Source organism: Sphaerodactylus townsendi, linkage group LG05, assembly GCF_021028975.2.
Source record: "Sphaerodactylus townsendi isolate TG3544 linkage group LG05, MPM_Stown_v2.3, whole genome shotgun sequence".
NCBI lineage: Eukaryota > Metazoa > Chordata > Lepidosauria > Squamata > Sphaerodactylidae > Sphaerodactylus > Sphaerodactylus townsendi.
The window spans coordinates 1,280-143,481 of NC_059429.1; the positions used below are offsets into that span (position 1 = coordinate 1,280).

At 49.5% G+C, this 142,202-nt stretch overlaps 2 protein-coding genes across 13 annotated transcripts; both read left to right on the top strand.

Moving 5' to 3' along the window:
* Positions 1 to 16,568: 16,568 nt before the first annotated feature.
* Positions 16,569 to 70,588, top strand: PALM (paralemmin). Of its 4 annotated transcripts, none has more exons than XM_048495858.1 (9): positions 16,569 to 16,812; positions 34,256 to 34,304; positions 44,433 to 44,513; positions 47,487 to 47,617; positions 56,525 to 56,630; positions 58,534 to 58,555; positions 59,748 to 59,798; positions 63,750 to 63,881; positions 66,869 to 70,588. In XM_048495858.1, exons 1-9 carry the CDS (start codon positions 16,808 to 16,810, stop codon positions 67,399 to 67,401), a joined length of 1,110 nt encoding a protein of 369 aa, XP_048351815.1. In that variant the 5' UTR covers positions 16,569 to 16,807; the 3' UTR covers positions 67,402 to 70,588. The 4 variants fall into 4 exon arrangements, with proteins under 4 accessions (XP_048351815.1, XP_048351814.1, XP_048351816.1 ...); XM_048495857.1 differs by lacking the exon at positions 16,569 to 16,812 and adding an exon at positions 30,929 to 31,049; XM_048495859.1 differs by lacking the exons at positions 16,569 to 16,812; positions 63,750 to 63,881 and adding an exon at positions 30,929 to 31,049.
* Positions 70,589 to 88,847: 18,259 nt separating this feature from the next.
* LOC125432884 (mitotic spindle positioning) lies at positions 88,848 to 135,352 on the top strand. 9 transcript variants are annotated; one of them, XR_007244564.1, is made up of 7 exons: positions 93,497 to 93,667; positions 104,359 to 106,403; positions 109,952 to 110,139; positions 112,396 to 112,434; positions 113,066 to 113,220; positions 126,588 to 132,645; positions 134,046 to 135,352. XR_007244564.1 is itself a non-coding variant. In XM_048496974.1 (6 exons), exons 3-6 carry the CDS (start codon positions 104,444 to 104,446, stop codon positions 113,186 to 113,188), a joined length of 2,310 nt encoding a protein of 769 aa, XP_048352931.1. In that variant the 5' UTR covers positions 88,848 to 88,951; positions 93,561 to 93,798; positions 104,359 to 104,443; the 3' UTR covers positions 113,189 to 114,354. The 9 variants fall into 9 exon arrangements, 8 of the variants coding, with proteins under 8 accessions (XP_048352931.1, XP_048352930.1, XP_048352927.1 ...); XM_048496974.1 differs by lacking the exons at positions 126,588 to 132,645; positions 134,046 to 135,352 and adding an exon at positions 88,848 to 88,951 and having other exon boundaries at positions 93,561 to 93,798; positions 113,066 to 114,354; XM_048496973.1 differs by lacking the exons at positions 126,588 to 132,645; positions 134,046 to 135,352 and adding an exon at positions 88,848 to 88,951 and having other exon boundaries at positions 93,561 to 93,667; positions 113,066 to 114,354.
* Positions 135,353 to 142,202: the final 6,850 nt, after the last annotated feature.

A 142,202-nucleotide genomic window follows, 5' to 3' on the forward strand; every position in this document is an offset into this window, starting at 1 on the left:
TTTGCAATCGTGAGCAAATGCTGTTAACTTATCATAGGTTAATGGGATCTGCTCAAGACGCTACCTAGTGTTTGTCCATGATGAGTTGGAGCAGTCTGACCCGTGAGGAAACTTGCATTCAACTCCTTTGGGGTTTTACACATACTTACTGTTTCAGCCAAATTTGTGTTTTGCAATCCTGAGCAAATGCTTTTAACTTATCATAGGTTAAGTGGATCTTCTCAAGACACAACCTAGTGTTTTTCCATGAACTGTATTAGTTTGACCCGTGAGGAAACTTGCATTCAACACATTTGGGGTTTCACACGTACTTAATATTTCAGCCAAATTTGTTTTGCAATCCTGAGCAATTACTGTTAACATACCATATGTTAACAGTATTTGCTCAACACGCCACCTAGTTTTTTTCCATGAAGAGTAGAAGACGTTTGACCCATGAGGAAACTTGCATTATAAACATTTTGGTTTTTACACGTACTTACTATTTCAGCTCATTACGTGTTTTGCAATCCTGAGAAAATGCTGTTAACCTACCATATTTCATTAAGATCTACTCCAGACTCTACCTAGTGTTTGTCCATGGTGAGTAGGAGAAGTTTGACCCATGAGGAAACTTGCATTGAACACAGATGGGGTTTTATACGTACTTACTATTTCAGCCAATTTCGTGTTTTACAATCCTGAGCAAATACTGTTAACATACCATATGTCAATGGGACCTGCCCAACACGCCACCTAGTGTTTGTCCATGATGAGATGGAGCAGTGTGACCCATGAGGAAACTTGCATTCAACTCCTTTGGGGTTTTACACATACTTACTGTTTCAGCCAAATTTTTGTTTTGCAATCCTTAGCAAATGCTGTTATCATAGGTTAATGGGATCTGCTCAAGACTCCACCTAGTTTTTGTCCATGATGAGTAGTAGCAGTTTGACCAGTGTGGAAACTTGTATTGAAAACATTTGGGTTTACACGTACTTACTATTTCAGACAAATTTCGTGTTTTGCAATCGTGAGCAAATGCTGTTACCTTATCATAGGTTAATAGGATCTGCTGAAGACGCTACCTAGTGTTTGTCCATGATAAGTAGATTGAATTGATAAGTTAACAGCATTTGCTCAGGAATTGCAAAACACAAATTTGGCTGAAATAGTAAGTACATGTAAAATTTCAAATGTGTGGAATGCAAGTTTCCTCACGGGTCAGACTGCTCCTAATCATGGACAAACACTAGGTGGCATCTTGAGCAGAACTCATTAACCTATGATAAGTTAAGAGCATTTGCTCAGTATTGCAAAATAGAAATTTGGCTGAAATGTTAAGTACATGTCAAACCCCAAATGTGTTGAATGCGAGTTTCCTCACGGGTCAAACTGCTCCTACTCATCATGGACAAACACTAGGTGGCGTCTTGAGCAGATCCCATTGACATATGGTATGTTAACAGTATTTGCTCTGGATTGCAAAACATGAAATTTGGCTGAAATAGTAAGTACGTGTAAAACCCCAAATGTGTTGAATGCAAGTTTCCTCTGAATCAAACTGCTTTAGAGCATCATCGGACAATACTCGAGCAGAGTCTTGAGCAGATCCCGATAACCTATGATAAAGTTATCGTCATTTGCTCCGGGATTGCAAAGCCTGGTACTGCTGAAATAGTGCGTTACTTGTAATTTCAATGGGGCTAAGGTGTTTTGCAATCCTGAGCAAATGCTGTTAACCTATCATAGGTTAATGAGATCTGCTCAAGACTCTACCTAGTGTTTGTCCATGATGAGTAGGACAAGTTTGAGGAAACTTGCATTTAACACATTTGGGGTTTTACACATACTTCCTATTTCAGCCACATTTGTGTTTTGCAATCCTGAGCAAATGCTGTTAACTTATCATAGGTTAAGGGGATCTTCTCAAGACGCAACCTAGTGTTTTTCCATGTATTAATTTGACCCGTGAGGAAACTTTATCTTTATCTTTATTAACCTTTAATAGGCATAAATAGATCAAGATTTACACAGACACATTCTTCAGTCTCAAGTATAGTTCAGCAGCAAGGAAACAGACCACATAACCTGACAGTTGGCCCCAAGGGGCTCAAATCACTTCAGATTCCTTTTTTTAAAAAGAAACAGCCAGAGCAAACGACAACAAATACCCCTACACATCAATGCAAAAATACAATCCAATATAAAATTGCAATAAAAATAGATCTGTTTAGCAAGTTAAAAGCAAAATGATACAGCAATAGGTATCCTACCATGCAGATTAGACAGATTGGAGACGATACCTATCTTTTATAAGAAGTTCTACGTTTGTTTTATGTATCATATTTTATATTTAAAAATTTGATTCTGTGCCAAATAATAAAAAACCAATTTGGTTTAGTGTACTGTTATAATATATGTATATATTTAAAAAATACAGTTAAAAATAATAAAATGGGAATAAATTAGCACTTTAAAATGGTTGTCAGGTATAGAGCTACCATACGTGTTGTATGAGCATTGTAATCTCCAAGAAGAAAACGTATGGCAACAGTAGGGTTAGAAATTTTCCTGCGCCACTTCAGTAAAGATGGTAGGAGGAGAATTAATCTGAGACGCCGGCATCTGCATTTATTTGACACTTCTAGGAGGACATGAGTGAAGAGAGTCAATGGAGCCACAGCTGACAGTGTCTTTGTTGTTTTGGAATTTGGTGATACCTTCTGTTGGTAGAGGCTGAGAAGGAAGACTGTTGAATCTGGCTAACATAGAAATGTCCCGGCGGTGGGCAACCCGGTAAAAAAGTCGTTGCTTTAGGGTAATTGGCTAAAACTCCATACTTGGGAAAGGTGATGCCCAAAAGCTTCGAGGAGAACAGACTGGAATTTTGGATGAATAGAAAGCCTGGCGTTCATGGTCTTTCAGTCTGTCTTTGATTTGGCAGAAGATAAAGTTCTCATTGCTGTTTTGAAGGACAGTTAGATCTATTCCAATGCTCCTAATTTTGTTGGTAATTGCCTTGGACCATTTGGAGATGTAATTATCTTTAAGTAGGTGTACGGTAATGTCGTCATCCTTGGATGTAAAGTGGATCTTGAGTGCGAATTTTATTGTGAAAATCCAAGCTAGGGTTTCGACTGTGGATAGTCCACATTCAAGACACAGAGTAGTGAAGGTGATACTATTGGGGACTCCCATTACTCTCCTCAGAAATGATGCTTGGATTAGATCAATTTCTGAGTTGAACAAGTTTGAGCCGTGAGGAAACTTGCATTCAAGACATTTGGGGTTTTTCAGGTACTTACTATTTCAGCCAAATTGGTGTTTTGCAATCCTGACCAAATGCTGTTAACTATCATAGGTTAATAAGATCTGCTCAAGACTCTACCTAGTGTTTGTCCATGATGAGTAGAACAAGTTTGAGCCGTGAGGAAACTTGCATTCAAGACATTTGGGGTTTTTCACGTACTTACTATTTCAGCCAAATTGGTGTTTTGCAATCCTGACCAAATGCTGTTAACTTATCATAGGTTAAGGGGATCTTCTCAAGACGCAACCTAGTGTTTTTCCATGTATTAATTTGACCCGTGAGGAAACTTGCATTCAACACATTTGGGGTTTTACACATACTTAATATGTCATGTTAACTTATGTTACCCGAACTTAATATTTCATGTTAATGGGATCATCTCAAGATGCCACCTAGTTTTTGTCCATGATATGTAGGAGGAGTGTGACCCGTGAGGAAACTTGCATTCCACACATTTGGGGTTTCACACGTACTTAATATTTCAGCCAAATTTGTTTTGCAATCCTGAGAAAATGCTGTTAACCTACAATATTTCAATAAGATCTACTCCAGATTCTACCTAGTGTTTGTCCATGGTGAGTAGGAGAAGTTTGACCCGTGAGGAAACTTGCATTTAACACATATGGGGTTTTACACGTACTTACTATTTCAGCCAATTTCGTGTTTTGCAATCCTGAGCAAATACTGTTAACATACCATATGTCAATGGGAATGGCTCAAGACTCTACCTAGTGTTTGTCCATGATGAGTAGGAACAGTTTCACCCCTGAGAAAACTTGTATTCAATACATTTGGGGTTTTACACGTACTTACAATTTCAGCCAAATTTCGTGTTTTGCAATCCTGAGCAAATGCTGTTATCATAGGTTAATGGGAACTGCTCAAGACTCCACCTAGTTTTTGTCCATGATGAGTAGGAGCAGTTTGACCAGTGTGGAAACTTGCATTGAAAACATTTGGGTTTACACGTACCTACTATTTCAGACAAATTTGTGTTTTGCAATCGTGACCAAATGCTGTTACCTTATCATAGGTTAATGGGATCTGCTGAAGATGCTACCTAGTGTTTGTCCATGATAAGGAGATTGAATTGATAAGTTAACAGCATTTGCTCAGGAATTGCAAAACACAAATTTGTGTTTTGCAATCGTGACCAAATGCTGTTACCTTATCATAGGTTAATGGGATCTGCTGAAGACGCTACCTAGTGTTTGTCCATGATAAGGAGATTGAATTGATAAGTTAACAGCATTTGCTCAGGAATTGCAAAACACAAATTTGTGTTTTGCAATCGTGACCAAATGCTGTTACCTTATCATAGGTTAATGGGATCTGCTGAAGACGCTACCCTAGTGCTCTGTCCATGATATGAGATTATTCGAGAAGTTAACAGACATTTGTTAGGAATTGCAAAACACAAATTAGGCTTTTGAAATAGTAAGTGCGTGTAAAACCCCAAAATTGTGTTGAATGCAAAGTTTTCATGGGTCAAACTTGTTCCCTACTCATCATGGACAAACACCAGGTGGAAAAGAGCAGATCTCTATTCAATTCAAATGATAAGTTAACAGCATTTGCTCAGGATTGCAAAACACCAATTTTTGCTGAAATAGTACGTACTTGTAATTTCAGCCAAATTTCGTGTTTTGCAATCCTGAGCAAATGCTGTTAACCTATCATAGGTTAATGAGATCTGCTCAAGACTCTACCTAGTGTTTGTCCATGATGAGTAGGACAAGTTTGACCCATGAGGAAACTTGCATTCAACACTTTTGGGGTTTTACACAGTATTTCAGCAAATTTCGTGTTTTGCAATCCAGAGCAAATGCTGTTAACTTATCATAGGTTAATGGGATCTGCTCAAGATTCTACCAAGTGTTTGTCCATGATGCCTAGGAGCAGTTTGACCTGTGAGGAAACTTGCATTCAACACAATTGGGGTTGTACATGTACTTAATATTTCAGCCAAATTTCATGTTTTGCAATCCTGAGCAAATGTGTTAACTTATAATAGGTTAATGGAATCTGCTCAAGAAGCCAACTAGTGTTTGTCCATGATGCCTAGGAGCACTTTGACCTGTGAGGAAACTTGCATTCAACACATTTGGGGTTTTACACGTACTTACTATTTCAGCCAAATTTCGTGTTTTGCAATCCTGAGCAAATACTGTTAACATACCATATGTCAATGGGATCTGCTCAAGACGCCACCTAGTGTTTGTCAATGAGGAGTAGGAGCTGTTTGACCCGTGAGGAAACTTGCATTCAACACATTTGGGGTTTTACACGTACTTACTATTTCAGCCAAATTCGTGTTTTGCAATCCTGAGCAAATGCTGTTAACTTATCATAGGTTAATGGGATCTGCTCAAGTCTCTACCAAGTGTTTGTCCATTATGCCTAGGAGCAGTTTGACCCGTGAGGAAACTTGCATTCAACACATTTGGGGTTTTACACGTTCTTACTATTTCAGCCAAATTTGTGTTTTGCAATCCTGTGCAAATGCTGTTAACTTAATGGAATCTGCTCAAGACGCCCCCTAGTGTTTGTCCATGATGAGTAGGAGCAGTCTGACAAGTGAAGAAACTTGCAATCAAAACATTTGGGGTTTTACACATACTTAATATTTCAGACAAATTTGTGTTTTGCAATCCTGAGCAAATGCTGTTAACTTATCATAAATTAATAGGATCTGCTCAAGAGACCCCTAGTGTTTGTCCATGATGAGTAGAACAAGTTTGAACCATGAGGAAACTTGCATTCAACACATTTGGGGTTTTACACGTACTTACTATTTCAGCCAAATTTCTGTTTTGCAATCCTCAGCAAATGCTGTTAACTTATCATAGGTTAATGAGATCTGCTCAAGATGCCACCTAGTGTTTGTCCATGATGAGTTGGAGCAGTGTGACCCGTGAGGAAATCTGCTCAAGATGCCACCTAGTGTTTGTCCATGATAAGTTGGAGCAGTGTGACCCGTGAGGAAACTTGCATTCAACACATTTGGGGTTTTACACATACTTCCTATTTCAGCCAAATTCGTGTTTTGCAATCCTGAGTAAGTGTTTTGCAATCCTGAGTAAATCCATGTAATCCTGTGTAAGTGTTTTGCCATCCTGTGTAAGTCCATGTAAAACCCAAATGTGTTGAATGCAAGTTTCCTTACGGGTCACACTGCTCCTACTCACCATGGAAAAACACTAGGTAGAGTCTTGAGCAGATCTCATTAACCTATGATAAGTTACCAGCATTTGCTCAGGATTGCAAAACACAAATTTGGCTGAAATAGTAAGAACGTGTAAAACCCCAAATGTGTTGAAAGCAAGTTTCCTCACGGGTCAAACTGCTCCTACTCATCATGGACAAAGACTAGGGGGCATCTTGAACTGATTCCATTAACCTATTGTAAGTTAACAGCATTTGCTCAGGATTGCAAAACACAAATTTGGCTGAAATATTAAGTACGTGTACAACCCCAATTGTGTTGAATGCAAGTTTCCTCACGGGTCAAACTGCTCCTAGGCATCATGGACAAACACTTGGTAGAATCTTGAGCAGATCCCATTAACCTATGATAAGTTTGCTTTGCATTTGCTCATGATTTTTACTGCTCCCTTCAAAACCGGCTGCTCTTTCAGCATGTTTGGTGGGACTGTGGAAACCAAGTGAATAGTCAAGTTATAACAATTGCTGATCATCAGTTTCCTTTTTTACATATTATATATTTTTTGAGTCCAGCCTTGTCCAACAATGAGATCCCAAGTGGTTATGAACATTTATTTTATCATATGGTGGCAGCAGCAAGAATTGTACTGGCACGCATGTGTACAACAGATAAAGTACCCACACTTGAAGATTGGAGAGACAAGGTTTACTTTATTTATATTTGAACTCATATAAGTAAACCTAGATGAATACCTTTTGAATCATATAAATATAAATGGGAGCCATGGACTAATTGTGTGAATGACATCAAGGGGACAAAGATCTCCCCAGCTGAGTAATAAAAAAAGCCAGTAGAGGTATAGATGGTAACAAAAATACTAGCGGAATGGTCGGTTCAAATTCTGGGCTACTTTGTATCTAGATGGGAAGAGATGTGATTAAGTAAAGTTTTCCTTGATTAAGTAAGTAGATTAGAATTGAATTAGAGGGAGGTTGTATATTTATTAGGACATTAAATGATAGGTAAGGATGGAAGAGTGAGTCCAGTTAGTAAAGAGTCTTAATTTTTAAACTATTCTGAATAAAGAGGTGGGGGATTATTTTTTCATTCATTCATTTATTTCTAAGGGAAAGTAGGGACGATGATTGGTACAGGAGAACATATATCTGCTGTAAATGTGGGTAAGGGTAGTTGTAAGGGTAAGAATGTTGGGTTGTTTTGGGGTGTTAAATATTTATATTGTACTTAAAGTTTTGTGTGGCTTTGTTTTAAAAACAGAAAAGTGTTAATAAAAATATTTTTTAAAAAAACTGGCTGCTCTTTCCAGACTGGAGTGGGGCCCCTTAAATGCCTCTTGAGACTTATTACTGTTAACTCAGCACTCTTAATTTGCTGGAAGACAGTGGGGGAGCCCCCACGGGGACATCCAGCGACAAATGATCTAGGCACCTGCCATGGGAGTCTTGTGGAGGGGGGAGACACAAAACCACTTTGCCCCGACCTCTCTTCTGCTCGATTGTCACCCTCCCTTCTCCTCTCCCTTGTGTCCCTCCTTGTCCTGCTCTCATGCTCTGGCTAGAACTCTCTCTAGAGCTCTCTATTTAAAAGGTATTTATGTCTCCACAGTCAGCAAACATTTCAAGTTATGGTGAGTCTCAGTTTCATTGTACACAGTTTCCCAGCATCCTCAGGGTATCTGCAAATCACTCTTTTGTGATTTGGCCTCATCCCTTTCTGCCTCTCTAAAAAGATATTTTCTCCAAACTGTCCCCCAGCATCCTCAGAGCCTGCATGCAAATGAGCCTTCTTCTCATTCACTCTCATTCACTACCAGTTTTGATTTTGAGTGGGAGGGGGAGGAGAAAAGGTTGGGATAGAGCCAGGAGAATGGAGATCAAACATGCCCTTCTGAAAATTGCATTACTAAGTTTTAAAATATTATCTTTTAGAGAGGCGTCTGCAAAAGAGGGGCTAATTACAGCAAAAGACATTTTACCTGTTATGTTCCAGCATAAGCACAGTATGATATCTGTGAATTGTATTTGCATGAGATCTTTAATGGACTATATATGAAAATAATCCCTTTATAGGTAATGATTTCCAAATTTCAGTTCTGAATTGTAAATTTTAGAAATATTGCATCCAACCATGAAACTTGAACAATGGAACCTGCAAAGTTTTAATTAGTAATATGTTTATATTATGCTATTAAATGGAGTTGCATATTTGGAAAACATCTATCTTTAAGCCTTCTAGTTTTCCCCCTTGCTATTTTAGTTGCCTGTGGCTATTTAGTTTTTGGTATAGCTTTTGGCATATAATTTTACAATACTGTGTCTCTCAAAATGCATAATGCGGTTTTTCACTATAGGTAGTGGAATGAATTTCAGATACAAAATAGTTAGCTAAGGAGTGTATAATGGACCAGATGCCGCTGCCACCAAATATATATAACGGTCACTCTCCCCAAACACCCCACTCACTCAGCCACTGAAGGAGAAAACAGCAGAGCCTCTTTAAAAATGAAGGGAAACTGTTTGTGGGGCTTGGAGTTAAAACAGACAGACACTCCCCCGTTCAGACTAGCCAAAGACACGCTGGCACTTGTGGTAACATGAAAAATAGGTTTTAAACTTTATTTTGACAGAAATGAACTGGCTTCTCAGATGGCACAGAGAGGTTTCAGAAAGTTAGAGCTTTTCCTTCACAGATTTTTCAAACAGTTTTCAAACACAGACTTGGTCACACTCAGGTGCCCACTCAGGGTACTTTTCCCCCCTCTCTAAAGTTTTCAGCTTTTTAGCTACTAGTACACCCACTGTTCCCTCACTACCAGTTGGAGCTTAGAGGACTCTTGGCTCCCTAGCCTTTCCCCTCTCTCTCTGGTCCCTACTTGAGCTTCATTATCCCTCTGGACTTCACTCCCAGACTGGATGGAACTGTGTACTGACAGACACATTCTGTCTGGATGCTAAGCTTCCACAGACTTAGATCCAACTAAGCTTAACAAAACTTTACACTGCTCAAAGAGCTCTTTTTTTTGACAAAGTCAAAATTTTGACAAAGTCAAAATTAATCTCATCACCCTCTCACAGGCTCTTCCTGTTTAATATAACCAGCACTTCTAGCTCCCACTACCTGAGGCTCTCTAGGTAAACTGCTTCTCTGCCAGCCAATCAGGTGGTATCTCCATATAAGGAGCATGTTTTACATTTCCTTGTTGTTGCTAAGGCCAGCTTTCCAGTACCTTGAAAACACACTAACCCTTCAGTGTGCTCCTGGAATTATACATGATTTCCAGGTACAGAGATCAGTTCACCAGGAGAAAATGGCAATGTTGTATGGCAGATTCTGCATTGCACTCCACTAAAGTCTGACTCTCTCTGAACCCCCTGCCCTTCCTTGGGTTTCACCTTGAAAATCTCCAGGTATTTCTTAGTCTGGAGCAGGCAACCCTAGTTCTGCACAATGAAGGATGTTTTAATAATAGCTATATTTTCAGTGTTTTAATGTCAGCACTGCTTGTTTGTGATTAATAAATTGTAAACAAAGGAGTATAGAAGAAAGAGCAGGGGACGTGAATACATAGCTGTTCATAATTTATCTCCATCAGGGATTGTAGAGAGTGATGTGTTGGAATGCTTAAACCCCCCTGAGGTTCAGTTTGTAAATCGATCATCAGTTATGATGAACAGCCTCTGAGAACATTTTAAAATAATTACATTTTATCATGAATTCTAAACTGAGAGAGTGGACTTGACATTACCAGACTGTAATTAGAAGGATTTGGAATGAAACTTGAACAGGACCATGGAGTGTTAAGTTAAATATTAATGTTTGATAATTGTCGTATGTTAAAGAAAGTAAACCTTTTTGTTTAAAATTTACTTGTTGCAAACCCCTTCCAAGTTCTGCCCCACAGAACCCACAAGCTGTGGTTACACTATCATGGTGTCATACAGATCTATGCTTTTAACCCCCTTGACGCAGTATCCGGTACAGGGTCCACGTTTCTGAACATGTGTGCAAAACCGCATCTGTAACAACACTCGGGGTTTACTTTTTCTTGAACACGCATGGCCAAAAGAGCGTAGTCCACAGACCCATCCAATACCTGCATTTAAACACACAAACACAAACAGTGTTTTCTACACAACAGTGAACTTTTTCCTTTATTCAGCAATATTCATACAGAAGAGGGCACTCCGAATCCGCCGCACACAAACATACTAGTCAGTCCTGTTTTTTTCATCCTTAGTGTCCTTATGCATGTCGGGTTTCAGAACGACATGCTCATTCATTTCCTTCTTCGCTATAACCGTAATTTTTGACATAGCACGAGTCCCCTCGGGCCCTGAAGCGGCGGCGCTTCGGAATAATTTGATCAGTTCGCACCGACTACAGCACTCAGGATTCAGTTCTCCCTGATCAGCTTAGCCAATAATGTCAGATCCATGGCGCCCTGCCACACCTACGGTTTTGAAAACATTTTAAAAATACATTGGCTTTGGGTTGTAGACTTAACACACATCATGGCCTTTTTTCTTTTTGCATACTCACGTCGGGAAGTAGCTCCGTCACATAGAGAATCTTCTTTGCATCTACCTCCAAAGGGCCTGCCTGTTCCTCGGAGCGCATTGGCGTCGTTGGGGGTGTTGTTGGGGTGTCACCCTCATCTTCCTCAGAAGAAACCTCATGCTCCAAACTGTGACCAAAATCAGATTCATCATCCATACCCCGATTTTGATAAGAGGTTACCGTTTTCAATAATGGCAACAATTAGAGCAGAATTTGACACCCACCGCTTCCATAATATCGGCAAACTCATACGTTGCATAATACCTATTCATCTTTTCCTGCAGCTGCAAAAGAGAAAAACAGAACAGAGTGGTTTTTTCCCCACTACACACTTAAAAAACACCCACCACCACCCACCCTCCGGAATGCTTACCCGCTTTAACAAGTACTGAGCGCACACACTATTCTCCTTATTGTCAGATTCATTGCGTTGTGCTTGGAAAGGTGCCATTTTCTCGTAAATGGGCTCTTCTTCATGCTCTAGTTCTGCAGAAGTAGTAGCAATGCAGCACTCACATTCTCCTTCTCCAATGTATTTTCCATAAAGGACCCTAGCCAGCAACTATAGAAAAAATGCCTCAACCTGTTCCTCTTTCCCATATTTATACCGTATAACCTCTAGGTGTACATGTGGGGCCATGACACCCACACAGAGCTCTGATTGGTTGTTTTTCAAACGTGGAGAAGCGGGAAAAGCCGTTTTAATACATGACCTATAAGTACAGTTCACACCCATTTTATATAATGTAATGAAGTGTGTGAGTTATTTTTAGCTTCTGGCAGGATGTCAGATGTTGTTTTCCCATCCCTACGGTGGAAGGATGCTATGTGTATGTTGTGTGAATCTCTGCTGCTGGGATCATTGTATCCTTCTGTGCATTTTGGAAATGCATTCATTTCAGCTAGCAATTTTTGGGAAAGGGGGTGCATGAGCAAAACTCTCACAGTCTGGGGAATGAAAGAATATTTATTTATTTATTTATTGGATTTTATAGGCCGCCTCACCCCCGAAGGGCTCGCGGCGGCTCACAGTCATAACTATACTCAATAAAAGTTACATAGAAACATAACTATAAGTTAACCCGATAAAATGACACAATTACAGCACCAACAAATCTTTCAGCAGCAACAGATATATCAGAATTAAAGAAAACAAGGAAATAAAATCAGGTGCCCGATCTAAAAGCTGGGAGGGGAAGGACCAAACCCAAGATGGAAGTCATGGCCCTGCCAAGATGGAATATGGCAGCCTCATGGGGGGGGGGGTGGATCCGTGGCCAGCCCTGCCAAAAGCCCAGTGGAATAATTCCATCTTACAGTCCCTGTGGAATTCACCAAGGTCCCGCAAGAATAGCTGGAGGAAGGATGTTCCACCAGGCAGGGGCCAGAGCCATAAAGGCCCTGGCCTGGGTCGAGGCCAACCGCATCATTGAGGGACTGGAGCGGCCTATTGGGGACATAAGGGGTGATGCGGTCTCGCAGGTATGAGGGCTCCATGCTGCACAAGGCCTTAAAGCTCAATACCAACACCTTGAACACGATCCGGAACTCCACTGGAAGCCAGTGTAGGTGGGGCAGTACAGGAGTGATATGATCGGAGAAATCACCACCCGTCAAAAGCTGAGCCACCGCGTTCTGGACCAGTTTCAGCTTCCGGATCAAGCACAAGGGAAGGCCCGCATAGAGCAAATTACAGTAGTCTAACCTCGAGGTGAGCGTCGCATGGATCACAGTGGCCAGGTCGGACTGGGAGAGATAGGGAGCCAGCCGCCAAGCCCAGCAAAGATGGAAAAACGCAACTTGGGTAACATGGGCCACCTGACCCTCCATAGATAGCAAAGACTCCAGGCGGACCCTCAGGCTGCGGGCCAGGGACGTTGAGGCCAATGCGACCCCTTCCAAAACAGGCGGCTGAAAATCCCTCGGTCTCTCCCCCCGGCCTAGCCAAAGGACCTCCGTCTTCACTGGATTAAGTTTTAACCTGCTCTGCCTCAACCAACCAGCGACTGACTCCAAACAATGCTGTAGAGCCACAGGGACAGAGGCTGCTCCCCCCTCCATCAACAGAATGAGCTGGGTGTCATCTGCATATTGGTGACAGACCAGCCCAAAACTCTACACCAGCTGAGCAAGGGGTCACATGTAGATGTTAAATAAGAGCAGGGAGAGCAAAGCCCCCTGCAGGACCCCGCAGTTAAGCAGGGCCCTATGAGAGGCCTGATCCCTGCACCACACCTGCTGACCCCGACCCTGGAGAAATGAGGCAATCCACTGAAGGACAATACCCTGCACTCCAGAGGCAGCCAGGAGGTGGATCAAAAGGTCTGACCATATCAAACGCTGCAGTGAGATCAAGTAACACTAGCATTGCCGATCCGCCTCGGTCAAGCTACATGTGGAGTGTGTCTGTGATGGTGACGAGGACAGTCTCCGTCCCATGCCCAGCACAGAAGCCAGACTGAAAGGGATCGAGCACCGATGTGTCCTCCAGGAAGCCCTGAAGCTGCTCCAACACCACTCTCTCAATTCCCCAGAAACAAAAGATTCGAGACGGGGCAGTAATTGGCCAGATCACCAAAATCTAAGGGTGGTCTTTTCAAGAGTGGGCGAACCACTGCAACCCACCCGGAAACACCCTTGCTCAAGGGAGCTGTTAATTATATTTAACAGGTGGGGTCGTAACTCCTCCCTGCAAGCTTTTATCAGCCAGAAGGGGCACAGATCCAGAGGACAGGTAGTAGGTCTAACAGCAGCCAGGACCCTGTCAATATCAGACTCACAGAGCAGGGAAAACCGGTCCAAAGTTGGACCTGAAGACGGCGAAGGAGCCTCGAGTTCCCTTACTGTATCAAGTGTGGCTGGAAGGTCTCGGCGGAGTAGCATGACTTTATTAGCAAAAAAAGCTCTGGAATGCCTCACAGCCAATAGCCAATTGAGAATTTGTGGAACTCGCAACCTACAAAGTGAGGGACCGAACAATTCGAAATAGTTGTGCCGGGCGAGAGCTGGTAAATGTGAGAGAGGACAAGAAATAAGCTCTCTTCACCCTCTTAATCGCTCATAGGCCTTTCTATAACTTGTTCGTGCTACTTCGTTGCGAGACTTCCTCCATGCTCGCTTTAGCCGTCTGAGTTCCCACTTGATTTGACGCAGCTCCACGGTGTACCAGGGAGCTTGCCGTGAGCAGGGGCGCAGAGGACGCTTGGGAGCAATCACCTCGATGGCGTTGGAAAGCCTGGAGTTCCAGTCTGTCACCTGCTCATCAAGGGTGCCAGGGGGCTCAGGGTCCCACAGAGCATTCAGGAAACCATTCGGTTCCATAAGTCTCTGCGGGCGGACATAAATTGGTCCGTCGCCAAACAGGGTTGGCGCAGCAGATCCACCTGGATCTTCAAGGCAAAATGGTCAGACCATGGCACTCTGGTAACAGAGGATACGACCATATCCATACCTGCTCCAAAGATCACATCCACAGCATGTGACCGGCCGCATGAGTGGCACCAGAATTTAACAAGGAGAGTCCTAGTGTCGCCATGGATGACACTAGGTCCACCGCTGCTGAACATGAGGTGGTGTCGACATGCACGTTGAAGTCTCCCAAGACAATAAGCTGAGGGAAATGCAATGCCCACTCGGCCACCGCCTCCAGCAGCTGTGGCAGTCCATCCCCGGATGTGCTAGGCGACCGGTACACCAGGAAGACAGCCAACCTCTCCTGGGCCAGTCACTCCAGAGCGGCACACTCCAAGTCAGAGATCTGGGGACAGGGATTGCCCTGAGGGTGATCGAATCCTGGATGAACATCGCCACACTTCCCCCCAGGCCCTGTGTTCGAGGCTGGTGGACACAGGCGAAACCCAGGGGCGAGACCTTGCCTCATCGCCTCAACTTCTCACACCCAGGTCTCGGTGATACAAGCCAGGTCCATCTGCTGAGCCCCGAGAAAGTCCCGGAGCATCATAGTCTTGTTATTAATGGACCTGGCATTGATCAACACCAGGCTCGAAGCAGAGTATACCTGAGCCCCACAGCCCGCATTCCTCGGAATAGGACGGAGGCCAGAAGGGGGGTGAGCATAATCACATCTCCTCCCCCTTCTCTCATATGCAGAACAGGCTGTAAAACCATGAACTGCAAAAATCATTGGACTGTCTGGATTTAAAACACTGCGGTGGGAGGGAGAGAGACAGCTTTTTGTTTGTGCAGCAGGAGAAACAGGCTTTCCAGAGAAAGAGTGAGAAGGGTTTTTTTTTGGCTTATGCACTATGTGTTCTCCACAGAGCGTGTAAAAACGGGAGAAGTCCCCTTCTCAAACGTCGCATTCACTGTACCATCTTCGGGAAATGGGAAACTAGCATTTTGCTTTCTGATCTGTGCCCCAGACTACAGCCTCTTGCTAAAACACACACAAAACAGAAACCAATAAACAATTTCCACGCACAGCCCAAACAAACTCAAACTCATGTTTCAAAAAGCATTTTATAATCTTTTATTCATCTTTTATTCACCCTTTAATTCACCTTTAATTCACCCCTTTAATTCAGGAGGTGGGGCCGGAAATAGCTGTCAAGTTGTGAAAATGTGAACCTAGATACCCACTATCCCTACTAAGGCCAGCTGTGCAGAGGTAGGCGATAGCAAACCATTGGGAAGGTCTGGGGCCTGCAAAACCCTAAGTCTGCCTTGACCAGATGGCAAAAAGTTCAGGGCAAACTAAATAAACGAATGAAGCTGACTCTCTCCCCCAGTCTGGTTCCAAGGAGGTCGGGCAGGGCAGAAGGCAAGAAAGAGCCCCCCCTCTCTTTCTGTCAGGCTCTCGAATGTGGAAATAACAGAGACTGTAGGAAAGTCCTAAAGCAGTTTATTTCTACAACACGTAGAGTAACAGAGAAAGCTGAATCTAAGCTCTCCCGCTTAGATCCAGAGATTATATCCTTCAATCCCCCCATTTGATTCCTGCCAGTGTGTTTCACAAAGTGTATTACATTTGCACTACAGAGCTTCAAGAAACCTGGGAACGTTCGCACCTTCCCGCAGGAGGCCTGGCGCCAGGGAATTGCCAGGGAGGGGAGAGGGAAACAGGAAAGCATTTACAGGAAACATCTGCAATTCCCACACAGCAAGACATCTGGGCATTGACAGGCTGGGACCTAACACTTTCGCCCTTGGAACAAACAACCCTGAGTGGTTGTTAAGGGCCAGCTCTTTCCTCAGCGGAGACAAAATTTGAACCCAGGTCCTCTGCTGAGTTCGAAGACCCTCCGCGTGGCTCCTGCAGCAACCCGGCTGCCAGGTGGGTTCCACGCAAGAGCTGATGCGTCTCAGCGCCCCGGGCACTCCTCCCCCACCCGCAAGGAAGGGCGGGCGGGGCGGCCGCTGCTGCTGCGGCAGCTGTGCCGGTCGGCGCGAGCGATGGCGGCCGGCGGCCGGCAGGAGGCGCTGCGGCGCCGCTAGGAAAAGCGGAGGAGGGACCCCCCCCCCCGTCGGAACCCGCGCAGCAGCAGCAGCAGCAGCAGCAGCGCCCCTCCGCCCGCCCGCCCCCAACCAGCCAGCCAGCCGGGACCGCCCGAGCCGTGGCGGGGATGTCGAGGCGGGCCCCTTGCCCCGCGGCCGCCGGCGAGCACAGCAGCTGCTGAAGGAGCTCCAGGCCGCCCCGCCGGCTCCCCCCAGCTCCGCCGTGCCGCGCCCTTGGTCAGCCAGCCAGCCAGCCAGCCAGCCAGCCGGCCCCACCACCGCCCAGCCGCCCGACGGAGCCTCGCCCGCCCTGCGAGATGGAGTGAGTCGCGCTGCCTCTGCTGGTGGCACCCGGGCCCGGGGGTGGGGGTCTTCATTGCGAGGCTCCAGGGCGTCCCTGCTGCTGCCCCCTCGGACCTGTTGTTGCCCGCTCCAGGGCTGCTGCCTGCTGTCACCACCCATCCCCCACCCCGCGCCGGGTCCCTTTGCAGTGACTCAGGCGAATCTCGGGCTCCCCGGGCAGGGACAGGGGGGGGGGGGTGTCGCGCTGGGCTGCCCCCACCCTTCCATTCAAGACGGATGACTCCACTTGGATGACTCCACTGACCAGGGGTCGCGCCAAGGGCTGCCAGGCGGGGCCTTCTGGAAAGGGGGGGTCGTTCTTTTGACACCTTTCATGAGAGAGGGCTCCCCTCCCCTCCCCCCGCTCCCGACTGATGGCGCTGGTTGGAGCTATTGTTAAACTGCAAAAATTGAAAGAAGAAAAAGAACAGGGCCGGGGGTTGAAAACAAGGTGTCTGGTGTTGTTGAAGATTCAGACCCCTTAGAGGAGCCGCGGGCGCCGGGCGGCAGGAGGGGCGCGTGTGTGTGGCCCCCCCCCCCCCCCCATCTCTGGGCTGTGCTTTTTTATGGCCTGGGTATTTTAAGTGCTGCTGTGCAAAACAAGGCCCCCTCCCCCAGATTTCTTACAGGTTGGTCTTACAGTGGGAGGCATTTTAATGCTGGATCAGAATCTTTCCCCTGTGCCAACAGGCCTGCAAAGTTGGGAGACCACCAGACCTCCTTCCTCTAGGGTGAAATCTTGCCTGGAGTGTTTACAAAAGCGGGGGTGGGAGTGGAATGTGAATTGGGCTTGCTGTTCGGTTGCCAACCCCCCACCCCCCCTCCAATAATGCACAAGGATTGTGTTTTCTCCAGAAACCTCTGGTAGGAATTGCTGGTGCCAAGAGGACCTGTGGTGGGGGGGGACGCAGGGGGCTACTCAACCAGGCTGTCGGAGCATGCCAGCTAGCTGGAGTGAATTTCAGCCAGGATTTTCTTTCCAGTGGTTTCTGTGATCACATGTGTTGCCATTCCATTCCATGCTGACCCTTCCCCTTCTGCCAGGAAAACATTTGTGAGCATCTATTCCCCCCCCCCCCACTGTCTTGGTTCAGCTGTGTTTGGCTGGTGGTTTTAATTGCCTCTGCTTTAGCAAATACAATTGCCTCTGCTTTAGCAAATACAAAATGCATTCGTATCGATGTTGTCCGCCCAGTTGCCGCAGGGCAGAGTCAAGTTGGGATCTAGGTTCAAGTCCTGCTTCCTCTGTGTGCTGGCTCAGTGGCCTCAGTGGCCTTCAGCTGGTGGCTGGCCACTCCAGACATTCAGGAGGAATTACAAGAGAGAAGAGACTTGTGTGAATTAATGAGTGTGCAGTTGGGTAGTGTCCAGTTCACTCTCTCACACTCCATTTGCATGCAACGCTCACACTTTGCACTTTTGAGATGACTCAAAATCTGGCTTCCACAGGCTTGAAGTCTCCAGTCCACCGAAATGGCACATTTTTTACAATATGTAGCTAAGGAGATATCACAAACTGTGGCTGGACTTTAGTTTGGGGTTTGAATCTTGGATGACTCCATCTGATTTGCTGTTTCCCTAGTGAAGCTGTGAGTCCTCTGCTTGCATTCATTTGTCTCCAAGCAGTCCCTGTTGTAAATGCCTTGAAAAGATTAGCCTGCCCTAGCTTTGCCAGTTGGTGAACAGATACTCTGCCCAGGGGTCTGGAGGTGCTCTCTTGCTGAGAACGATTTCAGGTGGCTGGCAATGTTGGTTTGCACTAGAAGAGCAAGATTCAAGTACAGAAACCCTTCAAAGAGCAAGAAAAATTTCCAGGATGTAAGCTTCCAAACTTCAAAGCTCTGATGACGGAGGGAGCTTTGATTCTCAGAAGCTCATACCCTGGAAATTGTATTGACTTTTAAACTGCTACTGGACCCGAATCTGGGTCAGAACTGCCTCTGAAGCATTGCAGGTCAGAACTGCCTCTGGAAGCTGACAGGCCCCTGGCCCCAAGGAGCATGCATTTGAGATGAAACGCCAGAGAATCCACTCGCATCAGAGAATCGCCTTTCTGGGGAAGCTGCCTGACAAAAGGAGATCAGTATCTCAGTCAACAAAATCCTGTGTTTGGATCAGCAACTGCCAGAAGTCTGCAATGGGGGTCCCTCCTGTCGTCTGAGCCCTCCCTGCTGGGTCCCATTCTCAGCAGTGGGCATAAAACAAGGCGGTTCTTAATTGTGGCTAGATCTCAGCGGGATTCTGCGTTGGCCCCTGGGACCCCACCCTTTCCCAGGCAAGCAGCTGCCCTGGCACTTGCAGGAAGTACCCAAGCAGCCAATTCTCTAGCAGCAAATTTGCAAAACACATCCTCCCTGGATTGTTTGCCTGAGCCATATTTCGAAAATGCAGTGAGATGGGTTTCCAGCTTGTTGACCCCTGACCTCCAGGCTGAATTTCTGTGTGGGTGTCAATGCCAGCCACCACCTAAGAAAGATATCAGTCCAAGTCCTGCTTTTAGTTGCCAGGATTCAGCACTGAAGGGGGGCAAGCAGAGGTGTGTGTGTGGGGGAATGGCACCTGGGACAACTCCTGCTCTGCCCCCCCATGCCCCACTTACCTTAGCCGGCGGGAGCTTGCTGCAGGCTGCCCCACAGCCCAACCCTGCCAGGTTGCCCTTTCAGCTGGCGGATCCTCCAGGCTGCTCCTTTGGCCAGTGGAGGCTCCTCCAGGTGAAGGAACAGCCTGGCGGGGTGGGCCCATGGGGAGGGGTGTGGGGGCAATTCTCTGCCCCCCACATGACCAGCTGGCATGTGCCCAGGGACATGTGACCCCACATGTCCCCGTGAACACTCAACTTCTGGTGGCAAGTGGGCATGAGGTGAACTACATGTATTTATTTAAATGTTTAGATCCTGTCTTTCTATAATCTATATCCAAGGCAACTCACAAATAATGACAATAATGTGACCATAAACATATATAATAAAGCAAACATTTAAAAGAGTTTATTGACAGGACAATGCAATGCTAAGATTGAAACATTATAACAATAAAACTAATTGGCAATGAATATTAATCATCCACGTACACAATACTAAACCTATAATAACTCACTTATTAAACACTCTGTTGTTAAAATTATCAGAGGTTAGAAGCTGCATGGAATAAGAAAAAGGGTCTTGGCCGGGCTACAGGTGATCAGGCAGGGAGCCAGCCAAGTTTTATTTGGGGGGGGGGAGCCCACTCAGGGGCATAGTGGTTAAGTGCAGGCAGACTCTAATCTGGTGAACTGAGTTTGTTTTCCCTGCTCCTCCACATGAAGCCTGCTGGGTAACCTTGGGACAGTCACAGTTCTCTCAGGACTCTCTCAGCCCCACCTGCCTCACAAGGAGTCTGTTATAGGGAGAGGAAGGGAAGATGAGAGCCGCTTTGAGACCCTTTTCAGTTAAGGAAAGCTGGGTATATATTTTATTTATTTATTTTATTTATTTATTGGGTTTATAGACCGCCCTCCCCCGAAGGGCTCATATATCCAAACTCTTCTGCTTTGTCTTCTTCAGAGTCTAGGCACAACCACCAAAAAGACTCTCTCTCAAGTCCCTGCCAAATGAACAGGTGGGATAGAGAGGAAACCTTCCCTAGATGACCTTACTAAACAGGCAAGTTTGTATAGAAGTAGATGGCCCTTCAGTCCAAATACTGTATTTTTTAGAACCAGCGTGATGTACTGGTTAGGAATGGTGGACACTGATCTGGAGAACCGGGTGTGATTCCCCACTCCCCCATGAGTGGCAGACGAATCTGGTGAGCCAGGTTTGTTTTCCCTGCTCCTCCACATGAAGCCTGCTGGGTGACCTTGGGCTAGTCACAGTTCTCTCTCTGAACTCTCTCATGGTTGGTTGAATCAAGATGGTTTAGAAATATAAGATAAATCCATGCACATCTATGCCCACCATCTATGCCATGCATGCTGCATGGAGCCCCCATGTGTCAGAGGCAGTCTACCTCTGAATACCAGCTAATGGGGGGGGGGGGATTATCAGCAAGGAAGTGCCATCCCCTTCATACCTTGGTTTTGAATGATCAGTAAGTATTTCCCAGTGGAAGCCCAGCGGCTTTTACTCTGATTTAGCAAGGCAGGACTTTAGAGAAGGGGTGTCCAACTCTGGCGCTTCAGATGTTCATGGACTACAATTCCCATCAGCCAACTGGCCATGCCAGCAGGGGTTGATGGGAATTGTCGTCCATGAGCATTGGAAGCGCCAAAGTTGGACACCCCTGCTTTAGAGGCATCTTCTCTGGCTATTAGCCATGATAAATGCTCAAAGGCAGTTTGCCTCGGGCTGCTGTAATCTCTGGGTCAAGCCAAAGTGAGTGTCTGTTGCCTCTGTGACTTGTGTGTGGATTCTGGCTGTCTCCTATTGGAAGAGAGTCTGAGAGAGATTAACTTTTGGTCTGATTTGGTAGTGTGCTTCATATGCTCTTACATAAAGCCCTGTCCAATTTCTTATACGATTAATAGCAGTAATCAGAGGTGATTAGGTATTAATTAATAACAATGCTAACAAACAAACACCCTGTCGGGTGGGCTAAATTGAGAGAGAAAGAGAGAGAGAGAGAAAGGCTGACCAGCTAGTTCCATGAGGGTGGGAGGGTTTGAATCTGTCTCCCAGCTCCAGCTTGTTGACCATTACTCTATACTTGTTCTCTAATAATAATGTAGCACTTAGATCTTCCGAAGTACTAAATGTTTCCAAACATGTATTTATTCCACCAGACTATTCAGAATTGCAGTCCTTGTTTCATCCCATTTTTCTCTAAAACTGTCCTGCAAAGTAGGGCAGGGTGGCAGATGATGTTGGGCTTGGATTCTAGCCAATGGGGATTATGTTTATAGACAGCCCCTGGGCCATGTGCCACATCCCACAGAGGAGAACACCACCCTCTTCTCACCTGTAGTTGCAAACATTTAAAGTAATAAATTAATAAAGTAGAGGTCCTCTGAGCATAATACTTGTTTATCAACATCCATACCCTAATACAATCTCTGGTTGAAGGAGCAGAACTTAACTAATCTTGATTTGATAAACTGCACAGTAACCACATCACTCTCACCAAGTCTTGCGCTGGTATTAGGCATCAGCTCACTTTCATACCTGTCTGGGCATCTTTTGAACTCAGGTCTCTTCATTAAAGAACAACTTCCCATTTGTGACATCACTCTGATGCTACAAAAGGCACATGTAGACAAAGAACAGGGTCCCCAACTTTTTTGTGGGCACCTTTGGAATTCTGACACGGGGTGGTGGGCGGAGCCCCAAAATGGCTTCTGTCAGGGGAGGAGCCAGCCCCAAAATGCTAGGGAGTAACATCAAGCAGCTTGATTCTTTGGGTAACTTGTCAGCATCTCAGGCAACAGCTCTGTCCAACAGGATGCCTTTTAAAATGTTTTCTTGCAGGCAAATAGCTTATCTTCAGTCATGCAGTGAAGATCCTTGTGCTGTGGTGGCAGCTGCTACCAAAGCAACATTAAGAAACTCCCCTGCACAGCCAGACAAATCTCTGTTGGCCAGTCAGAAGCCTTGCTGAGCAAATGCCTTATCTGGCCACCCCACCCCCCACCCCCGCTTCTAAAGACGTCTGGTGGGCTGTGAGTTTCCCCACACTTATAGGCACAAGAAGTCTGAACTGCCATCCCTGATTCTCGTCCATTTGGTGGAGTAGGCAGGGAGTCAACCAAATTGTGCTGGGGCTGCCAAGGTCCCTCCTGGCCACTGGGAGAGGATGGGGGAGGTATCCAGATCCAGGCTGGGAAGCTCCTGGGGATTTGGAAGGCAGGGGGAACCTGGACCTGGGGAGGGGAGGGACTTCTGTGGGTCACCCTCCAAAGAATCTAGTTTTGGCACTAGTCTGGAGATGCGCTGCAATTCTGGGGGATCTGTTGGTCCCATCTGGGGACTGGCGCCCCTATACAGTGCAGAGGAAGTGGAAAGAAGAAAGGGGGGGGGGTTTCCTGCCACTTGCTGCAGGCCTTCCTCCAAGGGGGTCTCCCATAGAATTCAGGAAGCTGGGTGACCCCACATGACCCCGTGAGCACTCCGCCTCTGCCCTAGAGTCCACCTTTCTCCAGGGGAACTCGTCTGTGCTACCCGAAGATCAGTCGTAATAGTGAGAGATCCCCAGCTCCCACCTGGGGGTAGTCGGCCCTACATGGCAGAGGAATCTGCAGCTGGTGTGCGAAGGCTCTCTGGACCCTTTCACTGCCTGCCTCTCTTTTTCTGAGGCTTCTGGTCCAGCAAAGAAGCCAGAAATACAGAAAAAGAGGAAGGCGGGGCCAGAAGAACTTGACGGTGCGTTAGAAGCAAGGAGAGAGAGAGAGAGAGAGGAAGGAGGAGAAGGCCAAGAGAAAATTGATGCCATTAATATTTGATGGGAAAGACTGAGAAGGAGGGGCCTGCTTCCAGGAGTGGGAGGAAATTGTCTTCTGAAAGCCTTTCATCTTTTCCTCCATTCAGCAGACCGCTTCCAAGCATCCTTATGAATGACAGGCTCTGGAAGGATAGCCGAGTCTTTGGGTTCTGCTTCATCCTCCTTCTTCCAGGTGGGAGGACTTCTGCCCCAGTTGTCCTTGCACATGAGTAAAACTCCATCTACCTCAGACAGACTTCTTTCCCAAAGAACAGGCTCAGGACCGTCCTCGCAGCTGAAGGAAGGAAGGAAGGAAGGGAGGGAGGGAGGGAGGGAGGGAGGGAGGGAGGGGAGGGAGGGAGGGAGGGAGGAAATGAGTGATGCAGCTGGTATCTTGCAAAGGGTACATCTAGCTAGCATCTGACATCTTGAAAGGTCTGCCTTGCTTATTCCAGTTGGTGGCGGCCTCATTTTCACATCAACTTATTGAAAAGCTGGCTGCTCATGCCTACACTAAAGCACTGAGGCAGTCCATTTAGCCCAACCTCCTTTCCCCAATCATTGCCAGTCAGATGTTTCTAGGAAACCACAGATTCATGGAAGATGCCACACTCTCCTGTTGTTAATTACCAGAGGCAATTAGAGGTAGACAACCCTTGGACTTGGAGACTCTGTTTAGCTGTCATAAGGACAGTGAAAGAATCCAGATGGATCAGACAAAAGATCTGGAAAGTGCACAAGCAGAGAGAAGGAGGAAATCACCCTCCCTTGTTATTTACTCTACTACAAAATGGTAGATTGCCTGAGAACATGGAGGCTCACAGTTTCAACTGCAAGCATCAAACTGGCAAGACCAGATGATTTTTAAAAGCAGCCCATGGAGGGCCTGTGTGGTCTGGCTTTGTTTTCTAACCTCGAGGTGAGCGTCAACTGGGATTTGCTTCTGCCTGCTAATTGGGAGGGGGGGCAGCTCTGCTGTGGGAACTGTGGAGAAATGGAAACAGCAACAAGGATGAAAAGCAAACCCTGTTGTTCCCAGTCAGGGGTGTGGAGAGGAAAGTCGCCTGGCCTTTCTCTCAGTCATGGAAATAAAAATGCCCCACAGCAGCACTCAGGGAAAATATTTTGCAAGTCAGCTGAGCAGCGGAATCAGGCGTTTGGGAGAGGAAGTGAGGTTACACCCAGACCCTGCAGAGATTCAGTACTGTCCAGTAATCTCTTGCTGGGATGAAGGCAGGCTATGCCTCCTTTCCAAAGGGGGGTGGTGCACTCTGCATGTGCCCAGAGGAAATAATTTAAACAAAAATCAGAGGGGGGGGGAGTTTTAAATCTGCAAAATTTAAATTGGTATCACTCTTGCTTTAAAAATGTTCAATCTTCCCAGTGATGAATGGACTTTGCAAACAGCCCTCCCACCAAGAAGCATCCAAGTGCTGAAATAGTGAAACAGATGTGTGAGGAGGTAGCAGGATTGTGCACTTTTATAACTGAAGAGCCAAACAACAAATAGTGAAATTTCAGAGCAAAAGACTGACAAACAGCCGCGATGAATGAACATGAGGATGTCCATATGCTTAACTGAAAATATGCAACTTTATTGATAATCAACATGTTGATTAATAATCTATAAAGCTGCTGCAGCCCAAACGAGAGCGGCTGTGAATCCATTATTAAGTGGCACACACAGAGTCTGACAGACAGCCATGTATGTACACAGGAGCTCAAATGGGTTTTGTGCACTGGCATAAATCTGCACGTAGTTTGCATTTGGGCTACTGGCAACTGTTCGCTTCTCTCATTTCCCCCTTTAGAAACCTTCTCCAAGCAACCCTTCAGTCTCGCCTTTGCCTGACCTACCCATCCAACACAGCTTTCCGATTTCATTTTTTAAGAGCTGTGTTTGGTTCCCTAGGATGGCTCTGGAGCCATCAGTTGGAGGAGATCGCCTATTTCTGAACCTGGAGGTTCTGTTCTGCTAAACTTGAAAGAGGCCAAGATCAGGGCGTCTTCCCTCGTAGGGTCAGAGTACAGAACCAGGGGGTGCCCTGGGTCCATTCTCCACTGTCATCTTCACTCGGAGAAAGAGAATATTCCCTCTTTCACTTTCTGGCTGTAGTTTGGTTCTCTGATTCCCGCTGTGGACCCGGGAGTTGCGTTTGTATTGTGTAGTCGTGGTTTGTGCTGCTTTGATGTGGGATTTAAATGTGAGGCATGCTGGTTTATTGATGTGCACGCCAGGTTAAAAATACAAACATTTTGTGGGGGGAAACAGCAAATGTGACAAAACAGAAAAGTGTCACCAAAATAAAGATTTGATTTGACTGAGAAACAAAATAGAAATAAGGATTTTTGGGGAGGCAGGTGCATTTCAGTCGTGCCTCCGTCTTCTACGCAGGCAGCTCCCCTCTTGTGCCAAGCAACAGAGAGTCTGCCCAGCGTCGACAGACCTGCTCCCTCGCATGCTCACTGGCTGCGTGCTGCGCGGCTGTCCACTGTCTCTTTCCATCACCATGGCCCTGCCTGCTGACTGGGCCAGATCCGGGGTGTGGTGTGTTGGTTGTTGCCTCCCCTCACCTATGCCGTGGCAGAAGCTGGCTGCCCAGTTCTGTCTTGTCGCTGCAAAGGAGTCTCTTAGTAGTAATGTATAATGCTCAAGGGACAGGAGGTGGGTGCTTAGGATGATGCTGTCATGGCAACCGAGATTAGCCAGGCAACGAAGATGCTCAGGGGATGATGGCAAAGATGCGACCTGAGGTGAATCTTGCCTTACAAATAAGTATCCCCAGAGGTGCCTTGTGTGGGAGGTGGTGGTGGCTGGGCTCAGCAGCCTCTTACGCACCCACACCCTCCCATGCTTGTTTTCACAAACACAGATTCTCTTTCTTCTTCACCATATTCTGGTGCAGCTCTGGCTGATATCCACAATGTCATTTTTCTTCAGCAGGGATTTTCTCACCCCTCTCTCTCTTTCTCTTTCTCTTTCTCTTTCTCTTTCTCTTTCTCTTTCTCTTTCTCTCTCTCTCTCTCTCTCTCTCACACACACACACACACTCACACTCACACACAAACACACACCCTGTTGAGGGAATCAGATCGACATGCTCTTCCCTTTGGCACCATTTTCTGTTTGCTCATGCCCCCTCCCCCCATTAAAATGAGCATGTATTGTCAGTGGTCTTTTTTGCATTGATTGCTCATGAGTAGGACAAAAGAAGCTGGAACTTCACTGGAAAATCGGAAGCCTGACCGGAAAAGCAAAACGCCTGGCAATCTCTGGCCTTCAGAAAATTTCCCTCTCCTGGTAGAGGGCCAGGGCCCCCCCATCCCCCCAGTGGATTTTGGGTGTGTGACTTTGGAGCTGGACCAATCAATCCCCAGAGTCTGTCCTTCAGCTCAGGAGCTTTTCCAGCAAGTGCAACAGGCTACTGTGAAGGAGCTTTTGGACAGAAGACGTTCGGAGGCCAAATCCCACCTTGAGAGGCTCCACCATGCTGTTCTACACCTGAGCTACTTTCCCCCAAGTGGAGACATGACCCAAGACCTCTTTAACCCCTTCTCCCCCAGTGTGGTGAAGATATTGGCTCTTCTGCCAGAGGTGTAGCTCCAAGGGGGTGGGTGGGGTGGGGTGTGACAAGGGCGCACCAGGCACGTGTCCCTGTGTGGGTGTGGTAAGGGCATTCCAGGGGTGTGGCAGGGGAAGGGCCCAGCATCCGGGCATGGCCCATCTGCCCCATGGAAAGGGGAAGGAGGGGGAGGCGTGACATGCAAAGGGAGGGGAGTGAGGGAGGGGAAGGGGTGGCATGCAAGGGAGGGGAGGGAGGGGGAGGGCCCCGGCATCTGGACATGGCCCACCCACCCCACGGAAAGGGGAGGGAGGGGGAGGGGTGGCATTCAAGGGAAGGGGAGGAACGGAAGGGAGGGGAGGGAAGTGAGTGAGGGGTGGCATTCAAGGGAGGAGGGGAGGGGGGCATCCACCTTGCATGCTGTTTGTCAGGGGAATGGCAGTAAGCAACTGGGATGCCCAACTCTCCTCCACCAGGGCAAGTACCCCAGGGAGGGCAAATCCACTGGCATGGTCTTGTGCTGCTCCCAAGGGTGGATTCCTGCCCCCGCCCCCCCTCCCGTGGATGGGGCCATAAGTTTTCAAGGTGTTTTATATATATTTGTTCCCAATGCTCCTTAAAACAGCCCTGTAAAGCAGACTGTTTTTATCATTGCTGAGAAGGGGACTGAGAGGTGGTGGATGTGCCTACTTCATGAGTCCTTGGCCGAGGCCAGATTTCAGCCAGTTGGCAGTTTCTGTCCCCTCTTGCTTTTGTCCCGGGAATACATGAAAAAGAGGTCCCTGAGCACAGGGAGAGTTTTTGGCTTTCTGTCTTTCCAAAGACTTTAGTGTTGGGGAAGCTATTGCTATCTCCTGTTTGGAAGGCCCACGGACCTGTCCCTGTTCCATTTTATTTCCTGGACCTTTGCACAATGCTCAAGACTTGCTTCCCTTTGGGTAGTTCTTCAATTCAGACTTCCCCCTCCCCAGAAGCCCAGAGTGCTGCTGAAATGGAGCTGGGGATTTCTCTGCCCCAGCTTTATCACAAGAGCTCGGATGTGAATCTGCTAGGGAGATTTGAGCAGACGCACCTTCCCTCTTCCAAGGCCTTTCCTCCCATGATGTCAGCTAGCCAAAGTTCAGAGGGGGCCAGGGGAAGGGGGCGGAAGCAGGAACCTCTGGGCATTTGGGTTCCAAATTAGTGATCTTTGTTTTGTGTTGCACATGCCGCAATGACTGAGGTGCCGAGTGTGACTAACAAACAGAAGGTTTGGTGCAAAGTTTGTTCCTCTGCACATTTCGCAGAAGATGCCCCAGCTGCCTGCCAGTCAGTTAAATGACATTAAATAGCCCTGGAGTCCCTCCTTCAAAGCAGCCATTTTCTCCTGGGGAGCTGATTAGTTGTTGTAACTCTAGGAATCTGCAAGGACCACCTGGAGGTTGGCAGCCCCCCAGGCCACATCTAACTCCATCTGTTCTGGGTTGCAAAAACCTGGAGAATTTGTGGGTGAGGAGGCAGGGACGTAGGTATAGATTTTATATGGGCGGGTTCGGGGTGGGGCCACACCGCCACCCGCCCCTAGGGCATGGCCACGCCTCCCCAAGCCCCACCCCTGGCCTAGCGTTTATAAAAGCAGCTCTCCGAGGCCGGGAATGGCAGACTCCCCTGCCCTGCCCTCCCCTGCCCCCCACCAGCTGGGCTCCCAGCCAGCAGCCGGCAGTTCCTTCTGCCCTCCCCTCTGGGCAGAGGCATAGAGGGAAACTGGAACCCGGTGCAAAATCTGAGTCCCCCCCCCCCCCCGGACAGCTGCTGTGATGCTGGAATCCACCCCCAAACAGCATCACTTTCAATGGTGTTTAAACTAGAGAGCCCAAATTCTCCTTTTAAATCCACCTTCAAGGGAGAATCTGGGGTCCCTAGTTAAACAGCATTGAAAGTGATGCTGTTTTGGGGTGGATTATCCCCCACCCTGAAACAGCATCACTTTCAATGTGGCGTAGTGGTTAAGAGCAGGTGCATTCCTAATCTGGAGGAACTGGGTTTTGGATTCCCTCTGCTCTGCCACGTGAGCTGTGGAGAGCTTATCTGGGGGGAATTCAAGATTAGCCCAGGGGTGCAGGGAGACCTAGCGGGCTCTCCAGATGTTCAGGAACTACAATTCCCAGATGTTCAGCCTCTGTCAGCATGGCCAATTGGCCATGCTGGTAGGGCCGATGGGAGATCTCTGTAGTCCCTGAACATCTGAGAGCCGCAGGTTCCTACCCCTGATTAGCAACTGCAATGCTTGCTCCCACACAGCTAGCTGGGTGACCTTGGGCTAAGATCACAGTTTTTTGAGAGCTCTCTCAGCCCCACCCACCTCACAGGGTGTTTGTTGTGAGGGAGGAAGGTCAAGGAGATTGTAAGCTCCTTTGAGTCTCCCCTACAGGAGAGAGGGGAGGATATAAAATCCAAACTCTTCTTCTTTTCTAAACTGAGGGACCTCAGATTCTCCCTTTAAATCCATGCGAAGGGGTGGATTTAAAAGGAGAATCTGGGGAAATTTGGTGCCTGCTGTCAAGGTGTGCAATTGTTAAGCTAGAACAGGGGTAGGGAACCTGCGGCTCTCAGATGTTCAGGAAGAGATAGCCTACAATTCCATCAGCCTCTGTCAGCATGGCCAATTGGCCATGCTGGTAGGGGCTGATGGGAGATTGTAGTTCCTGAACTATCTGGGAGCCGATAGAGGTATCCCTAGTACCCTGGAAAAGCTAGAAGCACCAAACTTCTCAGGGTATCTTTAGGAGTCTCTCCTAATGATACCACCCAGGTTTGGTGAAGTTTGGTTCAGGGGGTCCAAAGTTATGGACCCTCAAAGGTGTAGCCCCCATCTCCTATTAGCTCCCATTGGAAACAATAGGGGATGGGGACACCCCCTTTGGGAGTCCATAGCTTTGGACCTCCTGGACCTAACTTCACAAAACCTGGGTGGTATCAATAAGAGACTCTCTTGATAATACATCCCAGGTTTGGTGAAGTTTGGTTCAGGGGGTCCAAAGTTATGGACCCTCAAAAATGTAGCCCCCATCTTCTATTAGCTCCCATTGGAAACAATGGGGGATGAGGGCATCCCCTTTGGGAGTCCATAGCTTTGGACCCCCTGGACCAAACTTCACAAAGCCTGAGTGGTATCAGTAAGAGACTCTCCTGATGATACCTTCCAGGTTTGGTGAGGTTTGGTTCAGAGTGTCCAAAGTTATGGACCCTCAAAAGTGTAGCCCCCATCTTCTATTAGCTCCCATTGGAAACTCCCTTTGGGAGTCCATAACCTTGGACCCCCTGAACCAAACCTCACCAAACCCAGGTAGTATCATCAGGAGAGTCTCCCCCCAAAAATCCCTGAAAGTTTGGTGCTGCTAGCCCAAACAATGCGCCCCCTGCAGGCCAAAAACCAAAAAACCCACTAAAATGTTTTAAAAACCCACAAATGGAGGGGCGGAGCTTCGGACATGAAGGGAGGGTTGAACCCGAGAACCCCCGCTTACCTACGTCCTTGTGAGGAGGGCGGGATTTGGGGAGGGGAAAAACCTCAGCAAGGTATAATTCTATAGTGTCCACCTTTCTCAGTGGGCTGGACCTCAGTTTGCCTGGAGATCAGCTGTAATAGCAAATGCCTGACTATCCCTAGAGGGGAGCAAGTTGCTCCCCTGCAGGGGGTAGTCGGGCATCTGCTATTGCTTCCAGCAACCCTTTCCAGGAATGGTTACAAGGCGTGAGCCTCTTCTTTCTAGAGAGCTCCTGGGAGTTTACTTTAAAATAACAATGCCAATACACCACCCTGAATGCCCACTGCACTCGGTGCAATGTGATAAACCCTTTTCCAGCTCTCTTATCTCTGCCACCCATTGTTCCAACTGTTCCCTGCTTTTCAGATTGATGGCCTACTTTGCCCATGCTTTTGAACCACACTCAGCCTGCCTGTGAAACACTTCTGTCTTCCCTCCCGAAAACAGACATTCTTTCTGACCTTCTGCATTCCTTCAGCTTTGTCCCATGGGCTGCTGGAATGAGCTTTTGGAATGTTCTTTAACATCCAATGCCATCACATCAACCAACTGCTGAATTGGGCTGCCAGCATTTTAATTGGGGGGGCCCTCCTTTCAGTAGCCTTAATGGTGCTCAGCAACTAGCAGATTTCTGCAGAAAAATATCTTGAAGTCAGAGAAATGGGGCAGGCTGGGGGTTTTCTCCCCCTGGCCAGTTGGCATTCCAGAGATCTGGAAATCTTTCCAAGGAGAGAGAGGTTTGTTTATGTCCCTTTTGGGCCTCTTTTCTGGGACATGTAAAAACCTTTTTTTCTCTTAAATTCCAGGCATAAGTTGGAGGGAATCAACTGGGTGTTTTGTTTTCCTTTTTATTCAGTCGTTTGCTCTGAACTTGGCAGGGGTTGGAGGGGGATTTTCTGTGGACTTGCTTAGGGTTTTGTAATCTTTGCAAAACAAAATGTGTTATCAAGTTGTTATCATGTTGGGAATTACAGACAAGGCAGATTTTTTTAAAAAAATGTTTATGTTGGTTCCTCCCTGCTTTCTCCCACTTGTTTTTAATGCTGTCCATTTCTTGTCTGTGTTTCTTGTCGTTATCTGAACAAACGGCTTGGTTGTTTGTTTAGTTCAGTCCCCACCCCACCATTAGTTGGCAAACAAATGCACCATAAACTAAGCATCAACTCCTTGGCAAAAAGTTTACGACACTTTGTAGAACATTGAAATTGAATTTTTTTGGCAAAAGAGACTTGTGCTCTGGTTAAGAAATGTACCACTAACTTTGACTGTCAGCATTCCAGATTCAGAGAATATCATGTTTTTTCCTCTTGATATTTTGACTTTTCCTTTCCAATAAAATCTTCTATCATATGTGTATTACATCAGCTTGCCAACCTACAGGAGGCACCTGGAGACCTCCTGTTTTCACAATTTCTCTTCAGATGACCCCTGGAGAAAATGGCTGCTTTGGCAGGTGGATTATATGGTTCTGTATCCTGTGGAGGCCCCTCCCCTTTCCATCCCCAAAATCTGCAGGTATTTCTCAACCCAGAGCTGGCAGCCCTAATATTCTGCAGCCATTCCTCAATATGCAGGGGCCTTTTGCTTGGCTAGGTTTAGTGGTAATTCTTCTCAAATTCTCCAGGGTAGATTTATAAATATCCAGTATCCTGATCGACAGTGCCCAGGTCCTTCGAGGTAAGATCACTGCTTTTCACATTCTCCTCCAGCATCTGCTTTATGAGGATATCGGAACTATCATGAAAGCAAGCCTGGGAGAGCCACGCTTGTTTCAGTAAAATCCTTTGGGTCCTTTTCTCCATTAACTCTAACCAGCTGAGGGCTCAACGATTTTTATTGAAAAACAGAAATCAAAGAAATAAAACATAAATGCAGTTAAGAGATAGCTCAGCTGATTACATTCCTTTTGGTTCTTTGTCCCCATTGCGGGAACCCATGGCCCAGAGATGCTTCTCTGACCACGTGTCAAGATGGAATCTAAAGTCCTTTGTTTTCCCCCTCTCAGGAAAACTCTGTTCCGGCCACGAGGTAACTTAGGCCTTTGAAGTTGCATCCTAGCACCTCTGCATAGTTTCCTGTCCTCCCTCCAGGAGATCAAAAGGCAAAGATGCTTTTCACAGTCATTTGTGACTTTCCTTTGCTGTAGCGATAGCATCATTCCATGACAGGAACTCTTTTTATTGCCTCCTTTTTAGTTCATTTCTGAACTTGCAGTTACCTCTGCTTTGAATTTTTGAGGTTAGGACCTCCCCCCCCCCCAAATTACTTTGACTGTAGTAGAAATTTGCCCAGTCCTTTAAGTCACAGGTGTCAAACTTGTGCCCCTCCGGATGTTCATGAACTACAATTCCCATCAGCCCTTGCCAGCATAGCCAAAGCTCATGTTGGGAGGGACTGATGGGAATTATAGTTCATGAACATCTGGAGGGCTGCGAGTTTGACACCTCTGCTTTAAGTTATAGCTGTTTCTGCTGCTCCAGAGCTTCTGTAGGAGAAAGGGAAGGAAGGAAGGAAGGAAGGAAGGAAGGAAGGAAGGAAGGAAGGAAGGAAGGAAGGAAGGAAGGAAGGAAGGAAGGAAGGAAGGAAGGAAGGAAGGAAGGAAGGAAGGAAGGAAGGAAGGAAGGAAGGAAGGAAGGAAGGAAGGAAGGAAGGAAGGAAGGATAAGCTCAGTGTCGAGGGAGAAACTCCTCTCTGGGAGCAGGTGAGCCTTTTCCAGTTGGATTTTGCGTTCACTTGGAAGTGAACACCCATCTCTTGACTTGGCACTGGGAAATGCATTTATTACTGGGGATTAAAAGGCAGCATATGATAAATGGAAATGACAAGAATTCTTTTTTTAAAAAAAACCCAGGCTGCCTCAAGAATGATATCAAAGAGAGCAAGAATATTGAAGGAAGATCCTCTAGCTAGAAATGTGCAGAAAGGGCGGGGGCAGGGAAGGAAGGGGGTGTCCCCCTCAGGGAAGGCAAAAGGCCATGTACTGTCTGTGTTCCATGTCCGGTTAATTGTGCAATACAATGATTCTCCTCACAGAGACACACAAAAGAGTTTGCCCGCCCCTCCTCACCATTCTTCTGTGGCTCAGTGCGTGAGCTAAGTGTTTCATGCTGTACGACTTGTTGCTCTGTGAAAATGGCTTCTTTCAATTAGAAAACATGGTTGAAAGGGGTGGGTGGGCTCGAGTCAGGATTGTGCCCAGTCGTCCCCTCTTCCAGTTCCACACATTTGTGTTTCTGTTGCCACAGGCTCCTAGGAGGGGCTTGGAGAAGAGCACGCTCCATTTCCCCTGGTCATTCAGGGGTCTTGGATACAATCTCATAAGAACTTCCAAAGAACCCTTCTAAATGAGGCCCACGTCGGCTGAATCTGGCTGGGAAAATCCTGGCGATTCGGGGCTGGAAGGAAGGATGGCGTTAGGAGATGGGGGTTCAATGTGGATGTGATGCTGGAGAGGCCACCTTACAGAGCTGCCGTTTGCTGCAGGGGCACTGATTTTTGTAGCTCGGAGATCAGTTGTCCTTCTGGGAAATTCCAGGTCCTGCCTGTAGATCGACTCCCCTAAGCAGGCCAGTGGGCCATCTAGTCCAACATCCTGTTTCGGTTTGATTGAGTGGTTGATTTGAGGGACACCCAGCAAGCAAGGCATAAAGGCTAGCCCTAGTATTCTGAGGTTGACTACTTCTAGACAAGGAGGTTCGCTATGGTCACCCTGCCTTGTAGTCATTGATGGACCACTCCTCCATGAGTCTGCCTAATTGGGGTCATTACTTTATTCACTGGCAATGAAATAAAAATGTCATTCTGCACCAGGTATGTTAAACCAATTGACATTACAGGGAAGAGTGTGAATGTGTACTTGGTGCAGAATTGCGTTTTTATTGGGGGCTGGACAGGATTTGTTGGTTTTCAGAAGGGTCTGGAACATCTTTTCTTCTCCTTCCAGGATGATCGACGCCAGCACGGTTCAGCAGGAGAGGCTGCAAGCCATCGCGGTGAGTCAATGCCTTTAAGTTTGTCTTCAGTTCTACTGGAGTCACGTGCAGGTGCTGCTCCCATCCTGAATCACACCTAGGGGACTGACCAGGTCTCAAGGACGTAGGTAAGGGGGGGTTTTTGGGTTCAACCCCCCCCCCCATTACATGTTAGAAGTTCTGCCCCCCATTTGTGTTTTTTTTGTATTTTAGTGGGGGGGGGTTGCCTGCAGGGGGCGCAGTTTTTAGGCTAGCAGCACCAAAATTTCAGGGATTTGTTGGGAGACTCTCCTGATGATACTACTCAGGTTTGGTGAGGTTTGGTTCAGGAGGTCCAAAGTTATGGACTCCCATTGTTTTCAATGGGAGCTAATGGGAGATGGGGGCTACATCTTTGAGGGTCCATAACTTTGGACCCCCCTGAACCAAACTTCACCAAACATGGGTGTTATAATCAAGAGAGTCTCCGAAAGATACCCTGAAAGTTTGATGCTGCTAGCTTAATAGTTGCACCTCTGACAGCAGGCACCTTCCAAATGTCCCCAGATTCTCCTTTTAAATCCACCCCCTTTGGCATGGATTTAAAGGGAGAATCTGAGGTCCCCAGTTTAAACATTTAAAGTGATACTGTTTCAGGGTGGGGGAGAATCCACCCCAAAACAGCATCACATTCAATGTTGTTTAAGGTGGATTTAAAAGGAGAATCTGGGCTCCCTAGTTTGAACACCATTGAAAGTGATGCTGTTTGGGGGTGGATTCCAGCATCACAGCAGTCGCCCATGGGGGAGGGGGCGCAAAACTCAGGTTTTGCACTGGGTTCCATTTTCCTTAACTACCCCTCTACGCAGAGGGGAGGGCAGAAGGGACTGCCGGCTCCTGGTAGACCAATAGTCTCTAATATTGATTGTATCTTTCAACCCTTGTCACTGGTGATAGACCATTTTTTACTGCCTTTTGTTAAACACACCCCTTCTTATACCAGGGGTTCCTCTGATTTCATAATATTGGTAGAGGGATTTGCTTTACCTCCCAATGCATGCCTTATGTCACTAGATATCACTTCATTATACACAAACACACCCCATGAAGATTCACGAGCAGCTGCTGAATATTTTCTGAACTTAAGACAAGAACATAACCCACCTACTTGGTTTTGATACAACTTTTGGAGGTTGTTTTGGACCACAGTTTCTTCAGGTTTGACAAACAGTTATATAGACAAATACCTGGAATCAGGCATCTAAGCCTCTATAAGCCTCTACATAAACTTCTTGTTACTTTCATGTTGGATTTAAATATCCCTTGACGTATAATTAGAAGAAGTGAAAATTGGGACTGTCACAATTACAGATCAATTGGAACAATTGTAAATCATTTGTTTATAACTCAAGTATTGAGTTTTTGTACGCCAAGGTGTAGTTATTGTTATACCAACTGGATGTTGGCAACCTTGGAACTGTCCATCCCTCCCTCCATCCCACCCCCCCACCCCCCTGCAATGCCACTTGCCAGTTTTCCGAGTCTCCTTGCATGACACAAGGCTGCACAAAGGAAGGGATTGTTTGGAGAGAAAGGGGGAGGAGCAGAGGGTTCTGGGAACTTGGATGAGGCTGCTGGGAGAAAACAGCCCAGCCAACTTCCAGTTGCCAAGAGAGGTTGAAGGAGGCACCAACCTTCCCCAAGGTCTGGAAAAGAAGGGAGGCACTTTTCAGGCTGAAGAGCCCTTCCATAGTGACAGAGCAAATGTTGTCTCTGGCCATGGAGAACCCACATAGCAGTGTTTCCCCATGCTTTCCTTTAATCACCCCTCTGTGACTACCATTCTCAACCCCTACCTTCTGCCCCTGGTGCAACTGGATGACATTTTCAGGCATATCCTATAACATTGCAACTATCTGCCTGCCAGGTTTTCTTGACTCCCACCTTTCTTTCTTTTCTGTTTTTTAAAAAAGACTAGCCTTTTTCATTGTGCAGATATAAAGGGATAGAAACTTACTTTTAAAAGGAAGGAAGTTGAGAATTGTCCGGACTCTAGTACACCAGATTTCAGCAACTGAGGCGCAGGGGCAGCACTGCTGGGACCAACTGAGCAGAAGGCAGCCACGAACATGATAGGAGAAGGCAGTGGGCCCACCATCCCCTCCCAGACCTGCACAGCCGGCAGTCAAGGCATGTCCCTACAATGCAGGCAGTGCCACTGCAGATTTGGCCTGCACCAAGCATGACTTCTCCCAGTCAAGTAATACCCTTGTCTCATGGACTTAGGTAAGGGGGGTGTTCTCGGGTTTGAACCCCCCCCATTCATGTCCGAAGCTCCGCCCCTCCGTTTGTGGGTTTTTAAAGCATTTTAGTGCTTTTTTGGTTTTTGGCCTGCAGGGGACGCATTGTTTGGGCTAGCAGCACCAAACTTTCAGGGATTGTTTGGGGGACTCTCATAATGATACTACCTGGGTTTGGTTCGGTTTGGTTCAGGGGGTCCAAAGTTATGGACTCCCAAAGGGGATGCCCCCATCCCCTATTGTTTCCAATGGGAGCTAATAGAAGATGGGGGCTACACATTTGAGGGTCCATAGCTTTGGACCCCCTGAACCAAACTTCACCAAACCTGGGTGGTGTCATTAGGAGAGACTCCTAAAGATACCCTGAAAGTTTGGTGCTTCTAGCTTAACAATTGCACCCCTGACAGCAGGCACCTTCCAAATTTCCCCAGATTCTCCTTTTAAATCCACCCCCTTCAGCATGGATTTAAAGGGAGAATCTGAGGTCCTCAGTTTAGAAGAAGAAGAAGAGTTTGGATTTATATCCTCCCTTTCTCTCCTGTAGGAGACTCAAAGGGGCTTACAGTCTCCTTGCCCTTCCTCCCTCACAACAAACACCCTGTGAGGTGGGTGGGGCTGAGAGAGCTCCGAAAAGCTGTGACTAGCCCAAGGTCACCCAGCTGGCGTGTGTGGGAGTGCACAGGCTAATCTGAATTCCCCAGATAAGCCTCCACAGCTCAAGTGGCAGAGCAGGGAATCAAACCCAGTTCCTCCAGATTAGAATGCACCTGCTCTTAACCACTACGCCACATTGAAAGTGATGCTGTTTCAGGGTGGGGGATAATCCACCCCAAAACAGCATCACTTTCAATGCTGTTTAACTAGGGACCCCAGATTCTCCCTTGAAGGTGGATTTAAAAGGAGAATTTGGGCTCTCTAGTTTAAACACCATTGAAAGTGATGCTGTTTGGGGGTGGATTCCAGCATCACAGCGGCTGCCCGGGGGGGGGGGGGGGCAAAACTCAAATTTTGCACCAGGCTCAATTTTCTCTCTATGCCTCTGCCCAGAGGGGAGGGGCAGGGCAGGGCAGGGGAGTCTGCCATTCCCGGCCTCGGAGAGCTGCTTTTATAAGTGCTAGCCCAGGGGTGGGGCTTGAGGAGGCATGGCCATGCCCTAGGGGCGGGTGGGGATGTGGCCCCCCGAACCCCCCCCATAAAAAATCTATACCTACGTCCCTGCCTTGTCTTCCCAACGCGAAAGCCAATGTGATTCTCGGTTGTATCAATAGGAGTGTAGTGTCAAGATTGAGGGATGTAATTGTATTTCTCTATTCTGCATTGGTTAGACCTCACCTGGAATATTGTGTACAGTTCTGGGCACTGCAATTCAAGAAGGATATTGACAAGCTGGAACAGGTCCAGAGGAGGGCAGCCAAAATGGTAAAAGGTCTGGAGTCCATGCACTATGAAGAGAGGCTTAGGGAGCTGGGTATGTTTAGTCTGGAGAAGCGTAGGTTAAGTAGGGACATGATAGCTATGTTTAAATATTTGAAGGGGTGCCATGTCGAAAAGGGAGCAAGCTTGTTTTCTGCTGCCTCAGAGACTAGGACATGGAGTCATGGATTTAAGGTGCAGGAAAAGAGATTCCACATAAACACTAGGAAGAACTTCCTGACCGTCAGGGCTGTTTGACAGTGGAATTCACTGCCTAGGAGAGCTGTGGAGGTTTTTAAACAGAGGCTGGATGAACATATGTCAGGAGTGCTTTGATTGTGTGTTCCTGCATTGCAAGGAGTTGGACTTGATGGCCCTTCTTGAGGTCTCTTCCAACTCTAGGATTCTATGATTCCCCCCACCCCATCATACCAACATCTTCACAGGTAGATGTTGCATTTTTTTAGGATTTGGGTCCAAAATGTTGGCCTTCAACAAGATGGCCTTACCTGGATGGGCCAAGCTTACCTGTCTTGTCCAATCTCAGAAACTAAGCAGAGTTGGCGCTGGTCAATACTTATGGGCCGATTATGCGCAGCGTATTCGCTGCATAATTCGCCACTAACCTGGATAGCTTTAAAAGGGGCTTGGACAGATTTATGGAGGAGAAGTCGATTTATGGCTACCAATCTTGATCCTCCTTGATCTGAGATTGCAAATGCCTTAACAGTCCAGGTGCTCGGGAGCAACAGCCGCAGAAGGCCATTGCTTTCACATCCTGCATGTGAGCTCCCAAAGGCACCTGGTGGGCCACTGTGAGTAGCAGAGAGCTGGACTAGATGGAGTCTGGTCTGATCCAGCTGGCTTGTTCTTATGTTCTTATGTTCTTATGCATGGTGAGGGTGAATGTCCATCACAGGAAGATTTCTTGTTCAGACACATTTCTTGAAGCCCTACTTTCACTTTTCATTCTGTCTGTGGCAACCAAGACCACTTGTTGTATGATTTTAATTTTGTTTTGCTGCCAGAGCAGACAGATTTGCCAGTGAGCACAGCTTTGTCCCAGACATCTTCCTTCTATCCACAGCGAGCCTTTCCACCCCCTCCAACTGCCACCCACTCTTTTCCCCTCACCCCCCTTCCATGTTGCTGATTCCCTCAAGTGAAAGGGGGAAAAAAACTCATTTACATGGACTTAGCCAGAACACACCAACCTCTGCTTGCTACTGATATATTGATGTATCAACAGAGAGTGCTTGGAAATAACAAGACTCTGTCCTCCTGTGGCGGCAGCAGTGGCGGCGGCAGCAGGAGGAAGGGGACCAGGGAGAGAATATTGGCTATAACACAATGTCCCCTTATTTAGCAGCGTGTGCTCCAGGGAATCGCTTTGCTTGTTCATTTGTGGGGAGATTGTTTTTGGAACAGTAAAATGGATAAAAGGGCAGTTTAAAGACAAAGCCAGCAATCTTGAATACTGGGTGTAATGAGATCTGTGCCTCTAAGAATAAGTGCCTTTAAGATCTGTGTCTTTAAGAATAAGTTGATGGGTGGAGTTAAGAGAACCAGGCTGGGAGAGTTCTCTGCAGAAAAACTGTGCACTCAGGAGGGAGTGCCTTCTCGTGTGTGAACAGAGAAATACAAGGAGAACCCACCGCAAGCCCTCTGCACAGAGAAGAGTCCTGAGATAAGCGTTCCATGCATAATGGGTCAGAACCAGTGTGGTGTTGTGGTTAAGAGCTGTGGGACTCTGATCTGGAGAACCAGGTTTAATTCCCCACCCCTCTACAAGAAGCCTGCTTAGTGACTTCGGACCAGTCACAGTTCTCTCAGAACTTTCTCAGCCCACATGGAGGCAGGCAATGACAAACCACCTCCAAATGTCTCTTGCCTTCAGTGTGGGCATAAATTGGCTGCAATCTGGTGGCATTTTGCACACGCACACACTCACTTAGATGAGAGACTACGAAGGAAGTCCAGCATTGCTAGACAGAGGCAGGCATTGACAAACCACCTCAGCTTGTCTCTTGTAACTTGATGATACTTGATGATACTTTGCACCACCGTGAGATAGATCATTATAATGCTATAACATTGTGTGTCAACGTGTTTTTATCAAATGTTATAAATATTTTAAATGCTGTTCTAAGTGTTTTAATGCTTTGTGGATGTCTACCTTCTTGGATGGAAAGGTGGCAGAGAATTGTTTTTAATAAATAAATAAACATTTCAATTGGCATTTTAACACCCTTCCCCCAAGACATTTCATTGTGGGAGGAAAATGGCTGCTGGGACTGAGCAGGGGAAACTGGTGCCACTGGGCCCAGAAACCTGCAGAAAAGGAACGGCTGCCACTCCGCACGGGACACAAACAGGCCCTTGGGAGTCAGTTGTAATTCTGGGAGATCCGCAGGCCTCATCTGGAGGTTCACAAGCTTCATGTCGCCCTTTCCCCCCACCTCTTTGTCTATAAATTGTGTGTTTTGAGCTCTTTAAAACAGACAATTACATTTTCACTCCACCCTTCCTCTGGGAGAGTCTCATAATGGCAAATATGGATCTTTATTCCCCTGACCCTGTGCCGTGTTAAGCACATGCGGAAGTTAGGCTGAAGCATCCCAGCAAATTTTGTGCAGGGATTTGAACCTGACTACTCAAATCTTGTCCCTCTAGCTAGAAACCAATCCTGCCGCCAATTCTTGTTGGCTTTTGTGAACTCTGTCATTTCAGGCTGCTCTTCTGCAGTCCTTCGCAAACTCTTTGCAAGAATCTGCCATTTGCCTTTGAGAGAGATTCACCCTGTTCTGGCCAAGCGGGCCTCTCTGGGCTGCTCCGTGGTTGATGTCCCTTTTGAAAGGACAGCAACAATTTATTGCAAACAAGAGCCCCCATTGTCTGTCTTCCATTGGAGGGGAAGGGGCTCATCTGCCTCTACTGAATTAAAATTCCACTTGAAAAAGTTTGGGGTGGGGGGAGAGATCAATGAAGTGTAAGATCTAGCAGGAGTCTGGCCAACAGAGGGCAAGCCACAGGAATTTGGGCCCTGGGCTTGCAACCTCCATGTGAAGCCTGAAGATCTCCTTGGATTGCATCTGGTCTCCCAACTACAGAGACCTGTTTCCCTGGAGCAAATGGCCTCTTTGGAGTGTGGACTCTGTGGCATTATACCCTACTGAGGTACCTCCTATCTAGGCTCCGCCCTCCCAGGTTTCTCCCCCAAATCCCAACTGATTTCGCTACCTGGAGCTGGAAACAATTGCAGGACACTGAGGCAGAGTGGGCTTGACCTGGGTCCTAACAGTGGCTTACCGCTAATGGGGACATGGGGTATCATGCTGTTTCTTCACGTGGGGGATGGTGGAAGCAGGGAGCTGGGCAAGGGGGCGTGAGGAGGCAGTCATGCCTTCAGGCGCAGTTTAGCCCCGGTACGGCACTGGGTTCTAATCCCAGATTTTATGAGATAGAGGCTTATAAAGGTCACTAACTATCACTAGCTTTCACTGAATTGCATGAGGAAACAGAGGCAATTAATTGCGGAATTGCCTTTCTCCCTCTGTAGCCAGTATGGAGGAATGACTGTGGCTGGAGGCTTCAGCACCCATCTATCCTCTGAGGGAATCATTACTTAATTGAACTTCATCAAAGTGCCCTGTAATGTCTTGAGTCGTTAGTCTTTAAGGATCATTCTCAGATGTTTTTCTGAGAGCAACACATTTCCTAAAGACTGGCTTTTCCTCTGCCTGTAAGAATGACCCTGGGCTGATGAACAGCTTTGCTTATTGTCTCCAGGAAAGAGGAGCCAAATGTCAACCCTCAGATCTGGAAATCACGGAAACTGTAGATTTGTTCTAAAGCCTTTAATTCAGAGTGTAGGTGACATCGTAAAAAAGAGGAATCTGGGGATTCCCATGCAAACCCACTACCTATATCCCATTGCCCCCTCCCACCGAGCCAAACGGCTCCTACTCCCCTTTACAAACTACAAAGCATTCACTACAAACCATTGCGAGCCTGGGAACAGTTCACACCTTCCTTTGATAAGATCTGTGTCCGGGATATCCTGGGCCGCTGAGGGGAACACACTGGACTTTCCCCCACATCAGAGGATGGTACACGGCCTCCCCCTGCCCTACCTGCCATTTGGCACCAACAGGCTCAGTCCTGACATTTAGGAAGCAAGAAGCCCCCCCCCCCCCCCACAGCTTTTGGGATAATCCAGCTCCCTTGCTGGCTTTCTTCCTTCCCAGTTTTCCCACTGGCGTAACGTCCACTTGGCAGGTTGGGCAATTGCCCAAAGCATCGGAGTTATCAGTCACGTGGGGGGCATGTGAGCGATGAGTCACGTGACGTGAGCACACAGTAGCAGGGGTGAGTGGTGGGGCATCTCGGAGGGCTCCCCCTCCCAGGGGCTTAGAAAGCCTTTCAGCTCTCCCCAGGGCCCAGCCAGCCGCTTGGAGCAGAGGCCTGGCGCAGCAGCCAAGGCCCATGGAGGCGCCTTTGCCCCAAGGTGAGCCAAGGGCCCTTCAGAGCCAAGAGAAAGGGGTCGCCCCACCACCCTGGCCTAGCCCAGGTGGCCTACTTGGGGCACAGGTGCCAGCACCTCACCAACGTGGCCCGCCTCAGCTGCGCTTGGCCAGGGAAAGCCAGCGTCAGCCCAGAGGCACGCCAGGCGCTTGGCGCAACAAGTTGCCGCAAAGCAGCAGGTGCGCCAGAAGGCGAGGGGGGGAGGCCCTGGTGGCGCGATTGGCTAAGGAGGCCGGGGGCTCGGGGGCTTCCTGGGCCTGGGCTAAGGTCAAAGAGCAGCTGCCTGTTCATGGGGCGTTTCGCCGGTGAGCCCATTGACCTCAGGGCAGACCTGGGCGCAGAGGAGGCGGAGACCGCTCATGGTACTGTTCCTGGCAGGGGCAGCTGGCTCTCCACCCTCCAGGAGCCGGCCGGGGGTGCCCGCCTTCGAGGTGCCCGCAGCTGCTGGCTCACCTTTCTCCCTGCGTGCCTTGGCCTTGGGCCAGGCTGCCTTGGCGGGACTCCTCTTGGAGACGTCGATGCGTAACAAGGCCTGGCCAGGCAGAGAGCCTTTCTTGGTGGCCCCTTTCCAGCCTCTCACACCCTCAAGACCGAACCGAGGGGGACCGAGGGTCCAGCAGGGGCCCCTCCCTGCTCTGGGGTTCCCTTGCCGGGCTCCTCGCTGGCTGTCCTGAGCCCTGGGAGAGGAGGGGAGAGGCGAGGGCCACGCGCGCCTCAATTCGGGGTCTCTGCGCCACAGTTTGGGGACATTTTGGCCAAGCTGGCCGGAGAGCCACTTCCTTCTTGAGCGCTGGCTCGCAACCACTTGGCAGCCTGGCTGAGGCCTCTGGGGGCTCCCTGGACCAGGTTGCGGGTGGCCTGAAGCCGGGGGGGTGGCTGGGGGCCCGGCGGCTGCGGCCGAGAAGTGCCCGGGGAGGTCCCTGTTCACCAGGCTGGTGGCGCGCTTGGCTGAGGAAGGCTGCTCTCTCTCTGGCAGCCGTATGCGCCAGGCCCGCCGCTCCAGCCGCTCAGCCTCCCCCATCGCCCCCCCCTTTGTTTGCCTTGTTTGCTTTAAAAGTAATGCTGCGAATTAAAAGCCAGGACAGCGTTTTCCGCCCTCCTCATTCCCCTTTTTTCTATCACTTTCATCTCCTATCTGTGCATGCAATATAATTCCTACTTGGAATTATATGTAGAAAAGAGAGAAAATTTGGCACATCATAGGAGCTCTGGGATCCTCTTTTCTTCAGAAACTTAAGGAGGTTTGGATATTAGTGGTTGGCAGTGCCATTCCCTTCCTAAAGTTTGGTGCCAGAGAGTCTGGAAAGGAAGAGGAGCACTTGCAGATTACTTTAAACGGTGCAAAAAAAAATTTTTTTTGGTTGTGGTGGGGTGGCCGCCCATGGGGGGGGGGGGGCATCCAACTCACGTTTTGCCCAGGGCTACAGTTTGCCTCGTTACGCCCCTGAGTTTTCCCCTTTATTTTTTCCTCCTTTCTCTGCGCAGAATTGGTGTAAACTCCCCCTTTAATTAAATATATTTCAGGGAAAAATCGGAACTGGTTGTTGTTGTTTTTTAAATGATCAGGTTTCCTATATTTGGATGTTTCTTTCTCCCCTATTCAACCCAAACTGGAAGGAGGGTTGGCAGCTCTGAGTTGGGAAATAGCTGAAAATTTTGAGGATGGAGCCAGGGGAGGGGAGGATTTGGGGAGGGATTTCAAAGGAGTTTAACTCCGTTGAGTCCGTCTTCCAAAGCAGCCATTTTCTCCAGGCAAAATGATCTCTGTTGCCTGATGTAATAGCAAGAGATCTCCAGCCACAGCCTGGAGAGTGGCAACCAGACCAGGAAGTCCCCAGGGCAGCTGCAGCCTTTGGAACTTTTTGGACCCTTCTTCTTGTTTTCATTTTTCTGTCCTTTTCTCACACCCTCCCCCTCTTCTCCGTGATTTTAGGAAAAGAGGAAGCGCCAAACTGAGATTGAAAATAAACGACGACAGTTGGAAGATGACCGGCGCCAACTGCAACACCTAAAGGTAAGCAGGGGATTGGGACCCTCTTCCAAGTGGAATGCCGGATGCCCTCCAGGGAGGGTGGGATAGCCCTCAGACTACAGAAGAAGGGCAGGAAAAGGAGGAAGAAAGAAAATCCCAAAAGGTCTACGCTAGAAAACAGAAGGGATCTGGCGAAATTGTTAGCAACATTTTGTCACAGCTCGAACTCTGAAGAACACCCTGGGCATGAAGTGGAATGAGGCATCAGGAGTGCCAGCTGTTCCCAGTATATCTTTAGGATCTGCTTTTTGAAAAAGAGCAGTTGTACGCCGTTCCTTTAGGGCGGTGTGTGTCTCCCTGTTCTTTCCAAAAGGATCACAGAGCGCGTTGTCTTCTGAAGGGCAACAGGTATATTTACAGTACATAATCCTGTCAGAGTAATGAGCAGAAATGTGGATTGTGTGGCATGTTAAATTAGAATAGTTAAATTAGAATACCTCAGAAGTTTGTAAACATAAGGAGAACTTTAACAGAGAGAAAAAATAAACAGTATATACATATCAACAAAGTATTGTTACATTCACAGCTCATCGTCTGTTACAATTTGGTTGTGATAGTAAGCTTATACAGTATATTAGTCTAGGGCACTTTTACATAGCATTGGTTAGCAGTACACAAAGAAACCTCTTTTCTCTCAGTCAGTCAGGGAACAACAGAACTACCAACGGTTTTTGACTGTCACCTTTAGAATGTTTGTGCAGCTTCCCAGAATTCCCTGCTGCTTGTGCTGCTGCTGTTGCATGCAAACAAAGCTGAAAATTCCAACATCTTCAAGCTTGCTCCATGCAGGGCCAGAATTGGTAGTCAAACTGATCATACCACCATACATGTCCAGAAGGGATGGAGGCTGCCCTCAGGCCAGAAATATAGGCCAGTCTCCCAAAGAAGAGAAGAAGAGTTTGGATTTATATCCCCCCTTTCTCTCCTGTAAGGAGACTCAAAGGGTCTAACAATCTCCTTTCCCTTCTTCTCCCCACAACAGACACCTTGTGAGGTAGGTGGGGCTAAGAGAATTTCCAAGAACGGTGACTAGTCCAAGGTTACCCAGCTGGTGTGTGTTGGACTGCACAAGCTAATCTGGTTCCCCAGATAAGCCTCCGCCACTCAGGTGGAGGAGTGGGGGATCAAATCCAGTTCTCCAGATTAGAATCCACCTGCTCTTAACCACTACACCACACTGGCTCTGGAGAGGTCAATGGAAGAAGCAGCCTATAAGAAAATCATCCTCTGGTGTTAGGTTTCCCAAAGGCCTGAAGACAAAGACCCTTCATGCATGCTGACACTGAGACTGTGTGCTCTGCAGTGAGGTCTCCCCGCATTTCTTAGTTTACATGTGAGGAAGTTCTTCCTCTGAGGCCAGACACCATTTTGCCTGACCCCTGACATAAGAACATAAGAAAGAGCCTGCTGGGTCAGACAAGAGTCCATCTAGTCCAGCACTCTGCTACTTGCAGTGGCCCACCAGATGCCTTTGGGAGATCACATGCAGGATGTGAAAGCAACGGCCTGCTGCTGCTGCTGCTGCTGCTGCTGCTGCTGCTGCTGCTGCCGAGCACCTGGTCTGCTAAGAGTTTTGCAATCTCAGATCAAGGAGGATCAAGATTGGTAGCCAGAGATCGACTTCTCCTCCATAAATCTGTTCAAGCCCCTTTTAAAGCTATCCAGGTTAATAGCCATCACCACCTCCTGGTGGTGATATACTCCTGTTTCTAGGTCATATCTGCAACCTCCGTTTTGGGAGGTTGCATGCCACTTTTTTTGGGGAAGGGGACCATTTCAACATTTTCTGCAATATACCCAGAGTGTTTTTAAAAATTCTTTTAAAAAGAAGAGGAGGAGGAGTTTGGATTTATATCCCCCTTTTCTCTCCTGTAGGAGACTCAAAGGGGCTTACAATCTCCTTGCCCTCCCCCCCTCACAACAAACACCCTGTGAGGTAGGTGGGGCTGAGAGAGCTCCGAGAAGCTGTGACTAGCCCAAGGTCACCCAGCTGGCGTGTGTGGTTAGCACAGGCTAATCTGAATTCCCCAGGAAAGGCTGGCCAAGGAGTGGGTAGAGCTGCTGCTGTTTGGATGGGGGAAAGCAAAAAGGAGCAGAAGCAAGTAAAACAGATGCAGGTCTACTTTGCTTTCCTTGCACAGGCAGGGAAAAAGTCACACTTTACCCACTTTTGGAAACCACAAGGAATATCTGCTCTGCAGTGTGGTGAGATCAGGAGGAAATGTGTGCACAACTGAGAACCAGACCCAAAGGAAATGTATGCTCACTTTGGGGCAGACCACAAGTGCATAAATGGCCAAAAGTACTCTGCCCCTTGAATAGAGGCTTGATGGGATGTTATTGACCAGGGGATGTTATCTGCTTCCATGCATTGAAAAGCTGCAGCTGCCCGTTTGCACACATTGAGCCTTTATTGTAGGGACAGGATGCTTTTGTTCAGGCCTGTTGGCAACTCTGTTGTCTTTCCCATGTAGGGTTGCCATCCTCCAGGTGGGGGCTGGAGATCTCCCAGAATTGCTACTGATCTCCAGACTTCAGAGATCAATTTCCCTGGAGAAAATAACTGCTTTGGCGAGTGGACTCTATGACATGGTGCCTCTCCCCTCCCCAGGCGCCACCCCCAAATCTCTAGGAATTTCTCCAACCCAGGGTTGGTAACCCTATCCACATGCCCCTCATGGTCAGCGAAGAGTTCCTGCTTTCATGATCCATTTAGGCCCACTGGCATCAATTGAGCGTGAGAATGTTGCATTTGCATCGTAGCTATGTGGGGTAGGGGTGGATCCACAATGGATGCAAATTGTAAGGTGGACCACAGGGGACTGTGACAATCTTGTGCCCCAGGGTCCATCAGAGCCTGCAGCCAGGACTAGATCCAGCGCTGTCTTGTATGGCAGGAAATAATTGGATTCTTGGCCTCCCCTGACACACGGTGTGGGTTTCTCTCCTTCCCAGTCGAAAACTCTGCGGGAAAGATGGCTGCTAGAAGGAGCTCCTTCATCCACGGCTGAGGAAGGGGAAGCCTTGAAGAAGCAGATGGAGCTGGATGACTTGAAGGCCAAAGAGCTGGAAGGCTGCATCCAGAGGTAACTTGCCGAGTGGCTCTTCCCCGGGGATGCAGCATTTCCTGAGGTAGCCTTGGCTATGCCTCACCAGTTACTTCTCTGCCTGTCAATTAGTGTTGTCAGTTTGCAGGCAGTAACCCTTGGGAGTGTCTCAAGGGCGGGGATTGGTACCAAAGGCGCAGCTGGGCCAAACTGCCCCCGGTGCACAGTCTATATCCCACTTCCATGGGCTCCTCCTCCCCACAGCCTTTCCCCTTTCCCATACTTTAAGCTTATTTCCTTTCCCTTCCTAGAACTTTTTTCAGGCGGAAAAAGGCCCCTCAGTTCAGGGGTAAAATAATGGCCTCGATGGGGAATCCGAGTATACCTCCTCCCAGGGGGAGCAGACCTTTGTGAGCCCCAAGGTCTCCTGGGAACTGTAGTTCCTCAGGCTGCTTTTAGCCTGTACTGTGAACAGGCCTTTTTTCAGCCTGAAAAAGTTCTAGGAAAAGGAAAGAAACTAAGGAAAGTGTGGGAAGGAGGCCGGGGGGATGCTGTGGGGGGAGGGGCCTGCAGGCGATTTCCCGCACCCCCCAGGCATGTGCCCGGTGCACAGCGTGCCCCCCCGTACCCCTGTAGCTCCGCCACTGATTGGTACACCAGCATGATGCCGGCATACTGATGCCACTTCTGGCTGGAAGGGCCATCGTGAGACACTCTGGTATTTGCAAAATCCACAATTTGCTGCTGATTCTAGAGTATCGTGTGGCATCATTCCTAGTTTTGATGTGAGGTGATTTCAGTGTGCTGATGAGATGCCAGGGTGCTTCCCTCGTGTCTCCCACCCCACCCCTCTTCTGCTGCCAGTACTTCGGGTATTGTCAGGCAACCCTATTGTTGATTCCCTTGTTAAAGGCACTGAAAGGTAGCCTGCGAACAAAACCAGAAGCATAACACACACAGGGAAGACATTAGGCCCTTTTGGCAGCTCTCTTAAGCCCCAATTATCCACCGTATTACCCAGCATGCTCTGCAGGTTCATTTCGTGTGCTTAGGAGTGAGTTAGACAGTCTTTATTATCATTGAGGTGCATTAATGTGAGATCTCTCTCAAGGTGGCCCTATAACTGTGCCCTCTTGGCCCACTGTTGGTTCTCTGGTCCAACGCTTTCAGAACACCAAGAGGAATCAGATTGTCTGAAAACCCCAAATCGCATCCCACCTACTTGAAGGCCTATCTTCAGTAGAAATCTACTGTCCACAAAAAGAGAATATTCTTTTTGAATCCTCCCCCCCTTTTGAAACAGCCAGCAAAGCTAGATAGGTGCTAATGTGTGCGCCTCAGCAAGAGATGGAGACGCAGGATCCTCCCCTTGTACTCTCTCCCTCTTGGTCAACCTTCCTTTTCCAGGGTTGTTTCAGCATAAAAGACCAGGGAGAAGCAAGCAAGATTATACGCCAGCAGTTCACATTCAAAGGCTATGAATAAAAGGGAGAAGAAGAGTTTGGATTTATATCCCCCCTTTCTCTCCTGCAAGGTGCCAGGATAAGCTTCCTGGCTCATCCCCCCTCCCCCTTCCAGCCTTCCAGGAAACGAAAGCTAAAATGCAGCCACAGCTCTTCAAGGTGTAGCCAAGCCCCTGTCTTTTGTAATGTTAACTCTGTATTTGAATGTTGGTATTCTTCCCTTCGTTGTCTTCCTGTAACTGCAGCTCTTGGGCCCGGCAAGGGGCGGGCCAAGGGCAGCAGGGATTTAAGGTTTGGTTCTTTCTATATTCCTCAGAAATCGTCTCTCTCTCGCATGCTTCAGTTCTCAATAAAGTCTTACATTTTAAAAAGAAAAACTACAGCTCACTTTATTTTGGGACTGTGGTCTCACACTTAGATGATTTCTCCCTAAACTCGATCGGAGTCCCATACCCGCCATGGATGGGGCTTCAGGTGAGACGACTACAAACGGCCAAGGGACGGTCGCTGCGATGAATGTTGTCGACGGCCCCAAAGAGGCTGCGGCGGACGCAACAATGGGAGAAATGCCGGCTCCCGGAGCCAATGGCAGGTGATTCCTCGCCTGCCACTCGATATCGGGCACGGAGTTGGAGGCGCCTGCGACTCACCCTACCAGCTGGGCGAACCCACTCACGTACGTGGCTGAGTGTGGCACCGGCGGCCAGGGAGGAGGGAGTCGGACTGGTTTCTACGCGAATCGGAGGAAGAAGACAAGTTGCCCTGAGATGACTACAGGTGAGCACCTCGGTGTGCTGCGGAGGCCTGGCACGAAGAACGAGAGGAGCTGCGCTGGCACATTGAGAGGCTCTCTTGGGACATGGAGCTGCTGCGGGCCTGGGACGTGGCCCGGGCGGAGGAGGAGCTAACTCTTCGCCGGGAGATAGAGTGCCTGCAGGCGCAACAACGGACAGTGACGGACTTGGGGAACCCTAGGCAGGTGGCAGACTCCATGCCTACACAGCTGCCACTGCCCTTAGGAACCCCCCAGCAGGCTGCGAGGCCAATGGACCGGCCACCTCAACGCAGGGACCTGAAGGCCCGGTTCAACGGCAAAGTTGAATCCCTCCCCTACTTCCTGTAGCAGGTGGAGGCACATATGCAACGCTACAACGAGTCCTACGAGGATGACACCAAGCAGATCCATGAGGTTGGGGCCTGCTTGGAAGGAGATGTGGTGGCCTGGTACGTGGGGCTGTACGAAGGGAGGGCGTGCAAACTTTTGTCATTCCCTCGCTTCATGTCAGCCCTATGCCGGAGGTTCGAGGACCCTTTTCAGGAGGAGAGGGCGAGGCAGAAGTTGCAGAACCTACGACAGGGTGCACGCTCGGTGGCAGACTTCACATCGGAGTTTCGCTAGCTGGCCGGGCAGATCCGGGACTGGCCCAAGCCAGTCCTGATCCACTTCTATAAGGAGGCGCTGGATCCAGAGATTGCACAGTGGGGTACGATGGGCGGCGACCCTCCAACGCTGGCGGGTTGGTAACGGAGAGCGGGCGAAACCGAAATTCGCTTGAACAAGGCACAGAGCTATCGCCGCCGGTCCAGCCCCAGGAGACGCTCCCCACTCACACGGACCAGATGGAGTGGCACTTCAGCAAAACCCTGTTCCCTCGCGAGGAGCGAATCGGGGCCCAAAGAGTCACAGTATGCACGGCGCAGATGACTGGGACTTTGCCTGTCCTGTGGGGGTGAGGGCCATATTGCTGCTGTTTGTCCTGGGGACAGGGGAGGTTCAGGAGGACTCCCAAAGTGGGGGGGGGGCTAAGCAAGGAGGTAGGCCATCCCCTAAGTCCTCTCCCAAACAGAGTAAGGCCGAGAGGGGTATGGGTATGCGTCTGGGGGAGTTGGGCCCAGAGGGGTCAGGTGACTCAAATGCCAGCACAGGGTCGGTGGAAAACAACAGCGACCTGGCCTAAAGAATACCCGAGGCCAGGTCCCTATGCAGGGCGACACAGCCGACTAGCAGCTCTCGCTGCCCTGTCCTAGTGCCCCTTACCCTAAGCAATCGCAGGAGTAGAGTTACGGTAAAGTTGCAAGCGTTGGAAGATTCAAGGTGTACCCATTGCCTAATGTACCCCTCCCTGGTGGCCCAGTTAGGCTTGAAGCAGATACCCCTACATTGCCCCATCGAGTTCGAACAGATGGATGGGAAGGTGTTAAGAGGAGCCCCCGCAACCCATAAGACAGAACTGGTGTTGTTGTAATGTGCGGAGCACTGGGATAAACATTCCTTCGTGATCGTGGCCATGGCAAAATACCCAGTTATACTGGGCATCCCGTGGCTACGGGATCACGAGCCGCAAATTGACTGGGAGGCGGGGGCCATAACGTTTCGCGATCCCCCGTGTGGAGCCCACATGGCAGGGGCATCGCCACAAGACCCGGGCCCCTCCCAGGAAATGGCCAGGTCAGCGGAGACAGCGGAACTGATCCCCTCAGAGTACCGGGATTTGGCTAGGGTTTTCGAGGAGGGGGAGTGCGATCGGCTTCCCCCACACTGGAGCACAGACTGTAAAATTGAACTGTAACTGGGAGCCCAGCTGTCTAAAAGTCGCCTCTACCCAATGAGTCCGGCCGAAGTGACGGTGCTCCGGGAGTTTCTGGACAAAAACCTCCGCAGGGGGTTCATCCGGCATTGCACCAGCGAGTTTGCAGCACTGGTACTGTTTGTGAAAAAGGACGGGACGTTGAGACTGTGCATGGACTACCGGGGCTTGAATGCGGTCTCCGCTTGCAACAAGCACCCCTTGCCCCTAGTCAAGGACTCATTGGCTTGTTTGGGAGGTGGGCGGATTTTCACCAAACTAGACCTGCGGGAACCCTACTATTGGGTGCGGATTGCTGAGGGGATGGAGTACCGCATGGCTTTCAACACGAGGCTAGGTCAGTTCGAATATTGCGTGATGCCATTCGGGTTGTCTGGGCCCCCCAGGTTTTTTATGTCCCTGATAAATGAGGTACTGCAGGAGTTCCTTTTTAAGGAGGTGATAGTGTACCTGGACGATGTGTTGATTTATTCAGACTCGCTAGAGGAACACGTGAAACTGATTAGAGCCGTTCTAAAACAGCTGCTGGACAATGAGCTATTTGTGAAACTGTCCAAATGCGAATTCCACAAGACTAGGTGGGACTTTCTGGGGTTCTGGATCTCCTGGGACGGACTGGAGATTGATCCAGCCAAAGTGCAAGACGTTCTGCAATGGAAGGCCCCCCGTATTCGTAGACAACTGCAATCCTTTTGGGGATTCACAAATGTTTACCAGGACTTTATTGTGAACTTTGCCCAACTCGCCCTCCCCCTCACCAACTTGCTCATGACTAAGGACAAAGGGGCGGGGCCCGTAAAGCTGGGGGCACCTTTGGACTGGTCTCTGGACTATGAGGCAGTGTTTGCGGCACTGAAACGCGCCTTTACGTCAGAGCCTGTGCTCCAGCACGGCGACCCCTCGCAACCCTTCGTAGTACACGTAGAAACATCGGACAAGGCTATGGGGGCGGCTCTACTACAACAAGGGGAAGACAGCAGTTGCACCCCTGCACCTTCTGTGCCTAACAACTTTAGGAAGTGCCTTTCGTCAGCATTTCACGCACCCACAGACGGCCAGACCGAACGCACAAACCAGACACTAGAGCAGTACTTACGGTGCTACATAAACTACCACCAGGACAGTTGGGTCGACCTACTCCCGTTCGCTGAGTATGCCTACAATAATGCCGTGCACAGTCCCTTCGAAGTGGTGTCAGGCCAGCAGCCAAAGCCTTTCCCTTTTTTGTCAGATACATTGGGAGCGCCAGTGGAGCTCCAGGGGTGGGTGCAGTCTATCCAGGAGGCTTGGGGACCCATGCAGAAGGCACTGGACAAAGCGAAACGGGCCTATAAGGAGCAGGCCGACAAGAAGAGGCGCCCCCTTCCTCTGGCTGTCGGAGATTGGGTGTACCTCTCCACAAAAAACCTCTGGGGGCTGCAGGCTTGCCGGAAGCTGGGACAGAAGTTTTTGGGGCCATACCGGGTGACTAAAGTGATTAATTCGGTAACGGCCGAGTTGGAGTTGCCCAAGAGGTTTCGGGGGGTGCACCCGGTATTCCATAGTAGCCTGCTGAAGGCAGCGCCCCCTCCGGACAAATGGCACGCACGAGAAGAGGCTCCTCCGCCAGAACGGGTAAGAGGGGAACTGCACCAGGAGGTGCGCAGCATCCTAGTCTCCCGAGTGTACTGGAAGAGACTGCAGTACCTGGTGGCATGGACCCATTTCCCGGAGGGGATGAACGAGTGGGTGGACGCCGGACATGTTAGCGCACCACGCTTAGTACGGGGGTTCCATAAAGCATACCCAGAACGCCCACATCCGTGAGGGAGGCCTTTGGGGGGGGGGCAGAATGTCAGGATGAGCCCCCTGGCTCAGCCCCCCTCCCCCTTCCAGCCTTCCAGGAAACAAAAGCTAAAATGCAGCCACCGCTCTCCGAGGTGTGGCCAGGCGGGCCCCTGTCTTTTGTAATGTTAACTCTGCATTTGAATGTTGGTATTCTTCCCTTTGTTATTTTACCGTAACTGCCCTTGGCTTGCCCTCTTGGGCCCGGCAAGGGGCGGGCCAAGGGCAGCAGGGATTTAAGGTTTGGTTCTTTCTATATTCCTCAGAAATCGTCTCTCTCTCGCATGCTTCAGTTCTCAATAAAGTCTGCTGTTTTTTAAAGAAAAACTACAGCTCGCTTTATTTTGGGACTGCGGTCTCACACAAGGAGACTTAAAGGGTGTACAATCTCCTTTCCCTCCCCCTCCCCACAACAAACGCCCTGTGAGGTGGGTGGGGCTGAGAGAGCTCCAAAGAACTGTGACCCGCCCAAGGTCACCCAGCTGGCACGTGTCAGAGTGCACAAGCTAATCTGATTCATGTATTTAAAATGATAATGAGGATGTTGCAAATAATTTGCCAGCAGTTCACAATGGAGCTCAGGAAGGCATGCATAGAGTTTATCCTTCCAATGAACATGAATGATTACTGAGCAGTGCCATGTAACTCAGTTAACTGCATGGGGGGGGGGGGGGAGTTGCCAACTCTGGAGTGGAAAATTGCTGGAGATTTGCGGGGAGATCCTGGGAAGGGCAGATTCTGTGGAGAAGAGGGACCCCAGTGGTCAAGAATGCCATCGCGTCTACTGTCCAAAGCTGCCATTTTCTCCAAGGGAACTGAGCTCTGTTGTCTGGAGATCAGTTGTAATTCCAGGAGATCTCCAGGCACAGGCAGGAAGATGGCACCCTAGCCCAGAAGACTTGAATCTGGATCTCCATGTCCAAAGTTCATAGGTCCGATGCTTGGAGCCTGGTTGCAGGTCCTCTTCCTGCAACTGTCCAGATTTCTCCCTCAATTCTGTAACCAGCAGTAAGTCAGTCAAAGAGAGATCTTGGCTCCTCTGAGCACTGGGCTGGACCTTAATTTGGAACAACAATGTGTCTGACCATCTATCCCCCTTCTATTGCATGTTCCTTTGCACCAAGTTCCATCACAGGCTGTTCTTGACTACACCTGGGCTGCTCAGAAACAGTGGTCAGTGAGCCCCCTCCCCCCCGGTCCTGTGGAAACTGGGAGAAATTCTCTCTTGAATCTCTGCACACAGAGCTGCCCCAGAAGTTCCCCTCAGTGCTTTCAAAAGGCTGGCCAGTCACAACAGAGGGGCAGGCAGTTGAGGTTAAAACAAAAAAACAGCACTTTCACACTGAACAAGCATTCACAAATATTCAACACTTGGTGGAAATTTTTGACCCAACAGAACTCCCCTGCTAAGAACACTATTTATGTGTAAGATGAGCAGGCTTGAAGACATCTCAATGAGGCCCTGCTTAGTTTGCTTTCTCACAAGTAGAGGAGTCTGTAAGAATCAGGGACTTTTGGGTAGCAACTTTGGAACTGTGTCCCTAATATCTTGACCTCTGTTGTCAGTTTTCTTATAAAGATCTGGTGATCTGGTTTAGACAGTTCAGGCCTATGAGGAGGAGGAGGAGGAGGAGGAGGAGGAGGAGAAGGAGAAGAAGGAGAAGAAGAAGAAGAAGAAGAAGAAGAAGAAGAAGAAGAAGAAGAAGAAGAAGAAGAAGAAGAAGAAGAAGAAGAAGAAGAAGAAGAAGAAGAGTAGTTTTGGATTTATATCCCCCTTTCTCTCCTGTAGGAGACTCAAAGGGGCTGACAATCTCCTTTCCCTTCCCCCCTCTCAACAAACCCCCTGTGAGGTGGGTGCGGCTGAGAGAGCTCCGAGAAGCTGTGACTAGCCCAAGGTCACCCAGCTGGCGTGTGTGGGAGTGCACAGGCTAACCTGAATTCCCCAGATAAGCCTCCACAGTTCAGGCGGCAGAGCGGGGAATCAAACCCGGTTCCTCCAGATGCACCTGCTCTTAACCACTATGTCACTGCTGCTGTTAAAAGGCTTTTTGCTGGTTGACTGTGCAGTTGCTTACTTGGTGTTTGAAACTGGTGGTTTTATGCTGGGTTTTCATCGTTGGCGACAAGGGGAGACGGCACGGGCAGCCCGACCTCATCAGATCTTGGATGCTAAGTGAGGAAGACTCTGCAGAGGAAGGCAGTGGCAACCTGCTGCCTTCTCGTTTTCACAGCCCTTTGCTGGGGCTGGATGGCACTTTGCACTGAAAACTCGGCATCATCGCTTTGTTGGCCGCTCTGTGTCTGCTGATTGTTTTGACTAATTATATTGTGCATAATTTTTTAAAGTTGGTTTCTCACCCAGTAGTCAAACAAATCAAACAACTCAGAAAAAGTGACTTTACACATCGCTTTGCAAAACCATTTATTTTCATATTCATTTAAATAAATGAATGAAAGAGCAAAGAGTCATTTTATAGCAGCCCAAAGTATTACAGAGAATTTTCCTACTGAAACTATGAAGGTCACTGAAGGCAGGAGCACAATAAATCATTCATAAGAGATGGCCAGCTTCGATCAGCCCTTTTAGGATGGCAGCTGCCCAGGTTACCCTGATCTCCTGAGATCTTGGAAGCTGACCAGGGTTAGCCTTGGTTAGTACTTGGATGGCAGACCACCAAGGTTGATAGTGGTTGCTACGCAGAGGCAGGCAGTGGCTAAACCATGTCTTGCCTTGGAAACCTCATGAGGGTTGCCGCAAGTCAGTTGTGACTGGATGGCACTTATTATACCCCTTTAGGGCATCCTTCAAAGACTCCTGGAAACAATCCTTTTGGCAAGAATCCTGCATCAGTTACCTTTTAGGCCAACACATCTGTACCCCAAATCAGAAATCCCCATTGGAAGAAGCAGGGGTGGTTGTCCCAGTTTAAATCTGTAGCGCCTGTGCATTTGCTGCATTTTGTTCAAAGGCCAGGTGGAGGCCTACCCTTGGGGTGAGCCCCAGACAACTTTGAAGAGGGTGCCCCCCTCCTCAGTCAGTAACTACTTAAAAGTTCCTCCTCTCATTCCAGGTTGGAGAAGGAGCTGGAACTGTTTGAAAATGGAGTCTCAGCATCTTCGACCGGAGAGACCTTGGCAGAGGAGGCTACGGAAGAGAAACCCACCCACTCACAAAAGGTCAGGAACAGCCCTCTACTTCGGTTTAGGACATTTGTACACCCACCCACCAAGGAGACGGGCTTATATTTACTTCACTTGTACCACTATCTCCTGAGATCTTGGAAGCTGAAGAGGGCCAGCCTTGGTTAGTACTTGGATTGCACACTACCAAGACAGACAGCGGTTGCTACACAGAGGCAGGCAGTGGGAAATACTTCTGAATGTCTCTTGCCTTTAATCCTAACGAGGACCCAAAGAAGCTGGCATGGTTCTCCTCTCCTCCATTATATCCTCACAACCGCCCTGTAAAGCAACTTAGTCAGAGAATGTGTGACTGACCCAAGGCTACCCAGCAATCCCCTCTAGTAGCGTAGGGATTTGGTCTTGGGCCTTTCAAATCCTAGTCCAATACTCTTACCACTATACCACACTGGCTTGTATGGTTCTTCTGTTCTGTCTTCACAGAAACTCCGTGAGTTAGGCTTGGTTGAGAGACAGAAGCTGGCCCAGTGTCACCCAATCAGCTTCCAGGCTGAGTGGGGTTTGCACTCGCGGCTCCGTGATCCAAGTCCAGCACTCTGCTCGCTGCATCATAAAATGGCTCTCAATGAGAACTATTCTAAGATTTCACCCAATATTTACTTCTCTTTCTCTGTCCTGTTTTATCGATCATGGCCCAGCAATGTGGTTTGTGTGGTGTTTCCAGTTATTGTATTTTATTTTAGTGAATCTAACTGAGCAATACTATGTAGTGGGTTTTCAGAATTGGTTTTAAATTTGTTGTATAAATGTTTTTCAGACGTTTGCCTATGAGAACTGCAAGCTGTATGGTAATTGAATAAATAATAACAACCTAGGTGACCTTTTTCAACCCTCATACTGTATACACGTGAATTTATATGTGGGGGAGGGGGAAGCTCTGAATTCACATCTCACAGGTATTTCACATTATATGTAGGTGTCATGGAAAATACCTTGTAATACTAGACTTGTGAGCCCCCAGTGGACATGATAAGGCACTATGTGCAGGACAGAGAAAAGGTAGCGTTTCTTCTACAAGACATGATTAACACATTCAGTTTGCTGTCATGCAGTGTCGTCATGACGACTGGCTTGGATGGTTTTAAAAATGGATTGAGAAAGGTTACAGAGAATGGAGCTATCGATGGCTACTAAAAAGGGCGTTCCTGTTCACAATCAGTGGCCCTCAGTTGCCAGGGAGAGGGGCTTTGGCCTAAACCTTTTGGCTACCAGGGTCAGCTCTGTGCTGGACTAGACAGGGCTCCTTTCAGACTGATGTGTCCAAATGTTGCAATGGGAATGTGCAGATATTTTCTCTTTCTCTCAAAACTTTAGAAGCAGAGCAGGGAAGCAAAGGCGTAGCTCGGGGTGGGATGGGGGGTGTTCCAGGGCGTGGCAGAGAAGCCACCAATAAATTCCATTTGTGGTAGCTTCAGGAATGGTAAAAGAGAAGGAACATACTGAGTAATATGTTTGTGGGGATTGTCTACTCCAAGAAAACAGCAGTGAGGGTGCCTTTAGGGAAAAATATTCACCAGGAGAGGTTTTGGGGACCGCTTCTCTCTCTTCCTGTGTCCGCACAAGAGCACTGTGAGGATAAAGCCCTGTCTCCCGACACAGGCCGCCCTGAATTTCTTGGAAATCTGATAACTAGAAGCCATATTACATTATTAACCAAGAGACGCCAAAGAGCCTGTTCAAAGGGCTCCCCTCCGCTGATTTTTCTTTCCACTGGTTGCTTCTTGCACCTCACGGTGCTGCTGCAGAAGGACCAGTGAGCAGCCGGGAGCATGCTGAGAATGGCCCATGACATGCTGGATGCCAGTCAAGTGTAGAAAGGAACTTGACATGATTCCTGCTGATTCCCTTCCACTAACACATCCTCTCTTTCTTTCCACAGGCTCCTTTGGGCTCAGCAAAGTGTAAGTCTCATCACATGATCTCAGCTATTTATTAATTTCTTGATTTTATTTTATTTTTTTAAACCTCCCGAGAGCAGAGAGATAAGCTGCCCAGAGAGGCAGCAGCATCCTTTGTTCCCTGGGGAATGCAGCTGGGCCCCTTGTTGTTCTGATAGCTGCAGTGCCACCTCTGGCCACCCACAATGGTGGCAGTAGAGAGTGGGCCTCCAGTTCCCTTCTCTGGCCAGCAGAAAACAAAGCCCCTCCAGGGGTCCCATTGCTCAACTCCCTTAGAGGAGAGAAGAGCAGAATAAGAGTTTAGATTTATACCCTGCTTTTCTCAGCCACAAGGAGTCTCAAAGTGGTTTACAAACTCCTTCCCTTTTTCTGCCCACAACAGGCACCTTGTGAGGTAGACACACAACACACTCGGGGTGGCACAACTTTCCAAGGGAAGTGCAATCCCACCAGAGGCGTATCGGGGGGAAATGGCACCTGGAGACAAATTGTCTCTGGGTGCCCCCGCCTGCTGCTGGGGTCCCCCCACTGCCGCCCCCTTGCTCCCAGCTCCCAGGGAGCCCCCTTGCTCCCAGCTCCCAGGGAGCCAGCAGTCCTTTCTGCCATCTCCCGGGCTCTGAGAGCTGCTTTTATAAGCACTGAGGCTTGGGGGGGGGGGGCCTCAGGGGGCGTGGCCCCGCCCCAGTCTTAGTGCTTATAAAAGCAAGTCTCAGAGGTTGAGAGACGGCAATTGTTTCTCACCCTCCTGGTGGGGAGGTCAGAAGGGACTGCTGGCTCCGTGGGAGCCGGGAGCAAGGGGGGTGGGGGTGGGCAGCAGCCAGATGCCCTCAACCCTGCCCATTTCAATGATGACATGGGCAGGTTGAGGGTGCCCGAAGGACTTCCTGCTGCCTTCCTGGTCATGTGGGAGGACCAATTTTACGCCCACCCCCACGTGACCAGATCAGTGGTGCCCAGGGACAGAGGGTACTCATTGTCCCCTGGTAAATACGCCACTGGATCCTGCTGCTGGTGACAGTTGATGAGAGAAGCATGGCGGCCATTGCCTCTACCTTACAGGTTATCCCTCCCGGGACTGGCCCTGTACATGTTTACTTAAATGTTTATACACTCACACACACATACATATGACTACATATGACTAAGGAACAACTTCCTTTCTCTCTTTTCTCCCTCCTCCATGTGGACAATGCAGCCTCCAACAGTCCCATGAAAATGCTGGAAAGAGGTGGCATGATGAAGGCAGGTACGTGGCATCTTGTCCCTCAGCTGTTCTCTCTACCCTCCTGGGGGCCTATTTGAGCGCCATTGCCCTGGGGGCGGGGGGGAACTGTGCTGTTCACAGTGGCATGTTGCTTTGCCTGCTGTTGCCATGGTCTTGGGCCACCCTCAGCTGTGAAGATGGAGGGCAAGGTGCACTAGCAATTGCAATGAATTATCAGGAAAGGCTGTTTTTGTGGCCCTGGGCTTTGTGTTGCTTGCTACTGGACTACATGAATTGATTTCTTTACATCGATCCCCATCTGCCAGATGTTAGCATGTGCCAGGATTCTGGCCCAGGGCCGGGTTTCTATACCAGGAGAATTTACAGAGTAAGACCAAACACATGTGCCCCTCAACAGATGCTAGAGAATAATTTCCTTCACCACTGAAGGTGGTGCAGACATTAGGAGGTTCAGACATTAGGATGAAAAGGGAAGGGAGTATCCAGGCAGACTTGACTGCTAATATTCCTCTTCCACCTTTTGAAAAGAAATGCGCAGTGGACATTGTAGAATTTAGTTAGTTTTACATAAATAGATTTTGTATAGGGGTTATTACATCTGCAGAAGCTGAAAGCCTTTTTAAAGGGATCCATGGAGGGTGGTTCTGTTGGTGGTTGTTGTCCTGACAGGTAGCTGAGTAAGCTTTGCTTGTGATCTAGAGAATCGTCAAAATGTCAGACTTCAGTCCAAAATTAAAAACTGTGGACGGTTAGCTATAGTTTTTACTGGGAATACTAAAGATCAGGAACAGAAACTGGCGATTCTGAAGATCACAAGCAAAGCTTGGGCTTATATTCCCCTGCCCTCTCCCACTTGGCCAAAAGGCGCCAACCCCGTTCCCACAGAATCAAAGTGAAAGTACAAAGGACAGCACGCATTTCACACATAAGGATTTGAGCTAAAACAGGTCCCCAAGGCCAACTGGCGGAAATAGGGAGAGGAAGTATCCTCCCACCATCACACCTAGGGCCATTCTGACAGCCCTCCATGTTCAAAAGCAGCCTGCCATAGAACACCAGGTGCTGGGGGGGGGGGGTGTCCTGCCACTTCTTGCCTCACTTTGTGGCTGCAAAGAATATCTGACCAGCCATTGTTTTAAATCATGCAATTCTTGCATTGTTAATTATTTCGTTTCCTGGAGTATTTTGAAGGAAAACCTTAGTACAGAACTCCAAACTTCCGGATTTTTCCCAGTGGCGGCGGCGGGGGGAATGGCACCCAAGCCCCACCCACCATGCAGGGACCCCCCCCCACCCCCCTTACCTCAGTTCAGCTGGTTGCAAGGAGCAGCTGGCTGAAAAAGCAGCCTGGCTGGGCCACCGGCTGAACTAAGGTAAGTGGGGATGGGGGGGGCTCAGGGGACTGCCCTCTCACCATGCCCCCCCCACTTACCTTAGTTCAGCCTGGCTGGGCTGCTGCCCAGCCCAGCGGCCCGCCCCCACCAGGCTGCTCTGAGCCACGGGGCCTGGCTGGTGGGGTGGGGCCGGGCAGGGGCGCTCAGGTGTGGCTTCCGCCAGGCCTGGTGAGGTGGGGGAAGGGGAGAGGAGAGGGGGGGATGATTTTCTGCCCCCCCACGTGACCCCAACAGCGAGCGCCCGGGTAGCTATGCAACTGATTTTTCCCACTCCAGCAAAAGAAATTTCTTACACTTAAGGATTGCAACCCCATATATGTATAGGGGAGAATAGAAGGTTGGAGAGAAAGGACCCCCCCCCCCCCTTACCTGGGAGGCTGTTTGGTTTCACCTGAGCACCTATCAAAACAGTTTTTGCCTCGGTGTAGAGCCAGCCTGTGGTCTTTGCCAGGCCAAAGGAAGAATGACCGGTGGGAAACGGTTCGGACAGCCATTGGAGAAATGATGGTTGACCAGCAGCTGTTAGCCATTAACCACTCCTAAGTTATAAAGTGCAGAGTGCCCCTTTTTGTAAACTGGGCTGCTGCCCAGGTCGATCACTTTCCGTGGCTGCAGGGCAGATGGTATTGATATAATCTCATTTTGGATATGGCTCCTGTTGGTTAATCGCTGGGGAGGGGAGGGGAAGGGAGGGGCAGGGCATCTGCATATAGATTCCATATCAATCCCACAGCAGTCAGAGGGTGAGGGGTGGGTGGGAAAGCCAGAGGAGCCAGAGGAGTAAACCATAACATTTCAGCCAGGGCTGCAACAGTCAACCAATTAGTCAATCAATAGATTACCCAAACCTTCTCTGGCCACACCCTGCGGAGCTTTTGTCTGAATTACAGCAAAGCAGTCCAGGAAAAATGCTGTCAATCCCCAGAAGGGCCACAGAGACGCCAAGGTTGATTCTGACAATCGAGTAAACCATTTCTTCCAACAGGCACTCCTGCTGATTATAAATGTTGACATTGATTGATTACATCAAGGTCTCTGAGTCTGAGTTCAGGTGGCAGCTCAGACTTCCCTTGGATCAAGCCCAATCCAGACTATTTATTTTATTTTACAAAGGCCACCGTACTAAAACATCTTGTCAGATCTCAGAAGCAAACAGGGTCAGTTTTGGTTAGTACTCAGATGGGCAACCACCAAGGAAGTTCAGGATTGGCTGTTGCGGGTTTACGAACTGTGTGGCCATGATCGTCTGGGGTTTTTAGCTCCTAACATTTTGCCCGCATCTGCAGTTGGCATCCCCAGAGGCTTGAAAGGTTATAGAAAATAGTACAGCAAATTTCCCTACAAAAGACTGACTGTAGCCTGGCTACATAGAAAACCTGAAGACCATGTATATGCAAAATGAAGTTTTTCTTCTCATGTATCAAGAGTGGATGCCTTTTCAAAACTCAGACTTCATGGCAGAATAATATGTAGTCAATTCTGTCACTGATCAATTGCATAATAGGTGTCATCAGAACATAGTATAGACATCTAGTATGTGTAGGTGGTACATGTTCATGAATTCCATCCAAATTCCGATCACCTGGATTTGATGCCCGTCACCATGATGAGCCTCTGAGGATTCAGCCATAGATGTGAGCAAAACATTTGGAGCTAAAACCACCAGACCACTTTGGCCACACCACCTGAAAAACTCACAACAACCCGTTGATTCTGGCCATAAAATACTTCAACAATATGAAGTCCAGGATTTTTCTTTGCTCTTCTCTTCCCCTGAAAACCCTATGGGGACATTTAAGTCAGTTGTGACTTGACTGAACTTTCCACCACTTCCAGTAAAATGTGTAATCTACTTATGCCTTCCAAAATGTCTGCAGAACTCCAGATGTTCTTCAAACTACACAGGGTGGTAGTTTGCATAGTTTCCTCCTTCTGACAAATTCATACACTGAGAAGGCTATCTAATCAGACTGACTTGGAAAAATAGCAAATTCTTAATAGTTGCCCCGTGATAGTAGAACCTGCATGTTCAGGCATACTGTGCTGCTGCAGGACACCCCACACCATAGGGGAGGGCTGCAATTTTTGTGCCCTGCTCCTCCCCTAAGGCCACCCTGTTGGGGTTCCATTCCTACATCCTCAGGAATTTCCCCCAGCCTGGAGTGGTTAACCCTAATTGTAAGTACACTGGGGCAGAGAACTTTATCTATTTGGTTAAGCCACTATGAAGGTAACAGCAATCATGTCACCAAGGGGAGCTAGAGAAGCAGGCAGAGGTCCTGACTCCCCCCCCCCCCCCCCCCCAAAAAAAAAAAGATTCTGGGAAGAAGTGGAAAAAACTCTACTGAAGTTGATGGCTTCCTGCTGCTCACAGACCCTCTTTGCAGCTGCATGTTCCGTTTCCCCTTTGCGCTGCTGACAGCTTGGCGCTTTCCTGCAGGCGCACCCCCCAAATCCTGCCTTGTCATATCTCACAGCACCCCCATCACCCCTGCTCGTGCCGAACGCTTCACTGCTGAGCCCAGGTGGTGTCGGGGTGTGAGGGGTTTGGGTGCTCACTCTCCTGTTTATGTCCCAGCTACATACTCTGTGGAAATCACTGTGGAAAAAGACAGAGTCACTGGGGAGACCAAGGTCCTGTCGAGCAGCACTAGACTCCCCAAGGTCCACTCAATACAGGGGGTCAAAGTGTACGAGGACGAGACGAAAGGTATGCGCCCAGGAAGTGCTGGGGAACATGGGCCCTCCTAGCCTCCCGCAAGCCCTGGGGCCACAGACTTCTTGGGTCCAGACTGATCCAAGGGGCTGAATTGGCATCACCCATCTGTTTATAGCCCTAGTTGATGACTAGTTTTTAAACAGGGAGCATATTCTGGTTTAAGGAGGAAATGATCAAGCAGAAAAGGTGAAGAGAGGTGTGACCAAAATGAGCAAGGGCTTTCTGTGAGGAAAGGCTGAGGGATTACTCCAGCCCTGTACCATCTCCATTGGCTGCCCATCAAGTTCCAGATCATGTTCAAAGTGCTGGTTCTAACCTTCAAGGCCTTGAGCCTACATATCTAAGGGACCGCATCTCCCCGTATTGCCCCGTCAGGTCCCTCTGCTCCTCGGAGGAGAACCTACTGGAGGTCCCTGGCCCGAAGGACATCCAGCCTGCCTCTACAAGGGCCAGAGCTTTTATGGCCCTGGCCTCTACCTGGTGGAACAAGCCCCCCAAGGAGACCAGGGACCAGTTCCACCAGGCGTTTGGCCAGCCGGGTTGACTGTATGATCCCCAGGACATCTAGGCCCCCTGTGGGCACGACAGGGGTGAGGTGGGAAAATTGTTGCCATTGACATAGTTTGTTTTATGAATGTATCTGTTTTTATTGTTTTAAGTTTTATTTATTTATTTGTTTGTTTGTTTATATCCCGCCCAATCCCCGAAGGGCTCTGGGCGAGTTACAACAAGCTTAGAACATTAAACTGTGGCTCTCAGCTCAATCTGGCTGAACACATCATTAACAACCAGCGACCCATGCTGGAAAATGATACTCTTATCTCCGTCAACGGGAGGCAAACCTTTTCTTGCCCAAAGACTGTCTCCAACCAGGGCCTGCAACAAACCAAGATCTGTCCTCCTATCCACTCATTCACTTGTTCATTTGTCTATGTTATACATGCCTTCCAATGTCAGCAGTGCCCTTCCACTCGAACATTGCACATATAGCTCAGTCCCTCCTGTCTGCACGATCTCCGAGGCTTCAGCTGTCCCTTCCCAACTGACCACTCCCTCTTTTTCTCCAGTCTTTGCTGAGTTCTTCCATTTTTTGTTTGTTTGTTTCACATCTCCCGCCTGCTTCAAACTCCGCTCCTCTCACCGGCTCTCAATCTGCCGTTTGTTGCCAACCATTTCAATGGTATATTCAGAAGTCTTTGTATATGATCATTGGTTGTTCACTGCCCTGAGCCTTCTGGAGGAGGGCGGTCTAAAAGTTTAATTATAAATAAATAAAACAAATAAATAAATAAATATGGGGGAAGTGTGGTGTGCCACCTGGGAGTCCCAGGTTCGAATCCCCACTCTGCCACAGAAGCTGGGACCAGTTGCACGTGCAGTCACACTAATCTGCATCACCAGATGGTTGGGAGGATAAAATGGAGGAGGGGAGAATGATGGACAGGTACCCTGAGTGTGGCAGAAAGGACACTAGAACTTTGGGATACCCAATGAATAGACAGGTCATAGTTTTCAGACAGACAAGTGTACTTCTTTGTACAACATATAATTAAACTTGTGGAACTCACTTCCACAAGATATAGCAACAGCTGCTGGTTTTAGATGTCTTCAAAAGAATATCAGACACATTCCCAGAGGATGAGTCCATCTTCAGTGTTCATCTTTAGAGGCATTTTGCCTCTGGTTGTCAGTTGCCAAAAGATGGGTGTTGCCCACCGAAAGGCATCTGGCTGTCCAGTGTGGGAAACAGAATGCTAAACTGGACAGTCCATTCTGATCAGCCAGCCAGACTCTTCTGATCTGCTTTTGACCCTTCTGTGGAAGCCACTTCAACTTTGGGGCTGCCCACCAATTCCCTTCTTCTTGAGCTGAAACTTGTACAGAGAGCGAATTGCTGGACCTTGTGTCCTTGTGGTGATTTGTGTCTTGTGTCTTTTAACTTCTGAAACACACGTCTTTGGCAAACAGTGGAGGGGTGTCGCTCATGTTCTAGGTACATGGAGGGGGAACTGCTTGGGATTGGCTTCATGCATTGTCATATTACCTGGGCCGGGGGTCCCCAGATTTTTTAAACCTGTGGGCTCCTTTGGAATTCTGATACCAGGTGGTGGCACCTGCCTCGGAGGGGCGGGGGGGCTAGCAAAGGACAAAATGGCTGCCACAGGAGACAGAGCTGCACACACAGAGGAAGCCACGAGCAGAGAGGAAGAGGAGCAATTTAACAGTACACAGGGAAAGAGGAATAGGAGAAAAAAACACAAATACTTGTTGGCAACCAGTGGCATACCTTTGCATGCCTCCCCCCCCCAAACACACACACACCCCCGGCCTCCAACCAAACTCTCCCACCCCCACTGTTCCCCTGCCAAACTCCCACCACCCCCCTGGCAAAGAAAATTAACAGACCTTTCTTCCACCAAAACCACGCCGAGGCCAGCAGACCACTGTGGCCAGGGGCAAGGCCAAAGAGGGCGCCTCCTTCCGTGGCCTTGTCTCCACTCCCAGTGTGTTGCCAGCCTCGATGTGCTTAAGGACTAGTTTGCCTGGGCCGGGCTGCAGGGGGTGGGGGAAGGCAGGGGGCAGCAGCGGGTGACCAAAATGCGCCCCTGCATGACTTAGGAGAATGGTGCCTGGACCATCTGCCCCCCCAGATATGTCATTGATGGTAACTGCTGCTGAAACAGTATTTGAAACTGCATAGCCAATCAGATCTTCAGGGGCAAATCAGAGGCGCTAGCTGGCCCCACCCACTTAAAAAAGAAAGGCATTGGTTGGCACCATACATTGGGCACCCCAACTTAGGCTTCTGATGACTGTCCAAACAGAAATGGGTTCTGCACCTGCCCTACAGTTAATGAAGGATTCGTGGGTGGGGTGTGTGTGCGCGTGAGTGTGGGAATCGCCCACCCTCACACCCAGGAGGAACGTGGTCGGCTGGCCTGTCCATGCGATGCTCCTTCTCTGTCTCTCTCTTGCAGTGGTTCACGCGGTCCATGCTGAGGATGGGGCCATGGAGAATGGCATCCACCTTCTCAGCTCCTCTGAGGTAGATGAACTCATCCACAAGGCCGACGAAGCCTCCGAGAAGGCCAAGAGCAATCCCCCCAGCCAGAAGGTCACGCCCCGGAAGGAAATCACCGGTGTTCAGGCCAAGCCAGTGCATGGCCCAAAGGGTCCCGAGCCAAGCAAGGAGCAGCCGGTCACCATGATCTTTATGGGTTATCAGAACGTGGAAGATGAGAACGAGACCAAAAAAGTGCTGGGCCTCGAGGGCACTATCAAAGCTGAGCTTGTGATGATCGAAGATGCAGAGAACAAACCCACATCAGATAGCACAGGGAAGGACCATGCCCCGCCCAATGGCAGCACCGTGGAGGCCGTGACAACCCTCCTGCAGAAGGAAGAGAACCAGGCAGGCGAGCAGCCGGCAGCCAACGACACCGACCCTAAAGAAGTGGACAAGGATCTCGACGTCAAAAAACAGCGCTGCAAATGCTGTTCTGTCATGTAAGTTGGCTGCCTTCAACTCTGCAGGCCATTGGGACTGCCTTTCCTCCCCTCCTCACCCGTCACTCTCACCAGGATACTTTGACTTCGCCTCCTCCTCGGGTACCTTTTAAGTTAGCTCCTTGGTTTTTTGATTTTACTAAACAAGACAACGGTTGTATTATTTTTATTTTCAGGAGGGATTGCCTTTTTTCTATCTTTAAGTGACCAAGAACTTATCTGTGGCTTTGGTGAAAAGTGTATAGTATATACACTGCAGCTGCTAGGCTGCCTGTTCTTCTTTGCCCTCGCATCCGTAAAACATCCTTATCCATCCTTTCATAAACATAACGGATGCCATATTGTATTTATTAGCTCAAGTAATCATTTTTATCCCTCTCTGCAGCAAGATGCATCAGGAAATCTTAAACTTCCACATGACCAAATTTCATGGCCCTTTAAAAAAATTATTTGAAAGATGAGTTGACGTGCCCTAATCCTACTGAGCCAATCCTGCAATGTTATCCGAAGGAAAATTACCAATCATGGAACCCGCATGAGTGTAGCTTTTGCAATTGGTCTTGCAGCCCTTGGAATTCATTTGGTCTTTAAGATCTTGCAAGTCTGTTGAGAACTTTTCTAAGGCAAGACTTTTGCACCATTACGTGAAGTGTCACAACGGGAAATCTATCATTGTGTGAGCTGACTTTGGATATGAAAAGACCCCTGTCTGTCCCTTGGGCCCCGGAGAAATCCATCAGGCATCCTGATTTTGAAGACTTGTGCAGTTTTGTTCCACTTCTGCAGTCCAGCTCCACTTGCTCCTTTGACTGTCCAAGGAGCTGCCAGCCAAGGATGATGGGATGGCGACAACCAAAAGCTGGCCTAACTGTGATCCTTCTACAGTTTTGTGGAAGGTCCTCTCACACGTGTTAAACGGGGATGATTCGGTATGCCGTTCCAACCACACCTAGATTACAAAAAGTACTCACTCCTTGTTGATTCTGGTTCAGCAGTAGAAGCCAGGCGCTAGGAGGAGGGTTGGGTCCCAGGGACCGGCATGTTTGATGGGAGCCACAGTCAGGGGAGATGGGAGTCCAAGGGTCATTTGAGGAGAGACCAGCCCATGGATGGGCTGCAGGCCTGACTAGGAGGCGGAGGCCTAAGGTGACTAGTTGTGAAGCAGGACAAGTATCCACGTGGAAGCCCAGTGACAAGAGGCCCAGACCGGGGATGGCGGGAGGGGGTGGACAGGACTGACTTGGCAAGATCAACCAGATCTAGCTGGTCTAGTTGATCTAGATCTAGCCAGATCTATTTGTCTAGTGTGCCAGGGAATGGGGCGGGGGGGCAGGGGCATGCTATGCAATCATGGAGGCTTTCAGGAAACGACACCAAGAGATTTCTGTGTCTGGGTGAGCTAGGATGGCCACTGGTGTTAAAACGCTTCCCCTTGTCTGAGAAGGCGTCTTTGCCAATAACAGACAACACTTCTTCAGTCTGTCCTTATTTGGTACCAGCCAAAGAGCTCCTTCCGCCCTGCTTTGTTTCCAGCGTGTTTGGCCAGTGCCCGGGGACGGTGTTTTATCCATGGAAGCTCTTGGGAGTCTTCGGGATGACCCATTTTCTTGTTTTTGCTTCCACAGATAAGCATGGTGTGTGTGTGTGTGGGGGGGGGGTAGCTGAGATTTCCCTTGGCAAAGCTCATGAAACACAAAGTGCGCAACAGCCTCAAGTTGGTCTATTTCAAAGCCACAGAATTGACTATGTATTGTCTGATCTGGGCAGAGACGTATGGCCTATAGGGACATAGGGTAACCCATGTCCCCAGGCGCATGGCTTCTCCACAGAACCAAAAGATGTGCGCCCCAACCACACGCCACCGAGCCCTGCCCCCCTGGCCTCCCTGTAGGCTGGCTTTTGGCCCCCACCCCAGGCCCTGCTGGCCTCCACAGAGACCGGGGACGGGGCTCGGCCTGCAGGGAGGCCTGGGGGCAGAGCTTGGCAGCGCACAGCCCCGCCTCATGCGGCCCCGCCCACAAGTCCCACCTCAAGCCTCTGTGCAGGCCGGTGGGGCGGGGCTCAGTCAGTGGTGGGATTCAAATAATTTAACAACTGGTCGTTTACAAGCACCATTTTAACAACCGGTTCTGCCAAAGTGTTGCGAACCGGCTGAATCCCACCACTGGGCTCAGTGCCCCCAAGCCGGGCCTCCAAGCACAGGGGGGCACCAGGAGAAGGGGATGTCTCTGGGCACCATTTCCCCCTGATACACCTCTGGATCTGGGTCTACCAACTTCTTTTCCCACAATGCACCACATGACCAGTTTGTGGAATTCTCCAACGCAGGACGTGAGGGCAGTCTCGATCTAAGATGACTTTAAAAGGGGATTGGAACAATTCATTGGGGGGGTGGGGGGGGGGTTCAATGGCTATTAGCCACCTGCAGCATCCACATTCCATGGCAGTTTGTTTTAATGTCCACCGTTATATGGAAACAGCAAACTTTCGTGGGGGCATTCGTTTGACTCCTGGTGGGAAAAGCCTCCTGAGTGAGATGGCCCAATGTCCTGGCTGAGGAGGAGAAAATATGCACGTGTCTCCAAAGCACCATATTCCCAAACGTCTGAAATGGGGGCGGGGGTCAGACTCACTTAGAAAAATGTCTTCAGGATAGATTTTCTCCACCAGACTGCTCCCGGAGTCAGCAGCACAGCCCTGCCCAGCACAGGAAGCCCCGCTGATGTTCCTTTCTCCTCTGCCCAGTCAAGGCAGACTCTGAGGAGGAAGCCGCCTTCTGGGCAAAGGGGATGGCGATGCCATGTACCCCCCCCCCCCGCGGCCACAGCAGAAGCTGCCCTGCTCTCTTCGCATGTAGAAGGTCCAAGGCCCAGACCTCCTCGGAAGGATCTGTGCCGTTGTGAAAAACCTCTCTCTGCCCTCGGCGCTGCAGCCCCAGCGGAGCCGGATGGATGAGATGCAGAAGGCAATTTCACTTGTCTGTAGCTGCACTGCATGCTGGAGGGCCCCGGCTCTGCCTCGCAGCGTGGGCTGTGGCTCCGTGGTAGGGAATCTGCCTGGATGCCGAAAGCCCCAGGTTCAATCCCTGGCATATCTAGTTAAAAAGGACCGGGCAGCGGATTATGTGGAAAACTTCCGCCTGAGACTGCAAAGATTGTCATGCCCTTATATAAAGCCGTGGTGCGACCGCACTTGGAGTCCTGTGTTCAGTTCTGGTCGCCACATCTCAAAAAGGACATCGAAGAGATAGAAAAAGTGCAGAGAAGGGCAACGAGGATGATTGAGGGACTGGAGCACCTTCCTTATGAGGAGAGGCTGCAGCGTTTGGGACTCTTTAGTTTGGAGAGGAGGCGGCTGAGGGGGGATATGATTGAAGTCTACAAAATTATGCGTGGGGTAGAAAATGTTGACAGAGAGAAATTTTTCTCTCTTTCTCACAATACTAGAACCAGGGGGCATCCATTGAAAATGCTGGGGGGAAGAATTAGGACTAATAAAAGAAAACACTTCTTCACACAACCTGTGATTGGTATTTGGAATATGCTGCCACAGGAGGTGGTGATGGCCACTAACCTGGATAGCTTTAAAAGGGGCTTGGACAGATTTATGGAGGAGAAGTCGATTTATGGCTACCAATCTTGATCCTCCTTGATCTGAGATTGCAAATGCCTTAACAGACCAGGTGCTCGGGAGCAACAGCCGCAGAAGGCCATTGCGTTCGCATCCTACATGTGAGCTCCCAAAGGCACCTGGTGGGCCACTGCGAGTAGCAGAGAGCTGGACTAGATGGACTTTGGTCTGATCCAGCTGGCTTGTTCTTATGTTCTTATGAGACCCTGGAGGGCCGCTGCCATTTTGAATACAAAATATTGACCTTGTTGGACGGATTCAGTAGAAGGCAACTTAATAACAACCTGGGCAGAGTTTGTTGTCAGCAGGGGTGTAGCTTGGGAAAATGGAGCCTGGGGCACACTCCAAGTTTTAGGCCCCCCCATGGGCCCCTGCCCAGCCTTGCCCCCCCGCGGCGCCCCCCGTGTCCCACTTCCTTTCGCCAGCAGCAGGGCCTGGCGGGGCTGGGCAGGGGAGTGTGCAGTGGCCGCTGGCCTTGGCAGGGTGGGGCTGGATGGGGGCGCCTGGCAGCAGCCTCCGCCCGGGAAGCCTCTCCCCACCCTGCCCCGTGGTAGCTGCACCACCAGTTGTCTGTACTTTTGGGATATTAGCAACCTAACTGAGGCAACACACATTAGCAGAGGCCCCTCAGAACCCCTGGAGCCCCTCACCCACACCTGAGCCCCTGGGGAGGGCTGGCAGCTCAGAAGAGACGGGGCAGGCTGAGGGTCTAGTTCTGCAGGCAGCAGCTTGGCGTGTCCAGCAGGGAATTCTGGCGTCACTTCACTCCATCCTCAGGATGGATGGGGGGGGGGGGTGATGTGGCAGAGGCCTTGCCCACCATGGGAGGGGAAGTGGTGGGTGCAGGCAGATTGGGTGCTTAATCCCCACAGCACCCTCTGGAGCAGCAGTCCCCACCCTTTGGGAGCCTGGGGCACCTCTGGAATTCTGGGACAGTGGAGGATGTCGCCACCAAATGGCTGCCGCAAGTTGCCTTCAGCCATCCAACAAAGACCCCGGTGCTGTGGTACAAGCAACGTTTTTGAAAATCTCCAAATCAAACTTTAGAGTGGTCAGTCGAAGCCTCGCCTGCTCCTCCTACTTTCAAAAATACCACCAGAAAAGGGGTCAGTGGGCAGCAGGGCACCCCGAGGCACCATGCTGGGGACCCCTGCTCTTGAGAAACAAGGCTTTTGACCTGGCAGTGGCAGCCACCCTTGCAGGGGGGTTACTATGCCACCAACACTCCCCCGCCCCCAGAAACAGACTGGTCTCCTCAAGTGTCCATTCATATGCCAAACTTCAAGGGACAGAGAACAGAACCCTGAGAGCTTCTTTGCACATTTCTACTTGGAGTGACAATCAGGCTGGCTTTCGGCTTTCCTTCCCTTTTTGATTGCTTAATGTCCCCTGAGGAACCCACAGGGCAGTCATGGGGCACAGTCTACCAGCTGCTCCTCAAAAACGCAGAGAAACCGGCGGCTTTGGAAGGTGGGCTCTGTTGCGTCTCACCCTGCAGAGCCCCCTTCCCTTCCCAAGCCCCGCCCTCCATAGACTCCGCCCCCAAATATCCAGGAATTCCTCACCTTGCAGCTGGCAATCCCACAGGGCAAAGGTGTGCAATCCCAGAAGAGGAATAACTGGCAGGCCGCACTCTGAAGATGCCAGCTGACCTCTCCCGTGGTTGATGGCCACCAAGACCAGCGGGATGTGAAAGTAGACATTCAGTGGGATCCCCAGATGTAGAAAAGGGACCAGGAGGCAGCGGATAAATAGGTCAGGGGTGTTTAACGGGAGGAGGGCCAGAATCATCAGGCGATGCTGTGGAATGGAGGGAAAGAGGAGGAAGGAGGACAAGGCAAGCGGGGGGGTGGGTGGGTTGGGGGGTCATTTAATGTTCTGTTGGGCAACAGAGATTGAATGCGTTAAGCTTGGTGCAGGGGGAGCATTGCAGTGCATTTGTGGGAAATCTCCCCATTACGTGTGCAGAGCTGGAGGCCGAAGCCAAGCCTCTGAACCTTGTGCAGTTTCTGTAGATTCTTTCGAATGATGCTTGGGATCCTGTGGCCCCTTGCAACCCAGGCACGGCGCCCACCCATGGTCTGCTGCGCCCACCCATTTACCAAGGTCTGCTGTTCTGCCACTCCCAAACTGGGCTCGCCTTCATCTGATGGGCCTGTTGCCCCAAAGGACCGTCTGGTATCAGAGCTCTCACCGAAGACATGGGGAGCAGGCCCACAAGGGACATGCTCACTTTTTGCAAGAGCCGCGGGGATCCCTCCTGGCATCCGACCATCCACACCAGCAGCAACACCTCATCCTTGCGCCCTTTCTTGGAACCTGCTCTGAGCATCCTCTGCTGGCCCCCAAAGCCCTGAGCAAACAGCTGCCGCACCCCGGAAACCTCTGGAGCCAGCAAGAGGGACAGCTGGCCAGGCTTTGAAGGGACGGCCTGCCCTCAGCTCACCGGGGCCAGAGAGGAGGAGGAGCCCTGCTGTGGAAACCCCCTTGCTAACCTGCAAAACCAACTCACCCTCTTCCTCCTCCTCCCCCTTGCCACACCCCCCCCCCCGTCTGTCTCATCTGGTGTATTGAACATGCCCCCCCCCCCCCGCTGCCTTTTGTTCTCACAGCCATCTGTCGCCAAACTCCTCTTTCTGGCCCTTTTTGCCTTGCTGAAGTGCACTTCCTTCTTCACCTGAGCTGTGTGAACTTCCACCTCTTTCCCTGCCCTGTTGTTGGTTTGTAATATATCTGAACAGAGCAAATAAAATGTGTGAATAACCTGAAACTCTGGGGCGCCTGGTTTTTGCCACCTTTCCTCCTCTCTCCCTTGGCCTTTCTTTTTTTCTTTCTTTCCCTATTGTGCTCCTTCTTTGCTTCCCTTCCCTCCCTCCCTCCCTCCCTCCTGTGCCTCTGGCCATTTTTGCACAGCCAAAATATCCCGGGGTGAGCATGAAAAATATCCCTGTGCAGCTGAGCATTCTGCACAGTTCATTCCACGTTTCTTCCCTCCCTCCTTGCTCATTTGCAGTTTCTCTTCTGTGAATCTTTTCCTTTCTGCCTCATCTCAACAAGGGCATAGATGGGCAGCCGAAATGATCCAGGGATTGGTGCCCCAGGAGAAAAGGCAAAGGATCTTGCAGCTTTGATGTTTGGGAGAAGACAGAATAGAACCTTGTCATGGGGAAGGGGCCTTTCTCTGTCTCCCCCACTACATGAGACGTCACCTGACGGGCACTAGATTCAGGACAGATAAATGGAACCGCCCATGCCTTGCACCACGCAAACAACTTGGAGAACCCACTGCCACAAGATGGTTAACTGTTTAACCAATTGTTGGAGGCAGTAGGTGAGTGAAACCTCCACTTTTCAGGGCAGTCTACCATTGAGAACGTGCCAGACAGGACAAGCCCAGAACCAGCTGGCTGGCCATTTTTGGAGCAGGATGTTGGACATGATCCTTTGGCCTTTCCTTTGGCCTGATCCAGCAAGAGTTGAAGCAGGGACATCTCCAACCACATGCTTAGCCAATACTCCACATAAGTGGGAGTGGCCAAGATGAGACCCCACCCCAAATCCTGTTTGTTCCCCATCACAAGGGCTGTTTTCCTGACCCCTTTTTGCCTCTCTGCTTCTATACTGGCCAGAGAAGCTCTTGAAATTCCCCTGGTCAGCAACATTGCTTTGGCCACATAGTGCCTGGTCAGCAGTCCATTCCCACCTCGTCCCTTTTGTCAGCCCTTGTCCATAGTGCTTAGAACAGCTCTCATTCCTGCCCGCTCCTGCGTAGCTCACAAATCCTAGAAAAGTCTCGAATGACCCAGCCGACCTCCCAGGACAAACCTCTCTGTGCCCGTCAAATGCCACAGTGAGCAGTCTCGGTCCTTTCATTCAACAGTGAAGGTCCTCAAAACACCCAGAGAGCTCTCATCTCTGGCTCAGCCGTTTCCCAGCCCACTGAAACTCTGGCCATTTATGCTGTTGTAGTCTCCTTTGCATTGAGTGTACATTCCCTTTGGGGTGGATTCTCAATTACATGCCAGTTTTCCCTTCTGGGGAGGAGTGCCATCCCCTCAGTTCTGCAGACCGCCACCATGGCCAAAGCCAACTATGGAACCAACCAACAAATAAACAGCCACAGCGGGGAGGGGAGGGGGCCTGCCTGCACAGACACCCACTCAATGAACGACAGTTACAGTAAGTGCAACACTACTTCATCGTTGTGGGAATTCTGTGCAGTCCCACATTGAGAGACTAGCAAGCAAGACACAAACAGCTGGTAAGGATGTTTATTTTTAAATTGCATGCAGTATAGCTTTTCCCACAGCAGCCTCCCTGCAAGAATCTACACCAAACGCATAATGCTTAATAAACGTAGACTCATAGGGCCAAATGGTCACTAGATTTAACCACAGATCATAGGAGGCCGGTGTGTCTAGGAGTCCGGTCAGGTGGACCTGCAACTGAGATTTCGAAGGGCCACCACCAGCCAGTCATCAGGGCACAGGAACGCTGTACACCCTCTCTCGGCCAGGTAAGCCACCCCCACTGACATGCACTCGGTGAAAGTACATGGGGCAGTGGCCAACCCAGAGGGAGCACTATGTGCTCAAACACACGGTCCCCACGCTAGAATCTGAGGGACTGACAGTCTTGTTCATGGATGGAAATGTGGAAATACACATTGGTAAGGTCCACCACAGCAAACCAAATACATTCCTGCACAGAAGCCCACTCGATGAGCTACAGTTACAGGTAAGTGCAATTCTGTATATTTTCCCTGCTTCAGAACTCACCATGCCCTCAGGAAAGAGAATCCCCGCAGTTTCAAAAAGCTCTCCCCGTGCAACATTTTCTCTCCCTTCCCAGGGAAAACAAAGGAGATCCGCATGCGTTAGACTTTGGGTTTTCTCACTTCTCCCTGCCTTACCTCCCCCACACCACACCCGTTCTTCCCCCTATTTCAGACCAATGGAGAGGCTTTTAAAAAAATAATGCTGAAGCTCCAATGTTAGATCCATTGAAACTGATGTGCTATCGACCAAGTCTAGAGAAGTAACACTAGATCACAGGTGGCAGAGCTGAGATGGCAACAGGTGGGTTCCCAAACCCTGGCTCATTCTGAGGGCTCCTGGGTGACACCCTGCACAGACAGGGCACGGGTGCTGTTGGAAGAGGTCATGGTTCAGTTGTTGAGCATCTCAGGCAGAAAAGTCTCCCGTTAAAAGGTCCAGGCAGTTGGTGATGTGAAAGTCCTCCTCTGCTTGAGAGGCTGGAGAGCTGCTGCCCATTCTGAATCGATGGGGTTGACCTTGGGGGACCAGGACCTGGTTCGGTAGGAGGCAGCTTCATCTGTTCGTCTCAGCTGACGGACGCTGTTGTTGTCATCATTTTTATTAGCCCTCGTGACATCTGGCCCAAAGATGATGTAGATAATTGTTCTGCATGGCGCTTTGAGAGGTCAGTCATTGAAAAGCATCTGGAAGCCCTGTAAACTAATCACACCTGGTGCAGAGAGGAGGCTAATTCTGCACCTCTGGTTGAAGTGATTTTGATGGAACTCTGGGCCATGCAGAGACATGGCAGAGAGACTCCTCCATGGAGAGGAGCTTTGGGCTCTGTTTATTCATTAGGCAAGGTGTAGCAAAGTAGTATGCAGGTTTGGAGTTACTGCTCAATGTGAAGATGGTACTCCACTGACCCCACAACCTTGGAGGAGGGTCACAGCAGACCTGTCTGTTCTCTTCATTGCACCCTTCAGAAATGGGCCTGCCCCTCTTCTTTCTCTGGGCAGGACTGCTGCCCCCCCCCCCCCCCCAATCAAAGGCCGTTGTTCTGTTCTGGTATTTTGCTATTCCTCAGGTCTTCACAATCCTCCTTTGGTTCTTGCTGTGTGGCGGGTGAAGTAAGACAATAGCTGTTTTCAAGCACGGCTACTCATTGGCAAAACCAAAGCTGCTGTTGACATGATCCAGGCAAAGCAAATACTCACGCACAGCTTGGTTTGGATGTGGCTCCTCCAGGCCACCATAGCTAGGCAAATCAGAGAGTCGCCCATGCACTGCTTTGGGTAATTCTGCAAGGTGCAGCACCCCTTAACTTTGCAACTGTCATTTTAATACTTTGCTTTTGTGGCTGGCTGAAGGTCTCCCCCCGCAGGCAGCAGTGGGATTTGACTCCAAGTCTGCACTCTGGTCCCTGTGCCAAACTACCCTTCTCTGAGCCCAGACTGCTCAGGGTCTGGTCAATTCCCCACTGACTATTAAACACACGATACTCACGGGAATTATCCAGGTTTGGTGCAGAACTCCACACTGCACCAGCACCCAACACACATTCATCCCGTTTCTGGCGCTCTTCCCCCCCCCCCTCACGTGTTTTTCCAGAACCTGCTTGTAAGTACACCTTTTTGAAAAACACGGTGTGGAATCTGGAGCGGTGAGGAAGTTCGGGGGTTGAATCCAGATTCGTTTTTCCCACCACTAGTGGTGACATGGAGCCTCCCATCCAATGAAAATGTAGTGGGCATCGCACCCGGCTTTTAAAAAAAATTCGTGGACCGAAGATCCACGTGGATACGAAGCAACATGGGGCTGGTTTTGACTGATTGACTGAGTAGAAGGCAATACAAAGCAGTGCTACACGTCGTATCCATGTGGATCTGACTCACGGAGGCGCATGGAAACAAGGCTTTGCTTAAATTGCCCATCGCTTCATCTCCGTGTAGAGTCGTTCTGCGCATGCTCGTGCAGATGTGGATCCGCAAGGTGGAAAAAAATTCCCGCCTCAACACAACACAGCAGCCAATCAGGAAAGCCCCTGAGTGGATTACGTGTTTGATCCGCCAACTGTGGGGAGTCCTGCGTTGCTGCTGTGGTGCTGGGAACAAGGATCGTTTGGGGGCCACAAGCTGCAGTGGGGACCATCAAACCATGATCAAAAGGTGCCAAATCTTTTCAAACCGGTTTGGATCTACATTCATTTTTTCAGTGGGGAATCGACTCCTGTCGGGCAGAAGAGCCTTAGGAATATAATCTACTCCTCAAACAAACAAATGAAAATTATTTTGGCTTTATGGTGAGGTTGCACCCAGATAGAACTGTACAGGCACATGTCAGACCTTAGTTCATAGCCTGGGGATGCCCTGGAATTACAGCTCATGTCCAGACTACAGAGATCAGTTCCCCTGGACAAAATGGAGAAAACCCGCAATTCAAGAAGGATATTGACAAGCTGGAATGGGTCCAGAGGAGGGCAACCAAAAGTTTAGTCTGGAGAAGTGAAGGTTAAGGGGAGACATGACAGCCATGTTTAAATATTTGAAAGGATGCCATGTAGAAGAGGGAGCAAGCTTGTTTTTTGCTGCTCCAGAGACCAGGACCAGGAGGAATGGGTTCAAGGTGAAGGAAAAGAGATTCCACCTAGACATTAGGAAGAACTTCCTGACCGTCAGGGCTGTTTGACAGTGGAATTCACTGCCTCAGAGAGTTGTGGAGTCTCCTTCTTTAGAAGATTTTAAACAGAGGCTGGATGAACTTATGTTGGGAGTGTTTTGATTGTATGTTCCTGCACGGCAGGGGGTTGGACTTGATGGCCCTTGGGATCTCTTCCAACTCTATGATTCTATGACTCTTTGGTCTTGGACAGGAGCAGCAGTGGTGTAGTGGTTAAGAGCAGGCGTACTCTAATCTGGACGAACCAAGTTTGATTCCCCGCTCTGCTGCTTGAGCTGTGGAGGCTTATCTGGGGAATTCAGATTAGCCTGTGCACTCCCACACATGCCAGCTGGGTGACCTTGGGCTAGACACAGTTCTTCAGAGCTCTCTCAACTCCACCTATCTCAAAGGATGTTGTAAGGAATTCCATAGAAGCAGAAATAAAAGGCTTTTGGGAGTAAAAGTCCATTTATTAAGACATCTTAGAAAGCTCAAGTACACGCAGTGGCAGGAATGGCACTTCCCGCCAGAAGCACAGGTTATAACACCATTCACCCCATCCCCCCTTCCTGCTTCCCATGGGAACGGAGTCTTCATCTCCCGCGCAAAGATAAAGTCTCCGCCGATGCATCTGGCCCATCGCCCGGGCTGTGGAATGCACTCAAGGTTACTTCACCATCAACACCATTGAAACCTTTACAGATGTTTGTGGGGGGGGGGGGGAGGGAAAGGAGATTGTAAGCCCCTTTGAGTCTCCTACAGGAGAGAAAGGGGGGATATAAATCCAAACTACTACTACTACTACTACTACTTCTCCCTCTCCTCTTGCTCCTGCTCCTGCTCCTCCGAGGTCCTTGTCCTCCCCAGGCTCCATCCCGAAATCTCCAGGAGCATCTCACCCTGCATCTGGCAACCCTAAGCCCCCCCCCCCCCCAGCATCACCAGACCTGACCACTTTCTCTGCCACGTGTCAGACCTTAGCTTGTAGCCAGCTGCGGAGGATGCAAATTGACAGTGATTTCAGATAATCTGTTCCGGCTGCTTGATGCTCCGGGGTTTGCAGTCGCTGCGCACAAAAGTCCTCGAGGGTGAGAGAGGAAGAACTGAGCCCGGGAGGACCTTGAAGACCCACAACATTCCCAGGGCACGAGCTTCGTTGGATACCCCATGAGTGGAGCTTTGACTATTTAAAATTCATGCCAGAGGGGTCCCCAAAATTTCTGAGCCTGCGGGCACCACTGGAACTCTGGCACAGGGTGGCAGGCAAAACCACAAAATGGCCACCGAGGAAGGTGGAGCCACATAAGCAGGAAGTCCAAATGCAGGGGACCAGAGGAGTAATTTTTCCAACAAAAACCGTGGGAAAGAGGAGAGAGAGAGTAGAACTAACAGGGTGGTGGCTGGTGCCATCAAAACTACATTATTTTAATCTGCACTGCTCCAGTGGTCACCCAGAGACCCTCTGGTTAGGAGGTGCTTCACCTGCCCCACCCATTTTCTAAAATCACTTGCTGGGTGCCAAGAAAGGTTTCTGTGGGCACCACAGCATCTGTTGGCACCATGTTGGGGACCCCTAGCTTATACACTGGGGGTCCTGTGAGTGTTTAAGATGCTGCTACGGGACTTCTAAATCTTGCTCTTCTACTGCAGACCAACACAATTAGGAGGGGGAGGGGCAGGAGTTTGGATTTATATCCTCCCCTTCTCTCCTGTAAGGAGACTCAAAGGGGCTTAAAATCTCCTTTCCCTTCCCCCCACAGCCTGTGAGGTGGGCGGGGCTGAGAGAGCTCCGTAGAGCTGTGGCTAGCCCAAGGTCACCCAGCTAGCATGTGTTGGAGTGTACAAGCTGGCAGAGCAGGAAATCAAACCCAGTTCTCTTTTCTATTTCACTCCCCAAGCCCGGCCCTCTCTTGGCTCCACCCCCAAATCCCCAGGAATTGCATCACCTGGAGTTGGCAACCTTGCTCCAGACAGTTTGCTAGAAAATTTAAGAGGATCTAATTGAGTCATGTTTGTGAGTATGTTTCTCTGTTTCTAGAAATGAGCCACTGGAGTCTAGATCATGGCACAAAGCCATAAGGACTATCTGAAGGCGAAATGTTAGGAACAAGATCTGCCAGACCATGGCCACACAGCCCGGAAAAACCACAACCACCAGTTGAATCCAGCCCTGAAAGCCTTTGACAAGACACCTCAGCTTTCCATTTGTACAGAACCAAAATTCTGGATCCTCCTTGGAGCTGGTAGCCAAGCAATGCTCACATTCCAGAAGCTCACAGATGGTGGCTGAATACATTTTCCAGGCATCAGCAGTGGTGGGATTCAAATAATTTAACAACCGGTTCCAGTGGAGGGATTCAAATAATTTAACAACTGGTTGTATACAAGCACCATTTTAACTACTGGTTCTGCCAAAGTGGTGCGAACTGGCTGAATCTCACCACTGGGCATCAGAGGCGTTCCTAGGCAAACTTGAGCCCTGGGCAAAACCTGACTTTGCCCCCCCCCCCCCCAATCTAAATAAAGAGCAGGGGGTTGGAGTTTCTGTATTGCTTCCACCCCAGATTGTTAACTTCCGTGTCTACCCTCTTTTAGAGAGAAGGGGGGGTGGGGGTGCTCCCTGCTGATTATTTCCTCCCTAGGGTGGCCCCTTCCAGCCCACGGACCCAGCTGGATCGTGCCGGTAAAGCCTTGCCTCTTTCCCAGGAGGAACTCTGCCGCATTCAGCTTGCCCGTCCCGTCCAGTGCCTCTTTCCGGAGTTGTCTTGGCCAAATCGAGCCGGCTCGGAGTCCAGCACTGGTAGCGGCCGGATCAGGGCCGCGTGCCGCTCACAGCTCGTTGAAGTGCCGCCGAGCAGACAATAGTCCCCTAAAGTGTTCCCCCTTAGTTGCTTTGCTTGTCTTGGAGTCTTGATACCAGGAGGCAGGGGAACTGCAGAGAAAGGCTCACAGGGCGTTTTTTTGATTGCCATCCAGTCCCCCCTCCCTTTCACCTTGGTGGAATCCTTCTCCAGAAATTCTCTTCCTAACACACAATTTAAAGCCGTCCTTTCTGGCTGGGGGCCAGTGGTGGGCTGGTCACTTCAGAGTCGCTTCGGAGAGAGCTCAGAAATGCCTGAGCACGGGCACACGCGTCTTTGCGCACACATGGAGATGGGTTTTTATAGGTGTTGCTTTGTAGCTGCTGCCTCCCCTCCCACCCCTTCTGTATTTTGGCTGAGCTTGAGAGGGGAGCGTGGGGGGGGGGCAGCTGTTTTGGGGAAATGGGGGCAGAGGAAGCGGCAGAGGCCAGGAGGCAGGCTCCCTGACTGGCAGCCAGCCTCAAGCATCCTTCATGCTTGGAGAGAGCACAAGAGCTGATCCTAAGCAAGGAGCAGCTGCAGTGATTACATTGCGAGCAACAACAACCTTCTTGGCTCCAGGTGCAGGGGACCTTTTTGTACATATGCATGTAAGCAAGCACGCTATCACAATAACACAGAGCTCATGCTGTTGTTACAAGCTGCTGAAGATTTAAGCTGTGCAAAGGTTTGAGAGCTGAGCGTGCAGTGTATGGGCAAGGGAGGAAGAGTGAAAGGAAGGAGAGGGAGGCGGCATCCAGCAACTTTTCCTAGTTAGTGGGGGCCCCCTCTTCTTCTTTTGCTCATGCTTCAGTCCCCACTGTTGCGTTAAAACAAATAATCCATACCCACCTCAAGCAGCAAAAGGCTTGCAGAGGACATAAAAAGTTAGCATGTTTTTTTTAATTGTCTGCTATCTTTATTCCCCCTCCTTATAAGAGGCAAGGGCGCACAAATCAAGTACACAATATCCCTAACACAAAGCCTTTATTCTCCCCCCCACACACACACACACACCTGTTGGCTTCTGTTCTTTTCTGTTGTGTTTTTTTGCAAGATTTACTGAGCGATTGATACTGAGAACGGAGGATCCTGCGGGGGTGGGGCGTCTTGCAGTTGGGCTGGCCACTTGGAGCTCTTAGAGAGGGGGGGGGGGGGGGGTGGGGGTAGCTGCTGGGGGGAAAGGGGGCAGAGAGCGGCAGAGAGCTCTCTCCTTCATGCTTGAGAGAAGAGAGCGCAAGAGCTGAGTCCTCCCTACAGTGAGTTACAGCTGTCAGTGATTGCATTGCAAGCAACGAAAGCTCCTTCTTGGCTCAGGTGGGTCCCCGGTGGCCAGGAGACGCCAGTAGCCAGCTCCGCCTCCTGGCAACCAGGTGTGCAGATGGAACTGCTGTGCTGGGACGGGGAGTGATTGGAAGAGGAGGCGGGGAGGGTGAGCTGGTATCTCCCAGGCTGGCCGCTGGGTGCCCGAGCAGCCCGGGGGCAGGGAAGCCAGGCCAGTCACACCCACCCAGGCCACCCCTCCCCGCCTCCTCTACCAATCACCCCCCACACACACACACCCGGGTCCCAGCAGCAGGTTTACATGGCCCGCCGGTCATCAGGAGTTGCTGTCTCCCAGCCCAGCTGCAGGACACCCCCCTCCCCCCAGCTGCCAAGCCCGGCCGAAACAGAGCCAGAGCAGCTCTGAGCCACCCTCCTCCTTCGTCCCTCGCTGCAGGCTCCAGTGGCTGCAAGGTCTCCATTCCTAGACTCAGTGTCTGCTGGGCTCTCAGCGCAAAGGCACGCCACCGTCGGGAGTGGGCGGGGCTTCGACTCAGGAGTCGTGGTGTGCCCCCACGTGACCTACAATTCTGCTACGCCCAAGGCAGCTGCCCCCTTTGCCCTATGGGGGGTCCGCCTCTGCTGGCCATCAGCAATTCAGGCCTCTTTATTTCTCCTTTCCTTTCCCCACAAGCAAGCAGCAAAAAGTTTGCAAATGTGGCTAATTTTCAGAAATTACAGAGGGTAGAATGCAAGAATGTGAGAAAAGCCCAGCTGCACCAGAGCGCTGTAGCTTATCCAAAAAGTGTTCTGTTTTCCTTGAGGTAATGTAGCCAGAGGGACTGATAATAATTATTTTGTTTTAATATAATTTTTATAGACATATAGTGTTAGTAGAATTTGGGTTTATTCTGGTTTTCTGTAAAAGGCTTTCCTTCCTGCTGTAAAATGTATTTGTACAGAACCAAAATTCTGGATCCTCCTTGGAGCTGGTAGCCAAGCAATGCTCACATTCCAGAAACTCACAGATGGTGGCTGAATAGTTTCCAAACTTTTTCCCTGAAACCACTGTCACAAGCTGGTTGAAACAAAAAAAATATTAGATTATGCTAAAGGTGGACCCAGAGAAACAGGATGCAGACAGTTAATGAATCAGGCAAACCCCTTCTGCATTTTGACATAGCCCCGAGCAATTGTCACACACACCCAGGATGCATAAGAGCCAGCAGGCAAACTTATCAGATGCTTTGGAGGAAGGAGTCTATGGTGCAGTGGTCCCTCCCAGGGGCGTACCTAGGCGAACTTGAGCCCTGGGCAAAACCTGAGTTTGATGCCCCCCCCCCATGGGTGGCCACCCTCCCCCACCATGACCAAACAATGATTTTTTCCACCAGGTCGTTTCAAAGTCACCATCACATTATAGAACATCTCCCAACTCACAAATCTGAACATAGCAATGGGCCATGCCACACAGCTGAAATAATATTTGGAAAACATTTTCAAAATGCTTTCAAAATGTTTTATTACTGCTATGAAAACATTTTATGATGTTGTATCCAGTCCCCCCAATTGGGGGAAACAGCATCACTTTCAATGTTATTTAAACTGGGGGGGCCCAGATTCTCCCTTTAAGGTGGATTTCTAAAAGGAGGAATCTTGGGCTCCCCGAAGCTTAAAACAAGTGATGCTTTGGAATCCACCCCCCCAAACAGTGCATCATGTTTAAAATGGTGTTTAAACTGGGGACCTCAGATTTCTCCTTTTAAATCCATGCCGAAGGGGGGTAGATTTAATAACAACAACAACAACCACCACCACCACACTTTATTAGGCACTGAGAGAAGGAATAAAACAAGAAAGAAAGAAAACAAGCATTGGTGGGAAGGGAGTGAATTTAAAAAGAGAATCTGTGGAAATTTAGGGGGTGCTGTTGTCAGGGGTGCAATTATTAAGATAGCAGCACCAAAATTTCAGAGTATCTTCGTGAGACCCTACTCATTGAATTGCTCACTCAGATTTCTGAGTGAAGTCCTGGTTCAATAGGGGTCCAAAGTTATGGACCTCGTCAAGGCAGGTGAAAGAGCCCCTGGCTCTCTCCTATTAGAAGGCTCCCCATTGGAAACAATGGGGGATGGGGGCACTCCCTTTGGGACTCCATAACTTTGGACTCCCTAAACCAAACCTCACCAAACCTGGGTGATATCATCAGGAGAGTCTCCCAAAAAATCCCTGAAATTTTGGTGCTGCTAGCCTAAAATCTGCGCCCCCTCCAGGCCAAAAACGGAAAAACACTGAAAATACAAAATCCCTCACAAACGTGCAATTTTGTCGCCCACCACAAGGTGGCGCCCAGGGCAGCTGCCCACTTTGCCCAATGGGAGGTACGCCTCTGGTCCCTCCCGTTCCTAAATCGCACCTCCCCCAGGCCCCACCCCCCAAATCTCCAGGTATTTGCCAATTCTAAGGAGTCTATATGTTGGGCCAGGGCCACAACTCTGTGGGGCAAATTAGGGAGCAAAAGTTGATTCCCCCTTAGTTTCCTGGACTCAATCCAATCCTGCGTTATCACAAGGACAACTATCCAGAGGTATTTCCTCACCAAAGATAAGACCTGGACGTCTCAGAAGAATGGCCCTTGATGGCCCTGGATTGCCATTGTATAATTCAATCTATGATGTAACCTCCAAAATTTACTATAAGAAGTCTGTATTTTTCTGTGTTGAGGGTGCCTTTTGCTGGGCTTGGCTGTGGCCATGCCTGGTGTGGACCAAGCTGCTGAATTCACTTCTTACTGAACAAAACTCTATTTGACCCCATTAAAACTTTATTTTATTTTTCAATTTGAATTTTGTGGCTTCAATTTTATTTGCTGCCAATTTTATTTGCTGCCACAACTCTGTGGGGCAAATTAGGGAGCAAAAGTTGATTCCCCCTTAGTTTCCTGGACTCAATCCAAATCCCCCCCACTGTTACTTTTGAAACTGCGCACCAAGGGACTGGCCCCATACTGGTATGTAGTAGAACAGTGGTGGCGAACCTATGGCATGGGTGCCAGAGGTGGCACTCAGAGCCCTCTCTGTGGGCACGCACAAACAGAATTCCCCCCCCCACACACACACACACATCTAGGCTGGCGTCGCGAAGGGGGCATTGTTGGCTTTTGTAAGCTTCTCCCCAGAAATCCTTTTGATCTTTAAGGTGCTGCTAAAGCAAAGAAAGGTTTTGAATCTGAACCTCTCAATCCCAGCCCAGCCTTCGATCCACACTGATGAAAGGAAGGATAAATCCGTTTATTGCACTCATAGCCCTTCTTTCATTTGACCTACTCATTACAATCCTGTGAAGTAGGCCAGGCAGAAAGAAGGGCAGGGAGCACGGGGTGGGAGGAGAGGAGAGTGTCAGATTCCTGAAGTTACCAGCAGGGGGCAATGTGACCCTTCCTTTCCCACTTTCTACTACAGTGATGGCGAACCTTTTTGAGACCGAGTGCCCAAATTGCAACCCAAAACCCATTTATTTATCTCAAAGTGCCAGCAATTTAACCTGAATACTGAGGTTTTAGTTTAGAAAAAACAGTTGGCTCCGAGGTGTGTGTTACTTGGGAGTAAGCTTGGTGGTAGTCGGTGGCTTTGCTTTGAAGCAACCATGCAACTCTTCCAATGGGTGAATCACGACCCTAGGAGGGTTTACTCAGAAGCAAGCCCCACTGCCAGCAACTGAGCTTACTCCCAGGTAAAGGATTGCGCTTTAGTTCTTCGCATGAAAATCAGTGGGGTTTAACAGTGCTTAACAGGGTTACCTACACTGCTTCCCCAAAACTAGGTCTTAGGTTTAATGCTAATAATTGAGCTCAGCAGCCCAAGCCAGCCACATCTGGGTGTGTGTGTGTGGGGGGGGGATTCTGTTTGTGCGTGCCCACAGAGAGGGCTCTGAGTGCCACCTCTGGCACCCTTGCCATAGGTTCGCCACCACTGTTCTACTACATACCAGTATGGGGCCAGTCCCTTGGTATGCAGTTTCAAAAGTAACAGTGGGGGGAATTTGGATTGAGTCCAGGAAACTAAGGGGGAATCAACTTTTGCTCCCTAATTTGCCCCACAGAGTTGTGGCCCTGGCCCAACATATAGACTCCTTAGAATTGGCAAATACCTGGAGATTTGGGGGGTGGGGCCTGGGGGAGGAGCGATTTAGGAACGGGAGGGACCACTGCACCATAGACTCCTTCCTCCAAAGCAACCGTTTTCTCCAGGGGAACTGATCTGGATTGTGTGCAGAGCAGTTGCAATAGTGCAGTGATGGCGAACCTATGGCACGGGTGCCAGAGGTGGCACTCGGAGCCCTCTCTGTGTGCACGCACAAACAGAGTTCATCAAGTGGGGGGGGGGGAAATCACCCCCCCACCCACACATCTCGGCTGGCCTGGGCTCAATGGCTGGGAGCTCACTATTAGCATTAAACCTAGAAGACTGCTCTACGTTTTGGGGAAGCAGTGTAGGTAATCCTGTTAAGCACTGTTAAACCCCACTGATTTTCATGCAAAGAACTAAAGTGCGATCCTTTACCTGGGAGTGAGCTCGGTTGCTGGCAATGGGGCTTGCTTCTGCGTAAACCCTCCTAGGGTCGTGATTCACCGTTCGAAGAGTTGCATGGCTGCTTCAAAGCAAAGCCAATGACTACCACCAAGCTTACTCCCGAGTAACGCACGCCTCGGAGCCAACCATTTTTTCTAAACTAAAACCTCAGCATTCAGGTTAAATTGCCGTGTTGGCACTTTGCGATAAATAAGTGGGTTTTGGGTTGCAGTTTGGGCACTTGGTCTCAAAAAGGTTCGCAATCACTGCAATAGTGGGACATCGGCAGGTGCGACCTGGAGGCTGACAACCGAGGTACTCCCTCTTGAGGCTGCTTTTAAAGCTAACATGCACACAATCGCCTTCTGATCCAGATACTGGGTGCTGGCTTCATGCAAACGAAGAGAGGGCAATAGAAACCCCCTGGTGTGAGAGGGTGTATAACCCCTATGTTCAGAACGGGATGACCCAGAAAGGGGTGGAGACTGAAAGCAGCAGGTGGCTGCAAAAACTCATGAAGTTGGAGGAAGTAAGGGGTGTTGTTTTTTATAAGCTCTTAAGAACATAAGAACATCAGAAGGAGTCTGCTGGATCAGACCAGAGTCCATCTAGTCCAGCACTCTGCTACTCGCAGTGGCCCACCAGGTGCCTTTGGGAGCTCACGTGCAGGATGGGAAAGCAATGGCCCTCTGCGGCTGTTGCTCCCGAGCACCTGGTCTGCTAAGGCATTTGCAATCTCAGATCAAGGAGGATCAAGATTGGTAGCCAGAGATTGACTTCTCCTCCATAAATCTGTCGAAACCCCTTTTAAAGCTATCCAGGTGAGTGCCCATCACCACCTCCTGTGGCAGCATATTCCAAACACCAATCACGTGTTGCGTGAAGAAATGTTAACACTTCTTAACACCTTGTTTAAGGTAACTGCAGTGTTGTTGGGAACTAGTGGGAAGGGAGTTTATTTTTTTTGCTATATTGTATATGTTAGAATTTGTTGTTTCAAGGTTTTTTGTGTATGTAAATGGTGAGAGTTCTTTTGGGGACCTTCATCATCTCGAATCCAGTTCACCAAACCTCTGGAGTCTCCATGAGCCACCCACCAGCAGGAAGAAATGGACTTGGCATCATCAGACTGTAATTGGAAGGACTTGGAATGAAACCTGAACAGGGCTTTGGAGTGTTAAGGTAAATGTTAATGTTTGATAAGTGTCATATGTTAAGGAAAAGTAAATCATTTTGTTTAAACTGTAGTTGTTGCAAACTCCTTCCAAGTTCTGCCGCACAGAACCCACAAGCAGAGGTTACAAGAGCACCTTTATGCATATTGTGGGCACACTAGCTAAGGAGCCAGGATTGGCACTCAAGCCTGAAGAGCGTGGGCCACAGTACTTGGGCAGAGTGTCTTTTGATTTTGGAGTTGCTTCGATTTCAAATCTCCTCTGCCTCCGAATGTTATCAGTCTGCCCAGATTCCCCCCGTGTTGCGCTGCTTTGCTTCCTTTCCAGTGGCCTCAACAGTCCCTGGTCAGGCAGGGTGGTTCAGCAGCAGAGCAGAGTCCGGGGGTGGGGTGGGGGAGGGGGTGTCCCCCATTGCCCCGCCTCCTCTCACAGGCCAGGCACAGATCAGGTGCCAGCAGAACCAGCCTGACTTCTTTGCTGCGGTCCCCCCAGCAGAACAGGCATTGGCGGGTCTGCGAGCAAGAATGCGCCCCCACAGATAGGAAAGATGCCCAGCAGACCATCTTGCCTCGTGGGTCCTTTTTCTAAGCTTCACAAGCCCCAGAAGGACACTGCCGGAGACACGCCATCCAGGACTTGGGGCTCAGCCAACTCCAGGTTGGGAAACTTCTGGGGATTTGGGGGTGGAACCCAGGGAAGGTGGGGTTTGTTTGGGGAGGGCAGGATGTGATGCTGTAGAGCCCATGCTCTGAAGCAGCCGTCTTCTCCAGGGGAACTGATCTCTGTCATCTGGATGAGCTCCAGCCCTCACCTGGAGGCTGGCAACTCTAGCAGAGAGTGGATCACCATCCACTGACTAATGCTGGTAGACCACGGAGTGCCAGCAGGTGATGGGCTGGCTTGTGAGCCACTATTTTCAAAGTAGGATGCAAGCCACGGCCACGTTGCGTCTTCACTACCCAGAGATCCTGGGCCTGCCATCCTGCGGCGCACATTTAAGAGACACGGGGAGACTTGCAGAATTCCAGCCAGGGAGCAAAGAAACTATTTGTGGCTGGGATAAGCTACTGGGGCTGGTTTGAGTTCTTTTTCACGTCACGTTTTCTTCTTTCTGACTGGCTCGCTTTCTCTGTCTGATGCAGATTTTTTTTTTTGCTTCTTTGTGTACCATTTTCATGCAGCAGGAGTGCCAGCCTGCAGGTGGAACCCGTGGAATTACCAGGGATTTGCAGGTGACAGAAATCAGTTGTCTTGGAGAAAGTGAATGCTTGAGAGGATGGACTCTGTGACCTGGCACTCTGCTGAGGTCCCTGCCCCCCCCCCCCGCAAGCTCCTTCCCCAATTCTCCAGGAGTTCCCCAATCAGGAGGCTCAATGCAAGTGACAGCGGCCAGTTTCAGCCAAGATAGGGGAGTGTGTTTTTCTTGAGGGTGGTGGGGTTTCCTTCATAGCCTGTGGACTATGTTTCAAGCCAACAGCAAAAATGAGCCTTTAGATATCTGCGGGGGACTCATCTGTCCCATCCTTAGTCTTCCAGACAGGTTCTATAACTTGGGAAGAAAATGCCAGAAACCGTCTCTTCTTGGACCAAAATCAAGAGGCTGCCCAATCTGGGATAGGTTGGAAGTGACAATGGCCAGTTTTGACCAAGACGGGGAAATGTGTTCATGTTGAGAATGTGGTGGTTTCCCTCATAATCTGTGGACATTGTTTCAAGCCTACCATAAAAATTAGCCTTTAGATATCGGGCAGGCGGGCGGGCGGGCGGGCGGGGGGGGGCTCACCTTTTCAGTTCTTTGTTCTCAGTCTTCTACACAGGTTATGTATCTTGGGGAGAAATTTCTGTAGCCACACACAAGCCTGGCCCAAAATCAAGAGGGTGGACAGTTTGGGGTTGGTTGGGCTAATGGGGACCTTGGAGGGGGAAGTGGTCTGACCCAGCTAGAACCTGGCCGATGCGGCTCGAGGTCTCGTTTGTATATTCCCAATATGCTGCTGCCAGTTCCCCTCTGTGCTGCAGTCTCACAGGACAGAACAAGTGGCAGACAAGAGCATCGTCAGGAGCCAGTCCAAGAGGTCAAGGCAGGCAGCAGGCGAAGACGTAGTCACGGGTCAGTTCCACAGATCACGGCACAGATCAGTAACAGGCTGGAAATCAGCAGTGGACCAGGCACATGGAGGCAACAAGAAACACACTTGATGCACCCAGGAAGAAGCAAGCTCACAGCCAGGCTTATATAGAGAGCCTTGTCCAAGGGGCTGGGATTCTGCAAGGAGTTAATCCTCTAATCTTCCATACCTTGCTGTCAAATGAACTCCTTTGCTTCTGCAGCAGCTGCCTCTGCTTCTGCCTCCTCAGCACAGCTGGCTTATCACTGGGTTCCCTTGGAGGATCTGCAGGCTCCTCTACCTGCACGTCATAGGGCAGGGCAGGGCAGGGCGTTGGCTCTGCTGCCTGGTCTTCCTCAGGAGCAGCCTCCTCTGGCTGTACTGTGCCCTCAGGTTCTGCCTCTGTATTCTGGTTCTGCCCCTGTATTCCAGGGGCTGTATCCTGGAAAGTACACCCTCTCTGTCTCCCACTCCTAATCCCAGTTGCCAACAGTCCTTGTGGAGGTTGGTAGCCCAGATTTTGCACAAGGAAGGGCCTTTCCTGAAGCAGAGCCTTGGTCTGTCCGGGTCAGTCTTGCCTGCTCAGAGCGGCAGCCCATCATTCGCTGCCTGGTCCTTTTCACTAGTGCAGGGGTTGGGAACCCGCGGCTTGCAAGCCGCATGCGGCTCTTCCGCTGCTGTTCTGCTGCTCCATGAGTGGAGCCGCCGGGCCCCTCTTTGCCCACCCTGCAAGAAGCAGGGCGGGCACATCTCTAGCCCGCGGCCGGCAAGGCCGCGCTGCAGGCTTTGACTCCTGCCCACCCCGCTGCTTGCGGGGCGGGCACTCTCCCGGCGGCCGGGCAGGCCAAGCTGCCGGGCCCCTCTTCGCCCGCCCTGCAGGAAGCAGGGCGGGCACATCTCTAGCCCGCGGAGGGGGGTGGCCAGGCGAGGAGGGGGGGAGAGGCAGCCGAGTCAGCTTGAGGAGAGCCAGACTGTGAGGCGGCGAATGCCGGGTGAGGGTGGGGGGGGGTGAGCCAAATGGCTCTTTGAGGGGAAAAGGTTCCCGACCCCTGCACTAGTGGTGCTGGGGATTGAACCAGGCAGATGCTCTGTCATCTAGGTCTTTGGGCCCCTCTGTGGAGCCTCTGGTCCTGAGAGTGGTGGAACGGAGCCATTCTGAGCAAGCCCCTTCATTTAAATCAAAGTGAGATGAACTGTGGAGACAGAACCGGTGCTCCAGTATTGTGTGCAAACTGTGTTTGTATGAGAGAGAGGGCGGGGGTGGGGTCTGATCAAATCACCCCCTTCTTTGTTCCAGCAGCACACTTTGGCTCCTTCTGCACATGCAGAATAATGCATTTTCAATCCACTTTCAATGCACTTTGCAGCTGGGTTTTACTGTGCAGAATAGCAAAATCCACTTGCAAACAATTGTGAAAGTATTGGAACACAGAGTATTGGAGTATTGGAACACAGAGCCCTCCGGGGATGGGGCAGTATAAAAGCCTAAAATATAAATAAATAAATAAATAAATAAAATAAAGTGGATTGAAAGTGGATTATTCTGCATCTGCGGAAGGGGCCTTTGCTCTGTGTTCCAATACTCCCTGATTCAGTTTCAAGTCAAGGAGTTTCTCATGAAGGAAGAAACTGGAGCAGGCATGCTTTGCTGCAGCTTTCCACGCTTTGGGGCTGTTTACATCTCCTCTTCCTCTTGGCAAGACAGTTGCATGCATATGCCCTGATAAGACACTGCCAAGAGAAAGGGTGATCACCTAAGCTGGAAAGGTTCGGACTGGTTTCATAGCAGAAGACTGGGCCATGCGAAAGAGCTGTGCCGTCTCGTTTGGAAAAGAAGGTGCCCTCGCTCCACTGGCCAACTTCTGTGCAGAGTGGGGACGGCCGGGTTTTCCTGCCCTGGATGCACCAACGTGAATGGAAGAGAAATTCAAACACACAACCATCCATCCTCTGTCTCCCTTGGGCAGCTTGGGTTGCCACTTCTGGGTTGGGAAATTCCTGGAGCTTGAAGAGGGTGGGGTTTGGGGAAGGAGGGACCTCAGCAGGGCAGAGCACAGAGCGCCACGGAGCCCACCTTCCAAAGCTGCCGTTTTCTCCAGGGGCGGGGGGTTCATCTCTGTCGTCTGGAGATTATATGCAACTCCAGGAGATGGCCAGGCTAGGGCTATCCTGGCCCTGGGGACATGTGGGGGGTGCAAAATCGCCCCCACCCCCACCCCTTTCTCCCCCCACCCCCGCGCCCACTAAGTAGCCGGACCGGGAGCAGCAGGGCCAGGAGCCTGCCGCTGCCCCCCTTCTGGCTCATCCCGGCCAGGCTGCCCGGGGCTGCTGTCAGCTAAGGTAAGTGGGTGCGGGAAGAGCGCGGTGTGTGTGTGTGTGTGTGTGCCCTGAGCAGGTGTTGCCCCAGGTGCCATTTCCCACCTGGTGTGCCTCTGCCCCAGGCAATCCCGTGGGGCTGGGCAACCCTGTTAACATTCAGGGCGCAAGTCTCTTTTGGATGCCACAAAGGCTGCCAAAGACTGGACGTTTCCAAAGCGCCTTGTGGATGCGGCATCCCTTCACCAGTTATGATGATCCCTCTTTGGCACATCTGTTCTAATCTCTCCACTCCCCCTCATGTATCTTCAGTCCAAACACCAAACTGCCAAACAAGCGGCTCTGTTTTTGAAATGTGGTTTCCCAGAATATAGGTTTACTTTATCTGAACAAACACTCACCTGAAAGAACCTTGGCCTTTTTAAAAAGCCGGGATTATGTAGGCACAGCGAGGGTCAGGGGCCAGAGATGCTCAGGTCTACTAGCCAGTGTCTGAACATCCTCTTTTTATTAAGAAGGGGGTGTTGGCTTCTCCCCCAAAAAGGCTGTCAGGATTTGCTGCTGCGGGGGAGTAGAGCTGTTGCTGTAAACTCCCTCTGTGTGTGTGTGTGTGCGTGTGTGTCCCCTCTCTTCAATATGTCAAATTCTTGGAATTCCCCCTCTTGCAAGGGGGGAGCTTATCAGGTTGGCACAGCCTACAGGGAATGCCCCTCCCTTTCCACCACCTAGTTTGCCACCACCTCCCTCGCCAGATACCCCCTAACAGGCCCCACTGGGGAAGAGAAAGTCTCACTTTCGTGGATGGGAATGCCTTTCTTTTTTCTTTTCGTCTTTTGCTCCAGGCTTGAAGGACAGCCGGTGTGAGGCTGGGCAGTGAATTGTGTGCAAGGAATGGATTTCCATAAAAACCTGGGGCAGAGCAGACAGGAGCCGAATGGAGGCTGAACAGGTTGGTGGGCGCCCGGTGTCAAATGGGCTGCTGGTTTTCTGTTGCAGCCGAGAAGAGTGTGCTGTGTTCAAGAGCCACTCCCGAATCATCTGGAAAGGACCATCCACAGGGGTCCCAGCAATCAATGTCAGGTACACCTTATATGCTCTGGCTTGGATAGCGCAAGAGGGCCTGATCTCATCATAGCTTGGAAGCTAAGAGGGTCGGACCTGATCAGTGTTTGGAGGGGAGACTGCGGAGGAAGGCCAGGATCCCACAGCAGAGGCCAGCCGGCAAAGGGCAAACCACCTCTGAACCTTTCTTGCCTTGAAGACCCCACTGGGGGTGGGGGGGGGGTGGCAGTCATAAAGTAGTTGGAATTTGACAGCAAACAGAAAATAATAATAATTAATTTTGGTGCTCTGAAAGACTTCCTCTTCTAAAAAAATGTTCAATTTTATTGCATGCAATACTCTCCAAATTGTGTATTAAATATATGCCAACCATATATTTCTCACCAACATGACATCCCTTGAGATATCTAAACAGGGCTATCATGTCACCTCTTTACCTTCTCTTCATCAAACTAAACAAACCCAGCTTCCTAAGTCTCTTCTTGTAGGAAGTTTCCAGACCTTCCCGAGCCTCGTTCTGGCTGATGCCAGGGGGCACTCCTCCCTGTAAGTCATCATATTATGAAACTGTCCATCTATGCCCTTCCAAGGCATCCATCGTGCCCCCTCCCCCCGCCCCCCGGTGGCCAGGAGACAATTGCATTCTCAACATTGATTTCTAGCCATGCATCTGTGCCTTTGCTTCGCTCTGCAGAAATTCTGCAGGTGGTGTTTTGTCAGCCTGGAGATGTATTGCTGCATGTGCATAAATAGGATTCCCCATCCCGTGATTTCCCGTCGAGTTCTAAGACACTTCTAGTGAGTTTGTGGGTTCAGCCGGTTGGCACAGGATCCTCCGAGTGCTGAGGGTTGTTAAAATTTGTCAGTTTACTTATGCCATTTCAACTGCCACTGTGACCACTTGTTGTGACTTATAAAATCATGACCTCCTCCGATAGAAGAGAATAATGCTGACAAAAACACACCATGAAGCACACCCAGCATTTTTGGGACAAAAGACAAACACAAGGAGCATCTGGAGAGTCAGCCAATATGGGTGTGCATCTTTCTCTTCTCGGCCTCCTGAAGCCTGAAAGAATAGAGAACTAATAAAATTATGTATTGTCAAAGGCTTTCATGGCTGGAATCACTGGGGTGTTGTGGGTTTTCTGGGTTGTATGGCTGTGTTCCAGTAGCATTTTCTCCTAACGTTTCGCCTGCAGATGCAAAATGCTACTAGAACACAGCCATACAACCCAGAAAAACCACAACACCCTAATAAAATTATGATTCCAAATTATGATTCCAATGAAGGCCAACTAAAGGGAGGCAAGATCAGTCTATCATGCAGAGCTGCAATGGACACTCTCCTTTTTGAGCTGGTCGATGATGGGAGCTTAATTAGAGGAATCCCTTCTTTCTTCCTTGGGGCAAATGCTTTAACCTCTCTTTGTCACCAGGGCAGAATTTGGAAGCCACTGAGTTAACCACGGGTCACTTAATTTGGGTTGCCAACCTCTAGGAGTGGTTTCGAGATCTCTCAAGATTCTCACTGATCTCCAGACTACAGAAATCCGTTCAGCAGCAGAAAATGGCAGCTTTGGAGGGCAAACTCTCTGTTCCCTTCCTCCCTTCCCCAAACTCTGCCCTTCCCAGGTTTTCCCTCCAAATCTCCAGAAATGTCCCAACCCAGACCTGGCAACCCCGGCGCACAGCCAGCCTCCTGCAGCCTCGACAGTGTGAACACTGTATCAATAGGGAGGCAACTGCTAAGCCTTGGGAGACCACAAACTTCTGGCTGGTACTGTCACCTCAATGGGTTACGAGGTCTCCAGGCCTGTCCTGCACAAAGCACTTGTAAGAGCTCTCCAAATCTGGGACTGTGCCTGGCCAATGGAGAGGGGGACATACGTATTTGTCAACAATGCCAGCTGCAGGCAAACCAAGCCTGCGTTCTAGAGGGCGATGCTCCATTCGTCCTGGACTCTCGACCTCCTGGCATGAGATAAGCTACAGGTCATAAAAAGAATAGCTGGAGTTCAGTAAGCAAAATCCAGAGCAAAGAATGAGCACAGTTGAAAGAATTTGGACCCGGGCAAATACCAGTCAGAGCAGATGGGACAGGAAGGATCTGGGAGGAGAATTCCTGAGGCGGCTCCACCTTCACCTTGTGCTCGGATGGCCAGGTCATCTTCTTCCTCTCTTCTTCCTCTCTTGCAAGCTTGGAAATAGTTCTCTGGGAGGTTACCAACAGCGAGCTGGAATGGATTCCAAACGATTGGGCTCAGGGGTAGGTTTAATCAGGGGAAGTGTCAATGCTGGCTTAAGGAGCTAAAAATCTGGAATGTTTGGACAGCGCTTTGAAGGACGTGGGGAAGGATGGGGGGCAAGAAAGAAACATGCAAATATCTGGGGAGAGGCAGGCGGCACTCAGAGACGGCCCCCTGCTGACAATTTCCAAAATGAGACATGGCTGAGCAACTGTGAGCAAGTGTTCCCGGTTTCATTTTCTTTTTAAATATTCCCTGGATTTTGAAGCTTCCCTGGTATTGTGTGCATGCATTGTGCAGTTTCTATCTGCACAATGGGTGTTATTATGCCAGTATATATATATATAAATGAATGAATTTTAAGGGGGGGGGAAGGAAATTGAAAACAGGAAGCAGAATACAGAGTCCCCAAATTCTATTGAGTAGAGACGAATGGGGAAAGAAGTGGCAAACCACCCCATAAGCAAAGTCTCCCTAGTAAATGTCATGGTGTGACGTCACTCCAGGAATGACCCAGTGCTCACACAGGGGACAACCTTTACCCTTACATAAATCTTGACTTCCTCAGCGCTGTCCCCAAATCTCCAGAAATTTCCTGAGCCCTGGATGGCCACTGTGCCCTGGTCCCACCTGTTTCAGCTCTTTCATGATCTGTATCTAGCTAGCCTGTGGACAGTTTTTATTAATACAATTTTAGAATGTGCTGCATGTTGCTTTATGCGTCTTCTTCTTTTACTCCTGGCTTCTTTGGCTTTGTTGTATTTTTTAATCATATGTAGCAGAGGCTGCATGTTAATTTTTCAAACAGAGCATTCAAAACCCTTGTCTATTATATTCCCAAGTTATTCCCCTGAGGACTATAAATGTCTTTGGTTTCTTTTCATTTAAAAGAAAATTAACTGAAATATTCTGACTACCTGGCTGTGCAAAGTACACCTGCTGAGATCAGCAAGGCTCAGCTCTATCAGACAAGTGCTCCATTATCGTCCCTCGTAGGAGAATCTAGGACTCCCTGGATGTGATTCTGCCAGGTGGTTTTCTTCTACTTCCCTCTCCTGCCAGCTTAGATGCTGCCCAGCTCCCCTGGGGGCACGCACACGGAACTGGCAAAAGTAATCCTATTTACAGGAAATAATGCACCTGAAATGTTACCACCATTCAGAGGTTGCCAAATCTCTTCACCATTATGGCTGCTCTCCTGGTCTTCATGCTTACTGGGCTGTTTGGGTTGCAGAAGCCCTGCACAAAATGAAGAGAAATGAATAACAGAATCCTAGAGTTGGAAGAGACCACAAGAAGAAGAAGAAGAAGAAGAAGAAGAGGAGGAGGAGGAGGAGGAGGAGGAGGAGGAGGAGGAGGAGGAGGAGGAGGAGGAGGAGGAGGAGTTTGGATTTATATCCCCCCTTTCTCTCCTGCAGGAGACTCAAAGGGGCTGACAATCTCCTTGCCCTTCCCCCCTCACAACAAACACCCTGTGAGGTGGGTGGGGCTGAGAGAGCTTTGGAAAGCTGTGACTAGCCCAAGGTCACCCAGCTGGCGTGTGTGGGAGTGCATAGGCTAATCTGAAGAAGGGCCATCAAATCCAACCCCCGGCCATGCAGGAACACACAATCAAAGCACTCCTGACAGGTGGCCACAGGCCACAGACAGGGATACCCATGTCCCTGGGCGCATGCCTTTCCGTCATGTGGGGGGCGCTGGAGGGCCGCCAAGTGACCAAAGACATGCGCCCGCAGCTGGCGGCCCACCCTGCTCCCTGCAGCGCGGTGGCGGATGGAGTGTCCATCCGCTGCCCTGCCACTTGCTAGAGGCCTAGCAGCTTACTTGTGAGTCGGGCTCTAGGAAGTGGCGTGGTGGCGGATGGAGTGCTTCACCCACCTCCCCACCGCTTCCCAGAGCCCGACTTGCGAGCAAGCTGCTTGGCCTCCGGCTGGCTGCTGCCCACCCCACCTCCGAGCTGGCGCCCTCTCGGAGTGATGGAAGTGGGGTTGAGGAGTGCCCAGCTGGGCCACGGAAGGCTGCTGCCAGACCACCCCGCCCCACCTCCACCGGAGCCTGCTCCAAGAAGGCACCAGATCGGAGGCAGGGTGGGCAACAGCCTTCTGCAGACCCGCTGGGCACCCCCCGCCAGACGGCCTGAGACTGCCACTGGCTCAGGTAAGTGTGGGGATGGGGCTCTGCAAGGTGCGGGGGGGGCACACGGAGGGGGTTTCGTCTCCGGATGCTGTTTGGCCCCCGTGCACCTCTGCAGCTGACCATCCAGCCTCTGTTGAAAACTTCCAAAGAAGGAGACTCCACCGCTCTCCGAGGCAGCACATTCCACTGTCAAACAGCCCTGAAGGTCAGGAAGTTCTTCCTGATGTTCAGGTGGAATCTCTTTTCCTGCACCTTGAATCCATTGCTCCGTGTCCTTAGTCCTAGTAATTGAGGCAGCAGATAACAAGCTTGCTCCAAACATCCACAATGAGCAGAACTGGGTGCTATTTTCCTCCTGCACCTACCTTCCATTTTCTGGGATTGGTTCGCAGGTGGGCTCTTGGGAGTTGCCGGACAGCTGAAGGCTTAAACAGAACACATGGAATTCTCTGCTACTGAGAATAGCAATGGTGGCAAGATTTAGAAGGCGGTTGCACAAACCCCTAACAACAGCAGTAGAGGAGGGGTCCATCAGTGGCTATTAGCTACAATGGCTAAATGGAACCTCCATTTTTAGAGACAATCTACCTGGGATAGCAGTTGTAGCAACCAGAGAAAATGATGGCCTCTCTGCCCCTCAAGTCACCCTTCTGGGGCATTTTGCCGGCCGCTGTAGGAACAGGATGCTGGACTGGATCCCCCTCAGCTCTGCTTCCCCCCCCCTTTCAAAAAGCAGCCACTTGTCAAAGCCCAGGCCTGGATGCTGACATAGGACTGATTTTGGAACGGCACTTGGGTTAATGTTTACCACCCGTCATGGCTTGTGACCCGTCCTGTCGCCACTATTTTCCTCCCTGTGCTTGCAAAAGCAACAGTTGGTTTTTATACTTTGCTTTTCTCTACCGTTAAGAAGTCTGAAGTGGCTCACACTCTCCTTCCTCTCCTCTCCCCACAATAGTCCATGTGGCTTAGTAGTTCTAGAAAAATAGATTCCTTAGGGGGTCATTGTGCGAAACAGGAGCAAACCTCCCTGTGGAAATGTTGATGCCTTCCAGCAGAGGGTGACCACCAACCACTTTGACAAAGGGCAGAGCGGAATGTTTTTCTCTCTCTTCTTATGGTCTCTATACCAAGCCCTGGTGAATGCTTGGTAGGGTTGCCAGCCTCCAGGTGGGGCCTGGAGATTTCCCAGAATTTCAACTGATCTCCAGGCATCAATTATTTTGGAGAAAATAGCAGCTTTGGGGGTGGTCTCTATAGCATTACACCCAGACTCAACCCCAGGGGCGTAACGAGGCAAACTGTAGCCCTGGACAAAACCTGAGTTGGATCCCCCCCCCCCCCATGGGCGGCCACTCTACCACAACCAAATTTTTTTTGCACCAGGACATTGGTGCGTGCAGGGGGCGCATTTTTAGACATATCAGCACCAAAATTTCAGCATATCATCAGAAGACTGTCCTTATGCTACCCCCCAGGTTTGGTGAGGTTTGGCTCAAGGAGTCCAAAGTTATGGACTCCCAAAGGGGGTGCCCCATCCCCCATTGTTTCCAATGGGAGCTAATCCCCAAATTGTGTGCCCTATGCAGTCCTTTGTCTGGAGTTAGGTCAAAACTCCCTTGGAATCAGCTGCTTGGCTGAGGGCTTTTAGATTCTGGCTGCGAATTCATTTTCTCTCGGACTGTAATTCCCTGGTCCACCGTCTGCTCTCTGACACCCATTCCAACCCCTGGTTTCCCATAATTGAAGAAAAAATTGCCTCTATTGGACTGTCAGTGGATTCACTTTGCCCTTTGTCCTATTCAGAAGCTTATAGAAAATTAAAAGATCAACTATTGGATAGAGAGTTCTCTACCCTAATCACCACAGCCAAGAAAACATGCTCCCCCCTGTATTTTTCTCTCTCATTTGAACGGGGCCACTTGGCACACTACCTGTATTGCTTAATAAGCCCCGTTCAAAGGAGAGCCATAATGCTCACCAGGTTTAATGTTATGCCTTCTGCCTTGTTACATGGCAGATTTAATAAGCAAGAAAAGGCTAAAAGATTATGCCCATGTAATGATGGCTCAGTTGAATCTCTGGCCCACCAATTACTACACTGTCTCAGATTCAAGGAAATCAGATCCAAGTATGTGAATCTTACTCCTTTACATTTACCAGATCTCCCTGATTTAATTAGATTACACTACTTGTTGGACAATCCTGATCCTTCTCTCTGTATGATGGTGGCAGACTTTCTCCTGGAAATTACTAAATGCCAATAGATTTCCTTCGACCTAACATTTATTTCCTGTATTGTATATGCTTTTTAATCTGTTTTTATTATTGTTGTACTGTTGTCTATGCCAATAAAGGCTTGCAATGGGAGCTAATAAGAGATGGGGGCTACAGTTTTGAGGGTCCATAACTTTGGCCCACCTGAACCAAACTGCACCAAACCTGGGGGGTAGCATCAGGGCAGTCTCCAGATGAGACCCTGAAAGTTTTGAAACTGTGCCTTCAGAAATGTCCCCCTAGCCTGCAACCCCTATTGACAGCAATACAGAAAACTCAATGCAGAACAAAGTTCTTGGGCAAATTTCTGGGATGTTCCTGAAGAGAATATCAGGGTATCATCTGGAAACTGTCCTAATGGGACCACCCCAAGTTTGGTGCAGTTTGGTTTAGGGGGTCCAAAGTTATGGACCCTCAAAGGGGGTGCCTCATCCCCAAAAACTAACCCAGCATTTTGATGCCCCCCACAAGGTGATGCCCTGGGCAGCTGCCCACCTTGCCCAATGGGAATTACGCCAGTGCTCAACCCCCCAAACCTCCAGGGATTTCCTAATACAAAGGTGGCAGCCCTAATTCTTGGGATTCCTCTGACGCTTCCCATCAGAGGAACCGTAGGGAATGCTGTGTCTGTGGTAGGTAGAATGTCCCACGTTCAATCCCTCTAGTATTGCTAGCTTAGCAAAGCACGAGACTCTCAGGGAAGTAGAAGCAAATAAGACCAGGGGCTGAGATTTATTTATTTGTTTTATTTCTCATACTTGATATCCCGCCCCATCCCCTAGGGGCTCTGGGCAGTGTACAAATCAGAAACAACAAATCAACAAGCCCACAATAAAACAATAAATAACAATTTAAATCATTCTAAAAACATTCCAGTAACTCCAAAAACATTACAATTTCAGTAATTTCAGTATTTTGGTAGCCCAGCTCAACAGCGATTGCCTAGAGATATAATTCCAAAGATGGAATGGAATATAGGAGACGGCACCATCAGCGGTTGGCCTCCCCAAAAGCCCGGCGGAACAACTCCGTCTTGCAGGCCCTGCGGAACTGTTCTCGGTCCCGCAGGGCCCTGATGGCAGGGGGGAAATTGTTCTACCAGGTAGATTGAAGCAGCAGCAGCAAGAATATTGCATGTGCAGAAATGGGAAATTCTGGCTATTCCTATAATTGAAGAATGGTGGTGCAGGTACTGGAGTTGGCCAAGACAACCAAGTTAGCTTACTACTTAAAGAAAAGAACTGAGTTAAGTTCATGGGAAATTGGAAACTCTTGATAGAATATCTAGACAAAGCAGAGAAAAATAACTAGATAACTAGCAGTTTTGAAGGTTAAGAATTATTACATTAAGATCCAATGCAGAAAAGTGAAACTTTTTATTAATAATCATGTTAAAGATTTAATTTAATTTTGTTTCTTAATCATCTGGAAACTGTCCTGATGGGACCACCCCAAGTTTGGTGCAGTTTGGTTTAGGGTGCAGTTTGGTTTAGAATATCTAGACAAAGCAGAGAAAAATAACTAGATAACTAGCAGTTTTGAAGGTTAAGAATTATTACATTAAGATCCAATGCAGAAAAGTGAAACTTTTTATTAATAATCATGTTAAAGATTTAATTTAATTTTGTTTCTTAATCATCTGGAAACTGTCCTGATGGGACCACCCCAAGTTTAGGTGCGAGGTTTAGGTTTAGGAGGTCCAAAGTTTTCTTAATAGCTGACCAAATTATACTGTCAATAGTACAGGATTTAAGGATCCAATATTCTGGCAGAAAGAAACTGGAAGTCTATATGAAATAAATACTTTTTAATTTGATGAATTTTTTTAATGTTTTGGACTTAAATCTGAATTTGGAAGACTAGAGGCTTTGCAGGGGCTGCTAGTCTGGACATGTTGCAGATGCTTTGTGGAAGGGCAGGCGTGGCTGGAGCAGTGGTCTGTGTGAAATGCCTTCGCATGTGCTGGGGAAGAGACAGAGCTCAGGGATTCAGCACTTGGTTTGTATGCAGGAGGTCTGGAGGACCGAGGCACCGGGGGCCCACAGGCGGGGGCGGATCTTCCTTTGCCTCTGTACAGCCACCCAGAAAGCTTCAGGGGTATTCTGGGGGATGGCGCAGATTAGTACAAGGTTTATTTTTTTCCCTTATAAATCAAACTCCCAAACAGAAAAAAATAAAAAATATAATGACAATAGTTAGTGGAATGTCTCCAGACAAACTTTCCAAACAGCTAAAGGTTTCCATGGTCTGATCCAGCAAGGCTCTTTCTTATGTTCCTAAACATCTAAAAAGATGAAAGGGTTCCTTTCCAAACATCTAAAAATATGGCCATGCACAATTGCCACCCATGTGCCATGTCTTCAAATGTTGACAAGAGTGTCAAGTCCCCAATCCACTCAAATACTAGAGGGGAGGATTTATCATTCCAGTTCTGTTATTGAAATTGTTTAGCCAACAGTAAGGTCACGCAGGGTCCTTTTTCACTGGCCATCATTTAGTCCAGGGGTGTCCAACTCTGGTGCTTCAGATGTTCATGGACTACAATTCCCATCAGCCCAGAATGGCCATGCCAGCAGGGGCTGATGGGAACTGCAGTCCATGAACACCTGAAGCGCCAGAGTTGGACACCCCTGATTTAGTCTAAATGAGACAGGTGCAAAAGTACGCAAGTATCCTCAAGTTCAATGGCTACTTTAATACAAAATTTATATGTATGATTGGTGGTAGAAAGTGCTGTCAAGTCACAGCTCACTTACAACAACCCTGCAGGATATTCAAAACAAGAGAGATTCAGAAGTGGTGCACCATTGCTTGCCTCCGTGTTTATTGCAACCCTGGACTTCCTTAGCGATCTGTCGATCCAAACACTATCCAGGACAAACCCTGGCTGGCTTCCTAAATTTTACAAGACTGGGCTATCCAGGTTAAAGCAAGAGTAATTACTTCCACCCTAAAAGACCAAATAACTGGACAGGCCCAAAGGATATGTTTAAGAGATGTGGCTTGAAAGTTACAGAAGAAGAAAAGTTGGTTTTTATACACCATTTTTCTCTACTTTTCAGGAGTCTCAAAACGCAACTACCTTCCTTTCCCCTGCCCACAACAGACACCTTGTAAGGCAGGTGAGGTTGAGAGAATTCTGAGAGAACTGTGACTGGCCAAGGTCACCCAGCAGGCTTTACATGTAGGAGTGTGGAAACAAATCCAGTTCATCAGATAAGAGTCCACTGCTCACGTGGAGGAGTGGAGACTCAAACTTGGTTCTTTAGATTAAAGTATGCTGCTCTTAACCACGACACCACACTGGCACCAAGCATTTTACTTATTCCCTTATATCCAGTATATCCTAAACATATTATTTGTTGAATAAGTTGTAACTTGAGGTCCATAGAAAGAATAGGTGCAAGAGTAAGGGCTATGTTGTCCCATTCCCTTGGCAAAAGAGGACAACCGAGTTCCTTATTTTATTCATTTCTGAGACTATGCAGATCATATGTATTAACTGACATCAAATATTTATAAGCAGGTGGTTCTGAGACAGATTGCAAAGGAAGCCGACTTTGTCTTCAGGACAATGTCATTCATTCCAATGTATGCGCGAGACGCATTCGATCCTCACTCAGGTGCTGACTGTGGCAGAGGCCCTCGAAACCAGAAGCATGCTGCCCCATCTCTGTCTTACCAACCTGCGCGGCTCCCGAGGTCCCACAAATAGCAGAGCTGACATGAGTTTTTGTATCACCTTAGAACAGAGACACCATTTCTCTAGGAATGACTAGGAAGCAGGGATGATCGCTGGGAAACAGGGACAGTTAGAACATCCCCGATGCTCAGAATGGCGTAAAATTCAAAAGGTCACTGATGCAGAACTTGGAGTCACTTTTAATGTGTGTGCTTTTATTTCCTTGTTTTTCAGACACCACAAGCAGCCCCCCCTCCCCCTGGCAGATGAAAATTGTTACCAAACCTAAGGAGAAGTACAGGGGAACTCTGCTCCAGAAATGGACCCAGGCTCCAGCACTCCACAGGACACAGATCCCAAATATGAAGAACAGAATGGAGACAAAATGGTTCCCCTGGGAGAACGAGAGATTGAGGCCACGGGTGATGAGAGCCTTAACTATGACCAGAAGATGGGAAATCAGTATGAAGCGATCCATTCCTTGGAAGGTGGGCATAAATCAGTGGCAAGGGCCATAAATGGCAGGAGGGACCTCTGGGCACCCTCCCAGGACAGAGAATCCAAGTTGGACGTGGTGAGGACGGGGCCACGGCATGACATCCGGGCTTATAAAGGGGAGAAGAAGCCCTCCCGACTCTATGAGGAGGATGAAGGAAAGCTGTGTTACGAGCTACCTCCTGAGTACCTCTCATTTGAGAAAGCCAAAGAGCTGGAGGAAGAAAGGCAAGAGATTATCAAAAGCCAAGCCATGAAGAAGAGCACCACAACGGTGGAAAAGCTGACCTCTGTGGACGAGCCAGGAGCTCCAAGTCCAGCCTCACCTGGTGGAGAAAAGGCCAAGATCAAAAGACGTGATTCCATGGGACTTGCCGTGGGTTTTGACAAACCTTCCCCAGGATGGGTGAAGGCAATTATAGACCCAGAAAACATTGATACAGGGCAGATCAACTTTGCTGCTGTCCGGCAGCAGTTCCTGGCCTTGGAGAAGAGGAATCCAAACTTGCTCTTGGGGCCAAGAAAACAGGTTCTGTCTCCGAGGTTTCCAGCAATCAAAAATATTTATGAGAGAGAAGGTCAGGGCCACCTTGGAGCTCTGATGGTTGACAGAGACCCTGCTGGGTATAACCAGAGAGAACTGGGACTCGCCAGTGAGGGGGGGGCTGCTCCAGTTAATGCCCCCCAAATAGGGCCTTTTTCTGAGGGAAGACTTGCAACTTACCAAGGTTTTTCTGCAGAAAATCTGGATTGGGGGGAAATGGGGCCTGATTTAGTGACTGAGGCTCCTCATCACGGAAGAGTATTCTGGAAGAAATCTAGAGACGCTCTGGATTTGGTGGCTGGTGGCCAAGATCCTGCTGAAGAGCTGGAGGCCAGGAAGGAGACCCCCATTGAACGGGAAATCCGCTTGTCCGTGGAGAGGGAGGAGGCCCTTTGGTGGGAGCGGGGGATTCAGCGGCCAAGCAGCAGAGACGAGCTGGTGGTGGTCCAGTCCAAGCCTCTCCTCCTCTCCCCTCTCCTCTCTGTCTCAGCAGTCGCCAGGAAAAGGAGGGATCAAGCGCGTGTTTCCTTCTACGTCCAGAGGGAGATTGAGCAGGAAACCAAACGTGAGGAGGACCTCCAAAAGGAAGGGAGGCTGCCTGGAGCGTATGACAAGGGGACTCCGCAAGATCTCAGAGAACTCAGGAAAGTCTTTGAGGGGGAGGGCACCCTGCTGCCCTCTGCACGCAAACCAGGACACCTGGGAGAGGTGCCGGAGTCCACGCCAGATCAGGCCGCCCACCTCCGTGTTGCCAATGCCAAGGAAAGGATCATTCACCAGGACATGAATCAAAGCTTGCCACTTGCTCAGCCGAGTCCTGTGCCGGAAACCCTTCTGGGGAATGAACCCAGTCAACGCAGGCAGGGAAGTTCACCAGGGCCCAGACCCCTCTGCACGAAGGAGGCTGCAGGCCCAGGCGCACAACCGGTGCTGCGGAAGGAACATTTTGCCGTTCCGATGCAGAGGCCCAAGGCGACTTTGCCAGATGATCAGGGGTGCCGCCGGCATGCCAGGGGAACAGAAGGGAGGCCCAAGTGGGCAGCGCCAAAGGAGGAGTTATATACTCTGAAGACAGGGAAGCCCCGAATCTCGCTCTTGATTGACCAGGAGATCCAAGAGGCTCTGCAAAGGGAAGAAGAGCTGCAGGAGCAACGGACGAAAGAGAGGCTGGCCATGAGCAGAGACACAGAGAAGGGCACGGAGAAGGCCTTCTGCTCTCACCTGTGGTCACAAAGCGCAGGTAAGAAGAGTGGGATGCAGTTTTGAGGCTGGAACAAGGAGATAGAGGGAAATGCTCAATAGCTGGAAGCATGCCTTCAGTGGAGGCAGTGGGTTCACTGAATGCTGCCAAAGAGGGTGACTGATTTCTAATTTAGCTCCCATGCAGGTATGGCATCCCTGCCATCTGGTCCTTAATTCTAAAAGAAGGCAAACGCAGGAGAGCGGGTGCTCTGTACATGTTCAGAGACTACCATTGACTACGACAGTGCATTGCACCTATGATGTTCCCTTTTGCTTGCAAGAGAGGGGCAGGGCCCTTAGCACACACACACACATCCAGGGAGGAGGCAGGGGCAGGGGGGGTAGACTGTTCTGTTGGACCACATGCAATATCCACAATGTATTGTGAAAAGCTTTCACGGGCGAAATCACTGGGGTGTGGTGAGATTTCCAGGCTGTATGGCCGTGTCCCAGTAAATGCCAGCCTCAGATGCAGGCGAAATGTCAGGAGAAAATGCTACTGGAACACGGCCATACAGCCTGGAAACCCCACAACACCCCAGATATCCACACTATTTTTCTCTGCAAGGAAGAGATTTCACCCAAAACTGCTACCAGGCCAAAATGACTTCCAGGTAGTATTCCCAGCTCTGGATTGGGAAATACCTGGAGATTTGGAGGGGGGGGGCTGAGGAGGGGAGGGATTTTGGAAGGGGAGTGGCTTCATCAGTGCTTAAGAGTCCACCACTACACCAGCGTGGTAATATGGTTGAGAATGGTGACTCCGATCTGGAGAACTGGGTTTGATTCCCCACTCCTCCACCTGAGCGGCAGAGACTTATCTGGTGAACCAGATGTGTTTCTGCACTCCTATGCTCCTGCTGGGTGACCTTAGGCTAGTCATAGTTCTCTCAGGCATCTCTCAGCCCCCCCCCCTCCTCACCAGGTGTCTGTTGTGGGGAGGGAAGGGAAGGAGCTTGGAAGCCATCTTGAGTCTCCTTACAGGAGAGAAGGGGGAGGGATAAAACTCCAAACTCCTCCTCTTGTGCTTCTTTTCCCCACCCGCACCCGGCCATTTTCTCTAGGGGATCTGATCTCTTGTCACTTGGTGTCACGTGTCCCCAGGCATACGCCATCTAGTCACGTGGCAGGGCACCGGGTGCCGGCCGGGTCCTTGCGCCTGGCCTCTCCTGTGGTGCAGCACCTGGTGGCTCCCCCTGTGCCGGGGCGCTGCTCGCCAGCTGCGCTGTTTACCGTGACCACAGACTGCCTCCTGCCCTCCCTGTCAGCCTACCGGCCTGGAAATCTCTGCCCTCGCCTCGTGTGGGTTGTGAGGTGGGGTGAGCTGGCTGGGCCCTATGAGCTGCCAACCCTCCATAGCCAGAGCCTGTGCCTACATGCCGACTCGGCCCCTTCCAGCCTGCCTGGCAGTAGACCTGGGCGCTCCTCCATGAGATTGGCAGATGGCTCAATGCTTCCCCCCTGGATTTAGGGAAAATGGAGCCCATGGGCAGGGGAGGGGGGACGACGACGGAAAACTCAGATTTTGACCCAGGCTCCATTTTCCCTAGATACGCATCTGCCTCCAGCCCAGAGGCATAGCAAGAGGGGAAAGCACCCAGTGCACTGGTGCGTCTTCCACCCCCTGCCCCAGAACGCCCCTGCCACGCCCCCGGAACGCCCTTGCCACACCCCCACAGGGGCGCATGCCCAGTGCTTCACACAACCCCTCGTCTCCTTGGAGCTACGCCTTTGCTCCAGCCACCTGAAATTTGGCAACTGCAGGAGATTTCTCCCCACCCCCATTTACACTTACGATAGGGTAAGCAAGTGGATTTGTGAAAACAGACTGAGGCAAGCATGCGTGCGTGTGTGTGTGTGTGTGTGTGTGTGTGTGTGTGTGTGTGTGTGTGTGTGTGTGTGTGTGTGTGTGTGTGTGTGTGTGTGTGTGTGTGTGAACTCGGTTGCCACCCTCCAAGTGGTGACTGGAGAGCTCCCAGAATTCCAACTGATCTCCAGACTACAGAGCTGAGTTCCCTGGAGAAAATGGTTGCTTTGGAGGGTAGACACCGTGCCGTTATATCTTTGCTGAGCTCCCTCCCCCCCCCCCCATCTTGCCCTTCCCTGGGTCCACACCCAAATCTTCAAGAATGTCCTAATCCTGAGCGGTCAACCTCCCTTTTGGTGTGGCTGACACATCTCCTCCCCACTCACTGTCCGAGTTGGACGAGGACCAGGGAGGTACACCCGCATTTCAGTCCCTGCTCAGCTGTGATGCTCACTGCCTACCTCTGGGCTGGTCACTATTTCAGCATAACCTACCTCACAGGACTGTCGTGAAGATAAGAAGATGAACGCTACCTTGAACTCCTCAGTGGAGTGGCAGGATTTTTAAAATAGGAATGATCGAGTCGATAGAGGTGATTTGAAAATATCAAAGCACTGTGGAGTAGTTTAGAGGTTAAGGAATCCTAAACTGGGGACTGGGTTCAAATCTTGACTTTGCCTGGAGCTAAGAAGTCTTTCACAAACCACAGCTCTGCCCAGGGGCGTAACGAGGCAGCCCTGGGCAAACTGTAGCCCTGGGAAAAACCTGAGTTGGATGCCCCCTCCCCCATGGGTGGCCACTCCACCACGACCAAATTTTTTTTGCACCAGGACATTGGTGCCTGCAGGGGGTGCATTTTTAGACATATCAGCACCAAATTTCAGCATATCATCAGGAGACTGTCCTTATGCTACCCCCCAAGTTTGGTGAGGTTTGGTTCAAGGAGTCCAAAGTTATGGACTCCCAAAGGGGGTGCCCCTATCCCCCATTGTTTCCAATGGGAGCTAATAGGAGATGGGGGCTACAGTTTTGAGGGTCCATAACTTTTGTCCCCCTGAACCAAACTGCACCAAACTTGGAGGGTGCCATCATCTCCGGATGATACCCTGAAGCAATTTGGTACCGATACATCCAAAAATGCACCCCTGCAGGAACTATCCTAGAGAATTTGCCCAAGAATCTTTGTTCTGCATTGGAAGTTTTTTTCTCCATTGCTGTCAATGGGGGGTTGCAAGGCTGTGGGGGGCACATTTCTGAAGGCACAGTCTCAAAGCTTTCAGGGTCTCATCAGGAGACTGCCCTAATGATACCCCCCAAGTTTGGTGCAGTTTGGTTCAGGGGGGCCAAAGTTATGGACCCTCAAAACTGTAGCCCCCATCTCCTATTAGCTCCCATTGGAAACAATGGGGGATAGGGGCACCCCCTTTGGGAGTCCATAACTTTAGACTCCCTGAACCAAACCTCACCAAACTTGGGGGGTAGCATAAGGACAGTCACCTGATGATATGCTGAAATTTTGGTGCCGCTAGCCTAAAAACTGCGCCACCTGCAGGCCAAAAATGGAAAACCACTAAAATACCCAAAAACGAACCCAGCATTTTGATGCCCCCCACAAGGTGATGCCCTGGGCAGCTGCCCACCTTGCCCAATGGGCATTACGCCAGTGGCTCCGCCCCATCTGAGTTACAGGGATGATAAAGCTCTTTTGGAAGATCCACAAATCTATTTCTCTCGTTCAGCAGTTGCTGACCCCTCCTGTGTGTCCAGTTCCCCCACCTTTATTGCTGGCTCGCCCACGAGGCCCCCTGCCTCGCCTGCAGGAAGGTTTCCCTCAGAACCAAACAGCAAAGCTCGCTACAGTCTGAAGCAATCCCAGACAGAAGAGGAGGAGAAGAAGAAGAAGGCGAGGCAGCGGGAAGAAGGGAAGGTAAGGGAGAGGACTGCCCCTCCCCACGAGTGCTGTCTCCAGAGGTCTGCTCCCAAATATGTATCCACCCTGCAGAGCTGTACTAGGTTATTGTTTTGCATCTTAAAATCAGAATTTGAAAACCTTTCAAAGATCTAGAACTCAGATTCTTTAAAATTTAGCTGGATGTCAAATGCATCCAGAATCTTTGCACCATCTTTCTGAGGGTATGTGAGGCAGTGGTTTTCAAACTGGAAGGATTCCATTGCAAGAGGATGCTTGGTTTGCAAGCTCCCAACATTTTTGTGGTGAGTCCTCTTTAAGGGTGGTGTCCACTTTCCATTCTCAAATTTCAAAAGTGCCCCAAAGCACCCCTGGCTTTAAGCATCCCATTCTTTATTTTCTCTGTAATATTCTAATAGCAAAGTGAGCCAAATTTTGGATCATTAAATCCAGTGACTGGAGCCATGAATAGGCAAGACAGATCTTTCTGCAAACCTGAAAGCCCCAGATTTGCAGAAAAATGTGAAAACTTTAAAATGCCAAATATGATAAACAGAGCACCTGTAGCTTTAAGTAACAGATTCCCTCAGCAAAGACAGAAAATATCAGACAGAGATGCAAATAAAGGTAGATAGCCTTTTTCTGTGGGAAGGAAATAGCGTTGCCAACTCCAATTTGGAAAATTTCTCAAGATTTGAGAAGCAGATTCTGCGGAGTGTGAGGTTTGAGGAGGGGAGGAACCTCAGAACAGTCTAATACCGCAGAGTCTACCCTCCAAGGAAGACATTTTTTTGGCAGCCAACCTTCAGGTGAGGTCTGGAAATCAGCCAGAATTACAACTGATCTCCAGATCACAGAGATCAGTTTCCCTGGAGAAAATGTGGGGTGGGTGCACTGAGTAAAGACAACCATTTTTACATCCTGAGGGCTCACACACTTGTCCTAAGACAGCAATGCATTTCAAATCTTTATAATGAAACTGTTTGTGTTTACATACAATCTCTAACCGAAATCATGCCTTCAGCTTACAATATACACTCAAATATAACTACAATGGGTGCAGTACAGATGTTAGCAACATGTAATAATCTGTCATCATTCCATCATCATGTTTGAGTTTGGGCACCTGGCCCACCCAGAGACACCATGCCCAGATCTCCAGGAATTCCCAAACCTGGAGCTGGCAATCCTCAGAAAACCGACCTTGGTAGGTGGGAGATCCAAGGGGATTCTGGGGGAACTGCCGTTGCCACTGCTGCTGTGGGGAGAAGGCAGCAGGTGGGCAACAGGGAGTGCTGCCACCATGGCGAGATGCCAGAAGGGCCATAGGGTGCAGAAAGAGAAAGTGACAGGCAAGGAGGACAGAGACAGAAAGAAAAGGAGTTGCAGGAGGGAGAAACAGTGAGAGACATTGTCCCCTTCCGCACATGCAGAATAATGCACTTTCAATGCACTTTGTAGCTGTGCGGAATAGCTAAACCCACTTGCAAACAATTGTGAAAGTCTATTGTCAAAGGCTTTCATGGCCAGATTCAACTGGTTCTGGTGGGTTTTCCGGACTGTGTGGCCGTGGTCTGGTGGATCTTGTTCCTAACATTTCGCCTGCATCTGTAACTTCTCTCTGTGGTACACCTCTGAAGATGCCAGCCACAGATGCAGGCGAAACGTTAGGAACAAGATCCACCAGACCACAGCCACACAGCCCGGAAAACCCACCAGAACCAATAGTGAAAGTGGATTGAAAGTGCATTATTCTGCATGTGTGGACGGGGCTTGAGAGAAGTAGGGGGAGAGGGTTAGGGTTAGGGTTAGGGTTTTTAAAAAAAGGCCTTCCCATTGATCCGAAATGGTGGTCCAAAGAGTGGGAGGAACTGCTAATGCATGGGGGGGGGGGGGGGCCAGGCAGGAGCAAAATGTGTGCTGATTCCCTTTGCTTTCCCTGCAAAGGGAGAGGAAAAGTTGCACTTTGAGAGCTTTCGGTAACTGTGGCGGTTCTCTGATCTGAGAGCACAGAAAGTTCCAAAGGGGGAAAACATGTGCATAACTGAGATTCCAGCCCAAAGGGAATGGACTCTCCACGTGAAGGAGACCTCTAGGGCATAAATGGCTTGTGTGTGGAAGCAGCCCAAGTCACCTGGATTCTTTATGCAAACTATGTGAATTAATGTGGGTAGTTCTAGACCAGTATAGAAGTGCTACTTATGATGATAATGGTCAATATATAAGTGCTGCTTATGATTTCCTGTTATTCGACCTGCCTTTTCCCTCTTTCAGTATGCTGGCATTGAACCCATGGATGAAATTGACACCGAGGTAAAGTAAACCCAAAGCATGGCAGAGGTAGGGGGGAAAGAAGAGTTACATGGGGTTTATTCTGGAGCAAGTCCCTAGGGGCAGTAAGGAGATTTATTTTGGTGTGTGGGTGTACATGTGTGTATTTATAGCAGGGAGTAAATTTTTCTAATTCAAAATTTGCTTGCAACTTTTCTTTATATTCTTCTAGTGCTATCATTTGAGGGGGCGGGGATAGTTCCGGTCGTGCACAATGTTTGCCTAGTAAAAGAAGGCAGAAACTGCCACGTCGCCACTTCAAATGGTTGATGTGGAATCCATCAGCAAACTAAAGGGCAGCGGCCAGTGAATGTGAATTGGTTGCTGATACTTTGCTATGCCAGGTTTTTTTGATCTCTGCTAAGACCCATTTCAGCTCCAGGCCAGATCAAGGTGTGTTGCTTGAGGGAGATGCAGAGACAAATTAGCCACATATGAGAAAGTGTGTGTGAGAGGGTGTACATGAGTGTGATGGTGAATGAGAGAGTATATGCTGAGAGACAGAATGTGTGTGCGCGCGCGCGCGCGTGTGTGTGTGTGTGAGAGAGAGAGAGAGAGAGAGAAATCTTGTATATACAACATCAGCCTGATGCAGCCACAAATTTGTCCCCAGGTTGTCAATTCCACCAAAGTGGTTCGGCATCGAGGCATGAGAGCTCAGCTCTGGGAGGCTGGCCAAATTCACAAGCGAGGGGAGGAAGAGTCTGACTTGGAGTTGCCGCTCTTTGACTTCTGAAGAGGACCCCCGGCCTGCACAGTTGCCCCAGGGTATGAGGTCTGCCAGACCCCTTGCTTGCTTTGGTGTTTTTATTGCTCTCCACCCTCACCCCTTCCCTTCCTGTTATGGTTTAGTAGACTATTTTCCCAGGCCGAAGCTGCCAGCCAAATCCAGAGACTGAGTGTTGTGTCTGTTAAATCACAGAAAGCAAGGTTGTCGTCAAAGTGCAAGACCAGGTGTGGGGACAAACCAAAGGTCCGTGTTGTGCCCATCTTGTTCCATACAGTGGCCACAGCAGTTCCCCTGGAAGACCTACAGCAAGGCACAAAGGTCAGGGCCGCCCTCTGTTGTTCCCTGGCAGGTATACTGCCTTGAACTTGGGGATTCTATTTAGCCACGATGGGTAGAAGCTGTGGATGGACTTCTTCTGGAATGAATTCCTCAGACCCTCACCGAGGAAGGCAAGAATTAGATGCTTCATGACCCTCCCCGCCAAATGCTTTCTACTGTTTGTGAGACTGCATTGCCACTTCCTCTTCATAAGAACATAAAAAGAACCCTGCTGGATCAGTCCACTGGTCCATCTAGTCCTGGTCCATCTAGTTTCAGTCCACTGGTCTGTAGTTTCACCCCGGTGGCCAGCCACTTCCTCTGGAAGTTCAACAGCCGGGCATGGAGGCCGAGGCACTTTTCTCATGTTGGCACCGTTGTTCAGCGGATTTATGGCTCTGAATATGGAGGTTCCCTTTAACCAGCATGGGTAGTAGTGAATCTGCCTATCCCCTTTTAAAGATGTCAATGCCAAGACATCACAAAATTGTGCTTTCCCAGGCACAAAGCCAGTGCTCCTCTGACAGATGGTTCTTGCACAAGCTGTATCACAAGGGAATCAGCCACAAAACTCTCCTATGAAGCTTTTGTTCTTAAGAAAGCTGTTGTTCTTAAAAAAGGAAGAAAATAAGAATCTGAAGCACTTCAGGGCTCAGAGCAGAAAATCCTTACGACAACCCTTCAAGGTCAGCCAATACTGTTAGCACCGCCTTGCGGGCTGGGAGGCTAACAAGGGCCTGTTTGTGGCTGACATGAGATTCAGACTGTCAGTCTGCTAGATTTGTTCTCTTATCCTCTGTCCAAGGAGTGTCCAACTCTGCCGCTTCAGATGGTTATGGACTACAATTCCCATCAGCCCCAATTGGCCATGCCAGCAGAGGCTGATGGGAATTGTAGTGTAAGGAATTCCATAGAAGCAGAAATAAAAGGCTTTTTTGGTGTAAAAGACCGTTTATTCAGACATCCTAGAAAGCTCACGTACACGACGTGGCAGGAATAAAGTCTCCCGCCAGCAGCACCAGGAAGGTTATAACTCTGTCCATCCCACATCCCCCTCCCAGTTCCCATGGGAGCGGAGTTCCTCATCTCTCTCGCATGAGAATAAGGTCTCACGCGCCCAGCAGAATGCTGACCCCATCGCCGGGTTATGGAGATACTGCAGTCCAAGGCCAGGCTGCCCGGCTCATCAACACCATTGAATCGCTTTACACTCTGCCTCCCTTAAAAGACTTCTCCCCAGGTTTGTGCTGAGGAAAGGTCGCGATGGAAAGCAGAAATGAGTGAGGCGTCAATATTTTCGGAATAAAACCCATTGATTATACCCAGAGGAATATCCCACCCAAAGAGACTAAAATATTTACCCAGCGTTTGCGATTAAAAGCGAGAGTCCAGGATAGAAACGTCAATTTCGTAATGTCTTGGTGGCCATCGAATACCTGGTAATTGGATGGGGGAATTATATCTCCGGCGAATTAAGTGCCAGGCTGCTCGGAAACTTGGGAGCCTCGCTTGAGCAAACTGGAATGGAAGAGAGACAGGATGGATATTACTTAGAGAATTAGAGACAGAGTCCAACGGGCAGTGACATCATTAATCCCACTTTAGTAATCTGAAAAGGTCCCCACAGAGATCTTTTGCCCAGATTTGAAAATTTATGAAGCGTCTCTGAGATTTTTGGTAGACAAATACGCAGTAGCCCACACGCAAAGGGAAATCCGAGCGGTGCTTATCGCTTGAAGTTTTTGGGAGTCTTTAGCCTGCTGTAAGGCGGTCTGGACCATTTTCCACCCCTCGGCCAGAGATGAAATCCACTGCTGAAACTCCGGAGGATTCAACGCTTCCGCAGGTAGTTGCGGCAACGGAGGGAAGGACCGACCAGACACAATTTGAAGGGGTTTTTTTTTGTACTACTATGAACCGCATTATTATAGGCGTATTCTGCAAAGCGGAATTAACTTCGCACCAATTGTCTTGGTGGTAGTTGGTGTAACAACGTAAATACTGCTCCAGGGTTCTGTTCGTTCCCTCTGACTAACCGTCACTTTGAGCGTGGTAGGGGCGGCAACCGCCGGGGCGGCCCCCAACAAACCCAGAAAAGCTTTCCAGAACTTTGAAATGAATTGCAGGGCAGCGGTTGAGGAGACCACCTTAGCGGAGTGTAGGCGATAAATATGCTGAATGAACAGATCGCTAACTTAGGAGCGGAGGGATGGAAGCACATGGGATGAAATGGGCCTGCTTAGCAAGCAAGTCCACCCCCACCCACAAGACCGTGTTGCCTGGACTTTCTGGCAAATCTGTAAGAAAATCCACGGAGCTGCCTTCACCGGGGCGGGAGGCCACCGGGAGCGGCCTCAACAGACCATGGCGCTTTCCCGGCACGTTCTTGGCTTCCGCACAAACAGAGCAACCTTTAATATATGTCTCGATGTCCTTGCGCATCGCACGCCACCAAAATTGACGGCGGGCCAAATGCAGAGTTTTGAGGAAGCCAAAATGTCCAGCCGAGCGGGCATCATGACAGGCCTCGAGAACCTGCTACGGAGGGAGGGAGGCACGTACCAACAATCCCCCCGTAAACACCATTCTCCAGCAATTGGGAGTCCACCTTCCTCCGCTGGTGGCTCAAGCGCAGCCCCGCCTCCTCGAGTTCCCGTAGGAAAGGAGAGACCAGGCTGGGAATGGGTGGAGAAGGAGGAGTGGACGCCTGAGATCGGGTGACAGCCAGCCCCAACTGGGAGGGGGAGAGAACAGTGCGCGCCGGAATATCCCGTAAGGCAGCTCCACCCCTCCCCGGGTAGGCGCGAGAGCGCATCCGCCAGTTTATTGGTTTTTCCGGGGAAAAAATGGACAGTGAAAGAGAAACGAGAAAAGAAATCGGCCCAACGGAGTTGTTTTGCGGACCATCTTGAGGGGGTGGAGAGGGCGGCCAAGTTCTTGTGATCCGACCAAACTTGAAAGGGGTGTTTAGCCCCCTCCAGCCAGTGGCGCCAAGTGGAAAGTGCTACTTTGATGGCCGCAGTCTCTTTATCCCCTACAGTCCAGTTGAGCTCAGCACCGGAGAATTTCTTTGATAAATAAGCACACGGAACCAGCCTATCATCTTTATTTCTCTGCAACAGGGCTGCTCCAAGCGCTTTGTCTGAGGCATCCACGTGAACCACAAACGGAAGATCTGGGTCAGGGTGTTTCAGGATAGGTTCGGTAGTAAAAGCTGATTTTAAAAGCTGAAAGGCTGTCTGACATTCTTTAGACCAGGAAAGGGGGGCCCCGGGCTTGGCAGCCTGTGGATCTTTACCCTTAGTGCGTAAGAGGTCTGTGAGTGGGAGAGTCCGTTCAGCAAATTGGGGTATAAAGTCCACGATAGAAATTAGCAAACCCTAGGAAAGATTGGAGTTCCTTTCGATTGGTAGGGGCAGGCCATTGGAGGACTGCGTCAATCTTAGCAGGATCCATTTTTTAGCCCCTCGGAAGAGATCCGGTAACCCAAATAGTCGATAGAGGTTTGGTGGAAACAACATTTAGAAAGTTTGGCAAAGAGGGAGTTGTTGAGCAAGCGTTGCAATACTTCCCGAACCAATGCTTCATGCTCTTCCATGGTTTGGGAATAAATTAAAACGTCATCTAAGTACACCACTACTCCCTTGTATAATAAATCATGGAGAACTTCGTTGATAAGGGCCATGTTCAAAAGCTCCGGGGGCCCCACTTAACCCGAATGGCATTATTAAGTATTCATACTGTCCAAATTTCGCAGTGTTAAATGCAGTCAAATGTTCATAGCCTTCCCAAGCAATTCTGACCCTGTAGTAAAGCTTCTCTTAAGTCCAACTTAGTAAAAATGTGTCCTCTTTGCCCAAATGCATCTAAAAGGTCCTTGATTCCAATGGCAAAGGGTATTTATTGGACAGGGAAACGCATTGGAGTCCTCGGTAATCCGTGCAAGGAGCCTTAAAAGACCCATCCTTTTTTAACAAACAATACAGAGAGCAGCATGTGTGTGTTTGGTAGCCAGCCCGCCCGATATGAATCCGCGTAGCGAGGTTCTTGTCCTAAGAAGGCACGAAGTTCCTTCTCCTCATTGGGGCTCATCGCGGTAGAATTCTACCTTTGGGCAAAGTTGATTCGCCCCTGGCTGCGTAATACTATTTTGCAGTCCATAGTGTCTCTATGGGGTAATTGGCAATTGATCGCGATTCTTGCTCCTGAAATACTCTGGCTAAATCTTGGTGCGCCCGGTGGAATGCGGCGGTAGGAATTAAGGGAGCAATTAGAAGCCGCTGCATCGCTGATGAAGCCAAGGGGTATGTCCCAGAGGAGAAGGTGGAGTTTTCCCCAATTCATGGTGTTCTCCGCAGGGAGGGTCAGTGAATTCTAAAGATCCTTTCCTTCCAAATGGAATTTTTGGTTCATGCAACAAACAACCATGGCATGCCCAGAACTATGGAGTGTTTGGCCACCGGGCTTCAAAATAAAATCTAATTTTTTTCTCCCCAATGGTCATGCCAGAAGAGGACGGACCGGCTATGCGTTTGAACTGGGCCGGTCAATAATTCGACTGAGGACTGCCCGTCCATTTTAGGGTGAAACGGTATGGAAGCAACCAGGGGGACTCGGTCTAGACCAAGTTCCTCCGCCACCTGGGGTCAAGCATTAAAAACAATAGGAGCACCCAGAATCCTACAAGGAGCTGAAGGAGCTATAATACGAGGTAGCATAGCTTAGCGGGGTTGGCCAGAAACGGCGAATCGTAATGGGAGCGCTGCGCTTCACTCACCGCATCTGGAGTGAACCCATATCCATGGGAGCTGAAGAGAGGCAAACGGCGTGCTTCCCCTCCTCTGAAGTCAGCCTCTTCGGTAACTGTCTTTAGCAACCGGAGGCCCGTTAGAGGCGGCCCGGATTATCGTGGTGGCTTGGCAGGCAGATGGGAGTGCCAGTATACGGCCGGAGGCGTTGTTGGCTTCTGTTTTTTCGGGCAGTTGGCAGCTAGATGACCCGGGTCCTCCGCGAAGTAAAAGACACAATCCCAGACGGCGGCCGGGCGCTCGGAGGTGGTCTGCGGTAGAGGTTGCTGGAGGCTTTCTTGGCTTGGGAGTCGCGAAGCGAACCGGTGAAGGTAGTAGCGGCGTGGTTTTAGGCGATGGGCGGCCCCCGGCACGCAGCGTAATCCAAACGCAGAGCGCCTACATCACTTGGGATCCCAAAGTCGATCCAATCAGCAATAGTGCAAGCGGGGGGGATCCGAATTAGAAACACCGCTTTCAACGCAGTTTGCCGTCGGACAGCATCCGGTGAAGTATTCACATTTCATCGCGCTCAGGCCACTCCAGGAGGGAGTTTCGAGCAGTCAGCCTGCACGAAATTCCACGGCAGAATTCTGCAAACGAGCGGTTTGCCTTTGCTGAATAGATTTGATAGATGCGGATGGCTTCATTTCAGCACCGGATCTTGGAAGGCGCAGCCTCTTAAGGCTTGGAAGGAACGCCCGGCACCGTGCGCAGCATCATCCTCATCTTGCAGATTCAAAAGAGTCACAAACCAGTCGGCTGTCCGCCACTTCCATCTGAAAGAGCGGAACCTGATGTCCTTCCGTATTTTTTCGGGCGTTTAGACCGGGTAACATTTTGATGCGTCATAGATCCCTCCCATGTGGGCATCGAAGTTTGTGGTGGATTGATAGTAGGGAAGTTTGGAAAGCGGTCCCATCCAGCTTGAAGCGACGGCAGGTATTGGAGGTCTGTAATATCCCTCTTTCCCATGGCTCCTTGGCGCCCGCTGGGGCTAAAGCGGTTGCGCAAAGGTTGCCGAGGCAGCTACGGCGAGGGGGGGCCGAGAATCGTGGGTGGGGTAAGGTGGGGGGGTACCCCAACGCCCGGTGCCGCACTGGTGTTCTGGTGGGAGCCGGTCCTTGGAAGGTGGCAGATGTGCTTGCGAGGTAGCAGTGTGACCTGTGCAGCTTAAAGCGTCGCCGCCTCCTGGCGTTGGCTGTACCAGTGACGGGCGTAGACTCCAACTTGGGGCATCTTGTTCTGCTGCTTCTTCAGTTCCCTCTCCAAAGTGACCAGCTCTCTCTCGCTTAGCGAAGTCAAGGCATCCTGAATGCGCATGCAAAGCTGCTTTCTCTCGTTCCAGTTTGGCCCGAGTTCGTCTTTCACCGTTGAACAGCTGCGGATTGGATTCACTTTGGCGTGCGCAAGAGGCCTGAACAGCTTTACAAGTGGTTGACGCTGTAAGTCCAGTTTGGAGTGTTCTGCAGGACTTTTATCATGGACTGATAGGTTCTGCACATATTGCCGTTGCGTTGGCCCGTCTTTGTGCACGGTCCAATTCGAAAAGTTGGATTTCTTCTTGCGCCAAGCTGTTCCGGTCTCTTTGCGAGGTTTCACGCATCTTGCTGCAGCTGCTCTTGTTCCTCTTCCCATAGCGCTGGCGTTCCAAGGGCCCATGCTAAGCTTGGGCATCTCGCCCAGTCGGCCCACTTCCTCATCCCAGCTCTCTTTGATGGGAGGGGAATAGATCCGGATAGGAATGCAGGCTTTGCTTACAGATTCCTCTTCATCAGAATGTAGGACATCATGCTCCACCGGTGGCTCCACAGGGGCACCTCAGGTGCAGCTGCTGATCCGGGATCTGGGGGGGGTCCCGATCCGGAAGCTGGTACGGATACCCCTCCCAATCCCCGATATAGTCCCGGTTTCAGCGGTGAATTGTCTTCGGACGCGGCCCCAGTGCTATGCGCCACGAGTGGATTCTTGGGAGCATCACCAAAATACTTGAATCCAGGAATGCGTTCAATGGACTCCTGTGTTGCCGCGATGAAGGTGGTCAGACCCGCTCTCCTCGCGTGACAGGTTGCATCTGAGGTTTGTAATCCACACCGAAAGCGGGCAGATATCCGCATCCACAGGCGCTCGATCCATAGACAAGCCCCAAAGCGACTCATGCAAAGTCCACATGATCGTCTTCCTCGTCCCTCGTCCCCAGCGGAGTAAGCGAGAAGACTTCGCGGTGTCGATACGTAGGACGGAAAAGAGTTACCAAACTGTACGCAGACCCGTTCTCCCGCGGTTCCTCCAAATCCAGAAGGGAAAGCTTCGAGGAGCCCTCTTTAGGGGGCTACCGCACTTTCCTTCCAAGGAATATTATTCAACCTCTCCATGCCCGGGGTAGACACTAGAGGTCTCACTGCACTAGAAGCAAGATAGATGAACTAGGATTCCTGCCTGGCAATGTAAGTGAGAATTCCATAGAAGGCAGAAATAAAAGGCTTTTTTGGTGTAAAAGACCGTTTATTCAGACATCCTAGAAAGCTCACGTACACGACGTGGCAGGAATAAAGTCTCCCGCCAGCAGCACAGGTTATAACTCTGTCCATCCCATCCCCCCTCCCGGATTCCCATGGGAACGGAGTTCTCATCTCTCTCGCAGAGATAAGGTCTCCGCCGCAGATGCTGGCCCATCGCCCGGGTTATGGAATGCAGTCAAGGCCAGGCGGCTGCCCCGCTCATCAACACCATTGAATCCTTTACATGTAGTCCATGAACATCTGACGTGCCAGAGTTGGACACCTCTGCTCTGTCCTTACTGAGCCTGTGGGCATCTTTGGAATTCTGACACAGTCTAGGGGATGCAGCCACAAAATGGCTTCCACAAAATGGCTGCCACAGAAGGTGGAGCTCGACACAAAATGGCTGTCACAGCTTACCTTCAGATCCTTGTGCTGTGGTGGCAGCAGCTGCCAAAGCAATTTTTTTTAAAAAAAACATCAGTACAGCCAATCAAATGGCCAGTCAGAAGTCTTGCTGGTCAGAAGCCTCACCCATTTTCTAGAAACACACGGTGGGTGCAAGTAAACCTGTCAGCAGGTGTCATGGGAGGCCCCTTGCTTTATCCACATTAGTTTTCTAAAGCCAGAAAGTCCCAGGTGCAAGTCACAACTCTACCACTAGAGGGCCTTGGATAACTCGCTCAAACAAAGCTGAGCAGGGCACAAATGGATGTTGTGGGTTTTCCAGGTTGTATGGCCGTGTTCCAGTAGCATTTTCTCCTGATGTTTCTCCAGAGGATCCTCTGAAGTTGCCAGCCACAGATGCAGGCAAAACATCTGGAGAAAATGCTCCTGTAACACGGCCATACTGTACAACTTGGAAAACCCACAACACCTTCCAGCCGTGAAAGCTTTCGACAACATAGGTCACAAATGCTTTTTAACTCAGCCAGACTTATTTCTGAGCAAAAATGGTTCATGCTCTCTCAGCCTCAGCCCCTTGCCTTCATCGTCCTGGACTACCTTATAGAATTGTTGTGCAGCTTACAAGACCTGCACTGAACACGCCAAAGGAACACAAGAGCGTCAAATGTTGTCAAGTTCTGTTTCAAGGAACATAGGCAGATGCTCTGCCAGGATTCTCAATGCATGTCCATTTCAGACAGAAAAGAGAAACACCTTCAGTTAGCATCCTGCATACCTTAGCAGCAGGAGGTTTTGCATAGCCTCAAGGAATGCTGGCAATGAGGCATTTTTGTTACCTTTTCACTAAACAGTGGGATCCTCCTATCCCCTTAAGAAAGCTATTGTGAGAGGGACAGCTCTGGAAGGTTCTGCGCTCCTGAAGAAATGAACTCTGTTTATTTGCAGAAGAAGAAGTTTGGATTTATATCCCACCTTTCTCTCCTGTAAGGAGACTCAGGGTGGCTGACAAGCTCCTTTCCCTTCCTCTCCCCGCAACAGACACCTTGTGAGGTAGGTGGGGCTGAGAGAGTTCCAAAGAACTGTGACTAGTCCAAGGTCACCAAGCAGGAATGTAGGAGTGCAGAAACACACCTGGTTCACCAGATAAGCCTTTGCCACTCAGGTGGAGGAGCGGGGAATCAAACCTGGTTCTCCAGATTAGAGTCCACCTGCTCTTCACCACTGCAAAAACAAATGTTGAAAAAGAGATCCAGTGTGGCACAGCAGTTAGAAAGCCAAACAAGGATCTGGAAGCAGAGGCGTAGCTTTTTCGGGGGGCCCCCCTTGCAGCGCCACCCCCCACTTATTTTAGAAACTGAGCAGGCTGGAGAACAGGCCTCTTCCCTTCCAGGCTTCAAAGGCTCTGGTGGGAACTACATTTCCCAGGAGACCCTGGGAAATGTAGTTCCCACCAGGGCCTTTGAAGCCTGTTCTCCAGCCTGCTCGGTTTGTAATGTAAGTGTGGGGGGAGGCGCCGCAGGGCAGGGTGCGGGGGAAGGGGGAGGGGTCTGGGGCAATTTTCCGCCCCCCACATGACCCAAAACCGTGCGCCCAGTGCGTGGCGCACACACCCCCATCCCCTGGTAGCTTCGCCAGTGTCTGGAAGGCTCAGGTTCAAATCCCTACTTGGCCATGGAGGCATGCTGGGTGATCTTAGACCAATGGCATACCGTCAACCTCATCCACCTCACTGGGTTGTTGTGAGGGAAAAATGGAAAAGGAGAAGGTGTGAGCTGCTTTGGGTGCCCATTGGGGAGAAAGGCAGGGAATAAATGCAGCAAAATAAATCAGAGAAAGTAGTAAAAAGAACATAGGCAGATGCTCTGCCAGGATTCTCAACCAAGCTTCCTATGCTTGAAAGTCCCACAGACACTCATCACCCACATGTTGTTCCCATCACCCTCTTGGGCTTCACACTGTACAGCACAGGTGTCAAACGCGCAGCCCTCCAGATTTATGGACTACAGTTCCCATCATCCCCAGCCAGCATCATGCACTCATCAGCTGATAGCAACCAAATGCTGACTTGTAACACGCGCCACCTTCCTCCCGGATTGTCACACACACGCGGCTGGCAACTCCACCGGCCCACAGACGTTTCCCAAGGAAGACATTTTCACTCATTCACTGGGCAATCACCCAACAAGGACCTTGTTTTGAAAGGTCTATCAAGAACAACGTATGTAAACAGAAAGAAATGAAGCTAAATGGCACACCTGGTTGGTCTTCTTTTTTCACCCATTGACTGCGAAGGGGGGTGGGGTTGCTATTTGTTTGGTTCTGCTTCCTGGTAAACCACTGTGCAATTTTGTCTCTGTGAATGGAGGGCGGGGGACTGCTCAGAAAACAATGACTTTCATGGGAACTTGCAATAATTCCCACTTTTGCAACTAGAGTTGCCAACTGCAGGTTGGGAAGTTCCTGGGGAGTTGGGGTGTGGAGGCTTGGGGAGGGGGCTGGTTTTGGGGAGGGGCTTCAGTGGTCATGATGCCATTGACTCCAACCTCTAAAGCAGACATCCTTGGTAATTCTGGGAGGTGGCCAGGCTCTCCTGTAGCCCCTCCCCCGTCACTCCCAAGCAAGACCCCCTGAGCAGTGACCAGTTCTCCGCAAGTGCTTTTGGGAGGCTAACTGGAAATTCCATGCCCTGTTCCTTTCCTCCTTGCTGGGGTGTATTTTTAAAGCTAGTGACACCAAATTTTCAGGGTATCATCTGTTAACTATTCTTATGATGCCACCCAAGTTTTGTGAAGTTATGTACAGGAGGACCAAAGTTATGGTCCCTCAAATGGGTAGCCCCCATCTCAGGTTAGCTCCCATTGAAAACAATGGGGATGGGGGCATTCCATTTGGGCGTCCATAACGTTGCTGCCCCTGAACCAAACATCACCAAACTTGGGTGGTATCATCAGGGTAGTCTCTGGATGATGCCCTGAAATCATGGTGCCACTAGCTTTAAAAATGCACTCCCTGCAGGCCGAAAAAACACCAAAAATACCCCCCAAAAGCCTAAATTATCCTTGTATGCATTCAAGCATTTTCTGTTCATATTTTAAGAGGGACATAATCGGACAATTTCTGTCCTGGACACTGTGCCTAAGGGTATTTGCCTGTAGATTCCAGCCGAATCTGCTATTTGTTTCCCATCCTGAATCTCCAACCCTCAAAAAAGTGAAATGCTGAGAACTTTCAGGGTTGGGAAAATCCACCCCCAAACAGCAACTGTCCACTTCTCTAATTTTAGTTTTAACTAGGGGACCCACAGTAGATTCTCCCTTTAAGGTAGATTTAAAAGAAGAATCTGAGCTCCCTAGTTTAAACACCATTGAAAGTGATGCTGTTAGCGGGTGGATTCCACTGGAGGTGTTTTGTGAGAGATGATGCTGACATTTGTTTGGTAAATGTTTTTCTGGGTGTACCCACTTGCATTGGCTTGGAGTTGTTTCTCAGGCTAACAACCTACCTCATAGGGTTGTTGTGATTAGGAAATTAGGAAAAGAGTTGGTGGGGAGAGAGCCATGTATGTTTTGATGGGAGTGGGAGGTGTTTTGTGAGCTGGTATAAAAAATCATTGTTTGGTCATGGTGGGGGATGGTGGATGCCCATACGCCGGGCCGGGGGGGGGGGGCGCCAAACTCAGGTTTTGTCCCCGGGCTCCAGTTTGCCTAGGTACGCCCCTGCCCCCAAGTTTAAGTCATCGCCTCTCAACACAGCTCTGATTCGAATCCAAACTTTTACCTCAAAGAAAACTATGCTGGAAAACGCCAACTATAGATTTCCCAGCCATCAGGTAACTTTATCCTGAATATTTTTGCAGTGACGCACAGCAGCCAAGAACCGGCATGATCTGGATCCAGACAACGATCCTCAGGGTTCTCCCAGCACCACCCAGCCCTGGTCCCCAAATCAAGTGAAAGCAAATATCCTGACTTGCCAGGCCCCGTGAGCCCCAGCAGGATTGGGACCAGAGGATTTGGGTTGTTGCCACCCCTGGGACACCTCTTGGTAGCCAACTGATGCTCTTTGCTGACTTCAAAAAAACCTCCAGCATTACTGCTAGCCTGACTGAATCTGGAAAGAAATTGCACAAATCTCTGCAGTCACTGTAAAGCCTGATGTCAGAAAAGTTCTGCCTGCTGTAGGCTGCTGGAGGAAAGGGAGCGCGGTTGTGGAATAGCAGTAGCACTTTTTTGCATCTGGACCAAGGCTGGCCAGAAACAACAGTGGGCCTCCACGCCCAAAGAGTTCCAGCGCTTCGATCCCTGTCTCAGAGACCCAGCCTGGAGGAAAATCTCTCTGCATCAGCATCACTGAACTATGTGAAAATGTCGCCTTCATATTCTCCCCACTGGTCTTTAGTTCCAAGCTGGGGCTGGCAGTGCAGGGAGAGAGAGAGAGAGAGAGAGAGAGAGAGAGAGAGAGAGAGAGAGAGAGAGATGATGATGATGATGATGATGATGATGATGATGATGATGATGATGATGATGATGATGATGATGATGATGATGTTGATGATGACAACGACAACGACAACGACAACGACGATGTTTTGGCATCATAATGCAGAATAATCCCTAATTAAATAGCACCACAGGTGAGACCCAGGCAAACTGCTCAGGTTTCATGACCTGAACAGGTGAGAGACAGAGAACCCTTACAAATAATGCAGGAAGCTTTTGCTTGGCTGCTGAGTATTCTTTTTCGGCAGCCTCCATCTGGCCAGTGCTTTACACTGGCTGCTTCCCCTCCCCATAGATAATCGATTTACTTATATTTGCACCCTGCCCTTCCCCTAAGGAGTTCCGGGCATACCCAGAGGCTCCCATTTTACCCTCACAACAACCCTGTGAAGTAGGGTAAGATGAGAGATATGGCCCAAGGTTTCCAGCACACCTCACAATTTAGCAGTGGTTTGAGCCCAGATCTCCAAACCCATGGCACAACAACAGTAGTTCTTTGGGCTGCTTGCAGGCGTGGAGAAAAATGTCCTGTTCCTTTAACAGAGACTTACCAGCATGCTGTTTGCCAGGCATTGTTATTTATTTCCATGGCATGAAAATATTTCCAGTTCCCATGTCCACAAGTTTAAGCCTCTGGTGTTCAACAGGGCTGCTGGCAACTCTCCCAGTTCATGATATTGTGTCTTTCTTCCCATCTCCCAACTTTATGGGCATTTTGCAGCAGTTATTGTCAGTTTCAAATGTTTGTATTCCCCCTTTCTTGTTCACCAGGTGGCTGAACAAAAACATCAATCGCCCCACCCAGTGCCATCTAGTTTGACCACAGCAAAGAAAAGCATATTTCTGCAGCAGCATTTTATTTATTTATTTATTTATTTTATTAAATTTATAGGCCGCCTCATCCCTGAAGGGCTCGGTAACAGCAGCACAAAAGCTCTACCAAGATGGAAAAATAGCTACTGTGTTTCCCTGAAAATAAGACAGGCTCTTATATTAATTTTTGCTCCAAAAGATGTGTTAGGGCTTATTTTCAGGGGATGTCTTTTCCCCCCATGATTTTGCGCCCCCCACATGACCAGATCAGCTGCGCTGGGGAATCTGTACTTTCCAAGTCCAGTCAACTTGGAAAGTCCAGTCAAACTTGGAAAGTCCAGTCAAAACTAACTCTTAAAAACTCTTTATTGTACTGGCAGTCATTGTCAAAAACAAGCAATGTGAGTTCTGAGGACCTCAGAACTCAGATAGCAGTTTGATACAGTATCAAACCTCCTTCCCGCCACATGAAAAGAAAACAAAGCATAGTTTCACACAGGCAAGCAGAGATAGCAATAAAGCCGGAATCTCCAGCCCAGGCATATAGCCAGAGCAGGCTGGCGGGAAAAACCAAGGATGATGAACACACAAACATATTCCTGACATTCCACCCCTCCTAAGAACCTCCCCCTACCGGTTTGTCAGGAAAGGCCTTATGAAAAGCAGTGACTACAATAGTGGCATGCACATCTGTAGCATAGACCCAGTGGTCATGGCCGGTGGAAACCCCACCCACAAAACAAGATACTGCAAGCATTTGTGGTGCAAGCGAGAGTCCAGGATAGCGTCTATTTCGTAATGCTTCTTCCCATCAATCAGAACTGGAGGAGGGCGTTATGGGGGGCCGTGCCAAGCATCGAAATCTGGAGCCCGTTTGAGCAAGCTGGAATGAAAAACAGAGTGAATTTTGCTAAGTGATTTAGGTAAGTCCAACCTAGCAGTCACTGTATTAATCACCTGTAAGATTTTAAAGGGACCAATAAACTTCCGACCAAGTTTAGAGTATGAACATCACGTAGATTCTTAGTGGACAAGTACACCCAATCATTTACTCGCAAGGGAAAAGGCTGGCGATGCTTATCTGCCTGAGTCTTCTGAGACTCTTGAGCTTTATGCAAGGCAGTCAAAATAGGTTCCCAGCCTTCGACAATAGATCGGATCCAGTTGTCTAGTTCAGTGGGCTGAACCGATTCCAATCCCAAGAACGGAAATAGCTGGGCAGAATGGCCAAAGACCACCTCGAATGGGGTTTTCTGAGTACTGCTATGGACCGCATTGTTATAAGCATATTCCGCAAACGGAAGCAATTCAGCCCAATTGTTTTGATGGTAGTTTGTATAACAGCGCAGATACTGTTCCAAAGTCTGGTTCGTCTGTTCCGATTGCCCATCAGATTGAACGTGATACAGAGAAGATAAGGCAGATTCCACCTCCAAGAGAGTCAGAAATGCCTTCCAAAACTTAGAAAAGAATTGAGGGCCTCTGTCCAATATTATTTTAGCTGGAGCAGAATGTAGTCTGTAGATGTGCTGAATAAACATTTTCGCCAGTTTTGGTGCAGAGGGAATGGTCGAACAAGGTATAAAATGGGTTTGCTTAGAAAACAGATCAACCACCACCCATAAAACCATATTGCCTTGACTCTCAGGGAGATCAGTGATAAAATCCATTGAAATGATCTGCCACGGACGATCTGCTGGGGGTATGGGTTGCAAGAGTCCATGGGGCTTTCCAGGCATGGTTTTTGCTTCAGCACAAACAGGGCAACCTCTAACATAATCCTCAATGTCTTTATGCATAGACTGCCACCCAAACTGGTGGCGCAACAAATGCAAAGTTTTTAGGAAACTGAAATGACCTGCAGATTTAGAATCATGTCCAGCGAAAATAACTGATTTACGCAGGCCTGGTGGTATGTACAAACCATATCCCCCAGACGCAGGTCTGGAGGTACGTACAAACCCTTTTCACCACATCCCCCCTTAATTGTAGAGATGGGGCCCCCTCATCCAAAGAAACGGGACTCCTCCCAGCCTGAAGAAACTCCTTCAACAAAGGCGAGGCATAATCAGGAAAAGCTGTAGGCGGGGAAGGCGAGGGGGGTGGAGTAGTTGGAGGCTTGGATTGAGTGTGCATCTGAGCATAGGTAACAGCGAGACCCAATTGTGATAGAGTAAGTATAGTACATGGAATGGCGCACAACGAAGCCTCCGCCCCTGAGGGAAGGAGCGACAAAGCGTCTGCTAAACGATTGGTTTTACCAGGGAAAAAATGCACCGTGAAGTGAAAACGGGAGAAAAAATCAGCCCATCGAAGCTGTTTAGCAGACATTTTCCATGGGGTAGAAAGGGCTGGTAAGTTTTTATGATTGAACCAAACCTGAAAAGGGTGGGCAGCCCCCTCCAACCAGTGTCACCAAGTGCTTAGAGCTTGTTCGATGGCGGCTGTCTCTTTACCACCAACAGTCCAGTTCAATTCAGGGCCTGAAAACTTTTTGGACAAATATGCACAAGGAGACAATTTGCCATCAGGTCCCCTCTGTAAAAGGGCTGCTCCCAGAGCTTTATCGGAAGCATCCACGTGTACTACGAATTGCAGGTTGGGATTGGGATGGACCAGGATAGGCTCGGAAGTGAAGGCGGTTTTAAGATGCTGAAAAGCATGTTGGCAGGCATCGGTCCAAGAAAGTAGAGCTCCTGGTTTAGCCGCCTGGGGACCTTTGCCTTTGGTACGTAACAAATCAGTCAACGGCAATGCCAGTTGGGCACATTGCGGAATAAAGTCACAATAGAAATTAGCAAAGTCCAAAAACGATTGGAGTTCTTTTCGGGTGGTGGGACGGGCCAATTTACAACCGCCTCCACCTTAGCAGGATCCATTTCTAATCCTGCCACTGAAACACGATACCCTAGAAAATCCAATTTGTCCTGATGAAAAGCACATTTGGACAACTTAACAAACAAGGAATTATCCAGCAGCCTTTGCAATACAGTCCGGACCATTTCTACAAACTCTTGCTCGTTGCGCGAATAAATCAGTACGTCATCCAAATACATGACTCCCTTGAAATCCTGTAAAACTTAATTGATCAAAGACATAAAAGCCCCGGGGGCTCCGTGTAATCCAAATGGCATTACGAGATATTCGAACTGACCAAATTTGGTATTGAAAGTAGTCAGATATTCACAGCCATCAGCTACATGGACTCTGTAGTAAGCCTCTCTCAAGTCCAGTTTGGTGAAAATCCGACCAGATCCCAAAGCATCCAACAGGTCTTTAATCAAGGGTAAGGAATATTTATTAGAGGCTGACACAGCGTTCAGTCCCCTATAGTCAGTACACAGACGCAAAGAACCATCCTTCTTCTTGACAAATTAAACAGGGGCAGCATAAGTGTTCCTAGTCACTTTACGAACAAAACCATGAGTTCTTATCCAAAAAGGCACTCAATTCCGTTTCCTCTGAAGAACTCATTCGATAAATGCAACCTTTAGGCAGTTTGGCCCCTGGGATCAATTCAATTTTACAGTCAGTGTCTCTGTGGGGAGGCAACTGGTCACATTCCTGTTTCTCAAACACTTTGGATAGATCCCAAAACTGTTCAGGCACGCCAGGGATTTCAGGATGGGAGGTGACGACCGAGGCTAAAGCAGGAACAGGCACCTCAGGTGGTTGTCCCTCCTACATATGGTCCCTCCAAGGTGGGTTGGTGAAGTGGACAATGCAGGAAGCCCATCAATTTGTAGGATCATGGGAATCCAACCATGACATGCTAAGAACAATAGGGTGGCGAGCCACCGGGACCAAAATGAAACTACGGTGTTCCCAATGTTCAGCAATTTGTAAAAGGACTGGTTTTAAAACGAGCCAGAACCCCCCCCCCCACCTAACGGGCTACCATCCATTTGGGCTTGAGCAGTGGAATTAACTGTAATCCAAGCTCGTCTGCCACTTGCGGGCGCATAAGGCAGTGTGAACACCCAGAGTCAACAAGGGCACGAGCTAAAATAAGAGTGTTCTTGGCAGGATTGGATAACGTGGTAAGGAGGGTAATGGGAATGCCACCTTCACTCACTGCATCTTTTGGGGGTTCCATAGACTTGGGCACTGCTGTTGAAAGACCAATTCCAACTGAATCCTCCTCGATATCGGGGAATTCATTTTCCTCAGCTGCAAGTGCTTTGGATGATCCTTGAGATGGTTTAGTTCCCATAGGATGTTTTGGCGCTTTAGCCATTGCCTTACGTGGGGCAGGTCCCGAACCGCCAATGGATTTTGCTTTCTTAGGGCAGGAAGCTGCCACATGACTGGCCTCACCACAATAGAGACAGAGCCCCAAGCGGCATCACCTTTTGGAGACCATTTCCATTGGAGATGTAGAAGTGGTTGTGGAAACGGGAGTTTTCTTGACTGGAGGTGGAGGGCGACTTGGACTCCAATCCTTTAGAATGATTGAGTCTGGCGGCAATGACACTACCAACCTCGATCCATTCCGCTACTGTCCGGGGTTCATTGTTCATGACTACCCATCATCAGATCTCAGGGTTGACGGCATCATAAAACATCTCAGCTTTTATCCAATCAGGCCAGTCAGGAATTTTACTCGATGGCTCGGAACTGGCGGGCAAAATCCGAAAATGGCTTGTTGCCCTGTTGAAAGGTTTTGAGGGCTTTCTTGGCATTATCGCTGGCATCACAATCTTCAAAACGTAGGGGTAAGCCTTGCAGGAAATCAGCTACAGAATTGAGTTCCTCCGCATTCATGTCGAACAATTCCACAAACCATTCTGCAGCATCTCCATCCAGCACCGACCCAATAACTCACACCTTTTCTCTCTCAGATCAATACATGCCATATTCTTGCATATGAGAGTCCAGTTGCAATATGAAATAAGGCAACTTAGATGCAGTTCCATCAAAACGAGCTGGAATATGTGGGTGAGTAAAACCATGACCTGGGGGTCCCGGGGGAAGGACTCCCGTGTGCTGGTCATGGGCCGGTTGATGTAGGACCAAAAGACACACCGCTGGGTCTGGTGTGGCTGCTGTGGGAGTTGAGCTGATGGAGGCCGGTGGCACGCCACTTCTTTCTGCCACCGCGTACGATCTGTGTTGAGTTGCTGGCAATCCAAACGCAGTTCTGCTGCTCTAGCGTTGTAAATTCACGTTGTAAATCTGCCGCGGTGGCCTATTCATGAGCTTCGATATCCAAGAGATCCCGTTCTCGTTGGCGGATATCAGCCTGTTCTTTCTCCAGGGCTGTGTGTTCCTGTTGTATGCGAAGTAGTTGAGCACTTTAATCGCTTCATTTTGATTGGAGACTGTAGAGTCCCGTGTCCGCTGGAGGTTTAAGGATCACAGATGCTGGAGTTCACGCAGTAGTTCCTGCTGAGATTGTTCCACCATTTCCAACACCTCACGTTCTTGCTGTTCCCAATCTTTCTGTAGTTGCTGGTACAAGGCTTCACGTTCCTTATCATACTCCTCCTGAAGTTCCAGCTGCTGACAAACTTTCTCATCGATCAAGGCTTCTCGAGACTGGCCAATTCCAACGCTTCCACCTGGGCATGATACAAGCGTAACTTCTGGTCATCATGAGGTGCAGGCCACTCCGGGATTTCATTCTCATGGGGCACCGCCACCCCCGGAGGTTCTTGAGGGTCAGCGGGGTCTTCAGATTCCAATGCATCTGGTGGAATCAATGTCAGTTTAGATGCATCCAGAGCCAGCAAACGCTGCAAATCCCATTCCTCTTCATCCGGCCAAGGTGCCTGGGCACCAAGGAGCCTTGTTGGAGATGAGCCGCCTGAGAGGTTTTGGGTCAGGCACCGGTACTTTGCAGTTGTTCCTTTGCCATGGTTTCCTCGAAACACTGATCAATTCGGGACCAGTTAGTTTTTTTGATAAATAAGCACATGGAACCAGTTTGTTATTTTTATTTTTCTGCAGAAGTGCGGCACCTAAGGCTTTGTCGGATGCATCCACATGAACGGGAGTGTGGGATCAGGATGTCTTAGGATCGGTTCGGTGGTAAAGGATTTTTTGAGCTGATGGAATGCATGTTGGCATTCAGGAGACCAATTAAGAGGGGCTCCTGGTTTCGCAGCCATGGGTCCCTTGCCTTTGGTGCACAACAGGTCAGTCAAAGGCAGAGCAAATTGAGGAATAAAGTCACGATAGAAGTTAGCAAAGCCAAGAAAGGACTGTAAATCCCTGCGAGACAAAGGAACCGGCCACTCTACCACCGCTGCCACTTTGGCAGGATCCATTTCCAGACCCTCAGCGGAAATCCGATAACCTAAGTAGTCCAATTTGGTCTGATGAAAGGCACATTTGGGTAATTTGACAAACAGCGAGTTATCAAGGAGACGTTGTAAAACAGCACGAACTAACTGAACGTGTTCTTCCTCCATTTTAGAGTAAATAAGCACATCATCCAAATACACCACCACCCCCTTAAAAAGGAAGTCTTGAAGGACATCGTTGATTAAAGTCATAAAAGCCCCCAGGGCTCCATTTAACCTGAATGGCATTACGAGATATTCATATTGGCCAAACTTAGTATTGAATGCAGTGAGATGTTCAAAACCATTTGCGCAGACAGTTCTGGTAGCGCTCAATGCACAAGTACATTGAGGCTTATGTGAAAGGGTGCCCGAAATGTGCAGAAGCTAAACCGATCGCTGGAAAACCACATGGTCTTTTGCAGCCAATCCCACCCACTGCCAGTCCGTGGCAGATTATCTCGATGGACTTCATCACGGATCTCCCGGAGAGCCATGGCAACACAGCATTGTGGGTGGTGGGGGATCTTTTCTCCAAACAAGCACATTTTATACCATGTCCCACCATTCCATCAGCCCCCAAATTAGTGAAGTTATTCGTGCAGCACATCTATCGTTTGCATTCCACCCCATCTAAGATAATTTCAGACCGTGGGCCGCAATTCATTTCTAAATTTTGGAAAGCGTTTTTGGAGTTGTTGGGAGTCGAACCTGCGGTGGCCGCTCCGTAACACATGCAAACTGACGGCCAGTCAGAACACACAAACAGAATATTAAAACAATATTTGCGCTGCTACACTAATTACCACCAGAACAATTGGACGGATTTGTTACCATTTGCGGAATACGCCTATAATAATGCCGTCCATAGTAGCACGAAAAAACGCCTTTTGAGGTGGTCACAGGGCGCTCCTTCCCTCCGTTTCCCCTGTTGGGATCTCAGCCGCTCCATCCTCCAGAATTCAATGAATGGATACAAACCCTTGTAGAGGGTTGGAATTCCATCAGTACAAGTCTACATCAAGCACAAGAATCCCAAAAAATGCAAGCTGATAAACATTGCACAGACTTTCCACTCCAAGTTGGGGAATGGGTTTATTTGTCCACTAAGAATCTTAGGGATGTGCACAAATATTCCAAGCTTGGCAAGAAATTCATTGGGCCCTTTAGGATTGCACAGGTTATCAATGATGTTACTGTAAACTTGACTTGCCTATTTCATTAAGCAATATCCACCCCATTTTTCATTCCAGCTTGCTCAAGTGGGCTCCAGATTCCGATGCCTGGCACGGCCCTCCAGAATGCCCTCCTCCGGTTATGATTGATGGACATAAACATTACGAGATTGATGCTGTTCTGGATTCTCGTTTGTCTCGGAATCGCCTGCAATACCTTGTCTCATGGGTGGGATACCAGTCGGGCCATAATCAATGGGATATTATTGCTCCTACGTTAATTGCTTCCTTTCATAAAGCTTTTCCTTTCAAGTCGGGGGGGTGTTTCTTAAGGGAGGCGGAGTGTAAAGTTGCTGCTTAGCCTTGGATGGTTTTCGTCTGACAAGGTTGGCGGGATGCCCAGATTGGGGAGTGTTTCTAGTATCTGTAGTTTCTAGTATCTGTATCTTCTGTTTCTTTTGCCTGTCTGTGTGAAACTGTTCCAATGTAGTTTTTGGATGTGAACTACAGGTGTTTATCTAGCTTTGGCAGGAACTGGTGGGGTGCCCGTAAAAGAGGCTGTTCGTATGTTGGGAGGTCAGTTCCCGCATTGCTTGTGATCGACTTAGAATGCCAGCTCAATAAAGAACTTGAAAAGTTACTTTTGGCCTGGACTTTACTGGTTCCTTACAGCGATCCATCACAGCCCCTCCAACTGGAGCACACTGTTCCACAGATAAAGGTAGGCAACATGCCGACAAGGTTCTGCGAGTTGCCATCAGGGTTGCCTGTTCCACCTGCTCCTGCAAGCCCATAAAAGCAACACTCTGGCTGAGGTGAGGGCAAGATAGCGCAACCAAGGATGGAGGCTCCGGATCCAGATCGGGGTCTGGATCTACATGTGGCTTCTCCGGCAGAGTTAGGTCAGGGGGAGGATTAGCGTGACCCTCTATGGGGGCCTCTGTTCCGATCACATACTCTGAGTTTAGCGGGCCCCTGAACACTAACTTATCAGGATCAGTCACCATGAGACCACGGTGAGACATCAGGTAACCTTGTACTTCAAACTGTCAAAAGTTACACTGAGAAGTGAGAACTCGCATAATGTAACGAACTTGGAAAGTCCAGCCAAAAGTAACTCTTAAAAGCTCTTTATTGTACTGGCAGTCATTGTCGAAAACAGGCAATGATAGCAATTTAATACAGTATCAAAACTTCTTCCTGCCACATAAAAAGAAAACAAAGCATAGTTTCACACAGGCAAGCAGAGATAGCAACAAAGCTGGAATCTCCCAGCCCAGGCATATAGCCAGAGCAGACTGGTGGGAAAAACCAAGGATGATGTACATACGAACATATTCCTGACAGTAGGGCTTGTATTTCAAGCATCCTCCAAAAAAATCCAGGAGCACAATGATACAGCAATATTTTTTTGAAGGTAGGTCCTATTTTCGGGAAAACAGGGTAGTAAGCAGTTATCCCAAAAGTCTTTCGGGAAAGAAAAGTTTCAGCTTTATGACAGGGAAGAAGCTGAACAAACTTCCCTCAGAAGGGAGTTCAGCTCTCTTGGGGTAACTACCAAGAAGGCCCTGCAAAACAGGGGAAGGGGTTGCAGAGGAAGAGTGGAGTTGCCGGCTGAAGATCTCCTGGGATTACAACTGATCTCCAGGTGACAGAGATCAGTTCACCTGGAGAAATTGGCACTGTGTAAGGTGGACTCTTGGCAGTGAACCCCAGTGAAGCACCTCCTGTAAGGGTGGAGGTTGGGATGTGTGTTTTCCACTCCACTCATCCTGGCCTTGGCGATTTCTTAATCTGGCCAGCCTATGGGATGGTGGTTTCAAGCCTAGGGATGAATTCAAAGCCTAGGATGGCTCTTGCATTGCTTTCACTGCTTATCATCATGTATGATTTCCTAGCTTGTGTCTTTGAAGCTGTTTTTGCCCGATTGTGGGAACTGTGCTTGGTGAGTTCGAGGGAGGGGCCATACACGTGTCCATAAAAGCTTACTAATGCTTAAGTCTGGAAAGCTGTGAATCCACATTGCATGTATTGTGATCATCAAGTTTATGAAATAAACGAACTGAACTCAGTTGCTTTGTTTTAGTGAAGTCCTTTTGAAGTTCCCTTACATTGGCGCGATTCTCGCTAAAAAAAACCTCATCTTCGGACTAAGCCTGGCCGGGCACCATCCCTTCATCCGGCTTTGTGGGATCCACTGATGTCCACTCAACACATGCAGGGGATTAGAACTCGAGAGATTCGGCTGCAACTTGAGGGCTAAAAGACGCGGTAGCCCTCAAAGAGGGTTCCTGCTCTCCTTCCATAATGCAGCCCGGCCTCTCTGGAGGAGCCAAAGTGGAACCAGTCTCCCTGAGTGACTCTCTCAAGCTCCCCGCTCAGCCGGAGCTTAGCCTTTCCAACTACAAGAGCAAGTGGAGGAGAGTCCCTAGTGATGGCTCCGGGCAAGACGGTTTCCAACGGTCCCGCATTAGAGCCGTGCCAGGATTTCTACAACTTGGTGGCCCGGGGAGGTGGTCGATGGACCATGCCCCTGGAGCTGCACTTTACTACCCGGCCACCATATGGATTACAAACCGCGGTGATGCATAGAGTGGAGGAGGAAGACCTGGGGTATCCACCATCCATGGAGATACCCAGGAGATCCCTGGCGAAGATTTCTGGACCAATACCTCAAAGACCCACCTCCCAGGATCAGGATGGTGAGCACGGCGCACGTCCCTAAGGGCTCACGCCCTCCTAACACCCCTGGGAACGGAGGGGAGATGTGGTGGAAATACCTAAAAGTTCTACCGAACTGCCTACCTCGCGGGAGCGGAGTGCCCGCGGGTCTAGCAACCCCGGACTTAGTAGAGGGCACTTGAGGGCTACTGTCAAAGGATCCCGCTCTCCTTGGACTATGGGTTTCCATTAACGTAATATGGGGGAACCACTGTTCTGTCTGCCATGCAACACCCCCCCTACATCGGATCTTTGGGAGCAACTTGAAGCTCCCTCGAAAGGTCCAAAGCGTGACTGGGAGCAGGAACGGGAGGCCCTTGAAAGAGAGCCAGGGCCATGGAGCTTGAGCGGGAGCAGAGAACGGAAGCTATTGAGGTGAACAACGACACTCTCGAACGAGGAACGCCAACAACAACGCCGAGCCGTGAAGCTGAATTGTCCCGCGGAGAAAGGTGTTCTTAGAGACCAACATCTCAAAGAGACCTCACCTCAGTGATCATGTCTTGGAACACTCCAGATTTCATTGGAACCTGAAGGGCCAACGCGGAGTGCCTTTAAAGCACTAGGAACTAACCAAAGTGCAGTCCCGGAAACCTGCAATGCAACGCCAGGGACCGGGGCTAAAGACTGCAACGGATCGGGAGACTCTCCTTCAATGGGAAAGGGAGCTGGCGGCATGGGAAGCATTGCTCCAGAGGGAGCTGGGAACAACCTGCTGCACTCCTACCCAACACCCCGTGCTGCCAGCTCACCCGGGCCTATCATTCCTGATGCGTATCGGCCAGCAACGGCCGCAGCTCCTTTGCTGCCACGTGGAGTTCTACTGCCAGTGCAACCCCCTGCTCCAGTGGCCCAGCGCCCCGCCCAGCAAGCCCCGGCTCCACGGGCTCGCTGGCTGGAAGGGGCTATCCGCACTCCACATCCCCTCGCTACTAAGCTTTGATGTGGGACGGCATGCCCGACTGCCATATTTCATCCACTACAATTAGACGCACATACACGAATTTGGACGACTTCTATAGAGATCCGGTAGGCTGAGAAAGTGCGGTGACATCGGATCCGTGGTAAGGACAGGGAGGCGGTCAATGGTTTGTGGAGTTACATGGAACTAGAGGGCCCCCCTGAACTTCAAAACGTGAAGCGCCTTGCTCCAAGGTCTGGCGCATCACGCTTTCAGGATCCTGAGGGAGGTGAACAAAGCCATCAAGACTATTAAAACGCTTCGGCAGGGCAACCACAAGACCTTGCTGAATTTGCCCGGTGAATTCCCGGGCTGGCGCAAGTAGCAAACTCCCCCCGGACTGGCCTGGAACGCATTAGAAGTGTGAATACTTCCCACGAGCGCGGTCGATTCGGGAAATTTGCACCTGGGCCCGTATGGTGCGCTTGAACCTCAAACCATTGCTGCCAAATGGATTACAACCGGCAACCTGATTTGTAGCCCTCACTCACCCGCTCCAAGACGGGAAACCGCACTCCAGCAAGCCCCACTCAAATCGCAGAAGGGCGGCGCCTGGGCTTAGTAAAGAAGACGGGTGCAGGAATTTCACAGGTGACAGAATCCACCTCTGATAGCCGCCCGCCTGGAGTTATGCCTATATTATGGAGGCTACTGGCCACATATGACCAATTGCCCTAAACAAAGTTCTACCCCGGCTCTCGGGTAGTCGACGCGAAAACCCCACGGAAGCCAGGGACCACGGGGACTCCCGCGAGCTCGCGCCAAAGCCGCCTGTGAAGATGAGCCCGGGAAGCCGGCGACTTCGAACCTGAGAGGAATTTGAGCTCTCTCATCCCCGCCCCGCAGAGAAGAGATTCCCTCGTTTGATGCGGTGGAGGTGAAGGGGAGCCCTCTATAACTATTATGACCTGACCACTCTGGACCAATATGTCCAAGCATACTCGCATATTTTAGTACTCCAGCACTTTCGTGGGATAATGGCTGTCTCTACCACTGCCTTATGAAACCCTCAGGTGGCGGAGCAGATTAGGGCTTGAATGTATAGTGCATTGGCCAAACCCATTCCCTTTACCCAAATGGATGGCAGCCCCTGGGCACTGATATGGCCCGCCCGTTCGAAACCCAACCAAGTGCTCCTGCGATTCGCTGGAACACTGGGAAAGACGAGTCTTCATCCTAGCTCCAGTCGCCAAACATTCCATAGTGCTGGGGATGCCCTGGCTTCTTTCCCATGAACCCATCATTTTCTGGGGACAGCGCATAGTCCGTTTTCAATCGATCCCCTTGTGGGGGGTCATATGCCTGCGAGGGGAACCACCGAAGGCTTCTAGACTGGACGAAAAGCCCCAATGGAGCTCCTCCTTATCAAATATCAGCCGCCATCACCTAAGCTCCTGAGTTGGTCGGAGTTCCCAAACAATACTGCTGGGATCTAGCTAAAGTCTCTTTGAAGAACAAGAATCGCGATCAACTCCCCCATAGGGCGACACGGACTGTAAGTTCATCTTGGTCCCAGGGGCGAACTTCCTAAAAAGGTAGAATATACCGGATGAGCTCCAGCTGAGGAAAAGGGAGTTTCATGCCTTCCCTCGATAAAAAAAACTAACGGTTTCCATTCGCTTTCAGGTTGAATTAGCCAGAGCACTCATCACTTCTGCTCCTGTTTTGTTCCTGTGAAAGAAAGATGGGACTCTCCTCACTCTGCACTGATGATTACCGAGGTTTAAACGCTGTTTCTCTCTCAAATAAATACCCTTTGCCCCTTGATCAAAGACCCACTCGATGCATTGGGAAGGGTATCGTGATTTCTCACAAAATTGGATTTCACGGGAAGCTTATTACCGGAAAGTCGCGAGGGATCGCTGGAAGGGTTTGAACACTTAACTGCGCTGGCAATACACAAATTTGGGTCCAATATGAATACAATGTAATGCCCTTCTGGATTATCCGAGCCCCAGGGGGGGAGACTTTCATGTCACTTATAAAACACGCCCCTACAAAGAATTTCTGTTCAAAGGGGTGGTGGGTTTACCGGACGATGTACTTATTTGGACGCATGTACTTATTTGTTATTCTCAAACTGTAGTGGTTTACTACATTTGATCTATGTAATTTATTTATTCTCAAACTGGGGATGGTCAAGGGGCAGTTTTGCAGCGTCTACTTTCGAGCAACTCCCTATTTGCAAAACTGGTCCAAACAAGCGCCTTCCATCAGACCTCCTTGGATTATCTTGGACTACCAGATTTTCTCCAGAGTGGGCCTGGAAAATGGATCCGCAAAAGTAGCAGTGGTGGTAGAATTGGCCGTTCCCACCACCCGTAAGGAACTTCAATCTTTTTTGGGGTTTTGCCAATTTCTATAGAGATTTCATCCCCCAATTTGCCTAAAATTGCCCTACCTCTCTCACTGATTTGCTGCGCACTCAAGGAAAGCAAGGTCCTCCCGGAAGGCTTCCTAAACCTGGGGCTTCCCTTGCGCCCTGAAAAGGGTCAGCCTGGTCCCTAGAGTGTCCAAGGGGAATTCCTTTCAGCACCAGAGCCCTTTTTAAATCCAGCTTTCACTACAGAGACCCATTTTGACACATCGGATTCAGAGCTTGCCCCTTCATCGCTCACGTCGAAAGCGTCGGATAAAGCCTTAGGAGCAGCCCTCCTGCAGAAAAATAAAAATAATAAACTTGTGCCGTGTGCTTATTTGTCCAAAAAACTGTCGGGTCCTGAACTCAACTGGGACGGGATTTGGTGATAAAGAAATGGCTCGCGATCAAGGAGGCCCTGAGTACATGGCGACATTGGTTGGAAGGAGTCAGCCTGTCCCTTCCAAGTCTGAGATCTGACCCATAAAAACCTGGCAATAGCCTTGTCTACTCCGTTAAAAATGTCGGCCAAGCAATTGAGATGGGCTGATTTCTTTTCCAGGTCTCACAGCTTCACTGTACATTTTTTCCCCGGTAATAGTAAACAAGCTGGCTGACGCCTTATTGCTCTTTGCCAAAAGGGGTGGATGATACCTCTCTATCGCCATGTACTCCCATACTATCTTAATCGTCAGCACAACTGGGCTTGGCGGTAACCCGATCCCAAACAGCCAAGCGTCCCTGGCAGCCCCTCCCAACGGTAATGTTCTGGATGCTTAGTGTTGCCGCTTTAATGTGCATCGCCATTTAGAGGTGAGGCGGGACAACAGAGGAGGTTCCAAAAGAGGAATCCGACCCTCCTGCAATTGAAAGTGCAGGGTCTGGCGACGAGGTGACTGCTGAGTGCGTCCCACCCGGTACCACTCACGCAAACAGGTTCTCTCCCTAGCAGGCCATGACGCTCATCAAGCAGGACATTTCGGTTTTTTAAAAACGCTCCTTTTGCTTAGGAGACAGTTTTGGTGGCGTACCATGCGCAAGGACATTGAAACGTACATTAAAGGGTGCCCAACTTGCGCAGAGGCTAAGGATATCCCTGGTAAGCCCCATGGACTTCAACATCCCATTTCCCCGGCGGCAAAACCTTGGCAAGTGATATCCATGGATTTCATTACTGACCTCCCCGAGAGCCACGGGAATACAGTTCTATGGGTGGTGGTGGACCTCTTCTCCAAACAGGCCCACCATTCCCTCGGCACCCAAGTTGGCCAAATTGTTTATTCAACATGTCTACCGTTTGCACTCGTCGCCGGAGAGAGTGATCTCCGACCGCGGCCCGCAATTCATTTCTAGGTTCTGGAAAGCGTTCCTGGAGTTGTTGGGAACCGCCTCAGCTGTCGCTGCCCCATACCACATCGTTAATAAAGCAACGACCAGACCGAACAGACCAACAGAGCAGCTTAGAGCAGTACTTACGTTGCTACACCAACTACCATCAAGATAACTGGGTTGACCTACTTCCCTTTGCTGAGTACGCCTATAACAAGTTCATAGCAGCACCAATAAAACGCCTTTCGAGGTGGTCTCCGGCCGGTCGTTTCCCCCGTTGCCCCAACTCCCCGATCATGCGCCTCCCAACCCCGGACTTTAATGACTAGGATCCAGTCCTGGCCGAGGGGTGGAAAACTATTTCCTCCACTCGCTATGCGCCTTGAGGAAACGCAGAGGGAGGCGCCAGAAAATCAAAGCGGACAAGCGTAGAATGGATTTTCGCTCTTGCAGAGTGGGGGGGGGGGCATGGGTCTACTCTTGTCCACCCAAAACCTTAGGGATGTGCAGGCACAAATATTCCAAATTAAGGCAAGAAGTTCCATAGGTCCAAGTTTCGGATCACGCGGGTGATCAACAGGGTGACTTGCTTTCGTCTAGAATTGCCTAATTCACTCAGTAACATTCATCCTGTGTTTCATTCACTAGCTTACTCAAGCGGGCTCCAGATTCAGGATGCCTGGCGATACGCAGGACGGAGGTTCCCCACGACCGGTGATGCGTTGATGGCCACAAGCATTATGAAGAATAGATGCTATTCTGGACTCCCGCTATGTTCAATAAATGCTTGCAATATCTACAGTTTCCTGGGTGGGCTATCCCCTCTGGCCATAATCAATGGGTATATGTTGAGGGAGATATTGAT

Coding starts and splice junctions, on each gene's coding strand:
- PALM (XM_048495857.1), top strand. CDS start 30,973: ATGGGGCAGGCTGGGGGTTTTCTCCCCCTGGCCAGTTGGCATTCCAGA. Junction 44,514..47,486: donor GCCAACTGCAACACCTAAAG/GTAAGCAGGGGA, acceptor TCTCCTTCCCAG/TCGAAAACTCTGCGGGAAAG. Junction 58,556..59,747: donor TCCTTTGGGCTCAGCAAAGT/GTAAGTCTCATC, acceptor TGGACAATGCAG/CCTCCAACAGTCCCATGAAA.
- LOC125432884 (XM_048496974.1), top strand. CDS start 104,444: ATGGACCCAGGCTCCAGCACTCCACAGGACACAGATCCCAAATATGAA. Junction 110,140..112,395: donor GGCAGCGGGAAGAAGGGAAG/GTAAGGGAGAGG, acceptor TCCCTCTTTCAG/TATGCTGGCATTGAACCCAT. Junction 112,435..113,065: donor TGGATGAAATTGACACCGAG/GTAAAGTAAACC, acceptor ATTTGTCCCCAG/GTTGTCAATTCCACCAAAGT.